At 36.2% G+C, this 138107-nt stretch overlaps 17 protein-coding genes and 1 pseudogene across 33 annotated transcripts in view; 9 read left to right on the top strand and 9 right to left on the bottom strand.

Annotated features, from left to right (window-relative positions):
- The window catches only part of LOC120016282 (callose synthase 3-like), a 19842-nt gene extending 7397 nt beyond the window's left edge, over positions 1-12445 (top strand). For 5 of the 6 annotated variants that reach the window (XM_038868974.1, XM_038868973.1, XM_038868977.1 and 2 more), the window contains 30 exons: positions 371-493; positions 593-710; positions 1396-1730; positions 1877-1929; positions 2025-2085; positions 2296-2377; positions 2462-2511; positions 2597-2683; positions 3003-3134; positions 3238-3332; positions 3491-3575; positions 3652-3812; positions 3958-4081; positions 4168-4268; positions 4359-4485; positions 4617-4768; positions 5504-5613; positions 5725-5850; positions 5998-6066; positions 6198-6387; positions 6466-6622; positions 7598-7717; positions 7795-7913; positions 8004-8087; positions 8959-9071; positions 9164-9393; positions 9491-10288; positions 10398-10448; positions 11115-11300; positions 11983-12438. In XM_038868974.1, coding sequence (XP_038724902.1) covers positions 371-493; positions 593-710; positions 1396-1730; positions 1877-1929; positions 2025-2085; positions 2296-2377; positions 2462-2511; positions 2597-2683; positions 3003-3134; positions 3238-3332; positions 3491-3575; positions 3652-3812; positions 3958-4081; positions 4168-4268; positions 4359-4485; positions 4617-4768; positions 5504-5613; positions 5725-5850; positions 5998-6066; positions 6198-6387; positions 6466-6622; positions 7598-7717; positions 7795-7913; positions 8004-8087; positions 8959-9071; positions 9164-9393; positions 9491-10288; positions 10398-10448; positions 11115-11300; positions 11983-12231 — 4488 coding nt within the window. In that variant the 3' untranslated portion in view covers positions 12232-12438. Of the gene's footprint in view, positions 1-370; positions 494-592; positions 711-1395; positions 1731-1876; positions 1930-2024; positions 2086-2295; positions 2378-2461; positions 2512-2596; positions 2684-3002; positions 3135-3237; positions 3333-3490; positions 3576-3651; positions 3813-3957; positions 4082-4167; positions 4269-4358; positions 4486-4616; positions 4769-5503; positions 5614-5724; positions 5851-5997; positions 6067-6197; positions 6388-6465; positions 6623-7597; positions 7718-7794; positions 7914-8003; positions 8088-8958; positions 9072-9163; positions 9394-9490; positions 10289-10397; positions 10449-11114; positions 11301-11982 lie in introns of all 6 variants that reach the window. The other variant, XM_038868978.1, reaches the window with a different exon arrangement.
- A 1161-nt stretch (positions 12446-13606) lies between these two features.
- On the top strand, positions 13607-40641 carry LOC120016019 (callose synthase 9). Its single transcript, XM_038868579.1, has 52 exons — positions 13607-13826; positions 14248-14459; positions 15242-15339; positions 16361-16524; positions 17257-17353; positions 18053-18163; positions 18240-18365; positions 18872-18961; positions 19313-19410; positions 19526-19643; positions 19957-20082; positions 20238-20314; positions 20389-20467; positions 21453-21575; positions 22380-22482; positions 22670-22793; positions 22925-23114; positions 23288-23340; positions 23459-23519; positions 23595-23676; positions 24150-24199; positions 25028-25114; positions 25541-25626; positions 25719-25743; positions 26244-26338; positions 26490-26571; positions 26692-26852; positions 26948-27068; positions 27656-27753; positions 27836-27926; positions 28002-28162; positions 28270-28379; positions 28892-29026; positions 29275-29343; positions 29424-29601; positions 30456-30570; positions 30691-30810; positions 31762-31877; positions 31963-32046; positions 32173-32285; positions 33872-33924; positions 33990-34166; positions 34603-34650; positions 35330-35488; positions 35933-36046; positions 36126-36214; positions 36330-36488; positions 36660-36762; positions 38014-38133; positions 38957-39007; positions 39101-39283; positions 40083-40641. Exons 2-52 carry the CDS (start codon positions 14258-14260, stop codon positions 40317-40319), a joined length of 5712 nt encoding a protein of 1903 aa, XP_038724507.1. The 5' UTR covers positions 13607-13826; positions 14248-14257; the 3' UTR covers positions 40320-40641.
- Positions 40642-41684: 1043 nt separating this feature from the next.
- Positions 41685-47572, top strand: LOC120016021 (signal peptide peptidase-like). 4 transcript variants are annotated; one of them, XM_038868581.1, is made up of 12 exons: positions 41685-41831; positions 42200-42254; positions 43117-43232; positions 43323-43474; positions 43570-43655; positions 44568-44695; positions 44931-44981; positions 45707-45793; positions 45921-45990; positions 46478-46614; positions 46852-46929; positions 47173-47572. In XM_038868581.1, the coding sequence occupies exons 2-12, from the start codon at positions 42215-42217 to the stop codon at positions 47251-47253; spliced, it is 1026 nt and encodes a 341-aa protein (XP_038724509.1). In that variant the 5' UTR covers positions 41685-41831; positions 42200-42214; the 3' UTR covers positions 47254-47572. The 4 variants fall into 4 exon arrangements, with proteins under 4 accessions (XP_038724509.1, XP_038724508.1, XP_038724510.1 ...); XM_038868580.1 differs by having other exon boundaries at positions 42104-42254; XM_038868582.1 differs by having other exon boundaries at positions 41686-41831; positions 42204-42254.
- Positions 47573-49496: 1924 nt separating this feature from the next.
- Positions 49497-53201, top strand: LOC120016652. 6 transcript variants are annotated; one of them, XM_038869527.1, is made up of 5 exons: positions 49497-51486; positions 52144-52211; positions 52313-52398; positions 52488-52559; positions 52837-53201. In XM_038869527.1, exon 1 carries the CDS (start codon positions 49881-49883, stop codon positions 51420-51422), a length of 1542 nt encoding a protein of 513 aa, XP_038725455.1. In that variant the 5' UTR covers positions 49497-49880; the 3' UTR covers positions 51423-51486; positions 52144-52211; positions 52313-52398; positions 52488-52559; positions 52837-53201. The 6 variants fall into 6 exon arrangements, with proteins under 6 accessions (XP_038725455.1, XP_038725454.1, XP_038725453.1 ...); XM_038869526.1 differs by having other exon boundaries at positions 52299-52398; XM_038869525.1 differs by having other exon boundaries at positions 52313-52559.
- Positions 53202-56040: 2839 nt separating this feature from the next.
- Positions 56041-59223, bottom strand: LOC120016490 (probable plastid-lipid-associated protein 12, chloroplastic). 3 transcript variants are annotated; one of them, XM_038869290.1, is made up of 8 exons: positions 58778-59223; positions 58637-58701; positions 58464-58545; positions 57839-57985; positions 57529-57688; positions 57273-57361; positions 57078-57170; positions 56041-56229 (listed from the first exon to the last, which is right to left on the bottom strand). In XM_038869290.1, the coding sequence occupies exons 3-8, from the start codon at positions 58500-58502 to the stop codon at positions 56200-56202; spliced, it is 558 nt and encodes a 185-aa protein (XP_038725218.1). In that variant the 5' UTR covers positions 58503-58545; positions 58637-58701; positions 58778-59223; the 3' UTR covers positions 56041-56199. The 3 variants fall into 3 exon arrangements, with proteins under 3 accessions (XP_038725218.1, XP_038725217.1, XP_038725219.1); XM_038869289.1 differs by having other exon boundaries at positions 58637-58690; XM_038869291.1 differs by having other exon boundaries at positions 56041-56225; positions 58637-58690.
- Positions 59224-63049: 3826 nt separating this feature from the next.
- On the bottom strand, positions 63050-63995 carry LOC119979922 (probable plastid-lipid-associated protein 12, chloroplastic). Its single transcript, XM_038822544.1, has 3 exons — positions 63699-63995; positions 63558-63611; positions 63050-63467 (listed from the first exon to the last, which is right to left on the bottom strand). The coding sequence occupies exons 1-3, from the start codon at positions 63993-63995 to the stop codon at positions 63450-63452; spliced, it is 369 nt and encodes a 122-aa protein (XP_038678472.1). The 3' UTR covers positions 63050-63449.
- A 3429-nt stretch (positions 63996-67424) lies between these two features.
- LOC120017271 (peroxidase 15-like) lies at positions 67425-69572 on the top strand. Its single transcript, XM_038870438.1, has 4 exons — positions 67425-67711; positions 67823-68017; positions 68670-68835; positions 68997-69572. The coding sequence occupies exons 1-4, from the start codon at positions 67508-67510 to the stop codon at positions 69407-69409; spliced, it is 978 nt and encodes a 325-aa protein (XP_038726366.1). The 5' UTR covers positions 67425-67507; the 3' UTR covers positions 69410-69572.
- A 2806-nt stretch (positions 69573-72378) lies between these two features.
- LOC120016967 (formate--tetrahydrofolate ligase) lies at positions 72379-76338 on the bottom strand. Its single transcript, XM_038869987.1, has 5 exons — positions 75971-76338; positions 75695-75844; positions 73742-74917; positions 73227-73373; positions 72379-72891 (listed from the first exon to the last, which is right to left on the bottom strand). Exons 1-5 carry the CDS (start codon positions 76130-76132, stop codon positions 72616-72618), a joined length of 1911 nt encoding a protein of 636 aa, XP_038725915.1. The 5' UTR covers positions 76133-76338; the 3' UTR covers positions 72379-72615.
- Positions 76339-77551: 1213 nt separating this feature from the next.
- On the bottom strand, positions 77552-78134 carry LOC119979945. The gene has a single exon (XM_038822565.1). The coding sequence runs from the start codon at positions 78082-78084 to the stop codon at positions 77797-77799; it is 288 nt and encodes a 95-aa protein (XP_038678493.1). The 5' UTR covers positions 78085-78134; the 3' UTR covers positions 77552-77796.
- Positions 78135-79597: 1463 nt separating this feature from the next.
- On the top strand, positions 79598-82413 carry LOC120015892 (E3 ubiquitin-protein ligase SINAT2-like). Of its 2 annotated transcripts, none has more exons than XM_038868389.1 (4): positions 79598-79868; positions 80549-80878; positions 81002-81388; positions 81801-82413. In XM_038868389.1, exons 2-4 carry the CDS (start codon positions 80663-80665, stop codon positions 82119-82121), a joined length of 924 nt encoding a protein of 307 aa, XP_038724317.1. In that variant the 5' UTR covers positions 79598-79868; positions 80549-80662; the 3' UTR covers positions 82122-82413. The 2 variants fall into 2 exon arrangements, with proteins under 2 accessions (XP_038724317.1, XP_038724315.1); XM_038868387.1 differs by having other exon boundaries at positions 79598-79921.
- Positions 82414-89561: 7148 nt separating this feature from the next.
- On the top strand, positions 89562-93401 carry LOC119980081 (metal tolerance protein 4-like). Its single transcript, XM_038822739.1, has 7 exons — positions 89562-89847; positions 90282-90451; positions 90669-90867; positions 91227-91405; positions 91493-91643; positions 92243-92373; positions 92970-93401. The coding sequence occupies exons 1-7, from the start codon at positions 89616-89618 to the stop codon at positions 93141-93143; spliced, it is 1236 nt and encodes a 411-aa protein (XP_038678667.1). The 5' UTR covers positions 89562-89615; the 3' UTR covers positions 93144-93401.
- Positions 93402-93404: 3 nt separating this feature from the next.
- Positions 93405-97693, bottom strand: LOC119980082 (annotated as a pseudogene).
- Positions 97694-97939: 246 nt separating this feature from the next.
- LOC120017024 (casein kinase 1-like protein HD16) lies at positions 97940-104822 on the bottom strand. The gene is made up of 16 exons (XM_038870063.1): positions 104166-104822; positions 103585-103713; positions 103394-103467; positions 103223-103292; positions 103086-103141; positions 102728-102799; positions 102484-102578; positions 102085-102151; positions 101870-101999; positions 101551-101769; positions 101334-101476; positions 100459-100633; positions 100277-100367; positions 99036-99193; positions 98510-98698; positions 97940-98258 (listed from the first exon to the last, which is right to left on the bottom strand). Exons 1-16 carry the CDS (start codon positions 104508-104510, stop codon positions 98199-98201), a joined length of 2073 nt encoding a protein of 690 aa, XP_038725991.1. The 5' UTR covers positions 104511-104822; the 3' UTR covers positions 97940-98198.
- Positions 104823-106864: 2042 nt separating this feature from the next.
- Positions 106865-115152, top strand: LOC120016172 (DNA (cytosine-5)-methyltransferase CMT3-like). The gene is made up of 21 exons (XM_038868815.1): positions 106865-107331; positions 108050-108084; positions 108257-108356; positions 109087-109194; positions 109291-109407; positions 110201-110300; positions 110381-110559; positions 110670-110735; positions 110822-111088; positions 111214-111272; positions 111370-111436; positions 111520-111849; positions 111933-112001; positions 112073-112159; positions 112423-112510; positions 112895-113010; positions 113270-113374; positions 113515-113558; positions 113640-113709; positions 114019-114122; positions 114874-115152. Exons 1-21 carry the CDS (start codon positions 107023-107025, stop codon positions 115034-115036), a joined length of 2583 nt encoding a protein of 860 aa, XP_038724743.1. The 5' UTR covers positions 106865-107022; the 3' UTR covers positions 115037-115152.
- A 1752-nt stretch (positions 115153-116904) lies between these two features.
- On the bottom strand, positions 116905-117477 carry LOC120016360. The gene has a single exon (XM_038869099.1). It carries the CDS (start codon positions 117446-117448, stop codon positions 117107-117109), a length of 342 nt encoding a protein of 113 aa, XP_038725027.1. The 5' UTR covers positions 117449-117477; the 3' UTR covers positions 116905-117106.
- A 7836-nt stretch (positions 117478-125313) lies between these two features.
- On the bottom strand, positions 125314-125892 carry LOC119979921 (dirigent protein 22-like). Its single transcript, XM_038822542.1, has one exon. The coding sequence runs from the start codon at positions 125890-125892 to the stop codon at positions 125314-125316; it is 579 nt and encodes a 192-aa protein (XP_038678470.1).
- A 2388-nt stretch (positions 125893-128280) lies between these two features.
- Positions 128281-128940, bottom strand: LOC120015998 (dirigent protein 20-like). Its single transcript, XM_038868537.1, has one exon. The coding sequence runs from the start codon at positions 128917-128919 to the stop codon at positions 128338-128340; it is 582 nt and encodes a 193-aa protein (XP_038724465.1). The 5' UTR covers positions 128920-128940; the 3' UTR covers positions 128281-128337.
- A 6006-nt stretch (positions 128941-134946) lies between these two features.
- Positions 134947-136289, top strand: LOC120015982 (transmembrane protein 45A-like). The gene has a single exon (XM_038868523.1). The coding sequence runs from the start codon at positions 135091-135093 to the stop codon at positions 136030-136032; it is 942 nt and encodes a 313-aa protein (XP_038724451.1). The 5' UTR covers positions 134947-135090; the 3' UTR covers positions 136033-136289.
- Positions 136290-138107: the final 1818 nt, after the last annotated feature.

Genomic DNA, 138107 nt, shown 5'->3' with positions numbered 1-138107 from the left:
TGAGCTTTTTAAAAATTTCTCTTGCAATTATTGCCCTAGACATCAATGATGGTCAAAGAATACTGTACCTTCTTACTGCCGCGGCAGCAAAAAGTTGAAGAACTGTTTCCCATGATGACATGGATTGGTTATTATGCTTTATTGCCATTTTGTTAGTGATTATTAGCTATAAATTCATGAATGGACTGAATATTTGGTGCTTATGTTGTTTTGTCTTTATATCCTGTGCCATTATCTTGATTTTTTTACCGCTCATCTATCTTCCAGAGATGTAGTTAAGGTAGACACTAGAAACTCTGTACATCTTTTGTTAGATGCATGTTCTCATCAATGGAGTTGCAAACTTATCATTGAACACATAAATATGCAGGATAGCAAACCTGCTTTCAGAGATAGATGGGTTGGGAAAGTGAATTTTGTGGAGATACGCACTTTCTGGCATATCTTTAGAAGCTTTGATCGTATGTGGAGTTTTTTAATTCTCTGCTTTCAGGTACCTGTCTTTTGAAATTGTAGTGCTTGCTTGTTTGCCATATTTTCTTTAACTTCTTTGGTTTTAATATGGTAGTGGTATTGGCTGATTATTTTTTAGGCAATGACTATTGTTGCTTGGAATGGCTCTGGGCAACCAAGTGCAATCTTTAATGCTAATGTATTCAAGAAAGTATTAAGTGTATTTATAACTGCTGCAATATTAAAGCTTGGCCAAGGTGAGTAAAATATACTACTTCATCAAGTATCTTTGCAGTTGATTACATGATACATCATCACTTCATCAGTCTCGTATACACTGTCTACTGTCTGGTAGTTGTAAGGGTCTAAGGTTAGTCAAACCAGATGATTGATTGTTCAGTCCCACCTGAAGAGCATACTGTCTACTAACTTGTCGATTTCTGTTTCAATTCCTTAGTTTTACAATGAATATCTCAGTATCTGGCTGTCTCACTTTTGACCTTTGGCTCGTTTATAATTGATGCTTAAATTTGTTTCAATCTGTAGAACATTTATAATTTCTTATTTGGGATTCATGATGGCAATGATGATAAAATTTTTTAGACTTCTATAAAATTCAAAGACTATCGAAACAAAGTTGAAGTTTCCATTAAAACTCATTACAAGCAACTTGTTATATCTTAACTCCTTTGATTCCTGGCTTCTGTTTCCATTCCTTTGGCATTCCATCTTTTTTATGCTTAGAATGTCCTAGACTCACTCCAAAACCAAGCTCCTTTGGGGAGGGGGTTTACTTGTTTGTTGATTGATGTGGCGTTTTTTACACTTAAAGAAACAATGGGAAAATAAATTCCTTTTTTTGGAGAGTGTCTATTCCATCTTTCATAGTATGCTGATTTTTACGTGAAAGTTCTGAAGTTTCGATATCTCTACCTTATGCAGCTTTCCTTGATGTAATCCTTAATTGGAAAGCGCAGCGACTTATGTCGTTCCATGTTAAGTTAAGATACATCTTGAAGGTTGTTTCAGCTGCTGCGTGGGTGGTAATTTTACCAGTCACTTATGCTTATACTTGGGAGAATCCTCCAGGAATTGCTCAAACTATCAAAAGTTGGTTTGGCAGTAGTTCAAGTTCACCTTCATGGTTTATTTTGGCTATTGTAATCTACTTGTCACCAAATATGCTTGCTGCGGTATTATTTCTTTTCCCCTTCATTCGGCGATTTCTTGAGGGATCAGACTTGAGGATTGTGATGTTCACAATGTGGTGGTCACAGGTGAGCTGAACAGTTTTGTGAATTTATATTATCATGTATTGTGCAAGTATTTTTGTTGTAAGCATTTCAACTAAACTAGGAGCTTCATATAATTTACTCAATCAAATGCTAATCTGTAAGCATGGTCATATTGCTAATTCTTGCAGCCACGGCTGTATGTCGGAAGGGGAATGCATGAGAGCACGCTTTCTCTAATAAAGTAAGAATCCTAAGTTGAGTGTGGGTTGTGTTTCTGCTCGGTAAATAACAAGTCTGATATATGACATCTGATAACTCTTTTGTTTTAATATCTAGGTATACAACGTTTTGGGTTCTTCTAATGGTAACAAAGTTGGCTTTCAGTTACTATCTAGAGGTTTGTCTTCTTTATCCTAAGTACTCTAAGTTGCAGTATTAGTATTAAGGACGGGGACCTGATACATTGCAAAGCAAAATTGTTTATTAAGTGAAAGCTGTTCCAAAAAAGAAAGTTTTAAATTGTTAAGTTGCCTGAAACTTTACTTATACAGTTTAATATGATATTTGATTCATTTTAACTTCTTCTAATCCTACTTTTGTTTTGCAGATAAAGCCATTAGTTGGTCCAACAAAAGCTATCATGAAAGTTCATATAACTGATTTCCAGTGGCATGAATTCTTTCCCCGTGGTACGAAATTTAATTACACAAATATGTGCAAGTACTTAGTCATCAAACATGGTTTTTAATTTTCCCATTTGCCTTTCATTGCAGCTAGGAACAATATTGGCGTTGTGATTGCACTCTGGGCTCCAATTGTTCTTGTATGACCTATTTCATCAATTTATTTCTATTTTTTATGCTCGTCTTAAACACTGTATAAGTTCTAACTCTGCTATTTCTTTATAGGTTTATTTTATGGATACTCAGATATGGTATGCCATATATTCAACGATATTTGGAGGAATTTATGGTGCATTTCGTCGTCTTGGAGAGGTAAGCAATTCTTTCTTCGGCATCGGCAGTTACTTCCTGTATCACAAAACTTTTGCTTGTTCTTCTAAACAGCTAACATTTCGTTTGTTATTGGAACATGGTACTAGAATTTTATGATCCCTTCTTTCATGTGTACAACTTGGCTTAATGTGCTTGATTAGTATGGAAATTCATTGATTTCATTATCCATTGGTAGCGTCATGGACCCTTGCTGTTTCTTTGCTTTTGGATTTGGAAAAGTTTGAAACTAAATTGAATTTTTATTTTATTTTTTTATTATCTGTCGTCTGTTAGTTGCACTAACTTATTCTCATTCTAGATACGAACATTGGGAATGCTTAGATCTCGTTTTCAGTCATTGCCCGGTGCTTTTAATGCCCGTTTGATTCCATCTGAGAAAAGTGATTCAAAGAAGAAAGGAATCAAGGCCAGGTTTTCACACAAATTTGAGGTGATAATTTTATGATATTATCATGTCAAGTAGTTGTTTCCATGATTCTATATGATTGTTATGGAGATCCTTCACTTGAAATATATTTGGTTTGTTCTTGAAGCTTCCAATTAATAATGGGGTGGGGGCTGCAAGATTTGCACAGTTGTGGAATAAAATTATTACAAGTTTTAGAGAGGAAGATCTCATAAGCAATAGGTATTTATAGTGCATCTTTGGAAAATATATTTGTTATTCTAGTTCTTGTAGGACCTATTGTTTCCTCAAACTGGTTCCATGTGTGGACTATATCTATTCTTAATTTGAGATAAATATTCGTTACTCTGACTCGTATTTTCCTTTTAATATAATTTCAGGGAAATGGATTTGTTACTTGTTCCCTATTGGGCTGATCGTGATCTTGAACTTATGCAGTGGCCTCCTTTTTTACTTGCGAGCAAGGTTTGTTTCCTTGCACCACATTTCTTGAGAAACTTGAGAGCTGTATGTCCTGATAATTATTCTGCATTGCCTCTAGATCCCAATAGCATTAGACATGGCCAAGGACAGTAATGGCAAAGATAAGGAGCTGAGAAAGAGAATTGAGGCTGATGATTACATGTCATGTGCTGTATGTGAATGCTATGCTTCATTCAAGAATATCATCAACTTCTTGGTTCAAGGGAACCGTGAAAAACAGTAAGTTCTTGTGTTTGGCAAGAATTACTGAAGAGCAAAAAGTAATATGGTCTCACTTCAAAATAATCGTGCATCGATTTTGTAACAGTTACAGAGATCTAACCTCATCTATTGTCACTGAGTTTTTGTTGATGGTTGTCCTCAGGGTCATTGAGTACATATTTTCTGAAGTAAAAAAACGTATAGACGAAGGCAATCTTCTGAGTGAATACAAGATGAGTGCTCTCCCTAGCCTTTATGACCACTTTGTCAAGCTCATAAAAATTCTGGTAACATTCAAAGTCCTTGTTGGGTGACTGCTTATATGAACTATGTGCTGATTGATAGCCCTGATAATCTGCTTCAATTCTCTCAGTCAGCTAATAAACAAGAGGACAGGGATCAAGTAGTTATTCTTTTCCAAGACATGCTTGAGGTTGTGACTAGAGACATTATGATGGAGGACCAAATATCTGGGTGTGTTTTCTTGATGAAAGTGTTTCTCGTAAATATATTTGCATCCTACAGGATTTTTTTTTCTAATTACATTCCATTTCCCATGATCAGTTTGGTAGATTCTAGCCATGGTGGATATGGACATGAGGGGATAATCCCCCTGGAACAACAGCTTTTTGCATCTTCTGGAGCTATTAGCTTCCCAATTTCTACAGTGACAGAAGCTTGGAAGGAGAAGGTGATATTCGTCACTGTGGAGTGTGGATGCTTATTTTCATTGAATTTGTGATTCTTACTCTTGTAGTTACAATCTTTACGGTTGATACTTGATCATGTATTTATAATCTTCATGGGTTATTGATTCTGCAGATAAAACGTCTTGAGCTACTGCTTACAACAAAGGAATCTGCCATGGATGTTCCATCGAACTTAGAAGCCAGGAGGCGAATTTCTTTCTTCTCAAATTCATTATTTATGGAAATGCCTGAGGCGCCTAAAGTCCGCAATATGCTTTCATTCTCGTAAGCTTTCTTCGTGGAGTTGTATTTTTTTTATTTAGTTCATATGTTTTAACTTTTAGCCTCGTATAGTAAATATTGGTGTACGTTGGGCCAGTTCCTGGGTGATCGGTCCGGGTTGGGCCCGGCAAGATAACTTTTACGGCTCCTTGGCCCGACCAATAACCCTGTCAAAGATGTTCCGGTTATCAGGTTTCGGGCCACCGTATTATCTGGGTTACTGGGTCACAGGTGATGACCCGATAGAAAAATCAATTTTTATTTAAGATTTTCAGAAACTATTTGTAAAAGAACTTTTAACGCTTTAAAATTATAAAAACGGAAGAACAAAATTATACATAGCTCCTTACTTTATGCATATTTTAAGCCACCTCAGATGTATTCCACTTCTACATTTAACCTCTCACAAATGTCAACACTCCCTTTCAAGATGGAGCACAGATATCCTAGGGTCCATCTTGAAATGAAATTTATAGAATGAAACGTCTGTACAAATTAGTTCCCATTTAGATTTTCTTTAGTATAATGTATGTCAATTTTGATATTCTAGAACTTTTCTTTAGACTATTACGAGTAACATTAATAGCACCTGCGCTCTAAGGTAACAACTATTTTGAAAAGTTGAAGTTCTTTTGTTGAATTGTGGATTTTGTTATCTAGCTGTGCTTAGTATGTGAACTTTCTAAAAATTTGTCTTCTTTTGTGATGATTTTTCTAATGGAATCACTTTCAATGTAGTGTATTGACTCCATACTACACTGAAGAGGTTCTCTTCTCCTTGAGTGAATTGGAAGCGGAAAATGAAGATGGTGTTTCAATCCTCTTTTATTTGCAAAAAATCTTCCCAGGTTTTTTGTTTTTCCCCCTTTGAACTTTGACATGTCAATTTCATGAAGGGAATTATCTATAGAATGTCTCATATATTTTTAATCAGCTCTAACTTCCCTAATGATGTGCAGATGAGTGGAAAAATTTTCTTGAGCGAGTAAACTGTAAAAATGAAGAAGAACTTAGAGAAAGGGATGAATTAGAGGAAGAGCTTCGTCTATGGGCATCAAATAGGGGCCAAACTTTGACCAGAACAGGTAATCTCTTTCCTGTGTTTTATGCATGTGCCTCTGTGTGTGCTGAGCTGAATCCTCTCTTCCCTTTACTTGCTGTTTTTCCTCTGTCGAATTCTTTGCTTCACATTGACAGATGGACTGAAATGATGTTGTAACTTTTGATGTCAGTAAGAGGTATGATGTACTATCGAAAGGCTTTGGAGCTTCAGGCTTTCCTTGATATGGCCAGGGATGAAGGTACTATCTTCCTTCAACATTTTTTAATGATATTAGTTTCTCATCAATAGGAAGATAATTGACATTCTGCGTTTTTCGATTAAAAATTTTTATGCTGGTTTTAATGTTGGTAAAATCATGTACTTGCTCAGATTTGTTGGAAGGTTATAAGGCCTTGGAATTAAATTCTGAGGATAACTCAAAAGGGGACAGGTCACTGTTGACACAGTGTCAAGCAGTTGCTGACATGAAATTTACATATGTGGTGTCATGCCAGCTTTATGGCATTCACAAGCGTTCTGGCGATGCTCGAGCACAGGACATTCTGAGGCTTCTGACAACGTATGTGCCAAGTGTAGAGTTTTTACTGAACTGCTGATTGGAGATTATGTTAATTGTGCATATCTCTCCTCCTTGCAGATACCCATCCCTCCGTGTTGCATACATAGATGAAGTCGAAGAAACTAGCAAAGACAGGTCCAAAAAAGTCAACCAAAAGGTTTATTATTCTACTCTTGTGAAGGCTGCTCTTCCAAAATCTGCCAGTTCTTCAGATCCAGTGCAAAATTTGGATCAGGTAAAACTCAATCGATTCTGCAAGAGCACAGAGCATAAATTTATTTTCAACACCACTAAATTGTTTTTCCTGTCCCATGTAGTTATGGGTAAGTCCCTTCTACTGTAAATCTTGTTTCAAGCAGAGGAAGGGTCTGATGTTTATCATAAAGTCATTTTGAAGCATTTAGAATGCTTCTAATGTGGTGGTGGCTTATCTTTTTTTCTTTTCATGAAGACATTTGGCTAGACATTTTACACCGAAACTGTATGTGGTTGAGAACCTTCTAGATAAGAACCTGTTTTCGACCATTATATTTATGATACTTATTCGGAGAAAGAGGGTGAGGAAGGAGAGTGCCATCATGATCAATGATCACCCTCTCAGCAGTTGGCATAAGCAATGAAACTTCACCGATTTGTGTCTAAATTACCTGAACATTCACATATTTCCTTCAGCTTGTTAACCTTCAGCTGACTGTGGTACTTAGCCTCTAGTGCTCAAACGCTCTGAAAGTCATACGCGTATAGAAATGAGCGAATATAAATAGCTGGAAGTTGCAAGAAGTGTGGATGATGACAAACCACTTTTGTATGTTGGCAACAAATGCACCTTTTGCTTCCTACAGTATAGAGAGGACATATGATATCGAAGTTGGGGATCTTGAAAGTTTTGTTTTATTTACTTGAGCTTTGGGAAGAGTTGTGTTAGAACACTCTCCATCCAATAATTATGAGTTATGTATTTGACTGTACTTAGTGGTACACTGAAGATATGGGAAAATATAACAAACTTGAAGTTGCAACAGAAATGGTGATGATTATAAAATGATTATGGAGCATGTCACTGTTCTGTGTGGTTGGTTATAAGCTTTATTATCTTGATATATTATTTTCCACTGTACATTACAAATTATGGCTTCTTGTTGCAAATGTGTCACTGTTTGGCTTCAATTTAATGATAAGAACATCCAATGATTCTCCTGCTCATATGCAGGTTATCTATCGAATAAAACTTCCAGGTCCAGCAATCTTGGGTGAGGGAAAACCAGAAAATCAGAACCATGCCATCATTTTCACACGAGGAGAAGGCTTGCAAACAATAGATATGAACCAGGTATCATAAATAATGTACACAACTACATAATATGTTCGAGCAGAACTTTAAGTTTGTTGAGATTTCCTGTTCTTTAGGATAATTATATGGAGGAAGCCCTAAAAATGAGGAACCTGTTACAAGAATTTCTTAAAAAGCATGATGGAGTGAGGTATCCTTCAATACTTGGTCTTAGGGAGCATATATTCACGGGAAGGTATTGTCTTGTCATTTACGCTATTGTCTTGCCACAACGAGCTTATTAATGGCTATGAGTTATTGATATTTCTTTTATTACTTGATGCAGTGTCTCTTCTCTTGCATGGTTTATGTCAAACCAGGAGACAAGTTTTGTGACTATTGGTCAGAGACTGTTGGCCAACCCTCTGAAGTAAGTTGGTAATGTTTTTTTGTTGTCAAAACCTTTGTTTATTTTTATTTTGAAAATTTGCATTAGAAAGGTATGCTCAAATTGCACAGTGATGAACAAATTAAAAAGATATAATTGAAGTACTCTAGGTTTTAAGCAGAGCATAATCTGCTTCGAGAGACTTGGCTGATAGTCCACCACCAGTACCATAGAACTCAGAACTGATGTACGCAAAGGCTTCAGAAATGTATCAGGTTACTTGGCTATAAATGCACTTTGGTAGTTTGGTTACAAAACCTGTATAGAATCCGTTTTGTTACATTGTTCAAATTAAGCATTTTGTGTATTAAGTTCCTAGATGTGTCCATAGAATGTGATTCATGGAACAAGTTCGTTTTATGTTGTACTAGCTGACTATAATATCCAAAGTAGTTATTAGACCATGTTAAATCCATCGTGAGAAAGAAAATGCCTTTGCCCCTTTAGGGTAGAAAGAAACAAATGGGTTTTTAACGATAAGTAATCTAGTTTGAATACTATCTTTAACAATTGGCTCTATACCTTGAAATTCTGATTTTCGTACTGTGAACTTTTTGGAGAAAATTAATATCTCCAACTTGTATGTCATCTCTTGGGTTGTGTTGGTGCCTATTCAATGGAGTTTCTTTCACATACAAATCTTTTAAAAACATTGATCGGTGATTCCAGAGGATTTTAGGATTTAGTGATAGGAGACTGCAAAGAACTTTATTAAAGAGGAAGATTTTTTAATATAAATTACTACAAAGGGATGGAATATTAAGTATTATGACATTGCTGCACTAGGGTCTATACTGTGGTGGTTAATTGGTTATGCTAAATTCCTTTTGTATCTTTGTTTGCGCTAATCCAGGGTTCGTTTCCATTATGGGCATCCTGATGTTTTTGAGAGGCTCTTCCACCTCACTAGAGGAGGTGTTTGTAAAGCATCCAAGGTTATCAATTTGAGTGAAGATATATTTGCTGGTATGTGTTCGCCTTGAGATCTTCTTTAAGCTTATGTCTTCTCTGATTTTTGGCTTTAAATGGCAAGTTTTATCATTTTATTGCGAGTGCAGGGTTCAATTCTACACTCCGTGAGGGTAATGTTACTCACCATGAATACATACAAGTCGGGAAGGGCAGAGATGTGGGTCTCAATCAGATATCTATGTTTGAGGCGAAAATTGCTAATGGAAATGGAGAACAAACACTGAGTCGAGATATATACAGACTTGGTCACCGTTTCGACTTCTTCAGAATGTTGTCCTGCTATTTCACAACAATTGGTTTCTACTTCAGTACTCTGGTAATTACATAATTTTTCTTTCTTTTTTCAGACGTAATGTTTGTAGTATTGAGTGCTGATCTGAAGATTCTTAGCATTATCTTGTTTCTTTTGGCAGATTACTGTCCTCACTGTGTATGTGTTCCTTTATGGCCGCCTGTATCTCGTTCTTAGTGGTCTCGAAGAAGGGTTGTATAATCAGCCTGCGATTCGGGACAATAAGGCTCTTCAAGTAGCTCTTGCTTCTCAATCTTTTGTTCAAATAGGATTTTTGATGGCCTTGCCTATGTTGATGGAAATTGGCCTGGAAAGAGGCTTCCGAACTGCGCTTAGTGAATTTGTATTGATGCAGTTACAACTGGCGCCAGTGTTTTTCACATTTTCTCTCGGAACAAAAACTCACTATTATGGAAGGACATTACTTCATGGAGGCGCAAAATATAGGCCTACAGGTCGAGGGTTTGTGGTCTTTCATGCAAAGTTTGCTGATAACTATAGGCTTTACTCCCGTAGCCACTTCGTGAAGGGTATTGAAATGACGATTCTACTTATTGTGTATCAAATTTTTGGCCAGCCTTATCGAAGTGCAGTTGCATATGTCTTGATCACCATATCCATGTGGTTTATGGTGGGAACCTGGCTTTTTGCTCCCTTCGTGTTCAATCCTTCTGGTTTTGAGTGGCAGAAGATTGTTGATGATTGGACTGACTGGAACAAGTGGATAAGTAACCGGGGTGGTATAGGTGTGCCACCAGAAAAAAGTTGGGAATCTTGGTGGGAGGAAGAACAAGAACATCTGCGTTACTCTGGGAAACGTGGTATTATAACTGAGATATTGTTGTCTCTAAGATTCTTTATCTATCAGTATGGGCTCGTATATCATCTAAAGATAGCCAAAAACACCAAAAGTTTTCTGGTATGTTTTCCTTTGCCTATCTTCTTCCTTATCTTACCGCTCTTTTTTTAAAATATATTTGTTCATGTCGTAGAGTTACCTAACAATATTGCCTTTTTCTCTGTTTTAGGTGTATGGAGTATCATGGCTGGTTATCTTCCTAATATTGTTTGTGATGAAGGTGAGCAATTGGACTTCAGTATTCATTTATTTGTCATGGCATTATTTAAAGAGCAGTTAATTGACAATTGCTCGCCTCATTTAATTGTCATGACATCTTTCTCTCGGTAGTAGTGGTGGCAATCATTGAATATTGTTCTGTTCTTGTTTTCCCTCCTGTGATGTTGGGGTTACTTTGTGAATTTGAGGTATTTATTTGTGTAGAAATTAATCTGTCCAGGTCTACATATAGCAATCTATTGTTTCTAATTTAATATTCATGTGCTGTTGCGGTGGTTTATAATTAGAGATTATTTATCTTTTTTGAATTTAGATTGTGTGGATTTTAGTGTAGTAACCAGGATTTGACCCACACAAATGTTGGATACTCTTTATTCAGCAAGTGTGATCCCTGTTCTAAAGGTAAATTAAAAAATAGTCTGAAATACCTGTCAGGCACAACAAAAAAGATGTCTTAAGTAACCAAATAGGCTGATTGTGCCATAATGTACTATTTGGCTATGGTTTTGTATCTTCTCATAAATGATAACACATGTCCCATTTAAGATGTTGCTTCTCTTTTCTATAGGTTACTACCAAGAATGTCAGTGCTCATATTTATCTGCATAGATTTTTATATGAATATGTTGCTCATGCTTAATGGTTTTACCTTACCTTCCTTTCTCAGACGGTGTCTGTTGGAAGGCGAAAATTTAGTGCAAGTTTTCAACTCGTGTTCCGGCTGATCAAGGGAATGATATTCTTGACTTTTGTCTCCATTCTTGTTACATTGATTGCACTTCCACATATGACGGTACAGGACGTCATCGTGTGCATTCTAGCTTTCATGCCAACTGGTTGGGGGATGCTTATGGTCAGTGACTTTTTTTCATTGTTCTGTATTCTGCTCTTCATACTTCCACTCTTGATTCCTCCTTATCATTGTGATTTAATAATGCTTGAGACCCGAAAGTATAACCCCCCACTTCACCCCCAATCAATGTAAAGTGTTGGATGTTATTTGGGCCCTACATGTGTTTATAATCAATGGGTATTTTTCATGCCACATAGATTTAGGGGGTAAAATGGGGGTTATATTTTGGGGTATGTAGCATTAATGTCTTTAATTATTTCTTAAATGCATGCCATGCGGTGGAGTCTTAAACTTGAAGATATTAGGATCAACTATATCGTGATGCTTAAATTTCTTGATTTGGTCACTCCTAAGCTTCTGCTTTCGTGTTTTTTTAGCTATTCTTTCCAATTTTATCGTGTGACATTGAAGAAACACCTGTTTCATGATTGGTCACAAAGTTGTTTCAACTACAGTTACTGTATACCTAAAGATTTTAAGATATTAGCTGTCTTGTCAATCTACAGTTTATTATGTACAAGATTTAAGATATTGGCTTTCGTGTCTAGTTTCATATCTAGCATCCATGTAGATTAACTATTACATCAATTGAGATGTCAAGCTGTTAACATCAAATTCTGCACATATACTCTGATACTCATGCTAATCCCCATTTATCTCTCATTCCTGTTAATTTTGCTAGATTGCACAAGCTTGCAAGCCTATTGTTCAGCGTGCCGGGTTTTGGGGATCTGTTCGGACCCTGGCACGAGGTTATGAGATTGCTATGGGTTTGCTTCTTTTCACCCCAGTAGCATTCCTGGCCTGGTTTCCATTTGTTTCTGAATTCCAGACTCGCATGCTGTTCAATCAAGCTTTCAGCAGAGGTTTGCAGATTTCTCGTATCCTCGGAGGCCAAAGGAAGGATCGGTCTTCTCGTAACAAGGAGTAATGTCGATGATGGTGAGGTTTGATGATATCTTGTAACAAATTGTAATTATTATTATTATTATTATGCATACTATAGGGGGAGCATTTTTATTCAGATTGGCTGTTGGTATGGCCATCCCCCCAATTTCTTATCTACGAATGCAGAACCTAGTCGAAGTTACCACTTTATGAGCATTTAATTTGGAGAAACCGATGTCTTTAATGCTAAGACTCCACTATCTGTCATTACCGAGGAGAACCGACAATTTTTCTTTTTTTTATGAGAATAAATTATTCTTAGTACCGATACAATTACAAAACGAAAATGTTACTCTTCCATAGATATTTTTGTCCATAAGACTCCATTATCTATCTGGTTGTACCCATCATCTGCCAATGAGATATTTTGTCAGACAAAACCCTAGCAGCTGCTTCTTTTACAAAAACAATGGTGAAGAAACCGAGTGTGGCCCTTAAACCCTAGCAAGGTGCAAGGATAAAATTGAAATTTTCTGTCCTCTTTAATTATTTAAAATGATATATGTCCATAATTTTCGCATCTATAAACTCACATAATCTAGGTGGTAAATAAAAAAGATATGTCACATAGATTAAAAAAATAAATAAACTTTACTTAAAAAGCTACATAGACATGTCATATGTTTATGTAAGTTTATCGATGTTTATTTTATGGATAAGTAGTGTTTCCGTTCAATTATTGGTCGAGTCAATGGTGGTCGTCGAGACAAATAACAACCCCCATTCAAGATTGGACCATTGATGTTGTCATGAAAAATGTTGCGGCCCATTTGGGTTATTTAGATAAGTGTTTTAAGACTCGGGTGGGACCGGAGATTCCACGATTGGCCTTTTAATGAAAAATGTTGTTGCCGGTTATAGAATTTTAGATGGTTAGTGGACTATTGACTAGTGAGAGAACAATTCCAAGGCCCATTTATTGGCCCAATGAACTACAACACAGATAACATACCTTACTACCTTGGTCAATTCTCTCAAAAAAACATGTTAAATAATGATTTTTTTAAAAAAAAATTAGAGTTTGAAAGTCAAGAATTAGTGCTTAGAGTTTAGAGTTTGGACCATTCTTCTAATAATTTTTTTTACTTGTAGAATTTAAATATTCCTCTCCGTATTTTTTGTTCATATAAAATATTTTTGGCTAGACTAGACTTTCGGAAGCCACTTTGTTCGAGCGGGAGTCCAACGGTCAAAAAAGTGAAAAAACACTTGTAGCCCAATAGGCTTTTAGGACGAGTTATAAAGCCATAACGGAGTCCAAGGTGAGAAAACACATGAAGCCCAATGGGCTTTTTGGACAAATTGGATTTGACCGTTTAATGCATAAGTCTCCCTATCACTTCTGGAAATTGGGGTTTCCTTAACCGTGTCATATCATACAAATCAAAATTGGAAACTTTAATTATTCGCTGTCATCGGATTACAGAGATTCTTATTTTCCTTCACTTGCAGAGGATTTCTATTTCTGAAACCACAAAACCTGACTCGGTCTTGACTCTTGATCCGAGTCGGAAAGACTGGTTCAGCTAGCTCTATGCTCCGTCGTCCCCTCTAGGGTTTCTTGCCGTCGCGGATCTGGTATGCCATTTTTGTTGCTGTGCACTTTTCACCGGAAACTGTTTCCCTTGATTTTCTTTGTTTGGTTCCGAGAAAGGATGAGAAAAACACTTCGTGATTGCTTACCGTTGTGACCTAAGGAATTTGTTTTATTTAACAGAGCAGGTATTGCTTTAACTGTGTGCGTGCGAATTGTTTCAGCTTGAGGGACATGGCTTTTTCTTTCTGCGCTTATATGTGTAAACTTACTTCCTGAGGGATTAATCAACGCTTGCTGTTTGTCTTTAGGAAATACTGTAATATTTGCCTAGTAAATTTGAGGATAATTGTTTCCTTACTCGATACTAGCAATTTCGTGTACTTGTTATTTTTGAACTACTTTCGCTTCGTTTTTGGTTGAACAGGAGGGGCTAAAAATTTTGTTATGTTTCATGCTCAATAGACAATAAATCATGTCTCGAGTGGAGGATCTATGGGAGCGGTTAGTGCGGGCTGCATTAAGAAGTGTAAGAATTGGGATTGATGCACTTGGTCGCCCTGTTAGTGGAATTGCTGGGAATGTTCCATCTTCTCTTGCAAACAATAGGGATATAGATGCAATTTTGAGAGCTGCTGATGAAATCCAAGATGAAGATCCTAATATCTCCAGAATTTGTATGTATCCTTTTTAGAAATTTTTTTTTTGGTGTAAGATATGTATTTTTGGGTGAGATTGTATTTATTTTCATTCATATTTTTGGTATAAGACCTTGGGCTGCCCATGTTGATTTGCTCTGATTTGCAAGGTCTGTTATATTTTTTCAGTTGTTTTTTTTCCTCTCCTTGAGATGTAAATCAGTAGAGATGAAACATGGACATTTCACTGTTTCAGTGTTGATTTTTTCCTTTTTTTCTGAAATATCTGACAAACTTTGTCAGGCAAAAATTTCCATCCAAAAAAAAATGTTCCCTCAATTCCTAGAATACTCAATTAGTTGTTTAAATCATCTAGTGTCTCTAAATAAATGTTTTGGTAGATTCAAGTGCGTTAATTTCTGTATTTTTAAAATATTTTTTTTGGAAGAAGTTATTACTGTGTTTCTTTTTGATAATCTGTTTGCCAATGAAGTGTTGGTCTAGGTACATCTACCTTTTTTCTCAAAATTTACATTTATTGAGTCTTCCATAGTAATTTGCTTTTCTTGACCAAAGAAAAATGATTAGCTTGAGGCAAATATTTCAGACCAATTTTTTTACGTATAACAAAACGACTGCATATGTTTTTCTTTTGAATCATGGAAATACATTTTTGCATTTGTAGTTTCAAAACGTGCATGATATCATGTGCAGTTCATATGCATGATATATTGTATATATACTTGTAATTTTTATGCTTATGTACATAAGTATGCGTTATTTTTTTTTTAATATACAAAGTTTTTGTTGTCTGTCTGCAGTGTGTGAACATGCTTACTCACTTTCCCAAAATCTGGATCCCAATAGTGAAGGGCGAGGTGTTCTACAATTTAAGACTGGTTTAATGTCTGTTATCAAGGTATAGTTTTTTTTAGTTTTCTTTGAAAGTGTAGATTAAATTTTTGCTCTTAAATTGAGTGAATGTTTACTGAGACATGAAAATATTGTTAAGCATCTACAAAGGTGCAGGTATGTGCCTTGGATTTTATCTATATATTTTCCTTTTAGGGCCGTAATTACAACCTGTGTGTTGGAACAAATAATGTCTCTGGTTTGATAACTTTTAAATGTACACTAATGCCTTTTCACTTAGTTTAAACAAATTTCCCTTTTCCTTTTAATGGAACCCTATAGTCACTTTACAGACGTGCTTTTCTAATAGTTAAAAAAATTATATTAAAAGACTCGGAAAATGAAAAGTTGAAAAGTAAGCCTGCTCTACCTATACAGGATATATATGCTTTCACATTTTTTTTCATGACATATTGTTGGCATCCTTACCTCCTCTATCTTCTAACCCAGCCCATTTGGGCTCAACAGTGCTTCTACCTCATTTCTCCTGAATTTCTGATAAGTAATTAATTCATTGAAAAGCGAGAATATCATACTAGAGTGCTTTTTGCACGCACAAGAGAAGCCCTGAAAACTTGTATGTAGAAAAATCCTTTCAATCTCCTGAAATAATTTTTGAGGAAGAAATTAACATTCTGGTGTATATTGAAATTGAAAATCTTGACTTACATCTCTTGTGGAATTTTTAATCCTGTTGAAAATACCTCCATCATCTAAATAGTAGTATGGGTTATTAAGGAGCCCTTTTTAGGTTTCCCTGAACTACTAAAAAGTTTAACGGTAGCAACATTGCGTCCATTAACTGGTGGTCGTGCATGTGTGGGTGCATTTGTTTGTTAGGATGGGCTGGGTAGCATGCCCGTGGTTGCGTGTTGTATGGATTGTTTTTATGCGTGTGTTTGGAAAATTAATTGTATTTGCCTTTTTTTATCTTGCTATGAACTAATGATGAAAGGTCAGTTTTCATTTAATGTGATTCTTCCCATAAAATGAATATTGCCTTTCCTTGTACATTTGTGAAATTTCAGCAAAAGCTAGCTAAAAAGGAAGGTGGAACCATCGATAGAAGTCAAGATATTGCTCGCTTGGAAGAGTTTTACAGGATTTATAGAGAGAAGAACAATGTGGACAAGCTACGGGAGGAAGAAATGAAATTGAGGGAGTCTGGTGTTTTCAGTGGAAATCTTGGCGAGTATGTAACATGAATAGGAAAACAAATTTATTTATTATGTGAATTGAGCTTTGCCTTTGAACTATGACTTTTCTTTTTTACTTTCAATGGTAGTCTTGCCTATGTTTTCCATGACTGGTTTGTGTGCTTTGCTTGTGTCGTTTCTTTTGGTAGTTTTGTTTTCCTGGAAAGAGCAACATGGCCAAGTGGTATCCTCGATTAGTGCTTTGGTGCTTGAGCTTCTTTCAGTAGGCTATAGTATTTCATTGTTCTTTGATGGTTTTGGGCTTATGTAATTGATCGTCCTTTTCGGTATGTGGCTTATGTTTTTAATGATGCAAAATGTTATGTCCGTGCAAGAGAGAAATAATATGATGATAATCTTTCTTTCTAACTTACCATAATGCAATTGAGGTATTTATGAAGTTGGAAAAAAACATTTATGGCCTTTTTCTTACTTTTAAAAACTAATTTTATGATGGACAATGGGCAGTTAGGTAGTTTTTGTAGATTGTACTTTTCATCCAACAAAACAGTCTGTGAATATCAGTGGAATTATTGATATTGATTGGCTATTATTTTTATGCGTTGCCTGTATTAGGTTGCCACTGATTTCTGCATTTTGGCTTGCCACCCGATTTTATTGTAGCTTCTAAATTAGACGTAGATATCTTTATTATACATTTTATGAAATCAATATGCCAATCCATTTTTTTCCAAATGTTTTTTTTTTGATGAATTTATTAAATCTAGATTGGAGCGGAAAACAGTGAAGAGGAAAAGAGTTTTTGCTACTCTGAAAGTTTTAGGCACAGTATTGGAGCAGCTTACCAAGGAAATTCCTGATGAGGTTTGATTTGTATATTTTTGCACTGCCTTACTCAATTATTTCATGCATATAGCAGTATTTCTGACATTCTTTTGGAACAACCCAAGCATCACTATGGTTGTAGACGTCTGTCGACCTTAAACTGCCAAATACAATTAGTAACTTAAAGTGAAGTTCTACGGACACTTAATTCTGAAAATTGAAGTCTTATAATTTGCTCAGAACTGTGATCTGATTGTTTCTTTCCTTCTCTTTTTAAAATTTGGATCAGCGACTTCATGGAGTTAGGGTTTCAAATTTAATCTACACAATAGCACATATTTCACTGAATCTTTTTAATTTCTTGTAATAAAACTGTGTTATTGTGTTGATTAAATCGTAACCTGCATGTCTATGAAGTAACTGTTCTAAATTTGGTAAGAAAAGAAGAGGTAACTGATATGATATCGAAAAGGGACTTGAAGCAAATTTACTGCTGTGGCTTTGCTTAGGCTATTAAATTCCTTTTATCTGCGTACTTAATTTTTTCCTATAAATTATAAATTTAATATTTGAGGAATTGTCGAACTTTTTTTGGTTGCTTTTTCTTGGAAGGGTTAGATCCAAACTATATCGTCTCCTGGAAAGATGATTTTGTCACTTTGGTAGCTGGATTTTTATTACTATGGCGTTATTTCATTGGGTTTGACCATTTATTGTTATGATTGCTCTTTCTTGCAGTTGAAGCGCGTGATTGAATCAGATGCTGCTATGACTGAAGACCTTATTGCTTATAACATCATTCCTCTGGATGCTCCTTCAATAACAAATGCCATTGGGTCCTTCCCTGAGGTCAAATAGTTTACCTCTTCCCCCTTATTTCCATAATGTATTTCTTTTGCAATTACCCTGCAAAGCTTGTCAACAGGTACATGCAGCAGTTTCATCTTTGAAATACAATAGGGGACTGCCAAAATTGCCGTCAGATTTTCCTATTCCTGCTTCTAGAGATGCCGACATGCTTGATTTTCTGCAATATGTTTTTGGGTTTCAGGTTTGTAATATTCAAATTCTGAGCTTACTTGTTTACTATTGCTAGATGCCCTGGTATTGCGACCTTATTACTATTTCTTATGTATTGTTAGGTGATAAGCTGCATGAGGAAAACATTGCCTTGTTTTCTGTAAAAAATGACATGTTTGCGGTCAGATTTTTAACCTAGAGCATATATGGTTTTCTTGCAGTCATTTTCTTTTACCCCTTGCTCCTTATCGCTCTCTTTTCCTACATGTATACATTACTCTTTCCTTTCCACTTTTGTTTCAATTGTTTTAGTCCGTTCTTTCTGACAGGAATAAGAAAAGTTTACAATCGATTGAATGGGCTTGCTGTTTCAACTTTATGAATGTGGCCCTTCTTATTTCAACAGGACAACATTGCATAAATGTGTCATCTTTTATGGCACTGTGTTTATAATTATATAGATCTTTCTAATTTGGATTGTGGCTATGATGCTTTCTTAGTTCTTTGTGCTCATTTATGAAATTATATGGATGCCAGAAAGACAATGTCTCTAACCAGCGCGAACACGTGGTCCACCTCCTTGCGAATGAGCAATCTCGACTTGGTGTTCCTGGTGAAACAGAGCCTGTAAGTGTCTTTACATCAAAGGTCATGTTTATTAACCATTGTTAGTGTGGTTGTCTGTTTTGGTTGTTGCCATGAAACTCTTTGTTTGGTGTCGTTGGAGATAGGGTGATACGAATATATGATAGTTTGGCTCTTGTGATTTTGACTGCCCTGAAAGTCAGAACGTACATTTTTCATCCCTAACTTTGTGAAGTATGTTTATAACTGTATAGCTCTGTGATGGAAATTGCATATTGTCTATGTTTTTCAGTTAATGTCAGGCTTTTGATCGTCTTTGCTGTAATTTTTCTCATATTAGATGCTTGTATTGTACACTTTTTGTACTTTAGCTTGATTTTGCTCCTGCTCCAGATATTGGATGAGGCTGCTGTACAGAGTGTATTCCTGAAGTCCCTTGAAAATTACATTAATTGGTGTAGCTACTTGTGCATTCAACCTGTATGGAGCAAGTATGAATTTTAGTCCATTTTACTTACCTTGTGGAAGTTGGTTGTGTTTTTTCTTTTTAGATTTGTTGGCATATGATGATGGGGAATTATGGAGTGGTGATCGTGTTTTTTGCAGTTTGGAGGCTGTTAGCAAGGAAAAGAAATTACTGTTTGTTTCCTTATATTTTTTAATATGGGGTGAAGCTTCTAACATCAGGTTTCTTCCGGAGTGCTTGTGCTACATATTTCATCATGTAAGTTGATGACCAAGTGACTTATTATTAACTTTCTTGATGGAAATTGTGGTAAGATCTTATGTATTTACGTTGTTTTTGATATAAATTTGTTATGTATGTACATGCATTTTGCACTGCTGAAAGATTGTTTTCTCTTGAAGTCCCTCTCCTATCTCCTTTCCCTAAGTGCTTCTAGAATCACCAGTACCCTCATTCATTATCTTCCAGCTTTTTTTAAATATGATTATTCATGTTGTTTTTGGAATTTTAACAATAAAGAAAAAGATATCAATTTTTTTATGCTGCTTTGTATCTTTGATTTGGTGTGCAGATGGTTAGGGAAATGGATGAAATTTTAAGACAGCAGACTGCTCAACCAGCCAATAGTTGTGCTTCAGAGAATGGTGTATCATTCCTTAATAGTGTCATTGGTCCTCTGTATGAGGTTGTTGCTGCGGTATGTTCCGGGCACTATTCTTATGTTCTGATAACAGACTTATATCTTCGATTAGTTCTGATAGTTACGCGCTGTTTTTAGACCTCTCTGTCATTTTCATGTGTGAGATACACATTTGGTTTCAAAGTGTCTGACTTATGTTTAACAATATGCAGGAAGCTGCTAACGGTGATAATGGAAGAGCACCTCATTCTTCTTGGAGAAACTATGATGATTTTAATGAATATTTTTGGTATGGATTTCCAGAAAGGTCGTGTTCCACATTAAAGCATTTCAATATTGATGCTGACCTTCCCTCCATTTCAGGTCACTTCATTGCTTTGAACTGAGTTGGCCCTGGCGCAACAGTTCATCTTTTTTTCAGAAACCAAAGCGGAGGTTGAAGGTTTGTAACTGTTTTAATTGTTTAGTTTCCTTCTCTAATGGATGGATCTGTTATTTTGTTTGTAGTGTTCCATTCTATTCTAAGAGACATTTACTTTTTTGTGATGCACCAGCCACTTTAGAAGATTCTGGAAACCTGTATGTTTTAGCTTTCTATTAGCAAAGTGAGGTGAAAAGTTGCAATGTTGTCTTTAGGAATAAAAATAACTTTTGGCCCTTGAATCTGGCTTAAGAGCTTTCTGCTCATCTTTAAGCTGCACTTACTTTCTTGGCACGGGCGATGAACTCTCATTATACATTATTTATTAGTTTGTTGCTATACCGGGATAAATATGTGTTCTTGCTCATATTTTCTAAAAAAATCTGGTCTTCCACGTGAACATGTTGATTTCTTCTAAAGTGTGAGGAATAATGAGGCTTCCTTGGTGGAGAGGAGCAAAGAGATTTATTTGTTGTGGTGTATTCAATTAGCAATCTTTGAGGGCCAATATCAAGGAAATTATAATGTTGGTCTTTCCGTTATAGTGTATTTGTCTCCGACACATATTAGGTCTTCTTTTTGAATGGTAAAGTAATATATATTGAAAACCAAAGGGCACCAAGAGGCTGCCATTTACAAATCATATGGAGACATTTATGCATTAAAATCCATGCCGTGGATTTCTTGCCTTCGAATTCGTTCTCTTTTCTCCTCTTGGGTTGCAAGTGGGTTTTGGTTTGCTTGGCGTGCGTTTGCCTGGTGATGATTGGCAAGCATATATCATTGTGTAGCATTGTTTGGCAGTAAATTTTGGCAATGTAATATTATTGCCGAGTACTTGTATCCCAGTAGAAATTATTATGGCAGGATGGACTCTGTTGCACAGCCTTATCTGTTTCACATATGTTAAAGTTGATTTGTAAGATAATAGATTTGTCTATTCAGTGAATGCCCTGGAGTTTAACCTTGTACTTTTGCTGGTTCCTCTTGTTTCATTTTTAAACAGTATATTCTCGAATCTGGATCAAGTAAACATCAAGGGAAAACTTCATTCGTTGAGCATCGAACGTTTCTTCATCTTTATCATAGTTTCCACCGTTTATGGATATTTCTTGTTATGATGCTGCAGGTAAGGCATGAATCTTAAAGGCTTATTTTCATATTTCCCATTCATCTGTGTGTCATCATATTATTTTTTGTGATTGCGCTTCAACTGCATGATAGTTCTGCTTCTTCCTTGTTTCTTTTTCCAAATATGTTTTATTCTTTCCTCTACTGTTTTGCTTGCTTTGCTCTTAAATACTTTCCGCTCTGTACAATTACAGAAAGTAAGTGCTTTAGTTCATTTTTTTGCTCTTTTTATTGATAAGCTTTTTATTCTTTTTTCTTTTTCTAATAATCTTCAGTGTCTTTTACACAAGGTGTGTAATTTTACATGCCTGAAAATAATTGGGTTAACCTCTTCCACTGTGGTCTAGTGACATAGGCAGGTCATCATTGACCTGCTAGATGCCCGCTTTAATCCCGCTTATCGTCAGAAAAACAGATTAAATAATTGTACATAAAAAGCGCAATATGGTTGCAATAAATAATTTCAGAGTTGCATGACTTTTCAATTTGAAATGTAGTTTACTGATTGGGATGGTGACATAGGCAGGTCACCATTGACCTGCTAGATGCCCGCTTGAATCCCACTTATTGTCAGAAAAACAGATTAAATAATTGTACATAAAAAGCACAATATGGTTGCAATAAATAATTTTCAGAGTTGGTATGACTTTTCAATTTGAAATGTAGTTTACTGATTGGGATATGCTGTCTAGTCTCCTCCTCAGAAAACCCTTTTGGTTTATTTGTATAACTTGTGTTTATTCTTCATAATTAATTTTGACTTCTTATAGTTTACGTGTTCTTACCGTTTCTCAATTTACAGGGACTCATAATAATTGCATTTAATGATGAACTATTGAACTCCAAGACACTACGTGAAGTTCTTAGTCTTGGCCCAACATTTTTTGTGATGAAATTTTTCGAGAGTAAGTTTCTTCATTGCATAAAATGAATGAAGAGTGCACAAAAGAGCAAACATGTACTGTCTTTGATTCTCAACAAGATGTCTTTTTTTCTCTTTTTCAATTTAATGTGCAACCAATGTTTGCACATTTTCTTGTGCTGCAAAAATATTGTTCAATTAATAGTTGAGGATTTTCATTCTTGATGTAGGTATCTTGGATGTTATCATGATGTATGGCGCATATTCTACATCTCAACGCTTTGCTGTTTCTCGAATTTTTCTACGTTTTATTTGGTTTGGTGCTACTTCAGCTATCATATCTTTCCTATATGTGTATGTTTTTTGTTAGTCTGGCTTTTCATTCATTATTTCTTTTCTGTGGTGATTTGTTTTCTCATGTTGTTTACATCTTCATATGTAAATAATCGCTTACTTTCTATCTGGTCTTTTGTGCTCCAATACAGCAAAGGTTTCCAGGAAGAGAGTAAACCAAATGCAAATTCTGTTCTCTTCAGACTGTATGTGATTGTTATAGGTGCATATGCCGGAGTCCAATTTTTTATAAGCGTTCTCATGAGAATACCGGCCTGCCACCATTTGACCAATCAATGTGATCACTGGCCTTTGATTCGCTTTGTCAAGTGGTTGCACCAGGTATTTCACAATTTTATGCTCCCTCATCTCACCTCTATACTTGGATTGCCAGTTTTGTTTGTTGCTTTATATATTGTCATTTTGTTTTTTGCTTTATATAGATAGTAGTTGAGATTCTTTATATTTTTGTTAAATCATAATTTATCACTGATACTGTAATTTGTACTATCAAGGAACGATACTATGTTGGACGTGGCATGTATGAGAGAACTACTGACTTCATCAAGTAATCCCTGACTTCTATTCTTTCACCAAATTTTGTTCATTGTTATACGTCTTCTCGCACTCTAAAGTGCATTCCCCTCTTCTTGTGGATATTACTAATTTCTTCCCATATACCTTAGGTATATGCTGTTTTGGCTAGTTGTTTTGGGTGGAAAGTTTTCATTCGCGTATTTTCTCCAGGTGAGTAAACTTATGCATTTGTTGGTGTTATTATTGATATTTATTATCTGAGTAATTTAATTAATGGTTTTACAGATTAAACCACTGGTGAAACCAACAAGGACTATTGTGAAACAGGACTCCATAATATATTCATGGCATGATTTTGTCTCCCAAAGTAAGTAGTTTCGTCTACAGACTTTTGGTATGCATAATTCATTTTTTCTCTCGCCCACAATAACTGTGCTGGAGGTGTGACTTGTGAGAGAGGACATAGTATAGAATATTCTAGTCATTATTTTGTATCCGAATTAATTTTTTGCTTAGAGCCGTTTATTATCCATGTTTTATTTATCCCTAAAATAATTTGTTGTTTGCATCAACTGTGCTTTTCACCTGAAATTTTTTTATAGTCGCATCCTTTCTCTCTGTTATTTTTTTTTTCTTTTTCATTCCCTTCTCTTGGTTGAAGAGAGGAAGGGTGGAGATGAGCTTGACTTTGTCTTGGCCCCCAAGTCTTAGAGAACTTAATGTTTTCTACAAAAACTTATAAATACAGTTCACTTCACTGATCAGTAGGTTTAATCCTTAATTTTTTTTGGGTAATTTGATGGTGCATTTGCTTAGTTTGAAAGTCGTCTTTTGTTGCAGATAACCATAACGCTCTAACCGTTGTTAGTTTATGGGCGCCGGTGATCGCTGTAAGTTAATAAAATTTTCTTTCCTTTTTTGTGTATGTACACACAGTGGTATTACACATGTATTTATCCTTTTTTCATCTATCATCTATGTACTTATCTTTGATTCAATCATGTACTGAAATTTTTTTAAGCCATTGTGGTCACACATCTTTATGGGTGCAGTGATGGGTTCATATTTCTATGCCGTTCTCTCATTTTTCCTAGTGTCTGTGGCATTTGAAGTTTTTTAGACATTTATTTCTAGAAGTTGTTCATTGTACTAAATTCGAGTTGTATCTCTATTGGATGTTGATAAATCTCTTTTCCTGCCAAAAACCGAAGTAGTTGAGACATGGATGGAATTTTTAGGACAGATATGGACTCTATAGGATTTGTTGAGTGTGTAGCTTTTGATCGGAATGAATGGCATAGGATAATTATGTAATGGATATCCCTAATTTTTCATATAGATTCTTGTAGCCAACACTACCTTTATTTAGGATAAAGGCTTTGATGATGACTAGGATGATGAGAAAAGATAAAGTTTACACATCATAGATTCCTGTGTCCATTTTCAGTTTCGCTTAAAATATAACCAAATTTGTAAAGGACCAATTAAATTAAATCTTAGGCTGCTTAATTTAGGTTTTAATTCATGAATTATGATAATTCCAACTCCCTTGAAGAATTTTTTTCAGATCTTTGGAGTAAATCCTGTCTTTGAACATATAAATATCTATTAAATGTCTTTGGCTTGTATGAGTACAGCACTCAGATTGCTACTCAGATTGCTTTAATCATTCTCCTGACCTCAATTTTATTCTCCTCATCCAACCTTTTCTTTTACAGATCTATCTCTTGGATATCTACGTGTTTTACACTCTTATATCGGCTGCTTGGGGATTCTTGCTTGGGGCAAGGGATCGTCTTGGGGAGGTATGCGACTGCATTTTTTTGCTTTCATTTATTGTGAAACACAAAGCTTAATTCTGTTAATTGTAACTGGCCTTTTCTGTCCGCACCCACACATCCCTGTGCTTCCTAATTCCTAAAACACGTTTGTGCTCATACATACATATTGCAACATTTATGCATTTTCTCACAATCTCATACATACATATGGTAACTATTATTTGTGTGCATGAATGTATTTATGCATGCCATGTATGTGCATGTCTCTGTATTTAACTTGTTTGTTTGCGTCAAACACATTAGGACACATGGATATGCCACAAAATCTTTATACATTGCCTTGGCTCACTGCTAAGTGTCCCTTAATAACTCATAAATGTGCATGCATCTTCCATTTTCTTGTTTTGTTGGTTCGTAAACTGTAATTCAATTGTATGTAATGACCTTCAGATAAGGTCTTTGGGTGCTGTTCACAAGCGTTTTGAGGAGTTCCCTAAGGCTTTTATGGATACTCTTCACATCCCTCTGTCAAGCAGGTTTCTTTCGCCCATCAGTAGACATTTTTGTCATGGTCTGAGTTTTTTTTTTCTCCATAAGTCTGTACCTAAATGCATGCTTTCTATTGCAGGATTCCTCACGGTCAGTCTAGTCCGGTGAGTCATTTGAGTCCTCTAATTAAGTCTAGATTTAGCATATACATAATTGCTCAAATATAATAACTATTTTAAATAGCATGGAGAAAATCATGGTACATTATTGTTAAAAAAAGTTGAAATAGTTGATTTTTTTATTGTTTTCACATAATTTATTTCAACTTCTGTTTAAACTAATTATCTTTAGTGACATTTGTTTTGAATGGTAAATAATCATATTTTAAGTTCCCAAAAAGATTGCAAAATTCTTCCATTGAAGTTTCTTGTATTGAATTCTTTTGTTGAAATTGTTAAATTTGGCTGTTGAGTTTGCAGCCTTTCATATATCACCGTCCACCAATCTGTTTGCACTGAAAAAAGGATGAAAACGTCCATTTTGTTTATCCATTTGACTGCTTAGAGTCCGCACTCCAGACCAATCTATTTGTGTTGATAATCAGATTTTGCCTTTTGCATATACATATAGTTGTTGTGTAACTCAGTCAGCCTTGTCTCTGAAGGTGGTGGAGAAGAACAAGGTGGATGCTGCTAGATTTTCTCCCTTTTGGAATGAAATAATAAGAAATCTAAGGGAAGAAGATTATGTCACAAATTTGTGAGTACTAGATAAGTTATTACCTGTTTTCTATGGTCTGGTAGCTGTCATATATGTTTCGTTACATCTTGTGTGTTAAAGATTATTGTCCAATTACAGCTTTTGTTATGGCACGGTAGCACTCACCTCAATATTTCTTCTCTCCGTACAGGGAAATGGAGTTGCTTCTGATGCCCAAAAATTCTGGGAATCTTCCCTTAGTTCAATGGCCCCTGGTTCTTCTTGCAAGCAAGGTCATTTAGTTGCTCCCAATCAGCTGCAGTTTCATTGTTGCCAGATTTCGCCCCCCTTTTTGCGTTCAACAATTTCTCATTTACATTTCCATGTTAACTGAGTTCAATATAATTATGCAGATATTTTTGGCCAGAGATATTGCAGCGGAGAGCAGGGATTCTCAAGATGAGCTGTGGGAAAGGATTTCTAGAGATGATTATATGAAGTATGCAGTTGAGGAGTGCTATCACAGTCTTAAACTTATTCTCACAGAAATTTTGGAAGGAGAAGGAAGAATGTGGTACGTTTTAAATTCAATTTAGCTATTGGCTGGGAGTGCAGGTGACTAAACATAAAAATCAAAGACTTTTTCCATAACTATGTCTCTTTTGTCAGGGTTGAGAGGGTATATCAAGATATTCAAGCTAGTATAGACAAGAGGAGTATTCATGTTGACTTTCAGCTGAATAAGCTACACCTTGTCATTTCACGAGTTACCGCTCTCATGGGAATTCTGGTCTGTATTGTTGTTTTTGTTCTCAAGATGGTGTGAAATTTAAATAGCAAGCTCCTCTTCGCTTTTAAAGCCCCCCCCCCCCCCCCCCCCCCAAGGCTTCTTTTCTCTCGTCTGTTTTTAGTTTTATAGGAAGGGGTGGCAGAATCTTCCCCTTTTCAATGCAACTTAGAGGTCATGTTTTTTATTATGGGAAGCAACCTCTCTACTATTTGGGGTTACCCTATGCTTAGGTTAAATTACTGTGGGTGAACCATTAAGGTAGACAAGCAAATATGTTTAAAATGGTTGATGGTTCTCGTGTAACATGCATACATGTTTTCCCCTAAAACTAACACCAATGGAGTGGAATCTTAGAACTTCTGCTATTTAGTGATTGTGTCTTGACATTCTGCAAATTTGTTTAATGCAATGGGTTTTGTAGTTTTGATATTCCACCAGCTAATCAATATTTCTCTCAATGTTTTGATGGACGAATCTGCTGGTTCTCCGTTTATAGTTTTTTCACATAAATTTTTCATATGTTTTTCTGAAGTCATTTTGACATTTGTGGGATTTTTTTTTTTATGTTTGAAATTCTGTGTGTGCAGAAAGAGTCGGACAAACCAGAAATGGAAAAAGGTGCTGTAAAGGCAGTTCAAGATCTCTATGATGTTGTGCGGCATGATGTGCTTTCTGTTAATATGAGGTTTGTTAAACTTAAGTAATGCTTAGTTTTTCAAATTACTTCACTTTCTGCTCATGTGCCTATTTGTATGCATCTATTCCAGTAAAAACTATGATGAATGGAATTTGTTGTCAAAGGCAAGGATCGAGGGTCGCCTTTTCATGAATTTGAAGTGGCCAAAAGATGCTGAGTTGGTATGTTTTAGCAGAGTTGATTCGCCTTTTGTGTTTTTGCTTCTTGCAAGATGAGTAATTGTGGAACATATGCAGAAAGCACAAGCTAAAAGACTGTATTCCCTATTAACTATCAAAGACTCTGCGTCAAATATCCCTCACAATCTTGAGGCCAGGCGTCGGCTGGAATTTTTTACCAATTCCCTTTTTATGAAGATGCCCAAAACAAAGCCAGTGCGTGAGATGCTGTCATTCAGGTTGACCTTTCTGTTTTACGTATAGATTTTCTATGTGTGTCAAAGCATGTTTTCAATTAATCTTATCTTATATTCTCATCTTCATATTTATTTTGGTGTATTTGCAGTGTGTTTACTCCATATTATTCAGAGATTGTTCTTTATAGCATGGGTGAACTCCTGAAGAAAAATGAGGATGGAATATCAACTTTGTTTTACCTGCAGAAAATATATCCAGGTACTCTTTGCTTCTTTCTATGGGTAGCCAGGAAAGGGGAAAACTTAACCTATTACTCTCCAGCACCACACATCCTGTATGATTTTTTGTTTAATTCTAGTGCCATTCTAATATGCTGACATGGTGTGCGTGTATGTGCGTTTTTTTTTCTTGGTTCTCTCTCTGTGATTTTGTTTTTTACCATTGAACTAAAATTTGGTAACTTATTGGGAAACTTTCCTATGAATTGCAGTGAACACGGTCAGTACATGCTCCTTAATGAAAATTTTGTTTTTGATGTTTTCTTTTTTTAGCTATTATGCATGCCTGGATTTAACCTGCCCATTTCCTTTCTAAAAATATTATTTTTTCATATGAGAACATGAACATGGTTTGGGCTGATATTTTTTGCATATGATTAAGATGAAGTGACAAAGGTTATTGCCTTGTACACCAATGAAATGATCATACTAGTTGCCTCAACTGTATTCTATTTCTATCTCATAGCTAAACATTAAAGGTGCTTATAACAGATGAGTGGAAGAACTTTCTTGCTCGAATTGGCCGTGATGAGAATGCATTAGATACTGAACTTTTTGACAGTCCTAGTGATATCCTGGAGCTCCGATTTTGGGCCTCCTACCGAGGACAGACATTAGCTAGAACAGGTACGGTTCTCGCATTCTTATCTTCTTTGTCCTTGATTGTATTTCCTTATTATTTCTCCTCTATGCTCTTTTACCATTTGGATTTTCCCATCTTATATTGGAGAATGTGATTTATTTGGACAAAAATGAGACTTCACTCTATTTGTTTCCATGTTAGACAATAGCCGGCATTATTTGAATTTTTATTTCAATATAATTTTTTTTGATGGAAAGTAATGTTTATCTACTATTTGTTTGGTAAAATGCAGTTCGTGGGATGATGTACTATAGAAAAGCTCTCATGCTACAGACATATTTGGAAAGAATGGCTGTTGGGGGTTAGCTCAATTTACCATCACATGCCTTCCCTTATTGTTTGCAACATTAACCTTCTCCTAATATATTATGGTGTTGTCAGACGTCGAAGCTGCATATTCCGGTACCGATGCAACTGAGACTCAAGGTTTTGAGTTGTCTCCTGAAGCACGAGCTCAGGCCGACCTTAAGTTCACATATGTGGTTACATGTCAAATATATGGGAAGCAAAAGGAGGACCAAAAACCTGAAGCAACTGATATTGCGTTGCTGATGCAAAGGTCAGCTGTTGGGTGCTTCTGTAGGCTGAACATTTTTAGTTTTCAGTGGCATTATCAATAATAACCACAATTACAAGCCTTGATATCTTTTTTTTGGGTCTAGGTATCCCTTGCATCCTCTTGGCAGTTTCATCCAATCCCATTTATGGGAGATAATAGCAATTTTTGTCCCATCGTTATTTTCGTTGGAAAACCATATCTTCTGTCCTCTTAATGTCAACAACCTTTTTTTAAATGTCTTGTCAATGATCACTGTCTATTTCTGTTATTTATTTTGTACCAAGTGTTAACATGTTTTTTTTTTTCCTTTCCTTTTCCGTTTGGTTCACACTATAATTCGTCTCCTAAAGACAAAGAATATTAACCCTGTTTCTAAGCATAATGCCCACTAACTCAATAGATTTTCTTGTGTCTCACAACGCTCGAAATCTGGCACGACTTGTTCGCCAGAAAGAATGTTCGCTTGTGTTGCTTAAGGCATGTGTTGTCACAACCCACTACAAAATGAATATTTGTGAACAATGCGAGTCTCACTTGAAAATGGGAACTAAGGGTCAAGTAGTTTCTTTTGTCACTTTTACTTCACAAATGTTATCCGATGTTTCTCTGTACAATTGACATTTAGTTTGATTAGCACCGACTTCTTATATATGAGACACTAAAATGATAAATGTTGATTTTCTTGCCTCTCATGTCTTTCCCTTATTTTTTATTTAATTTTGGGATTCTTCTAGTTTCTAGAATTCGGTATTTGAGCATTTCGGCTGTATTAATATTTTTTGCTGGAAATGCATTATATTATTAATATTTCTTGTAATATGCACATCTAATAGATTCCGTTTCACCTCTTTTAGAAATGAAGCCTTGCGTGTTGCATTCATTGATGAAGTTGAAACTCTGAAGGATGGTATAGTCCACACAGAATACTACTCAAAGCTCGTGAAGGCGGACATCAATGGAAAAGACAAGGTTGGGATACCCTACGTTAGGAAAAAAAAAAAAGAATATTTGATTTGGTTTTTAAATTTTTTGCTTATCTACTTCTTCTCAATTGTGTATCGCGTACCACTTATTTTTTCTAGTTTGCAGGAAATTTACTCTATAAAATTGCCTGGAAATCCAAAACTTGGCGAAGGAAAACCTGAGAATCAAAACCATGCAATTATATTTACTCGTGGAAATGCAGTTCAAACCATTGACATGAATCAGGTGATAAATTTTTCCTTGTCAGTGAATGCAGTTCTTTTGGACGTCCTGTGTTGACGAAGCCTATATCTAGTCAATCAGATTTTTGATGTGTTCTAATTGTTATGTGGTGTTGTTTTTGAGTTGTGTTTAAATGCTGAAGCGTTGCTCGCAATCAAATTATTATAAACATAGTTGAATTTAGCGCTATGCGGTTGTTTCTAATTGATAAATCCATGTGTGCGTGTCCTGAGTCATGACTCCTTACCGATTATTCATATTTCATCATACAATTTTGGGTTTTCTATTACACCTGAAACTTTTGCAAGCTCTCGTATTGACCTAAAAGCCATAGTGCCACTAATTTTTAAGTAGAGATTTTTCTTGCTTGAGCTTTATGTTAATTTCACCTTTTCATTCTGCTAAAGCTAGTCTTTCAAATAAAGTCTAATTTCTTTGTTTTCTACAAGCTCCCAAGCCCCAATAATTTTCTGTTATTAACACAACACTTAAATAAAACTATAGACCTTTTGAATGCCTTGAATTTCAGCAGCTTTTAGTAGAGATTTGACAATTTATCACGTTGAGCAGCTCTCACGTTTGCATCTCCTGACCCTTCCATACTTGGATGCATGCACCTCTGCTCGTGCATGTAGTGAGTGAACGTAAAATTTTATGCATCCACGTCCCTGTATGTGTGATATTTTTGTCTTTGCATGCGTATACTATACTGCGTCTCCAAAAATGCATGTAAAAAGTCTTTATTGAAGTTGGGGAAAAGGCTGAACTTAAGATTGACTTTTGGTGATCACTGCTAATACAACTGTATTGCACATAATATAAGCGCAATGATCTTTCAATCAATTAAGTTTGAAACTAGTTTAGTTTATTTGTTTGTTGGGTTACTTTCTTTTCCCAATTCCTTACGCATTTGCATAAGAAAAGTTCTTATCATCTAAATATTGCTTGTACTAGGACAACTATTTTGAGGAAGCCTTGAAAATGAGAAATCTTCTCGAGGAATTCCATTGTGATCATGGTATTCGTCCTGCCACCATCCTTGGTGTCAGGGAACATGTGTTTACCGGAAGGTATTTTCCTATTTAATCTGTATCGGATATGAACATTTGGCCAATTTCACCGTTACAACATTTGATTACTTGTGATTGTGTGCAGTGTCTCTTCTTTGGCCTCCTTTATGTCCAATCAAGAAACAAGCTTTGTAACTCTGGGTCAGCGTGTTCTTGCGAATCCTTTGAAGTAAGTCCAGTTTAATGGCTCAAAATCAAATTTGTTTTGTTTGCTTCAAAGAAAAGGCTCCAATATATTTGTTAGTTTCTTACTCCATGGATTTTTTTTTTTATTTGTCAACCTACACAATGTTAGGGTTCGTATGCATTATGGGCATCCTGATGTTTTTGATAGAGTTTTCCACGTTACACGAGGTGGTATCAGCAAGGCCTCTCGCATTATCAACATCAGTGAAGACATTTTTGCAGGTATTTATGTGTTACCCAATAGATTTGGATTGAAGGAAGTTCTTTGGGTTTAGCTTGGTGCTGAGAACCTAAATGTCAAGACAACAAAATTTTGAATAGCCTGATCAGGCTCGTCTTTAAAAATCTGATTAGGGCAAGCTTGATTCTGTCAGTTGGCTTAACCTAACAAGTTTATTAGAGCTCAAGTTCAGAATTGAACTCAACCATCTATGAAGGAAACAGACCATACGGATCAATCCATTACGATAAGAATAGTTCATGAAAATTTGGCAGTACAGTTCAACAATATAAAATTTTCTTTGTTGACCTGTTTTGAAGTCAAAATATGGCAGTGCACCTAGGCGGTGCAACGCAATACGATTACAAGTCAGCTAAGCTGATCATAGCAAATGAGTTATTACAAGTGTTAGATAGCCAGAATTTAGGAGTGCACAGGAAATTATCAATAAGTCTGTCCATCAGTGTTTACTAGCCATTGAAGATTCTATTGTTGTTCTCTAACCAAACTAGCCAGATTTTATTGTTCGTCTCTTACCGAACTGGTGATATTTTACATTTCTAGGGAGACAAAGGTGCGGAGCCTTTGTAAAATTCCTATCAAAAAGACTTTTCTGTAATGAAACAACGCGGCAAGAGGCTAGACAGATGAATAATATCTATTTAGGCTTAATAGTTCTACTGTATGAGTGTAAATGTTAGACAGTGACTCTGGCATCATACTATTTGGGATTATGGCAATTGAAGATGAAAAGATGGGAGGAGGTGGCGATGCTTGTGTGATATGTAAGACATGAAGAGAGGGGTGATGGCTGGATGCCATATGGTTGAGATAGAGAGGGATCTAAATTCAAGATAGCCTCATTTGCTGCTGTTCTCCTCGTATTGCTCAATTAAAGTTACACAATTGGTCTTTTTTACTAGTTTCTGCTAATTACAAATATGAGTTGGTAAGCCTTGTATCTTGACCTTTTACATTTTTCTGAAATGTATGGAAATATAAATGGATGGAAGTGTTGAAATATATATGAACCGAAATAAATGGTGCAATGGAATTCACATAGTGGATTTGAACTGGTTTTCATATGGATTCGGGTAGCCGTTGTGATGATGAAATTCTCCTATAAATAATCGGTGGTTTGGGAACTGTGCGTTTAATGTTGTATTTTGTGCCATATGATGCTACTCTGCCAAGCAGGAAATATTACTGGTAGATTTAGTGAGACACACGAAAAACGAATGGCATCAAAAGGAACTGAAGCGCTACGTAATTGTTAATTTTTGAAGTGTTGTTTACTTTTAAATTGGTTCCAACGTAAGATAGAACGGGATTCATCCAGTTCAAATATCTGGCTTAGTAGATGGGAGGTCAGTTTTCTGTAATTTTATTAGGACCTTATTTGGCTTCTCTGATTTACCTTTTTTCATTGTTGCCTATCATGTTGTACTCCTCTTCTGAATTCCTTACTCGTCTCTTCTCAAATTTGAGTTTTCTTAGTGACGATCCTACGCTTAATTGTATAATTATGCTATTTTACTTGCTGGGTTTTTTTTTTCTTTCTAATTTATGCAATTTTACTACGATCCAGGATTTAACTCAACTTTACGCCAAGGGAATATAACTCATCATGAGTATATTCAGGTACGATTTTTCACTTCCTCATCATATTTATATTTGATTTGAATTTTCTAATTCAAGGTCTTCAGGTTGGTAAAGGAAGGGATGTTGGCCTCAATCAGATTGCTGTTTTCGAGGGGAAAGTTGCTGGTGGTAATGGCGAGCAAGTTCTTAGTCGAGATGTTTACAGGCTTGGACAGCTATTTGATTTCTTTCGCATGATGTCATTCTATTTTACCACTGTGGGATACTACTTTTGTACCATGGTATATTACACTGTCTTTAGGCGTTGTGACTATTTCTATTGGTTTGATAAATTGAAGTTGTGTGTTTGCTCAAACTGCGTAGAAAAAACATTTGTGGAAAACTTTGTGTTTTCTTTAACATTTTTTCTTCAGTTTAATCATGTGCTGCTTGTTCTTCTTCTTTTTTTTTAATTGCAAGATGGATATTGCATTGCCCTGAGAGTGATACTGACGTGGCACTCATGCACTATAAAAACTGTTTTGTCACCTTGATTTTTTTTCCTTCTAGTGTCCATGCTTTACATTCCATGTACATTGAATGAACAAGAAAGAAAAGTTTTGACCAGAAAAATTTACCTCCTTGTGAGAAACTGGATGCAGTCAGCATGATTTGGAACTCCAAGCTGTGACTTATAGTGTTCAATGTCTGAACAGTTCCTTTCATTTTCTTTTGCAGTTAACGGTGCTAACTGTATATATTTTCCTTTATGGGAAGACATATTTGGTAAGTTGAAGCGTCTATTTTTTGATATCTAATTCTGAAAATATCATGCTGTTGTTCAAATTAATTTCCATCCTCTCCCTAAAAGAATGCTTTGTTAAAAGCATGTCTAATTTGAATACATTCTGGCAGGAGCTATGTGAAAAATAAATTCATGCTAAAGTTGTCTTTATTATCTAGTGGGAAGGTGCCAAGCTTGTTTGTTTTTTGAATATATTTTGTGATTATGGCTTTTTTCTCGGGTGGCAAGTGTGATTGTTTTAAATGAGAAGTATATTGTAAGTGTAAAAAGGTAACCAACACCTGTGCTGCCGTACACAAGGCTCTCACAGTGGATGGGGTTAGAGACATGCAAAATGTATGCAGACTTTACCCCACATAATATGTGGATAGTTTGTTTTCAAGAATTGAATCTATGACCTTTAGGTTGCACTCCTGCAATTCTACTACTAGACCACATGTTCGCCTGTAAGTAGACTGTAAGTGAAATAATACTAGAGCTATTTAGAGATCTGCATTTTAATGTTGACTTTTTCCTTGATTTGGGATAATGTGTTTTGTTTGTACTTTATATTGATAACTTATGTTCTTTGTTATAAAGCAGCATTAAGATAACTGGCTTTCTATGGCTTTGCCATACTACTCTCTCTCTCTCTCTCTCTCTGACGGGATGTTGTTTCAGGCATTATCTGGTGTGGGTGAAACTATGCAAGTGAGAGCTCGCATAACAGATAACACAGCACTTAGTGCTGCATTGAATACTCAGTTTCTTCTCCAAATTGGTATATTTACTGCTGTGCCATTGATTTTTGGTCTCATCTTGGAACAGGGTTTGCTGAAGGTAATTGCTGATCCTACGTTTAATATTTCTTGTTTACATGATATTTTTTAATTCTTTCTTTCCTTGTATTGATTTTCTTTTGTGATGTATGGGATTAATCCAGGTGAATAAATGAGCGTCGTATTTCTTTGATTAATTTTCTTAATAATTTTACAGAGTTAGTATAACCTGTGAACTAATGTTGGCTGCTGATATGAAGGATATTGCTCATATAGAAAAATGTGTTTTTATCTTTTCCGGTAACTTGGTGGTAAGGGCCGTAAGGCAGTGACTCATTTCCATCTTTTGTGCTGAAATCTTTGCTTCAACATTGTTAAGGATGTATCTATTTCTCTTTTCCTTGCCCTCTCTGTGCTGTGTGGCTATTTTTAATCAGCAACTTTCTAATAAAAAATTGCAACTATTTGTTCACTCATATGTTAATCTATTTTTTTATCACTCCAGGCTGTTGTCAGTTTTATCACAATGCAGCTTCAACTTTGTTCTGTCTTCTTCACATTCTCTTTGGGCACAAAAACTCATTATTTCGGTCGAACAATACTTCATGGTGGTGCAAAGGTATGTTGTTGTGTTTGTTTTATTGCTCAGGTGTTCTCTTATGTGGTCGCTTGCTAAGGTGTTGTGGGTTTCTTGGTAGTATCGAGCCACTGGTAGAGGATTTGTGGTCCGCCATATTAAATTTGCTGAGAACTACAGGCTATACTCCCGTAGTCATTTTGTAAAAGGGTTTGTATCTCTCTCTTCCCCATGCCCGCACTCCTACCTCCGTACTTTCTTCTACTGAAATCTTGCACATTTGGTTCCAATGCAATAACTGATTTGATGTATATCCTTTCTCCAGATTTGAAGTGGCAATATTGTTGATAGTGTACCTTGCATATGGATATAACGAGGGCGGTGCCCTCTCATATATTCTTCTGAGCATCAGCAGTTGGTTTATGGCTCTTTCTTGGCTTTTTGCCCCCTATTTGTTCAATCCATCTGGATTTGAATGGCAAAAGTAAGTACAGTTTTCTATGTTTTCCTGCTTATGAGGAGCAGCACCATTAGTTCGTCTTGTTAAGCTCTATACCACCCTGCCTTGGGGCATGGGCCAAAATTCCTATTGAACAATAAAATAAAATAAAAAATCCCAGTTTCTTATTAATAACCATGTGTGTTGTCCTTATAGGACAGTGGAGGACTTCAGAGATTGGACATACTGGCTTCTTTACCGAGGTGGGATTGGAGTTAGGGGAGAAGAAAGTTGGGAAGCCTGGTGGGATGAGGAATTGGTAACTTTTTCCTTTCCTTGTTATGCCTGTTCTACTTATGTGTGGGCTAATGCGCTCGTGGTTGGCTAACATAATTAACATTGTTTGGATTTGAAAGATATTGTTGTGCTCCCTGAATTTCAATGGACAAAATAGCTATTTTTACATTTTTATTTTTCAAATGCAATTGATTAACTTTTGCTGGTAGGTCTATCTGTAATATTATCCTTCCGTCGTTGAGAGTTTTCCACTGCCAAAACACTTACGTGGACTTTCTTTTATTACATTTTCTAGTATGTTTGTGAGGATGCAATCTTGTTGCCAACTCTGTATGTTTAGTAGTTTTGGTAAATAATTTTTTTTTCAATTGAGAACATAAAGCAAGACCTGATGTGTATGCCCTTTGTTTTCTCATGCCAAGTGCTGACTACTTCAGACCTGGCTAGCAAGTAGGAACTGAAAAGAACCGATAATTCAATTTCATGCAAAAAATAGTATTGGATGAATGCTACCATTATTACTACTGTCAAGGTCAGGTATACTATAGATTACAACATCTATAGTGCTGCCGACTGCACTGGAATAAGGAACATGTGTACCATGCTTCTTCTTTCTCTGTCTGGGGGCACATAAATAATTTACAAGTTGAAATGTGTAGCAGATGGTGTGCAACAGGATAACAGCCTTTTAGTCCTGCATATCAATATGTTCATGAGCTTTTCAATATGGACGTTTAGTATTTCAGCCTGTTGATGTATCTGAATCTCTATCCCTAATTTATTTATTTGTTTTTTGGTTGCATATTGATCCTTCATCCCAAATTCTACTTGGTTGATTTTTTGTAATATGCTGGTTCTATTGCGTGGGGAACACAATACTCAAATATATACTTGTTTCCGATGAAATTCAGAAAGAATTAGTGACCAGTGAAAGCTAAACAATGAGAACTTTTGATAAGCCTATAAATATAAGGCATAAAGCTTATAACCCAAACATATTGGGCTGGTTCCAGGTGGTAAGGTGACCCTGGGCTGTGGTCCTTATCTGTTTGATTTGCTTCTGCTGCGCCCTTTGTTACTTGCTATTCTAGTATTCTTCAAGTAAGACAAAATTGAACATTATTTGTCAAAATTTCTAGGTTCACGATTTTTTTTTCTCTTTATGGTTTGAAATGCTATATTTATCAACTTGCTGCGCTTTGACACTATTATGCTTGGTCCTTATTTTCTTCCTTGTTTCATTGTTAATAAAGCTCAAGTATTGCATACACAGGCACATATCCGAACCATGAGAGGGAGGATAATGGAGACTATCTTGAGTCTTAGATTTTTCATCTTCCAGTATGGCATTGTTTACAAGCTTCATTTACAAGGAACAGATACATCATTGACGGTAACCCCACATTCATCATTACGGATAGGTTTTGTCTGTGCATTTTCCATCAAACCTGTATTTGATTGCCTTAGGTGCCTAGTTTTCCACTAGAAGTTAGGCCTTTATCCTTTGACTAAACTTATTCTTTTACCAATTCTGTAAGTGTCCATTTTTCTTTATGTTTAAACTATTGTCATCTATTTTATGTTAGACCTGATGGGAATCTTCACCAGTTGTGTGACTTTAACATCTCTTCTTTCTATCTTTAAACCATGTGATTTCTTGAATTTATGACTTGAACTTTTTAAAATAAACATGATAGAGATCTATAATTCTATATTGCTACAATATGGTTTCCAAAATAATGTGAAAATTGTTTTCCAAATTTAGATTGCAGTTTTAAAGCTTTCTGGTGTTCAATGCTTATCACTGGAACTTATAGTGATTATAAAGGTCTCTGGAATTCGACTGCTGCTTGTATTGTGGTTGTTGCATTCTTACGATGCTATTTATGTAGGACGATGATATCCTACTTGTTAACAACCTTTCTCCTGAACTGGTTCCTAGATGTCGATCTTTGGTGGTTCTACGTGGACAGCCAGATGTCATTAAGCGAGGCTAATTATAGTTTCCTTTTTCGTTGCATAGTTGACTTGTGCTTTAAATTGTTTCTCCTCTTTTTTATTATATGGTCAAGGCTTTATAAAGATTGGTGTCTAGCCATGGAGGATATATATTATTGATACTTTTGAGTGCTTATTGTTCTTCATAGAGTATGGCCTCGAACATTGTAAAATCATAACTGACTTCTGGCATTTGTGACATGTTTGATACCTTGTAGGTTTATGGCCTGTCATGGGTTGTGCTAGCAGTGATTATTGTTCTTTTCAAGGTGTGTGTATGACTTATGAACTCAAGATACGGGTCTTGACACTTTAAGATGGGGACGCAAATTTTAATTATCCTTTAAATCTTTTCTATGCAGGTGTTCACATTCAGCCAGAAGATATCAGTTAATTTCCAGCTCCTATTGCGCTTCATCCAAGGACTCTCCTTCTTGATGGCACTGGCTGGTTTAGCCATTGCAGTTGTATTTACAAATTTGACAGTTCCAGACATTTTTGCGTGTATCTTGGCATTTTTGCCTACCGGATGGGGAATTCTATCTGTGAGTGTTCATCATCTTGCTTACGAGTATCACATTTCTTTCCTTGGCAATTGGCATATTTGCTATCTTCTCATCATCCTTTTTAAATGGGCTTCAGAGGTGAAAAATGAATGACAGTTGTACTCAAAACAATCCTAAAACTTTTGGAGGATCTAACTGGGTCCGCCATATTACATACGATATAATCCCACTTCCGTTGGGTATAAGCATTTCCTCATTTTAATTAGAAATTTGATGTATCTGACACCTGAGATTTATTGCACTTTGAGTAGTTGTTGTGAACGAGTCCCATCTTTTCTCCCTCGTAATTCCTCAAGATGTTTTTGATATTCAGTCGGTGATACTCTACCTAGAAAATATCATACAAGAGTCTTGTTTCTTATCCTTATCATTCCTTGTTTAGCTGCATGTTCAATTTCTTTTAAACGGATAATTTTTTTTAAAGTTTCCAGACCCATAATTGCAGCGGAAACTTTAATGTTGATGAAAATGTATTTTGAAATGTGGTGGTAGAGCTCTTCTTTTATTGAAAACTGGCAACTGCAGGTGGGTGGCACCGCACCAGTTGGTGCCCTATCTATTACATATCATTTTTTCATGTTCAAAGAAAAGAAATGATGTTTGTAATACTTAACAGTTATCAGGTAAATAACTGTATTTGTTGCTATCAAATCCTGATAATAGAGGCTAGTAAAATTGTCACGAGTCGTGGTTCTCTCAGCGTTTTTTTCATATGCAAAGAATTTCCTTTTCTAGTACCCTTCCATTTCTAATGTTGTTTTCTCAACTTGTTTTGCAGATTGCATCTGCTTGGAAGCCGTTGATGAAAAAGTTGGGGTTGTGGAAATCAATTCGTTCGATTGCACGTTTATATGATGCAGGAATGGGGATGATTATTTTCATCCCTGTTGCATTATTCTCGTGGTTTCCATTTGTATCAACATTCCAAACTCGGCTCATGTTCAACCAGGCCTTCAGTCGAGGGTTGGAAATTTCTCTTATTCTTGCAGGAAACAATCCCAACACGGGGATATGATGACAAACCAACCTTTGTAGGTATTGTTGTAAATAACCGAATAACATTCTTCTGTGAGTTTTGGGGCACTTTTGGGAAAGGGGACTTTTTTGGGGTGTAAGATTTGTCTTGTGGTTTTCAATTCCACTGTTTTTCTCGGCTGCCCTTTTTGAAGGGAATTTAGTAACAGTGAAACCATTCTAATACAAAGGAGATCGATCTAGGCACGGAACATTTTTCTCAGTCGATGGATCTGTCACTCTCTCATCATAAACGGGGCCTCCTATTGTGTGCATGAAACTTTGTGCATTTCTTACTACTTCAAGTCAAGTCATATTTTGTCTATGAGAAAATTAATGGGAATCAACTACATGTTTGCTTTTGCAATTCAGGGATTGAATTTACATCATTTCTTAGTTCTTACTACTTGAAGTCGTGTTTTAAACAATACGTCATTGAGAAAGAAAAAGAGCTTGTCTCTTTTTTTTCTTTGGAATGACTTTTAAATCTCATTCAGTAAACTTGGTAGTGTACAACTTTTCTCCACCTTGCGTTTTACTGGAGGCAATTCTCTCCACCATATTATTATATTATCTTCTGCTTTGATACTTCCCTTAAATCTTCTTCCACGCTTCCTTTGATATGCGGTGTGTGCTTTGGTTTCCCTTCAATTTTGTTTCTCTATCGTTCTAGTATGGCTTTGGAGGACCTTAGAAAATAATATGAGCGCCAGTGTCGTACGATTGGGCTGGGCCTGAAAGCGTAAATAAGGGCCTTATAGGGTTTAGGTCTCATTTCTTGTAAGCCTTTACTGTTGCCTAGGACAGTCAATCAAGGTACACATATTTTCAATAGCTTACATGGTGAAATCCTATTGGGTAGGAACTGTCATAGGACGTGGCTCCCTTGGAAGTCAATGCTGGTCACTCCAAGATCTACAGATGACAGCACCCACTCAAAATTAGTATGAATGACCAATAAAAGTAGACTGCGTCACGAACCAACTTGGAAAATCTTGTTGGATTTCAAAAAAAGTTTCAAGGGACAAATTCCCTCAAAATGATTATTTTTAAATAGGGAATGAAATTGGTCATTTGGAAGACAGAAAATTATTTAATAGGCTATCATGAGATAGATATATATATTTCAAAGAAAATTATCCCTAATAGAGAAATTTTTTAAGGATTTTGCAAAAAAGGAGGCTATAATGAGATAGATATTATATTTCAAAGAAAATTGTCCCTTTTTAAAGGTTTTTGCAAAAAAGGAAGCTATAGTGATTAGTGAGAGAGTTTTTTTGAAGCTTTTAGATATCAAATTTAGTTTATTTTATTACTTTTTATTTATTATAAGCTTTTGGTAAACCCTATCGCATTTTTTGTGCAGAAGTCAGAAATCAAATATATCTCAAAAATATCGTCCGTTTATTAGTCACAGACTCACAGTTTCTCCTTGTTTCGACCACCTGTCCGATCTGTTCGTAGACAATCTCCAGAGAGTAAGAGAGATCATCTGCTTCTCTCTCCTCCTCAGGTACAGCCACATATATCCTTTTTACATACGTTGCTTTTGATGTAAGATTTGATTTTTTTTTTCTTTTTCCCTTTGTGGCTGCTTAGAAAATTTGAAGGACGAGAAGTGAAAATTCTTTTAATTCTCTTGATCAGTGAACCGAGGAATGTTCGAATAATTCTGAGAATTTTACGTTTTGTGTTATCTAACTTGATCCTTTCAAAGAAACGGCTTTAGATTCAATTAGTTTAGCAAAAATTCCAACTCGCTTTTGATTTTGATCTTTGATTCAGTGTGGGTTGGGATCGGAAGAGAGAGGCGATATCGGGGCTTTTTTTTTCGTCAGCTCGGTGGCAACATATCTGATTTTTTGTTGAATTATTTTGAAGGCAGCATCTTTAAAGATGAAGAACTGTGAACGTATTGCGAATTTCGCCCTAGCAGGTATACCTTTCTATATAAGTTGACAATTTTATTGACTGCTGGTAAATGTAAATGCGATTCGTGCTAGAAGAGTTGGTGATCTGTAATCGATGGTTTGGTATTTGCTTTAAGCGTCCTAGTTATCCTTCCTTTCTGGAAAATGGATTAAAGGAATATACCTTGAAAGTGATTCCTTTTGCAAGTTGAATTGATCATTTTCATGTAGTTTGTGTCCTAAAAAAATTGTGTTTGTGGTAGTTCTCTTTTAGGAAGGAAATGATAACTACATTTCATGCTGGCTCATACAATTTGCATGTTCCCCTTCACCTCCACCTTCTATGCTCGTAAAATTTCCAGGATGGATAAGCATACTGACAGTAAGAACAACTTGTGGAGTTAATTCAGGATTCTTGTTAACCATGAAGTAGCCAAACATCATCAATACACATGAATATGAACGTAAAACTTTGAAGAACACAAATTTTGTTATTGCAGACACCAAATATATCATATTTATGTTATGATTAGCATTGGAAATCCTATATAGTTAAAATTAATGTACAATTAAATTCACATGTCTTAATAATGGAATTAAAACTTTATATGTACTGATATCTGGTGATCCTCTTAGTGTTTGAGTTGTGCTCGTACCCTTAAAGCATGTGCAATTAATTAAAATTGTAGAAACATGCCATCTCAATGATGTTGAAACTCCACTTGATACTTGATTTGACTACCTCTTCTGAAATTTGAAATGACCGTGGCACAGTGCAAGAAAAGTGATGGAGCAATTTTGCATGTCAACGTTGGCTTATCTTCCATGTCCGAGAAGCTCAGCAACTTAGCAAGTTTCTAATTCCTTGTACATTTTTTTCGTATGCAGGTTTGACATTGGCTCCACTAATTATGAAAGTAGACCCAAATTTAAATGTCATTTTGACAGCTTGCCTGACTGTATATGTTGGCTGTTACCGATCTGTAAAGCCAACTCCACCTTCAGTAAGTTCGGCAGCCATAAAGATTTTTTATATTACTAATTTTTGATTCCTTGTGCCAGATTCCTGAGAGTTTTATTGTGTAATTGCTCAGGAAACCATGTCTAATGAACACGCCATGCGATTCCCCTTTGTTGGAAGTGCAATGCTGTTATCACTGTTCTTACTCTTCAAGTTTCTGTCAAAAGACTTGGTTAATGCTGTGCTGACGTGTTATTTCTTCGTGCTTGGAATCGTTGCTCTTTCGTATGTTCTTTCCTCTTACATTTCATTTAATGAATTTGAACTATTTTGACTATGTTTTTTTTTATCTCAAATCTTTTCTGTTTGTATTTGGACAGGGCAACATTATTACCATCTATAAAACGTTTTCTGCCAAAACATTGGAATGATGACGCTATCGTGTGGCGCTTTCCCTATATTCGTGGTATCTGATTTTTTAACCCTGGTTGTCTTAAATTCTCTACATTAATTATCATACAATAGATGTTATATTCTGGTGTAATGACATATCTATGCGATGCTGTGCTACAATTACAGTGGTCCTATTTTAGAGTGGTTGAGGATTGTGAAGTGGCTAACAGTCTTGAATTGATACAGGACTTTTAATTTTTTTTCCTCAAGCTCTATTTATTTATGATTTGCTCTATTTTGGCATATGTTGTACTGGCAATGACTACCCGGATAATGTTTAAAGGTACATAGTGTGTAAAAATCTTAGGAGAATTTATACAGCCATCTTTCATTTGTCAATCTGATTTGGTAGCTTTTGCTTTCATTTCCTTTTCCTTATGTGGGTCTTTGGCACTTTCTGACATGCATTAACTTATCAAACCGTCTCAAGCTGAAAAAGAAAAGGCTTCATGGAATCATCAGATATAATTTCTTCCTTTGCTGCTATCTCATGTTAATCAGAGTTGTTTCCTGAATTTCTTTATTCTGACAGGGAAGAACAGGGAATAGCCATAATTTGAGGTTTAATAGTTGCTACACATTTTTTTGTGCATAAACAATATTGAAATTACTGAAACACTCCATAATGATTCTTGAAGACTTATTCTTAGCACTCCTTGGGAAGATTTCTGCAACTCCAGTTTCATGCTTTTTTAATGAAATTAGTAGGGAAGTTCATGAGCATGCCAGAAATGTTGTTACTGTAGTAGGCAATAATTTGCATGCTGCATCTTGGTTAATGTTGGCTATGGTTTTTATTATGCAAGACGAGTCTTGTGTACATTGTTATAGCACTTTTGGTCCAGATGATTTTTCACTTGAACTAGTTGACGATATCTTGCTTTATCATCAGAATGATAATTTTATTTGCAAATTTCTCACTCAGCTTTGGAGATTGAGTTCACAAGATCTCAGATAATTGCTGCAATCCCTGGAACATTCTTCTGTGCATGGTATGCTTCCCAGAAGCACTGGTTGGCAAACAATACATTAGGCCTAGCTTTCTGTATTCAGGTTTGACTGCATTTCTTGGAACGATTTTTTTGTTTTGATTATGTCCCTTTGTTAACAATCATAACTTTGTTCTAGAGTTTGGTTAGCAGTTGTGTTTTTTGACAATGACTCCGTTACTGTGGTTCTTTGGGAGTCTTTTTTGAAGCTGTCAATTTCCTATTTGCAGATATCCTTTCAAAAATATAATTATTCATTTAACCCTTTGTATTGATGGGTTTTATTTTTTTGCATGCAGGGAATTGAAATGCTTTCTCTTGGATCCTTTAAGACTGGTGCCATTCTATTGGTAAGAAGGTGCTTTGTGGTGCATTTAATTTTGAAGCATTAGACTAGTTGGGATATGTTCATTTTAAGTGTCTAAATCTCTTTAAAAAAGCTTTTTTAGAAACTTCTCTCACTATTTGATAGTATTTAGTTGTACAAACATTAATCAATCATTAAAATAACTTTGCAATAATTGAAATTGAAATGAAATTGTTTTGGACATGAAAGCTGTTGAAGTAAAATGGATTGTGGTGGGTCAATGTCTTTGACTGTATATCCTTGACTTCTTATTATATTTGGTAAACCTTTGAATAAACTTATAAGAGAACCTCCCCGCCAATGGACAACAATGGCCTCTGCCACTGTGGTCCTCAACCATGGATACCTTCATCATCTTGGAGACCTTAACAATGACAATGTAATTATGAGCTAGGGCAATGTGTCATGCGGCCATTTCCATTGCTTCTGTCAGTATTTGCCACAAAATTAATTTTAGATGTATGCCCAAGTTATTTATTTGTTTATCTAGCTCCTGGATCCTCTCAGTCAATGTAGAAAATCGGTAGATACCATCTTTATCGTGAGGTAGGCCAAGCTCTTTTAAGAAGAAAAATAAGTAGATAGCTGTCCTCTCTGTTAGCCTATTCAATTATTGTGAGGAAGTCCCATGCCCATACATGTTATTGCCTTTTTGCTACAGTCTGCGATTTCTTCCTCTATATGATGTTCTATTATTCGCTATTTCAGGCTGGACTTTTTGTATATGATATATTCTGGGTTTTCTTCACTCCAGTGATGGTTAGTGTTGCAAAATCATTTGATGCCCCCATAAAGGTTAGTTCCATTGCATCTATGAATGGATATTTTGTGTCATGTGTGATTTGCTTCTTATGAGAACCACTTCCTCAAATATATAGGCATTTTGTTTTCTGATTGAAGTATACGATCAATATTGTTGCAGCTTCTTTTCCCCACAGCGGATTCTGCTCGACCATATTCCATGCTTGGACTCGGTGACATTGTAATCCCTGGTAAGTTCAATAATACTGCGAGCTGAAATATCTATTGTGCTGATTATCAAGTCTAGATGGTGATTAGCATTCTGTGGAACTGAGTCTTTACCTCGTGTGAATTAGAAAATAGAGGTCTTTTCTTTTCCTTTCCCCTTCTTGTTGGACTAGTTTTTATTCTTTTTTACGTTTTTAATAAACCAAATTGATCTAATCGAGATACCAACAGTGAAGAATATCCTCGGTAATAGCATTGCAGTATCAGTCTGTCATCTTTAGGGATTTGTATATGAACTTAACTACATTGTCATTTGTATGAATCCTTCCACTTCAAAATCCATTGGTATCATTTATATAATGACATTGTTATCTTACTTTTCTTCAATTCATTTCTATGGGGAAAAAAAAAGAGTGATCTGCAGTTTGTAGCTAGCTAGGAAGTCTCTTGTGTTTTGGCGTGTATGCAAGTGCAGAGTTGATTCACTTGTTCTGTATTTTGTTATTCCAGGTATTTTTGTCGCACTTGCTCTGCGCTTTGATGTATCTAGAGGAAAAGAGAGCCAGTATTTTAAGAGTGCTTTTCTGGGGTACACAGCCGGGTTGGTCCTTACAATTGTCGTCATGAACTGGTTTCAAGCTGCACAGGTGAGTACTTCCTTTTTCTTCTTTTATTCTGTTGTAGTCCCATAATGGATATGTGGGCTTCTGCTGTGATGGTTGGATTAATTGAATATTTTGCTGGAGTGGGGCCTGTAAAAATTCGTGTTACCGGGTGATGGGATTATACATCCCCTTTTGTCATTTTCTTACTCGATCTAAGCCTTTGTATTTTTTACCATATTTGACGTAATGATCTTTGTTCTTTTGCTCATATTCGTTCAGCCTGCACTCTTGTATATTGTCCCTTGTGTCGTTGGATTCTTGGCTGCTCATTGCATATGGAATGGCGAAGTAAAACAGGTTTGTCTAACACACGCTATACACTATGTATTTGTTGTCTCTATAGTTAGTATTTGTTGTCACTGGCGGGCCTGTGTTTACTAGAGCTTTTACTATAACAAGTTAGTAGTATGTGCATGTGTTTGTTCGTTGTTTTTTGCTTGATCTGTTGATATGATGAAAGCTTGTCTTCTGTTTGCTTCCTATGTGCTTATGTAGTCCTATTTTGACTGATATGGTGACCTTTTTCTTCATAACCTGCAGTTGTTGGAGTTTGACGAATCAAAAGCAGCTGCATCGTCGTCTGAAGAAGTTAGCGATGCCAAATCTAGTAAGGTGGAATGAGATGGGAAACCCCCCAGATATAAAAACCCATAATTTAGCTAACTTACTGCAATTTGACTTCTCAAAACCCTTCAAAAGCAGATCAATCTTTTTGCTAACTTACTGCAATTTGCACCCTGCTGTAAAAGGTTTTGGAATTTCGCAAGGAATAACCTTCTAGCCACCCTCATCACAATATATTGTTGCCCTGCTTTTTCATTTTTCATTTAAATTTTAAATTTTTTTTCCTGATTGCATGCATATGACTCAATGGTAAATTTTTTTTCCTGATTGGCTGCTTGTATTATTGAACTAAGTTTGTGTGACTTGTTGATTGTCATACTCTGCAAGTTAACATGGTTTTTTATTCTTCGATTTTATTTATATTTTTACAACGGTTACATGCTAGAAGCAACTTGGGGCAATTAGCAAAGTTATTAGCATCGCAAGTTCTGTGTTTATAGTAGAGAGAATGAGATTGGTAGAGGTGAAAGTAGGGCCCAAATATGTTAAAAGTCAACATATAGGTCAAGCAAGTCTCATGTCATACTATTTGGCATAGTAAAAATTTCCATTAAAATGTCATTGTTGTATTCATTTATCCATCCATGTCCTAGCAAAATTCATTTTTCTACGATTGATGGCCCGCAAATTATCGACTTTTCTGCTATTAATGTCTCGCAAATTATCATTGCTGCAGTTGCTCTAGACATGGTCATAGAGTTAGAGCTAGTCTCCAATAGCACACGAATAATGAGTTTAAGGGAAATAGCCTAGTTGGTTAGGTTGTTTGCTCAGAACTTTGAGATCCAGGGTTCTATTCTCACAAGGAGATTTGGGATTTGGGTAGTTTTGGGATTTGGGTAGTTTTTCATCCGTTGTGATGGTTTTCATGTCCTTCTTATATGGCTTAGCGTGTCTATGGTTTGTGGATCTTTGAAAAAAAAATTAACCCGCTTGAGGTGAATATTCACGGGCATGCATACTTGAATAAAAAATATATTTGATTGACGATGGCATAATTGAATAAGCGGTGCGATAAATCATGCATTTCCTACAATTAATTAAGAGTCACATTAGTAGTTCAAACCTTGGCCATCCACTTGTCAAAATAATAATAATATGTTGCGAGAAAAGTGTGGTCATTTTTATTTTTATTTTTTAATTGACAACGAAACTATACAAATTTGTTAATATACCATACAAGTTTGTTAATTTGGAAATCGATATAGGTTAAACTTGGGCCATCAAATTCACGTGTATGAGGTAATTTCCTATTTGACAACATAATAAGTTTGACTAAAGTTCAACGCGTCATCACAAATATATTGTTCATAATAAAAATTGAATTTAAAATCTTTCTAGTGCATACGGTTTTACCCAATGTAGAAGTACACAACACTAACGCATCAACCATCTTTTTGGTGAATCATTATTCCTTAATTGTCCTTGGAGGACAAGGCAACTTATTGAGTACGTCAATTGCAATGTTGAAAGGTTGCTGGTGTATAACAATGAGCTTCTGAACTAACTCACAACTCATTAAAAAAAAATAAGTCATCAAAATTAATTATAAAATTCAAATATTTGGAGTCTTCTCGTGCATGCTAACTGTCATAAATTTGAAAGAAAAATATCATCTTAAATACTATCACGATGCTTGCAAAATTAAAATTCTGAGTTTGGGGGTTGCTCCCCCCCCCCCCCAAAAAAAAATTAATGGGCGCTTGGTATATTAAGCTTCATTCCAAATATAACACTTTAAAGAAAAAAAAACAAAGAATGATATCATAGAAGTTTGTTATTTAAACATTCGATATGAATATAAATTCGGACGATCATGCTTGCATGCATAAAGTTTTTCAACTAACGACAAAGTAAATTAAATCAAAGTTCGGTGTATGGCCATAAAGATATTGTTCCCAATGAAAATCGAGCTCAGAATTTTTCGAGTCCGTATGATTTGGCCTCGGAGAAATTCACTACTACACGTAAAAATCAATTTGAGTGATAAATTCATCCTCACAATCACAAATCTTAAACAAAATTTAGTGAATAAGATTTTATTTGTTGAAGATAAATGCAAGGGCTAAGCAAAATAAATGAAGGGAGGAAAATGAAATGTTAAAAACATAACGGAACGTAATTGCCAATTTAAAGAAATAATTCAACGATTGGGGGAGTAAAGTGTAATATCACAAAGAAGAGGGAGCTTTTTCTATATATTCCGCGTGTGATCAAAGGCGGTCAGGTCCACCTTTCCTTCTGCCTCCTCCAACCCTTCAAAAGTGATTCTCTTACCACTGTTTCAATCTGATCCGTCCCTTCTCTCAAACGGAAATCTAACCGTCCACGTATCTCCTTTTGCGCCCATAAAAACAAACCTAATCCCTTCCACACGCAGACAAACGAAATCAGAGCATTCCAGATCTAAAAAATTTCAAACAAAAATTGAGAGAGATGCGGACTGACAAGGCCACGAGATTAATCAAAGCATCTTGAAACTTAAAATTCTGAGACCGATTGATTGATTTTTGGAGTTTTTGATTTTGAAATCGAGAGTTTCAAACCAATTTTCTTGTTAATTGCTGTGGAGGTTAGGGTTTTTGTGTGTGAACTAATTCGTTTTGTTAGGTTTGTCACGTGCGATGAACGATCAGTCTCAGATCCAAATGATGAACAAGCCGCCGCCGCCTCATCCAGTACAGTCACAGATGTTGAACCAGCAATCTCAAATGATGTCACAGAATCCTCAGGTACTGAATCCGGTTCAGTCGCAGATTTTGAGCCAACCTCAGGCGATGAATCAGCGTCCTCAGATGATGAATCCGGTTCAGTCTCAGATGCTGAACCAGATGGCGCAGTCACAGGCTATGAATCAGCCTATGATGATGAATCGTAGCTACATGCCATGGCCGAAGCAAGACCCCAGCATCAAGTACCAGAATCCGCTGATGAATTCAGGTTTCGTTCCTTCCAAGCCGAGAAGCAACTGGAAGGGCAAGAAGGGAGTCAATGACAAGCGCAAGGAGCAGAGAAGATCAGATAAACCGTTCCCAATTATCCCTAATAATACCTCCAAAAGTGGTCCTGGAGGCGGTGGAGGGTATAAGCCTCCTACTCTTCACGAATTACAATCTCAAAATCGCTTAAAAGCGCGAAAATTCTACCCTAAGAAGAACTTTAATAATAGATTCGCACCTTATGCACCTAGGAACACGACTTCATTTATTATTCGTGCAAAGAAGGCTGGCGGTATTGCAGAGCTAGTTTCACCTTGCCCTGTGACACCGGCAGTGTTGCCCACGCCTATGTTCTCACCGTCTAGGGAGGTTTTAGGGGACATGGCAAAGGAAGAGTGGGGGGTTGATGGTTATGGGTCAATGAAAGGGTTGATCAGGCTGAGGTCTTCACCGGGAAATGAGGATGATGAGGAGGAAGAGGGAGGAGGGTCGAGTGAAAGTGATGTAGAAGAACATGTGGAAGTGGAGAGGAGATTAGACCATGATCTGAGCCGGTTCGAGATGATATACCCAAATTACGTGGGTATGGAGTATCACAATGTGTTGGAGAATAGGGTAGATGATCAGGATTCCCATATAACGCAATTGGAGGAGGAAAATTTGACATTGAAGGAGAGGCTGTATTTGATGGAGAGAGAGATGGGGGAATTAAGGAAGAGATTGCAGGTGTTAGAGAGGCGTGGTCGGGTAGTTGAGGATGTGAACGAGGAGGTGGTTGAAAACTTGTCCGAAGAGGATGAGAGTGAGGGAGGAGGATCAGATGTTGGTGATAATAATGAGGCGTTTATTTATCCTCCTGGGAGTGGGGAAGGACGAAATGTTCATATCGACAAAAAAGAATTTGAAAAAGCTGTTAGGAATGTTGGTATGGAAGAATTTGTACCAGACGAGGTGGATATGAAGGAGGATGCCAGTAAAGATGAAGTAGCAGGAAATGAGTTTAGACCAGTTAAAGTGATTTCGAAGAAGGATGAGGCTGCAGTGGAGAATTCTAAAAAGGATGGAATGGAGGCGGAGAGGGACCAATCAGTTGCAAAATTGGAGCAGCCTAATGCGACAAATGAGATTGTTAAGGATGATGTTATGATTGAAAAAGATGAGAAAAATGGTCAAGAAGCCTGGAATGATTTTGTGGGGGATAAGATGGTTGCAGAGAAGGATGGATAAAGGGATGAGGAACTGTAGAGAAGAGCATTGGTGACGGTGACTGATGTAATCATCCTGCGTTAGTGTAAGTCTCTTCTCTGTAAAGATAATCATTTGACAGCATTTGGCTAATGGTCATCAAGTATGACAACTCAGGATGAATGCGGTCCATGTAAATTTAGTTTAGTTCTCTTGTTCTTTGTCATTTGCTTCTTCGTTTATTGCTTTTTTCTTTTTGTCACTGGTTACAGGGGGGGAAAGAGGAAGAATTGACCATTGTTTTTCCTTTTCTAACCTCATCTTGCCTAACTAGACTTGTAGAAGTGAGCTCTAGGTTTTCAATCCTTTTCTTTTGGGTTGGGTTGGGAGGGGAATGTGTTTGCTCTTTGCAGGTCTAATGGGTGTGCAGGTACAAGGTTCATGGAGCTAAAACATGGGTTCACTTGTTTGCATTTTAGTGCTTTTTAAGTTTGTCATGAACCTCCAAATATGTAAGATAATCGAGGACTATTATGTACTAAGCATTTCTTTTATCTAATCTCATAAGACCTTTTTTTGATAATTGGTATTTGTATTATTATGAATCATATTCATATATGTTACTCTGTACTTGACCTAACTTGGCAAACTTCTGAAATTATCTATTTCTTAATTTATTACTTTATATGTTCCCCCGTGATTACATTTTTCTGCCATCTATTCTGTTGTTGAAAGTTTTCTTTTGGGTGGTTGTTTGATCAAGAGAATCAATGGCTATCTGAACTGGTTCATGGAGTAAGCATGCAGAACTCCTTTCGAGCATCTACACATGTAAGTTTCGAGCTGTTCAACTGTACTTGATGGACAAACTTTTTTGAAATAAGATTGATGTGGTTTTGATCGTGAATTCCAAACTAGCAAAATTATGTAAGATATAGAGACTTTTATTGGCGCCCCAAGAATTTGGCTGGATGGTGTTTATCAATGTCACAAAATTGGTGGAGTCATCATGTCCACGGTAGAAGTTGATCGCTCTTGTAAAATTCCCATTTTATGTGTTTGTGTGGAATTATTATCGCAGCCTCTTCTTTTTTTGGTTTGCAATAGAGATTGGGAGGAAGGATTACAGGAAGTTGCAAGTTACCTGTCAGCAGAGACTGGTTGATGAAGGATGCTTAGGTACGAGGATCTTCATTCTTTATCATTTTTCCTTGAGCTTTCAATTTGTAGTTTTCTTATATTATTGCGGGAGATATTTTTCGGAGAAGGTACCAAGTATTGTTATCAGGAAAGGTTACTCATCTGAATCCAAGAAATAATTGATTAGTGCTTATTGGTGTTTACTGATCTACCTAACTGGTGCTTCAAGTGCTCAACGTCTCTTAAATAGTACATACTAATTATGTTTAATAAACAGAATGTGCTTGTTCTTTACCTTTTCCACCCTTTCTTGCAGTGGTTTAATTAACTGCTACTTCCGTGTCCATGATGAAACTGTGAAGTGTAGGGGGAACAAGAATAAGGAGATTATGTAAGTTATTTTTGAATGGACTAATCTTTGATATTCGTTTCTGCTGGTACCGTCTCTCCCCTTCTGTCATTTCCATGAGATTTTTCCTTATGTATTGGATTTAACTATTTATGGCTCAACAAAACCAGGCCGGTAGTTTTTGTTCTATGGAATGCGGATGCATGGTTGAGATTTTGAAAGAGCTTGGGAAAGGTGTTGTTCTTGTTGGTAATGAGGTATCTGAACATTGAAATGTGCACTTAATTTTCTGTGATTTCAACCTGTTCCCCCTAGCGAGGGTTTCTGAGGATGTTGTGGCGCTATCTTTTTGTTGTGGCCCTAAATATGGGTAGATTAGGATAAATGTGTTCTCTAACCAAGCAAGGGAAGTGTTGGCTTGCTAGATAAGTGGTTCTCCCTGTCTATTGTTAATAGATTTGCTGATCAGTGGTAGGGCTAATATAACGACTTGAACTGAAATTGTGAATAGATAAGCTTCTGTTTGCTTGAAACAAGCTAAGAGCATCCACAATGGGAAGAATTTGAAGTACTTGAGTTGATACTTTCTTGATAAGTTAAGTGCTAGATGTTCACAATGGGTATAATGGAGTGTATTTCAAGTACTTGAAATGTTACTTTTTTGATAAATATAGTGCTACATACACACAATGGGTGAAAAATTACACTTGAAAATTTAGTTGTGGAAAAAGGATACTTGAGAGTTTGGAATATGTATATAGTTGATGAATAGTGAAGAGAGAGGTGATGAATAGTGAAGAGAGAGGTGATGAAAAGAAAGAGAGAGATGATAAAAAGGAAGAAAGAGAAGATGAAAAGAAGAGAGAGATATGAAAAAGAAGAGAGAGATGATAAAAAGGAAGAGAGAGAAAATAGAGAAAGTGAGTATGAAGTGTTGGAATGTATGGAGTGTTGATGAATAATGTATATTGTGGGATTCACTCATCCAATTAAATTGTGCCACGTAGGATAGATGAGAAGAGAGAGAATGATTTTGAAGTGCTGGATATTTGGTGCATCACTGTGGATGCTCTAACAAGTTGTCCTTTAAGGCATCTCTATAGCTTTTAAATGAGATGAGCTTCTGATTGATTGGACACCTATTGCTAGGATACAATTCCGAATGAAGAAAAGAAAGGTAAAAAGGGCGCCTTGCGCATAAGATTCCGTTTCCTCGTGACTTATGACTGATGACAACCTGGGCAGGGTCCAACTTGGAATTAAGTGTTTGTAATTTTAGTAGTCAATATGTCCATAAAGTCTGGAATTTTTTTTTTCGTGAGACGGAAGATTGGAAGGGATGGGCTCAAATGTTGGCCCGAACTTTTGGGTCTAGCTTGGTTCAGCTCAGTAAAAGGTTTAGGCTCATAGTTTTGAAATTGGCCCGTTTTAATTTGGCGCTAGTTGGGTTTTTTTTGTCCAAGTCTTGAAGCCTGGCTTGGTATGACAAGCATGGGCCTGCCCTGCCTGGCCCGAATATTTAAGACGCTTTGTAATTATGCTTGGGCCGGGTCTGGGCCCGAACTGTTGGGCCTAGCTGGCCCTGGCCTAAAAGTTTATGGCCCACTGGCCAATACTGGGCTTCAAAAGTGGCCCATTTTTAGTTTGGGCTGGCCGGTTTTGACATCCAATCGGCCCAGCACGGTCTGGACTGAATTGTTGGCTAGAACTGTTGGGCCTAGCTTGCCCTGGCCTAAAAGGTTAAGGCCTACTGGCCAATACTGGGGCTTCAAAAGTGGCCCATTTCAATTTTGGGCTGGCTGGTTTTGTGACTTTTGTCGTCCAAGTCTAGAAGCTCGGTTCACTTTTGGCCTGGTCCGAATCTTTCAGATATTTTTGAACAAATATTTACATATGGGACGGGCCTGGGCTGAAAAGTTGGGCCGAATTTGCCCTGGTCCGAAATTTTTAGACATGTTTTTAATAAATATTTATGCATGGGCCGGGCTTGAGCTGAAAGGTTGGCTCGAACCATTGGGCCCAGCTCTGCCTTGCCAGAAATTTTCAGACATTTTTAAAGCATATGTAGGCATGGGCCGGGCTTGGGCTGAAAATTTGGTCCGATATGTTAGGCCAGAGATCATCCCTCCTATTATGATGTGAGCTTTCTATCTTTATGCGTTTACGCCACCAGGTGTACGAAGAAGATGAACACTGCCCTTTGGTTGGGACACCTCAGCAGAGTAAAGGGAGGGGAGGGCTTGTCGATCGCGTAACATTTAGGGATGCTATTGAATTACCTAATACGAGTATTCCATTTGCAACATGTTTTGTCAACTCTTCTACTGCACGGTGCAATCGTTTGTTTACAGAACAATTTTAAATACCTGCGAAACTCAAGGAACGAGGAATCAAGCCGTCAACAAGACAATTACTTTTTAGTTAACAAAGAGAAAATTCTGAAAATATTTATGGTTTAAGATGAGTCAAGTTGAGCCCACTTAAGGAAGAACTAGCAGTCAAGAAAAGGGAAAATAAAATAAAATGAAGCCACAGCTCCATCTGCCAATTAAAACTAACATGTTAGGCTTTAGAAACAAAAAACCAGTACTAAAGGGAACTAGTTGTAGGTAGGCATGTACGTAGAAGTTATGCATTGAGATGCCTTTAACGAGAATTGAAGTCGTAAACGAAACTGGGGGGAGAAAATAAATTTCGAATTTCAGTTTTCAGCTTTCAGCCACCCCACAGCTTGGTAGATCAGAGTAATTTTTCAGAGAGACAAGTCGTCATTCAAGAACTTGACGAGTATTGCCAATATAATGTAGCGCAATTCATGTACTTTATCCAAGCTCCAATTATATGTTTTGAAAGTTTTTGCGAATGACCATTTAGCTCCAACCTATGTTTAACATCATCAGCTTTTAGTTCTATAAAACTATAGGCCTTTGGCATTGGTTAAGCAATGCCCAAATTGTTCCACATGTCCAGAAAGACAATAAATTTCGTTAACTTGGCTTTTGCAAATAATTTAACTACTATAACAACTAAACTGTAAAATTTGTATTTCAAGGCTCTTCAACATCAAACAGTAAAATATGTAACAAAGATAAACTTACACAAATGTACCTTTCATGGAGAAATTGAGCCCAACCAAGATGTCAAACTGGAATTTCATTTTCATTTGTCCACTCTTCTTAACAATCTGATTTCATAATGGCAGAAGTATTAGGAAGTAAATTAACCCTGAACAGAAAGAACAAATCGTGGCCTAATAAAGTGGTGCAATATGGACAAAGTATTGGCATTTAACACTTGCCTGCATGCCCATAAGACCATTCCCAGCATTCTCTAACCAACTATCTGTCTATCTGTCACTGTCTGCGATGCATAAATGGTGAGTTTGGCTTGTTGAATAAAAGAATATACGTAACTATGTGAAAATAAAAGGAACAATCGATCAAGGTTAGAAGAAGAAGAAGCGGTGAAGTTGCATAATCAAGGAGCACCTAAAGCAGACTCAGAGTGGTGGATAATTGGACCTTCTAGAACAACCAAAAGTTAAGGAATTTGAGTCGAGAAAAAACAGCACGATCCATAGCACAAAGTAGACAAAACAAGACTTTGAATGATAAGGTCTCCAACAATATGACTGCTCTATGGATTCTCATTTCTCAACTTGAACGATTTTCTTTCAGTCTCCTTCCATGCCGTTATAGCCATATTCCTGCACCAGACTGCGCTTAATAGGATCTTTGGAGTGTTTTTCGTGGAATAGGTTCAACAAATTAAGTCTTCTGATGACGTGATTCAGGAATGTACTTTTAAGCCTCTAAACTAAACACCCTTCTGTTTATCCTTTTCTTTTTTGGGTCATCTTTCCAATCATTTACTTCTGTATTAAGTGCTCAAACTTGTGTATTTAATGAACTCTGCTTTCTCTGACCAACTATTGCTGCTACCAGTAGCTACCTAGTGTCAATTATTGTATTATACTCCAAGCTATACAATTGGCCTTCATCCTTTCACTCTTAAGATTCAGAGCAAACAATTCTCACTCCAAATTCAAAAGAAATCGGGTTGCATTTAGTTTCAAATGGCGCACCATTGATTTCGAGAATCATAGCCATTTGGAAGGTAATAGTAGTAGATGCAGAACCAAGAATTGGAGGAACTTCTGTTTCTTCACATAAATGAGACAAGTTATTCTATTATGACAGTAAAAGCACCTGTGAACTCGACATCATTTGCCACTCTCCCTTCAGAAGTTCGAGATCATCTTCGGTTTTATTCTGATTTGAGGAGATAAACTCATCAATTGCCTGAAAAGGTTATGGCAGGAAAGATATTAGTCAGGCAACTATTCCAGTAACATAGTAACATTTACTTCCAAATTAATTTCATTCGTTAACTGATAATTTTACCTCTAAAACTCCTGTTCCAGTTGAAATTGCAAATAAAAGCTTTTGCCTAGGTTTGGTTTGCTTTTGCAGGACAAATGTAGTGCCCTGCGCTAAAGAGACGTAGCTAGTTGTCTTTAGTAGATCAAACTAAAGGAGAATATGTTCAAACGTATATCAAAGTGCTTCTATGTTCCATTCAGACAAAAATACGAGCATCATGGAACAGCAGAAGTGCAAAGTTAGTTAGTAACCCTAAAGGAAATACAGAGCCTATTACCTTGTTTCCTCTCGAACTTTGCAGGTTTCCAGAGGAGGACAAATATACCATCTAACCAACCTTTTGCTTCATCACCAAGAAGCCTAAATGGCACTGGATAAGGAAGCTTTTGCAAATTGGATAAGAATTCGTTTACCGTCTTTAATTGATGCTGCTGCCTCTACAACGCATAAATGAGAGAGAAAATATCTATAATCAAAATTTATGAGTTCTGAGAAGAAAAGGCCATGATATCCTTCGCACTATAGAAAAGTTACCAAAAATAACGGCCTTGCATTTTCAGTTGTAATATTAGATGAGGAAGTCATACCTCCATTTTCAGCTTGCCTATTGCATCGGAGAATCTTACAATATTGGAGGCGTGGATCATTTGTCCAAAGATAGACGTCTTAAAAAACACTGAAGAAGTCAACTCCGACAAATGTTCTTTACAATTATATCCAAATGATAGACGCAACTGTTATTAAAAAAGAAGAGCATTATTTGGGAGGGACCTTTATAACCTACGTCATATCATTTTAGCTATGTCAAACTATGGACCTTCTTATTTTGCATGTGCAAGCAACAATGGAAACATTCTCTTTACAATCTGGAGGTAGACTGCAGACATGTTATTCCTTAACACGACTCACACAAAAGCAGCTTACTACCTCTAATAAGTTTGTTATTTCTCAACAAATTGATTGATTGAAAGAGCAATAAAAAAGGCTTAGAAAATCATCAACATACAAAAATAACAATCCTTACTCAAGTAAAACCTATTCTAACTTTCCCTTCCAAAATCAAAAGAGGTAGGTTTTGCTCAGATGATTCTGTACTTTCAACAAGCAGGTGCTGGCCGTATATTTGAAGTCATTAATGGAGCCATACAAACACTGAAGATGTATGCATCAGTCAAATTGCCATATATATAAAGCAGAGAATAACATCCAAACCTGAATCGAAGATGCTGTTCCTGGTCTGGTAATAAACATCAGTTTCCAGCGACCTTCAATCAAACTAGAGTCCGTCTGCAGTCTGCATAATACCGAAACACTCAAGTCGCATCTCATGACAAAACTCAAGAACAAAAGAGCCATAAAAAATTTCACCAAAAATAGTCACTCACTGGATCAGGTACGCCTCCTAATCCTTCTAGAACTTTCACCGCCAGCTTCACATCCTGCAACAACCCTAATTTTTCAAATTAAACAATCACTGAAAGTTCAAATACCTTCAACTCAATCAATCGACAAAAAACGTAACCTACATTGAGCTGGCGAGGAGAAGCGGATCGGCCACAACCTTGGATCCCGATCGCGATGAGCTGGTTCTCTGCGTCAGAGAATGAGGTCTCCTGCAGTTGTTCATCGACCAAATAGGATTGACAGATCTGAATACGTATTTGGTTTCGATAGCTTTTGAAGGATCTGTGGGATCTGAGACCAACAAGAGGTTTGGGCTTGAGTGATGGAGATGATGTGTGTGATGAATTGAATTGGAGTCCCGGATTTGTTGCACAAAATTTCAGTGCCATTGTTGGAGAAGGATTGCATTTGGCGCCATACATATCTCAAACGCAAATTAGAATCCAAATCCAAATGTACCCCAAAATAAAAATCACAAGTCACGAATAATAATGGGCCGCGTCAGGTAATGGGCTAGCTCGAATGCGCGGCCTTAGCCAACTCGATTGGGCCGCTTCTATTGTCTGTTGTTGTTCTGTTGATTCCAATTCCATAAACAAATGAAAGCAAAATAATTATCAAAATAAAAGAGAAATGAGTAAATGTTAGTTTTGATCACTGACAGATAGACACCGTTACAACTCAGTAACTTATATTTCAAACGTTGCAAATTGATCACTAACTTTACTTAATCACTAGTTGCATGCCCGCGCTTCGCGCGGCATATATTTTGATTGGAAAATAGAGATGTGTGAAAGTTTTTCAATACTTTGTTAACATGAAAAGCAGTAGAGCTTTAATTGTAGAAAATAGAGATGATTGTGAGATGAAGATAAAATATGTACAATACTTGTTTTTTAATTTGCTAAGAAACAAAATTTCTAATAGGGTGTAAGAAATTTGATGCATAAGGAATAAGTATGCTAAGAGTTTATCAATTTTTATTTGCGTCGCTAGTATCTACAAAATGTTATAGGTCACCAAAGACATGTTTATGAGACAATATTTTATGGTTAGTACAACAATCTCTACAAAGTGACATTTAATATCGAGAAGTACAATGTAGCATAAGTAGTATTTTTGAAATGATATTTTTGGAATAAAATTCTTAATATTTTTAGAATAAGATTTTTGAATTTATATTTTTGAAATGTTATGTATGACTGGTAGATTTATGCCTATAATCGCTTTGACCTTCAACAACTCATTGAATTCTACCGTGCTTTCCTGTCACCACTTACATGTTCCAATATCAAATGAGCTGAATTTACTTACACATTAGAACAATATAGCATGAGAAAAGCCTCTCATGTTGTGTATGTTGCAATCCAAACAGACTACTAAACCTGACCAAACTCTAAACATGCACAATACATCAACTAAATACTACAAAAACACACAAAATATATCAAAAACACACAAAATGATAAAAACACACAAAAATTCCCACAAAATGATGGTAATTAATGTCAAAAACACACAAAATGTTTTCAAACTAAATACTACAAATGAATTTCATTAATTGAGTAATATCAAAAGACTCTCATAATTAGCAATACATGACCTTTGAGAAACCAAAACAATATCAAACCACTCATATGAAATATTAAATTCCCATACAATTCAATATAATTTTAATATTATTTGAATACTATTAACTGTATGAGTGTGGTTGTGGGTCTTAAAGTGTATGAATGTGGTTGTGGGTATTAAAGTTCTGTAATATATTTATGTGTGTGGTTGTGGGTCTTAAAGTTTTCTAATATATTTTAAAATTTTATTTTGTCTATGTAGGCTTTTTTGCCGTGAAGCTTGCTTGAGACCATATAAGGATTTATTCAACCTACAAACCAGTGGTGAAGTGCAAGGAACAGGCTGCTCCCCCTTACCATGATAACCAGGTGGAATACGCATGTAAACCTCTTCATGAAGATCCCCATGTAGAAAAGCATTATTCACATCGAGTTGATGTAAATGCCAGCCCTTGATAGCCGCAACAGCCAAGAAAAGTCGAATGGTACTCATCTTAGCAACCGGAGAAAAAGTGTCAAGATAATCCACACCATATTTCTGTGTATAGCCCTTTACAACCAAACGGGCTTTAAATCTTTCAATATTGCCATCGGCCTTGAAAGATTATTTGATTACAATTCAATATAATTTTAAAATTATTTGAATACTATTAACTGTATTAGTGTGGTTGTGGGTCTTAAAGTGTATGAATGTGGTTGTGGGTATTAAAGTTCTGTAATATATTTATGTGTGTGGTTGTGGGTCTTAAAGTTTTCTAATATATTTTAAAATTTTATTTTGTCTATATAGGCTTTTTGTAAAGACGTCCACGTGGCACCATGAATTAAGGAGAAGCCTTGTGGATCCTCAGTTATATATATATAGATTGATTCCAAGGTCGGATTTTGTTGAGTTGCGGTCAATCAACCTGTTGATAGGGACGAAACGGACGAAACCATGGCTTAATATGAGGGGTATAAATTAGAAATTCAGGGGGTCTTTTATGTAAATTACTATATAAGGATATATTAATAAATTAAAATAATTGTATTTCCTTTCTTTTTTATCTATCCAAAAAAGTATTTTAACTTCCATTTTCTTCTCTCCCTTCTCTCCCCTCCCTTCCCTTCCACCCTACCCCAAATCTCTCAATCCAAACACACTACAAAAATACAGCACTAATTATAATGGGCTTGTTTGGGAATGCTGTGAGGTGCTGTGAGGTGTGGTGTGGTGCTGTGAGTTATAAAACTGTGGTGCTGTGAGGTGAGTTGGAACGCAAAAAGCTGTTTGGCGCATCACTTTTAAAACTGTGGTGCGGTGCGGTGTGGTGCTGTGAGGTGCGTTTGGCGTATCTAAATTACGGTTATATTAGATGACTAATAATATTAATATAAAATAACTTAATGTTTATATTGTACATTAATCTAAAATAAAATAATTGACCTAATTTGATTACGTAGGACAATTCAACATACATTGTAAGCGTTTGGGAGTGCTGTGAGGTGTGGTGAGGTGCTGTGAGGTAAAAAGCTGTGGTGCTGTGAGGTGAGTTGGAACGCAAAAGCTGTTTGGCGTGTCACAAAAAACTGTGGTGCTGTGAGGTGTGTTGCAACTGAACGCAGTGCAAACGCACTGCCAAACACCCACAATATTTTCTTTAGTGACTTTGCTAATTTTGTGATCAAAATTGTTAGAAATCCAAGTTCAAATATATCAATAAATATTATACACTTCGGGCCATTGGTCCTGTACAGACTTATTCTCTTGTACCTCTTGTAGAACTTAGGCTCATAAAATGTGTTCGTTTTTATGAGAGGTGTTTGGAATTTGCTTATATATTAATTAGATGTTTGATTATAAATCTTTAAGAAAAAAAAGAGAGAATATAAACCCTCTTACCGAGTCGGCTGGAGAGATTCGGAAGAATTGCAGAGCAATCAATTCACAAATTGTGGGAACTTCTCGTGTACAGAAAAAAGAAGTTTGATGTGTGTATTAATGTAATACTGTTCTATGGCCTAAGATTATATGTTTTGTAATTTTGTTTTTGTTTAACCTTTAGATAATATAAATTTTATTTAGGAATATGTACTAATTCATGTCATTTTCTATTAATTTTACATTCTCTTGAAAAGTCTCTTAATATTTATGACTTTGTTAATATCCATTTAAGTCGAACACAACTAGCTAGCGACTCTCCTATTCCAATCATATATTTAAACCATTGTTGACAAAATAACCCATTGAATTTGCTAACTACTCAGAGGATCATAGACATGCATTTATCATTTTTATCGATTAATGTCAATATAGATAAGTATTATACTTCAATGTATACCTTCATTAGTGGTGGAATACGAAATTGTGGCAATTTGAAAGCGTATTGTTACAATCAATCCCTATTAAGTTTTTAATTGTCAAGATCATTAAAATTGATGCTAAGTGCATCTCTCTCAAATTAAGCCCCATATGGGATAAATTAGGCCTAGCAAGTTGCAATAGAATTAATTGATTGTGAGTAGTTAGACGAAATCGCTGATTAGGTTTACTTCCTAGTGATAGGGACCCCAGCAGCTTGTGTATATCTCAGTTATCCCAACAGTTGGTATCCTAATTATTCTTACTGAGTTATATGCACATAATTTCATGTGCATAATATGAGAAATGCGGAGCTTATGAATTAACTTGGATCATATGCATCCAACTTAGCAGCTGGGATACCAAAGGTTGGGATCTTTATCATTTTCGTTTACTTCAACTCTCTTCATAACAATGAAAAGTGAAATTAAATTAAGTAAAAACTGTTCAAGTGCAAAAAAATTTATTCCTAAACACGATAATATCGGACACCTGGCCCGTTGGTCTCTCTCACACAAAAGCAGCTTACTACCTCTAACAAGTTTGTTATTTCTCAACAAATTGATTGATTGAAGGAGCAATAAAAAAGGCTTAGAAAATCATCAACATACAAAAATAACAATCCTTACTCAAGAAAAAACCTATTCTAACTTTCCCTTCCAAAATCAAAAGAGGTAGGTTTTGCTCAGATGGTTCTGTACTTTCAACAAGCACATGCTGGCCGTATATTTGAAGCCATTAATGGAGCCATACAAACACTGAAGATGTATGCATCAGTCAAATTGTCATATATATAAAGCAGAGAATAACATCCAAACCTGAATCGAAGATGCTGTTCCTGGTCTGGTAATAAACATCAGTTTCTAGCGACCTTCAATCAAACTAGAGTCCGTCTGCAGTCTGCATAATACGGAAGCACTCAGTCGCATCTCATGACAAAACTCAAGAACAAAAGAACCATAAAAAATTTCACCAAAAACAGTCACTCACTGGATCAGGTACGCCTCCCAATCCTTCTAGAACTTTCAGCGCCAGCTCCACATCCTGCAACAACCCTAATTTTTCAAATTAAACAATCACTGAAAGTTCAAATACCTTCAACTCAATCAATCGACAAAAAGCGTAACCTACATTGAGCTGGCGAGGAGAAGCGGATCGGCCACAACCTTGGATCCCGATCGCGATGAGCTGGTTCTCTGCGTCAGAGAACGAGGTCTCCTGCTGTTGTTCATCGACCAAATAGGATTGACAGATCTGAAGACGCCTTTGGTTTCGATAGCTTTTGAAGGATCTGTGGGATCTGAGACCAACAAGAGGTTTGGGCTTGAGTGATGGAGATGATGTGTGTGATGAATTGAATTGGAGTCCCGAATTTGTTGCACAAAATTTCAGTGCCATTGCTGAAGGAATGCATTTGGCGCCATACATCTCAAACGCAAATTAGAAACCAAATCCAAATGTACCCTAAAATAGTAATTGGGTCGCGTCAGGTAATGGGCTAGCTCAAATGCGCAGCCTTAGCTAACTGGGTTGGGCCGCTTCTATTGTCCGTTGTTGTTCCGTTGATTCCAATTCCATAAACAAATGAAAGCAAAATAATTATCGAAATAAAAGAGAAATGAGTAAATGTTACTTTTGATCACTGATAGATAGGCACCGTTACAACTCAGTAACTTAAATTTCAAACGTTCCAAATTGATCACTAACTTTACTGAGTCGTTCCACGGTTGGATTTTGTTGAGTTTCGGTCAGTCAACGTGTTGATAGGGACGAAACCATGACTTAATATGAGGGGTATAAATTGGAAATTCAGGGGGTTTTTTATATGTAAATTACTATATAATGATATATTAGTAAATTAAAATAATTTTATTTCCTTTTTTATTTATCCAAACATGAGAGATGAAAAGGTATTTTAACTTCCATTTTCTTCTCTCCCCTCCCTTCCCTTCCATTCCACCTTGTCCCAAATCTCTCAATCCAAACACACTACAAAAATACAACACTAATTATAATATTTTCTTTAGTGACTTTGCTAATTTTGTGATCAAAATTGTTAGAAATCCAAGTTCAAATATATCAATAAATATTATACACTTTGGACCATTAGTCCCGCATAGACTTATTCTCTTGTACCACTTGTACAACTTAGGCCCATAAAATGTGTTTGTTTTTATGAGAGGTGTTTGGAATTTGCCTATATATTAATCAGATGTGGGATTACAAATCTTTACAAAAAAAAAGGAGAATATAAACCCTCTTACTGAGTAGGCTGGAGAGATTCGGAAGAATTGCAGAGCAAAGAAGTTTGATGTGTGTATTAATGTAATACTGTTCTATGGCCTAAGATTATATGTTTTGTAATTTTGTTTTGTTCGTTTAACCTTTAGATAATATAAATTTTATTTAGGAATATGTACTAATTCATGTCATTTCTATTAATTTTACTTTCTCTTGAAAAGTCTCTTAATATTTATGACTTTGTTAATATCCATTTAAGTCGAACACAACTAGCTAGCTACTCTCCTATTCCAACCATATATGTAAACCATTGTTGACACCCAATTGAATTTGCTAACTACTCAAAGGATCATAGACATGTATTTATGATTTTTCTCGATTAATGTCAATATAGATAGGTATTATACTTCAATTTCTACCTTCATTAGTGGTGGAATACGAAATTATCGCAATTTGAAAGCGTATTGTTACAATCAATCCCTATTAAGTTTTTTAATTGTCAAGATCATTAAAATTGATGCTAAGTGCATCTCTCTCAAATTAAGCCCCATATGGGATAAATTAGTCTAAGCAAGTTGCAATAGAATTAATTGATTATGAGCAGTTAGACGAAATCGCTGACTAGGTTTACTTCGCAGTGTTAAGGACCCCAACAGTTTGTATATATCTCAGTTATCCCAGCAGTTAGTATCCCAGTTATTCCTACTGAGTTATATGCACATAATTTCATATGCATAATATGGGACATATGGAGTTCATCAATTAACTTGGATCATGTACATCCAACTTAACAGCTAGGATACCAAAGGTTGAGATCTTTATCATTTTCGTCTACTTCAACTCTCTTTCATAACGATGAAAAGTGAAATTAAATTAAGTAAAAACTCTTCTAGTGCAAAAAAATTTAGGACTGCCTTTTTTTTTTTTTTAATGATAACACTCCACAATTACTATTCTTTGGATGTATAATCAGTTAATCACAGAGTATAATCATCTCGATCATCGGACGCTTATCATCATCTACAAATCATACATGCCAACAGGGGCTCCCTGGGGTGGGGCGATTTGGGCAACCTCCGAGACCCGGTAAAATATTTTAAAAAAAATATTAGTGATATAGCAATACCGAACCTATTTGAGTGACACGTACAACATTTATTATTTTAATAGATCTCTTTTTCTTAGAATTCACCCAGAACCCCAAGACTCAGGTACGTGCCGCACACAGCGTCCTTTCAATTAATATTTTTTTTTTATGAAAAGCAAACATCATACAATAAAAATGTAATTTTTTTAATAGCCATCCCAAACTCAAGTTGATTAATACATTCACGGAGATTATTTTACTTGCATGCATGCACGACCACGACAAATGAAGCCGTTAAAGGAATTGTGATTTGGTCAACGCGTTTTGACTATAACGTAGCCATATTGCCACTGTAGAATTATCTTCCGACCAATTGCGCCACCTTTTTGTTTTCTTTGGCCAAATCAAACTAACTAACTAAACATTTTCTTCTCTTTGCTGTGAGCCATTAAAAGCAAGAAACGAAATAGTCTTCTCTTCCGTTTCTTCGTGGATGATAGACCCACAGCAAGTAAATTAAAATTTTCAACAAATACAAAACAATAAAAATATTAAAATAATATATTGTTGGGTTGTGGCCGAGGCTAAGTTTCTAGACTTCTAGAAATTAATAGGGTCAAAAGAGAACATAAGTATTCCAATTTAACTTTATATCACAGTCTATGTGAGACATGGGAACCCTAAAAAAATAGTGAGATTCGGATTTCTTTAATTAATTATTGTTGATGGTGGTGTAGTGGTAGTGTCTCTCCCCCACACCATAGAGATCAAGGGTTCGAGGCACGGAGTCGTTGATGGCAGGGCGAACAAAAACCCCATCAATAATTATGTCTCTGTGTAATAAAATACCCAGAGAAGCTTCCTTTTTTTTCCTTTAAATTTTTTAATTTTGTGGAGATTCTGCTCAATCTTCTTAATTTGACCGCTGTATGCATGCCCAACCTGCATCACGTGAACCTTATCTTCCAAGGAAATGCTTTTGTGGTTTTAAATTTCGTTCTCTTGAAAAAAATTAACGAGGAGCAATTAATAGCTTATTTATAATAGACAAGTGGTGATCAACTGGACCTTTAATTAATTATTAACTAAATTCGATTCTTTTATTTTAATTCCGAAAAGGTCAAATTGGGTGTGTATCTCATTATTGCCATGTAATTTTGACCCAACAAAACAAGAACAAAATCGTGAATTTAATGTACAGTATAAAATTATTTCTTAATTGTCGTATTAGTCCCCAATATTGGGTTTCTGTCAATTTTTTTGCATATGACATAAGGTAGTAGAAAATTCTATCATCCTTTGCAATTGAATAGGAATATTAGACTATTAGGCCTGATATTGAACATTTCTTTGTTCTTGTTGAATAATTAATTAATATAATAAGGTCCATCCCTGTCTAAAATTTTCGATTTGGTTGAAAAATATAAAGAAAAATTTAATGCAGTCAACGTACATCAACTTTTATCTCCTTATATAAATACCCAACCTTTGTTTTGCAAAAACTCATCACAAGCAATATCAAAGTCCAAAGCTTGCACAAGCAAATTTTCTCTCTAGATACTTAATTTACTTAACTAAGCCCTCTTCTTTTTTTTTTTTTAACTGAAAAAAAATGTCTTCATTTCTTGTTATAATACTATTCTCTGTGTTCTTATTTCTTGGAGGGTCTAATGCTCAATTGAGCTCAACATTTTATGATCAAAGGTGCCCTAATGTGTCGAGCATTGTGCGCAATGTAGTCGAGCAGGCAGCGCGTAGCGATGTTAGACTTGGTGCAAAGATCATCCGCCTCCATTTTCACGATTGCTTTGTCGATGTAATTAATTATTGATCATCCGCCTCCACTATATATAAACTAAGTTTGTATGATGTCGTTCTTAGTTAATTATATTAACTTGATATCTTTCGTTGTTTATTTGTGTATTAGGGTTGTGATGGTTCTATCCTGCTGGACAACGCACCCGGCATAGAGAGTGAAAAAGATGCAATTGCTAATACTAACAACTCCGCGCAGGGATTTGATGTTGTCGATGACATCAAAACTGCCCTAGAGAGCTCTTGCCCTGGAGTCGTCTCCTGCGCCGATATCTTGGCCATTGCATCTGAAATACTAGTCACCATGGTATACTATATATCCTTTGTTCATTTAATCCGCTCTTCCATTGTCCGTATTGTTAATTTATATCTTTTTATTATTGAACTGGTCTTCTCTATTTATTATTTTACTACTTTAAGGTAGCAGGTTGACTAAAAGGTAAAAACTTGATTGATAGATACAGCAGCTTCACTTAATTATATCATTTTGGTCAAATGGAACTTCGCTGAATTTTCTTGCTCATTAAAGTTAATTAATCAGATGTAATAGCTCTGTTCCACATATTCAATTTGCAAAATTTGCCCCTTTATACTTGGGATGCTAAAGTCTCCATGGTCGAATTGGGTAAGATAAATCTTTTTCAGTTGAACATCATGGGTGACCCATCAATTTATTTTTTATTTTATTTTTTTTATAACTGAGAACGATACTATACAAATTTGTCCTTTCGACATTTAATACGAGTCTAAACTCAGTTTACCATTATGTGACTCAAATAATACTTGAGGAAAGTAAGTTACTCCAAGTAACATATATCACTAATATTGTTTATATATATATACACACACACTAATATAACGGCTTAAATGAAAAAGAGTCTTATTATTAAATATTGTCTTTCTTCTTTATTTTCTTTGCACTAAAACAACTAGATTAATTCACTATGATCACTTTGCAGGCTGGAGGTCCAACGTGGGAAGTACGACTGGGAAGAAGAGACAGTAGAACCGCGAGCAGGGACAGAGCCGACGCTGCCATTCCAGGTCCTTTTGATCCCCTTCCCCTGCTCCGATCCAAGTTCACCGACGTCGGACTTGACTCCACCGATCTTGTCGCTTTATCTGGTAAATAAAAAAAATGTAATAAATCATTCCATCCATATATCACCCTTGTAACCATGCGTCAGATTTTTACCTAACTTACCATGACGTCAGATGGAAATATTTGTACATGCAGGTCTAACATGCCGAATCTAATTGTTATTGTATGTGCATGTAATCTGCAGGAGCACACACATTTGGTCGTGCTAGATGTTCTACTTTCAGCCCACGCCTCTACAATTTCAGCAATGGAGGCCCAGACCCAACTTTGGACACAACATACTTACAAACACTTCAACAAACATGTCCACAAGGAGGCGATGGAACGACAACATTCACCAATCTTGATCCTTCTAGTCCTAACGATTTCGACAACAACTACTTCACTAATCTTCAGAACAATCGTGGACTCCTCCAGACCGATCAGGAGTTGTTTTCTACTAACGGGTCTGATACAGTCGAGATTGTGAATCGGTTCGCTGGTAGCCAGAGCCAGTTCTTCAGTGATTTTGCCAGGTCTATGATAAGTATGGGGAATATCAGTCCTCTCACTGGGAGTAATGGAGAGATCAGGACTAATTGCAGAAGGCTTAATTAATCTATCTATTTGTTAGAGATGATTTGGACGAGTTGAATTGTTGTTGTGATTTGAAAATTTTCATGTTGTTGGAGGATTTGATTTGATTTCCCTTCCATTTTATGGATAATATAAGATGTGTGACTATGTAATTGTATAATTGATAAGCAATAAATTAAATGAGATTTCAATAAATAACAATAAGCTTATTTCAATTCACTTTTTTTAATCAAACACACAAATAAAGATTAAAAACCACAACACGATAACCAAAATAATATTTTGAAGGATCATGGTCACTATCTATCCAATAATTGCAAATCCGAAAGTAAATGTCTGAGAATGCTGCTTGAGAGTCACGAAGGATCGATCGATTTGACAAAAAACATCCGTCCAAACATTTTGATGTCTGCTAATCTTTGACTTAAAGTTATCGCCTTACCCACCGTAGGATCAACCTGGCACCGCTTTCCAACACCAAAATCAGATATCTAAGCTCACATGCAGTGTCCCATGGGTTGGGTCTGCCTACTCAATATCATCTAGTGCCCGGCCCAACTCTAACCCAACAGTCCAACATAAAGTAGAATAATAACACAATGCGGCCCATATATAATGAAACAGAACTATTAATAACCAAAATGTGGCCCAGCCCACTTAACAAATATTAATTCTCTTTAGGTTTACCAGGTCCGGCGACTGGTGACATATTTGCTGTGTATTTCGCAAGAAGGAATTAGTCCATCCTCCGCTGTCAGAGATGACTGACTAAGACTTCACTTATCCGAATGTGAATATCTTGCCATGATTAGAATGGGGAATATCAGTATATTAACAGGGACAGAAAGGAGAAATTAGGTTAAACTGCAGGACAATCAACGCTGATTCGCTTCAATCGAGTAGTGATGATGCTCTGGTTAGCTCAATATGAGTTGTAACAATATTTATGAGGCAGGCTCCAGCCAAGGTATTATGCTTTGGACCCGGACCCGCACATATTTATTTCATGATAGATCACGCCTCTCTCACTCGAACTCGAGACTGTCTCTGTGGCGAAGATTGAAAGGAATCGAACAACGATCAAGCAGCGGAAGAATAAAAATTTTCGACTTCTAATCCGAGGATCTGTTTAAAAAACAACATTCGATTATGGGTTTAGAATAGTTACCCTTGTAGCGCGCCTTTCGTTCGTACTGTCGAAGCATACAACGAACACGAACTTTTTGATCGTGCCTCTACGGTATCCACACGAACGATGCAATCTTCGTGTACGTCTCACGTCCACGAACGAAACTCACGAGCCCTCCAGTTGCTAGACCGAAACGAACTAAATGTCTTCAAATCCGATTCAACACCTTGAATCAGTACAGTGAGCAAAATAAGAGAACACCTTTCGAAAGACTCTCAACCTTTATCTTAGAAAAACTCACGTATGACTTCTGTGTTTTTCACAAAACCTATTTTTTTTAATAATAAAATTATTATATATAATAGTAATTAAGAATGGATGACAATTCACCCTAGAATTCTATCTCTTTGTAAACATATATATATACACGTTCAAAACTTTTGTGGTTTTTTTTTCTATATATATATATATATATATATACAACGTACTATATATATATGTATTATATATATCTTTATATATATTTGTAAACATATACATATATACATATATAACACATTCAAACCTTTTGTGTTTATATATATATCTATATATATAACGTGTGTGTATATATATATATATATATATATATCTCTTTATATATATATAAAGAAAATAAGATAAAATAGAATTCCAAAAAATGTTTGAGTCCTACTCAAATACTTCTCTTGGTTTCTAAAAATTTATTAATACCAAAATCAAAATATCCTAGTCCAACTAGGACCAAAAAATGCTCACATTAAATATGAAATTCATCTCATGAATTTTACGTTCCGTATTGCTTATCATTCTTAGTGTGTGACCCTGTAGGTTCCCGTAATGTTGGTAGTAATTATAAAATCCTATTTTAGAATTACAAGCAGTGAGTGATGTCTAGCAACATATCACTGCTACCCAAATTACGAGAAAGTCAATGTTTTGACTCAACCTTTACCGTGACTAATTTTACCGTGTTGTAAAATCATTTTATCCTCGATATCTTGATTGAACACGAGACATGGATATGTCACCCTCGTATAGCTCAATCAATGTTTCCTGATTCCCGAATAAGCTAACCGAAAACAAATGACATTGATATCATTATATCAACTCATTTGAGCATGGCCATGCATTTATCAGCTCTATTCAATCAAGAGGCCTTAGATATCAATCTCGTGTTATGAGAAGGATAAATTCCATCTTGATCACTCATATCCCTCTACATAATTTATTATACACTTGATCACCACCTTTATAGCCACCTTTATTAGGGCAACGTTTGACAATGTCAAAATGAACAATTTCTTATGTCGGGAACAATGGTGATCTCAGGTCGAAGGACTACAAAACACCATCATCACTATGAAATTATTTATGACATCCATAACACGATCCATATAATGATTTCATGATGAGTCGATCCAGTACATAAATTCTCCAATTTATGTACCTACGTGTTGACTTAATATCATATATTAATCAAGCACATATTAGCCTCTACATATTATTGTCGTCGCTATTAACAATAATATTTGGCTAAGGATATTTAAGAATATACATTATATTCTAGGGACATTATTACAATAATTCATACTACACAGATATAAATAATTACAATAACTAAAAATAACTTTATTAATAAAATATCATGATAATATAATGTGCTAAAGAATTATCATACGATTGACTTTAGTGCATACTCTCCAACAAAGATGACTGTCTCTGTCTCTGTGGTGAAGATGGATGGAGGAATTAGGGAGTGACATTTTAGGGTGGTGGTAACAGTAAACACACATGTAGCAAGAAACCTCAGCCTGGTAGCTGGGGCTAATGAGTTTCCATGAGACTCTGCAACTTGAACCTCTCAAAATATAGTGAAAAACAGTATGCATAGAGCACTAATAAATGATTTGAAACAGTAAGTCCAAATCAAAACAGGGTTGAAACCTTCCCTTTATTTTATAAAAGTTACACTGGACCCAACAAAAGCACACATATATCCATTTCGAAGGAATAAGCAGGGAAGGGGTTGCAAACTACCAAAGGATCGCCCTGACACGACCACGTGCAGTGAGAAGCTTCATGAAAGACCGATAACCTTTCCAGTTGCAGTATCAATGTCGATTTCATAAAAGCAAGGCCTCGTAGGAAGTCCAGGCATTGTACTCATCGTACCAACCAAAGGATATATAAATCCAGCCCCAATACTTGCCCTCACATCCCTTATTGGTAAGACAAATCCAGTTGGAGCTCCCTTCTTAGAAGCATCATGAGAAAATGAATATTGGGTCTTTGCCATGCAGATTGGCAGGTTAGTAAATCCTTGCCTGGTGTACATCTCAATTTGTTTCTCGGCCTGGATGGACAAAAGCAGATCCATAAATATCATGGAGCAACGCAATGTTATCACAAATGTGTATGAATTTAACAAATATTTGTTCCTCAAACATGATAAAACAGTGGCTGCCTTGATCAGTTTCTGATAGCTTTCAGCAAAATTTTCAGCGATTCGATGAATCATTTTCAAAATGATTACGGGAAGCCAAAAATAAGCGAATTTCATTCAATTTTCATTATCAAGTGTGATATTCGCGTAACAAACTAAAAAAAAATCATCTTAATTAAGTTACAGGAAAGGATTACGAACTTGAAAAGTAAATTCTTGACAAAGTGTCTAATTTGGAATTTTACCTGGTCAGAGTACTCAACACCTTTAGCACCATATGACCTTGCAATAGCCTCTATTTTTTCTTTAATGTTGATGTCCAAAGGATATAAGAATTTCAATGGCTCCGTCACATTCTCACAGGCTCTTTGAACGGCGATACCAAGGTCTACCTGAAGACCATGAAGAACGTCATCTGTTAGTTGACATTCACAACACATCTTTCATGGTTAGTTCATTGCTTCATCCAACGGTATTCCTACCCAATACAATATGAGCTAATATTAAATTCTAATTGCTACAACAGGACATCATATAAGTTCAAACGTTGAATTAGGATGGGTGCAATGCAACTGGACTAAATCAGATTCTCTGTTTAGCTTAGCAATCCCTTCATTAGTTAAATCCCCAAAGGTTCCTACGCAAATTTCGTTGCTGTGGATTGTATCAATAAATAAATTATTTGGTTCTCAAGGAGACAAAATGAAAAATATGTTCTTTTTAGTTGAAACCGATTTATCGATACAGGAACAAGACTTACCGCTCCTCTTCCACCGTGGGCATGGTGAGTGCAAATTACTGCATCAAAAGCTCCGGCATCCAATGCAGCAGTTTTTACTGCATTAAGTTCTGCTTCAGTGTCAGTTGAGAACACGTTAATAGCAACTACAACATTTGCACCATAAGCTTTTGTGTTTGAGATATGCCTGGCCAGATTGACGCAACCAGATTCAACAAGAGTAACATTCTCACTTAAATAGGCTTGGTCAAGAGGCTTTCCTGCAACAACTTGTGGCCCACCACCATGCATTTTCAGGGCCCTAATCGTTGCCACAATTACAGCACACTGAGGTGTTAAACCACTATATCGGCACTTTATATTCATAAACTTTTCAGTTCCAATATCAGCACCAAAACCGGCTTCCGTAACGACAAGCCCACCTGCTCCCACCAACTTTAATGCTATCTTATCAGCCACAATGGACGAATTACCATGGGCGATATTTGCAAAAGGACCAGCATGAACAAGAACTGGGGTTCCTTCAAGAGTTTGCATCAAAGTTGGGTTAATGGCATCCTTCATAAGTACAGTCAAAGCACCTCCGACACCGAGATCATCAGCTGTTATAGGATCACCAGCCTTGCTATTTCCAATAACCATTTTCCCAAGCCTCTCTCTCATATCAGCTAGTGATGTTGTGAGTGCCAGAACAGCCATAATCTCACTAGCTACAGAAATATCAAATGCTGTTTCTCTTACCATCCCTTTTTCATCAGGCCCTTGACCAATAGTAATTTTTCGTAAGAATCGATCATTAACATCCATTACTCTCCTCCAAGTGATTGAATTTGGGTCAATGTCAAGCCTAGAAAATTTCGTAACTTCTTCTGATGTAAGATCTTCAGGATTGGTCTTAGCAATACCAAGCTTTTCCAGACGCCTAAACATGATGTTGCTGAAGCTACGTTTCCCTTCTTTGTTTGGTGGGCATAAGCGGTTGAAAAGAGCCTTATCAGTTTGGGTATTTTCATGGAAAATCCGAGTATCAATTGCAGCTGCTAGAAGATTGTTTGCAGCTGTTATCGCATGAATATCTCCAGTTAGATGCAGATTGAATTCATCCATCGGAATCACCTGACTGTAACCCCCACCAGCTGCACCCCCCTTAATTCCAAAAGTCGGTCCTTGTGATGGTTGACGAACACAAGTGACAACCTTAAACCAAAATGAGAGATAATGGATCATCAGGGTCATTATGTCATTTGATTTCTAGGTAAGGTAACAAAGTAATAAATGCTATAAGAATGGATTGTCAGATTTCCAATTTCTCCATCACAAGGAATCATCATGTACCTACAAAACCATCTACTTTAATACACAGATGTTACAAAAGAGAGCCCATTATCCAACATTGCAAGTCCATGAGATCATGGGTAACACAAATTTAAACCATTACTTTTCAAGCCTGAAAGAATGATGACGCTTCGATCCTGAGTTTTCAGCATCTAATGAACATAAGATAGAGTTGATAGTTTAACTGCCATATGATGAAAAAACCCACAACCAAAAACCTCTGAAAGACATATAAGGGGAAAATATAGCTTAAATCACAGGCACCTAAAGAACATGATCAGAGAGCTCTTCCGGGGCGCTGTAGTAGGTAAACATAATATTGCACACTAGATTTGCCCCTTCAAAGGAACAACATTTAAATTGAAGAGCAAATTAATTATATGAGAACAATTAAGATGGGAAATTACTCTGGGCCTTTGCATTTAATCCCCCATTGTATTTTAAGAATCGGTTAGCGCTAATAAATTAGAGACCCCCCAAATGTGAACCAGGTAAAAATTCAATTTGAATTTCCTGCCTTTGCATTTAATCACCCAGAGCAGGCAGGCAATGAATGTCCAAAAAATTATTAGAATCACTATGATATTGAATGTAGAAACAAATATTCAACATACAAGGAAGGAAGGAAGAGCAAATCACCTTTTTATCAAGGAAAGCACCCAAAGCTTGACAGAGGCCAACAGTAGTAGTGGATTTGCCCTCTCCAAGGGGCGTAGGAGTAATCCCTCCAACCACCACATAATACCCATCTCCAGATCCTTGAATCTCATCCAACACAGACAACAAAACCTACAAAACCCAATAACCCAAAATTCAAATACCCAGAAAAGAATATCAAAATCCACCCTCGCCTCAAATTTTCCTCAGAAACAACGATGAAAATGAACAACTGAGATTGAGGGAGATAACACTGACCTTAGCCTTGTATTTTCCATACAGATCATAGTGTTGGGCGCTAAGCTTGAGGTCCTTCGCAATCTCAGAGATGTGAATAGGCTCCACTGAGTTTGCAATATCTATATCTGCTGGAACTGGTGACACCACCTCCAATTTCCTCACTGTCTTTGATGAACTCATCTTCAATAAAATCTATTCTCTGGGTTCAATGCTTTTGATTTTGCTTAGGTACTTTGCAGTTTACACAGACAGAATTAATCTAAATCAAAATCTTGTATCTGCACAGTTGAATAAAAAATCCAAATTCACCTTGGATGATGTGCGCTTGCTTGCTTATCAGTTATCTCTGGAGAAGGTCAGAGGAAATGATAGAGTTACGGCTCCTTTGGGGACTGTTTCGCTGTCTAGCGTGACTGTGACGGTGAGGAAAGGGGGTGTGTGGGCCCGGATTTGATGATTAGAGCCATACAACATATTACCTGATTATTGCCTAAAAAATAAACATCATTCTTAGAGAATAAATATAGAAAACGAATTAAAAATCATCTATGCACCATATTATTACTTTAAGATTATCAATTTTAGATAACATTAAAGTGGTTCCCTATTTAGATAATTATTTACAAACATAATATTCCTACTAATTTTTTAAATCAACCACAATGAGGAAGAGAACACCACCGCCGCCGCCAGTCCTACTCCCTCTACCCCCACCACTCGCATGTCCGTCCTCTGTTATGACATTTTGTTTGTATTTTAAGAAATCTGTCAAAGGAAAATTGATGCAGATACTCACTCATGGAATTAATTATTATTGGGTCAGGCCCACTAAGGAACAGACTTTTAGTTTATTACTGTACGGGTCACATGTTTAATGTTAATTATGTCAATAATGACAATGCGGTTTATATTCTAACAAAAATATTATTTTCTCCATATTAATTATTAATGGAACCAACTCCTTTGAAAAAGACAAATTAAATTACCAACAAAAGCAACACATTCTTGTTGGATTTTTAATGGGTGATTGGGGGATTCGAATTTAATGTGATTCTAATGTTACTTATGTCAATAATGACAGTGTAGTTTATATTATAACAAAAAGATTATTTTCTTTATATTAATTATTAATGGAACCAACTTCTTTGAAATAGACAAATTAAATTACCAACTTCTTGTTAGATTTTTTATTTGTGATTGGGGGATTCGAATTTAATATAATTTTCTGTTTAATTTATCTAAAAATTACTGAAACATAAGCACAAATTTTGCTCTTATCCACTTATACACCAAATGAAGTGTAGCTTGATAAGATATAATTAGTTAACATGAGCAATATCATCATATATATTTTTTAGATTTGATCCAATCAATCCTAACCATAAAGGTTTTTAAAAGATAAAACCGTGTGAGTCTTAAACTCAGAGCGCACAATACCTCTTAAAATTATATATTTGGGTTGGATTTATGCAATACTTTCAAGAATATTTGATTTATAATTTGGTATAAGAGCGAATACCCAATCCTAAAATACCTCTATGTATTTTCAGTTATTAGGTCTCGCATAACCGAATTCATAAGTGCAAAGAGTATTAAGACTTGTATCGCACATCGGTTAAATATAAGTCATACAATGTATAAGTAAACATATACTCTCTCAATCAAGAGAGTTCTTTTTAAGGTAAAAAAAAAAAATGAAGCTATTGAGCAATAGCATCATATTAATATATCTAAGAATATTAATCAAAGCAATTTATGTCACACAAAAGAACTGTAAATACAAAAATATAAACATTGAAACATGCATGTATACATACTCCTATCAATTCAAATACATGTAAGTTTCAAGATTCATAATCATCAATGAAGGGAGAATATTCTTGTGTTGATGATCGCTTCAAGCCTCTAGACGATGGAGATGGCTCATCTCCTGCAGGCAAGTCGGAGACCGCGGCCAGGATTCGTCGAATGCTGATAGAACGGGGCGGCTTAAAGCTGAAAGACCTGATCGTCTTGTTCTTGGAGAAGATGTTTGATGACTTTGATAAAATCACATAAACTAGAGCTTGAACAAGCACAAATAAGGCCACCTTCATCAAAATCTCTTCCAAACAACTCTCCATTAATGCCATAATTCCTATATATAGTTCTCTCACAAGGTTAGTAAAGCGGGTTTTTGATGATTGAGGGATCTTATAATTCTTCTTGAGTTCTTGTGCTATATATATATGTATGCATGTATCGACGTAGCGGCTTCTTTGACTTGTGGGGTACGCAGGGACGTTGATTATTGACTACACGCAAGCAATTGAAGTCTCCAAGACCCATAACCATATCCATATGTAACTGAAGAAGGATCATGGTTTCTTTCAAGAAAGCATAATCTATAAGCAAGATTCATGTGCACCCACCACCTCTACTAAACAAAATATTGATTTTTTTTTTTTACTTTTTAATGTTGGAGTTGATTATGGACATCAATTACCTTAAATAAAGGCATTGGAACTCACAAATTTGACCATGTTATTTGAAACAATAACTATAATTCACGAGGAAAACGATGTGCATTGGGTGCACATCAAAGACATTGGTTGGTGCTAAGCTGAGCTGGGGTTGATTGTGGATGGCGTTTAGACTTTAAATTAGAGAAACCAAAAAGCAAGCCACATCCTAATCTCACAAAAATACTTTCCTTTTTTTTTTAACGATAACGATATCATACAAATTTGTCTTTTAAACATCTTATATGAATCTAAATTAAGATCAGATCCGCGCGCACATAAATTAATTTCTCACCCTAAGATATGATAAGTTAGGACAAAACTTAACACGTGACTACAAGAGTAATTCTGCCAGTAAATCGAACTCAAAATTTTTCGAGTCCATATGATTTGACCCAAGAGGAATTTACCATCAGACTATCTCTCAATTAGTTAATTGGGTTGCAACTTGCAAGTTCATGTGAATATTTTGTTACATTAATTTGACCAAAGTACTTTGACTGCATCTTCACCGTTCGACGTATTTACATCAATGCTCGGGGCTATGGGTCTCTAGCCCAGGCTGGGCTTTGTTTAGTGAAAACTGAAAAGTCCTTGATCTCCGGGCTTGCATTATGGCCATTACTCCCTCTCGTGGCCCAAGAGGTCCTATTATGGCCCAGTTTATCCCCTCCCCACCTCATTGATTCCCAATTGGCCCACTTCGGAACAAGCCCATATTTCATAGCTTCAGCCCGGCCCCGACATATCTTCGGCCCATTGAGCCCAAGTACACTAAATTTGATTTATTACTAAAATTGAAAATTCCTAAATTCTCTAACTGGCCATTTGTATTTTGTTGTACTCCTTGGATTCTGGTTTGAGATAACACGCATCCTAGAAGTATTAATTATCGAAAGTAATCTGACAAAAAAAAAATAAAATTATCGAAAGTAATAATCCGGTACACCCAATCTCACATGAGCTGAAAAGCAAAGGACAGTCAAAACCCAAACGTTTTTGACTCCACTTCAAAGCACCAATTAGGAGTGAACACGTCCCTTACTCTATACACTCTCATTCACCTGATCTCCACCACATCAACTCTGTTTTCGAAAGTTCAACCTTAACAGTTCAAGGTCCCGATATCAAATCATCAAAATTGAATTTTAAAACATTGCGTGATGGAAATGTCACCTTTCATGATCCGAAACTCGAAGCATGAAAAGCTAACACGAAGTCACCATTTTTACCATTAAAGAGTAAAAGACAACACAAAATCCAACTGATATTTTCTTTCTCTAAATCTCTGACCTCTTGTATTCAGTATTTGTTCCAAATCAAGCTAAGATACGCAATGTAAGAAAATATTCAACTATTGGATTGATTGAACGTTCAAGCTTTTCGTCTCGGTAATTCTCATCTGGGTGTTAATGGTTAGTTCTCCGTTAACTGTTGATCAAGCTTGTGGGGTCAAGTTCTCATCTGGGTATGCAGGTTTTTCCGTTTTGGTCATTTCTGCTCTATTTTGTTCTTGGTGTCGGTCATTCGTTGTTGATGATTAGTTCGAATTTTGAATATTTTATCATTTTTTATGCTTAAGGTAGGATTGATTGTATTCGTGCTTTTGCTGGTTTTAGGTTTGAGATATATTCTGGGGTCAGTTATGATCTGGGTTGGTTCTGATATCCTGCAACTTGTTTGAGAATGTAAACTTGTTATGACAAATTGCTGAGAAAGCCAGATGATTACAGGCATGGAGTCTTCATGTTGAAATTGTTATTGTAGTGACACTGTTAATTTTTTGGAATTCACTTTTGTGAGATTAGATTAATATCTGCGCTGAAATGGTACTTTTTATTGTTGGAACATGTAGAAAGACCAAAAGCTTCATTGGTTTTGCCATCTTTGTTTCTCTCTTTTTAAACACCTGATGAATGAGGGAATTGTAAAGATAGATCACAAGACTTAGCTGAGCTAATATTACTCATTTGTTGTATGCTCATGTATGTTAACAAAGCGATTTGATACATGTTATTTAGTCTATTCATGTGAAATAGAATGGTTCCGAAAAAACTGAATTTTTCATTTTTGTATGCTTTAATGGGTAATGCAGACGAAGGACAATGCAAACGACACCATTTGAGAGATCATAAGAACAAATTCCAATTTGTAGACGGGAGAAAAGTGGAGGAATACTGACATTTGACAACATTTGACACAACAAATTATGGCTCCTGGAGGCATAGTCTACAAGGAAGTAATAGAATCCCCCATTTTATTTTCAGACTATGGTATGACATCAAATGCAGAACAAAGAGCCTCTCCCTCAAGCAAGACTTCCAGTCAATCCAATGGAAATCTCGGAATGTCTTCAAATAACGATGTTCATGAGCTACTTGAGTGTCCTGTTTGCATAAGTTTAATGTATCCTCCAATTTTTCAGGTATGTTATTTATAAGGAGGGTCTGACAGACACAGCCATACATTCGTTTGGCATAGCAATTTACAGAAATCTAACATCTTATCTTAATAATGATCTCATCTTCTTTTATAATTTCTACTGCAGTGTTCCAATGGCCATACTTTGTGTTCAAAGTGCAAGGCTAGAGTACGCAACTCTTGTCCAACTTGTCGCCAAGAGCTTGGAAACATAAGGTGCTTGGCGCTTGAAAAGGTTGCAGCATCTTTGGAACTCCCATGCCGATACCAAAATTTGGGTTGCCAGGATATCTTCCCATACCACTGCAAGCTCAGACATGAAAAGATCTGTAAATATCGTCCGTACTGCTGCCCCTATGCTGGAGCTGAGTGTTCTGTCACCGGTGACATTCCATTCCTCATCATGCATCTCAAGGAGGATCACAAGGTTGACTTGCACGATGGCTCTACTTTCAATCACCGATATGTCAAATGCAATCCGCATGAAGTTGAAAATGCTACATGGATGTTGACAGTAAGATCCCTCTATGTTTCCCTGCTGCAGAATGTTCTTTTCACAATTATTTGCATCGGGTTCTCATGTGGCTGAATTCTTCGTCAGTGATATAAAAAGCTTGAATATCGAGAGTAGCATTCGTTTTTCCAAATGGAACAGAAACCAGTTTAAGTTGCTTTGAAAGTCTTTGCAAAAATTTATTTGAGCTTTTTCGTCAAACAACCTGGTTCTTAAAATCCATGGAATTCGCAGCTTAGAACAGAACTTTGATTTCAGTGACCGAATTGAGTCTAATTTTGTTGAGTGTGTTGAAATGAGATTTTCTCTTCTGATTTCATTGATGGACACCCTAACCATTATTGTAGGTTCGTAAAATTATCAAGCCCATGGAAAACCATCTAAATTTCTATTACCTATTTATCTGGTTCAGGTATTTAACTGTTTTGGCCGACAATTTTGCTTGCACTTTGAGGCTTTTCAGATAGGAATGGCACCGGTTTACATGGCCTTTCTCCGATTCATGGGTGATGAAGATGAGGCTAGGCAATTTACATACAGTCTGGAAGTTGGTGGGAATGGCAGGAAACTTACATGGCAAGGAATTCCCAGAAGCATTCGCGATAGCCATAAGAAAGTTCGAGACAGTCAGGATGGATTGATCATTCAAAGGAACTTGGCATGCTTCTTTTCGGGAAATGATCAACAGGGGCTGAAGCTGAAAGTGGCTGGAAGAATCTGGAGAGAACAGTGAGATATAGCTGGAACAATGGTTTGAACTTTTTAGGACACTTTTGTAGTGAAGAAACAAAGAGCCAGAAAGTCTTTTTGTAAATGAGTAGCTGTAATTGTTTTGCGATTCTTATCATTTATAAGTGTACTTTGAGATCAGGGCAAAAGATATTTATGGACCGGACAATGGCACTTCGTAGTTGTTAATAGGAATAACAAAGTCCTATCGATCGGAATTTCGACAAACTGATCATGTCACTTGATATTTTTCTATTGGAGCTGTACTCACAGTGGTTTGTTTCTAACTCGGTGAAGTTCTTCACATTCTTCTTTGTCTAGTTCTTGAAAGTTACTGTCATGATAATGCTGTCTTCCATCCCTGATTAATGTTTTTTGAACTAAATAAATAAAGTGAGTGGGGGTTTCACACTCAAGGACCAATCTCCGTCCGATCCAAGGGAACTTTTGCACACCTCCGTTATCTTTTGGGAGCCCTACGCCGTCTACCTGAGGCGTTCATTGGTCCGTAGGTTCTGACACAAGGTTAGAATTCTAGCTCTTCCTGAATGGGATCTCATATGTAGTGCTCCAACAGGATCTCTACACCATTTGACTACTGGATGTTGTTATGTGAGAGCTGCACGGTTACAGTCAAAATGGCCTATTGATATATCTGTTTTTTTTTCGATGCTCCCTCTTGAGGTATGGCTGGATATAATTCTCTATATATCCTGGTAGAAAATTGCATATTGCCATAATCCTACGGAAGAAACTCACGACTTTCAGCATAGAGCAAGGTCTGAGCAAGATGAGTTGTTGGGCTGTAACCAAGATTCATAAATCCACTAACGGTCTAGCCCATGATTGGGCCCAATGGGTCGATTTCTCCCAATGGGTTGGAGCAAAGACCAAAATAAGCATGTTAAGAGGGAAAGCAAAGCCTTACAAAAGTGACTAATATAAATTTTGTTTTTAGCTGTAGGGTTGTTTCATTAAGACCTAGTTTGATAAAACTTTTTGAAAATAATAGATATGCTAGCAGAAATGGTGGTAGCATAAATGCTAAACAATTTTAGCAACAGATATGTTGTCTGAATGTTTTGTAGTGTTTGGTTAAAATTTTGCCGATAACATTTATTTTGTGTAGCATATTGTGATAAATTACGTGCAGGGATATTATACATTTTAGTTATAATAGAGAAATATAACCGTATCCAAACATAAAATTAATTATAAATTTAATATAATCAAAAAAAAATTAAATAACTGTTAATTTAAAGTTACTTAATTTTAATATAATGAAATAAAAGTTAAATATACTTAATTTATTATGAAGTAATTAGTTAGTTAAAGTTTTAATAACAGTTAATTTATTTATTAATTAATTTATCAAATGAGAAGTATTTTAATAAAACTATTCCTATGGGCATAACAGGAATAAAACTTTTTACTGGGGATGAAATAGACAATCACCATCCCAATGCTCTGAAAATGCTTCAATTTAGTAGCATTTGTTTGAAAAATAGTATAAATTGTTCTCAAAAATCCCTTGAATTATGTGCACTTAAAATGTTGTTTGGATGACAATTAACATTTATATTAACAAGTAGTACAAATGCTGGTAAAAAAGTTGTACCAAACGCGCCCTAAATGTAACATATTATTGAATATCAATGATTTAAACCAATGAATAGGTAATGGTGACTTGTCAGGCAAGTAGCTTTCTGGTGTTTTTTTTTTTTCTTCAAAAAGTCGAAGACCTGAAAGCAACAAAAGTCGAATCACATCACAAGAACAACTTCTGTTCCCGTAGGAGACGAAGGAAGCACTGAAGCCAGGCCAAGAAAAGAAGCAAAAGCACAAAACTATACAACAAACAACACCATCCTAATCAAGAAATAAAAGAGTTTCCCCTGTCTCCCAAAGCACAATCTCTCTCCACCTTGCAAACCAATTCTGGCGGAACTTCGCCATGTCACACATAAGTAGAACAAGAATTGACTACCCTCTTCGCAAGACAGTGAGCCACCTCATTTAAATCCCGACAAACAAAAGAAGCTTCCCAAGAAGAGAAACTCTGTAGTACTAACTTTCTCGGAAACAATACCACCCCAATCTGAGAAGTTTTCATCCACTAAACCATTCACAATAGCATTAATAACATTTAAAGAATCACCTTCCAAATGAATAGCTTGCAAATCTAGATATTTGGCCAAATAAAGAGCTGATAAAGTAGAGTAAGCTTCAGTCAAATTCTGAGAAAGAGCCACCAGATGCCAGTCAACAAGGGCAGCCAAAGGCAAGCTTTGATCATTTCAAAAAACACTTCCAAAACCTGAGACATGGCGCTCCACAAAAAAACCAGCATCAAAATTAATCTTTACAAATCCCTCACTAGGGATGCACCAACAGGAGCTCAATAGAGGCACCTCAGAGGAATGGAGAGGTCTCTCCTCTGGATGAACAGGCCTAAAAAGCTTAATGGAATTATTGGCTACATTGAAAATTTGGAAAGGAGGAAGAGACTTACCTTCATGAATAAGAGCATTGCGCTGATGCCAAATCGATCGAAGCAACACTATCAACACACCCAAACCAGATTGGTCAAACTTTACTGAGAAAACACCTCACACTTTCGAAAAAGAATTCACCATCAAAGGAAGTTTATGAAAGCTTTTAGAACTAGCAGCAAATGCCTCAACCACATGGGGACAAAGAAACAAGGCATGCAATACTGTTTTAGAACATTGATGGCACAAGGGACAATTCACTGAAGATAAAATCCTTCTATGATGCAAGTTCGAGTATGTAGGGAGAATGTCATGCGAAGCTCTCCATAAGAAGGATTTTGTAAAGGGGGATTTTGGAGTTTCCAAATCTTTGCCCAAAAGTCAGCCGGAGGAGTGCTGGAAGAGGAACTCGCTTTGTTTCTATAGTAAATTTTCAACGCACGGTGATAACCGCTTCTAATTGAATAAAAACCCTTTTCTGTCCCATTCCAAAACAACTCATCCTCTCCCCCTCTAAAACAAACCTGCTGCTGAAGAATCAAGTTGGACTCCTCTTCGTTAAACAATTCTTTAATGAACCGATGGTTCCACCACCCCAATTGAGAGTCAAAAAACAAACTAACTGTAGAATTTCTAGAAAGTCCCCTGGCTCCAAAATCTTCTTTAAAACTAAGAGGTTCTAGAAGTCCACTTGTCTTTCCATATACGGATATTAAAACCTTGACCAACTCTCCATTGAAGACCGGCCTGGAGAAGGCCTCTTGCATAACACATGCTTTTTTTAAAATGAAAGAAGAGCTTTCTGGTGGTTGGTTTGTAATAAATGAATGAATTAACAATAATAATAGTAACAATATTTGGGGAAATATTTCTCCAACCTTACATCATCATCATCATCATCATCATCATCATCATCATCATCCTCCTTTTGAATACATATATTTATATTGTTATATAGACATATAGATACATACATATGCATAAACTAAACTGCATTAACAGAAAGTCAACAAACCAACAAGGGACATCTTATTTTATTAAATAGTTGTCACAAATTCAAGTCTTGTGTGTCGTAACCTCTCCATGATCATATTGAATTTTGAGCCCCCCCTCCACATAATGTGTTGGGTTTGCCATAAGATATTATATATATATGATTTAAATCGAATATTCGGCAACAAGTGGGTACTCAGTACTCTCTTATGATCACAATCAATGAGGAGGGTTGCTATATATACTAATTGTCCTTGAGCGCCCTTTTGCCTTATAAAAAACAATAAAATAATCACTCCCTTTAACTATATCGGGAGCCAGCATTAGATCCATTGGAGCACTGGATCTCTCCAATCAGTGCTTTTCTAAAAATGCTTAAAATAATCAATATAATGCTTTTAGTGTTTAGATCATCATCATATTTTTTTAAGAGAAAAAAACAAACTAAATTCGTTGAGCAATGATTGATATAAATATGAAACATTTCTACCGTTAGTTCAAGTACCTATTTGACTTGTTATTAGTTGTCAATGAATTTATTTTTTTTACCTTAAAAAAAATCATGATAATCTATACACACAATGCTTTACATTTACTATTTTTTTTTATAACGGATTAAAATTATTTAAGCCTTAAAATCATCTAGTGCGGTCCAGTACAATCTACTACAGGGTCCCCGAACTCCCATCAACATACATGATTCAAATGAAGGTACAATATATTTGTGTATTAATTGGGGTATATTATACTTTACAGACATTACATCACAGCAACAATTAAGTAAATTTCAACTCTTTAGTCTAAAATAAGAATTCCAATTACTTTGATCACCAGTTTTTAGGGGATTCGATTGTATATTAACCAACCTAGTTACTTTAATTACAAATCAAACAAAATCCTTCAAACTTCCCCCCATCTATTTAATAACCTGTTTTAGTGAAAGTCCACCTGAATTGCATGTTATATATAAATCTTACACTTTTAATAGCAAAAACTCATTGATATTTCCTGCAATTAATCCCACAAAGAGATTGAATATTTATGCAAGCTTTGAATTCCATCAATCTGTTCTATTATGGCATGGGAGGGGCTGGAATGATTCCAATGAATTCCACCCATCATAGCGGTTGACAGCACTTGATTGATAATGTAATTAAGTGCAATCAATGAAGATGTAATGGCTGTGATAAGTGGTATTATTCCAGCCACACCCATCCCTTTCTATTATATATACTGTTTATAATAATATAATACGAGACAATTAATCTATCACTAGACAAGGAAAAGAACGTAATGTTCTGTCACCTTTGCATGGTTCCATACCTTCAACACGTGGTGTGTAGGCAGTGGCGGACCCAGGAATTGAAGTTACCGGGGGCACAAAAATGACCCGGGGGTCCGGGGGCAGCGCCCCCGGAATTTTTTTTTGCGTTCTTTATGTAATCGACTTACAAATATAAACGATAAATATAAAAACACATTAATAATATTTTAAACACATAAGAAACTACATTATAATTTATTATAATTGTTCTCTACGAGTTTTCATATTTTGAAAGTGCGATATTAGAACATCATTAGTAATAGTTCCGAGCAACTCCTTTTCTATGTAACATATTAGACAGTCATTCATAAATTGATCACTGATCCGGTTGCGCAAATCTGTCTTGACAATGTTCATTCCCGAAAAGCATCTTTCAACACTTGCTATTGTTATAGGCAAAACCCATGCTAACTTCAGAAGTCGATACACCAAAGGATACGAAATATGCTTCTTTGTAGACACTAACAATTGAGAATGAGAGTTTTGATTTTTGGGATTTTTCTATTTGGGTTGAATGAGGGTTGGGTCTTAGTTAATGGGCTAAGTGTGTGAATGAGAGTTGGGTTGGGTCTTAGTTAGTGGGTTAAGTGTGTGTAATGGGGGCCTTTTATTTTTTTGTTGGGGGCCTTAGTGTCAAATTGTTAAGAATGTAGGGTATATTTAGTGAAAAAAATTTTAACTGACTGGGGGCCCGTGCCCCCAGTGACTATGCAGTGGGTCCGCCACTGTGTGTAGGCCAGCGAGCCTTCATGTCTCATTAATGGTGTTGTTGGAGAGTGCTCTCAACTGCTATAAAGTGTTGTGTAGTGCTGTGAGTTATAAAATTATGATGCTGTGAGATGAGTTAGAATGCAACAGCTGTTTGACGCATCACTTTTAAAATTGTGGTGCAGTGCTGTGCAGTGCGTTTGACATATCTAAATTATGATTTTATTAAATGACTAATAATATTAATATAAAATCACTTGACGTTTACATTGTATATTAATCTAAAATAAATAATTGACTTAATTTGATTACGTGGTACAATTCAACATATATTATAAGCGTTTGAGAGTGCTGTGAAGTGAAGTGAGGTGAGGTGCTGTGAGGTAAAAAGTTGTGGTGCTGTGAGGTGAGTTCCGCTGTAAAAGAGTTTGACGTGTCACAAAAAACCGTGGTGTTGTGCTGTAAGGTGAGGTGCAACTAAACACAGTGTAAACACACTGCTAAACACATACATTGTCATGCACTGAGTCTGAGGACAATAATTAATCTAATGATGAATTAGTGGTTTATTAATGGTAACACGATAAATATGTAACGTGTCTTATCTTTTCTTCGATGGTTAATTCGTTTGTACTATAAATAAATAAATGGATGTTGATATGATAAGTGATTTGTCTAGAGGTTCGGCAGGTAGTTGAACTTTTTCCATGGGGTTTATATTATAAAGCTCAGCTTAAATGATCGGGTCTTGTGGTGGTCCCCAATGATCACATCAAAAAAAATAAAGGATTTTGATATGCTAACGTCCTTGTTAAGTCACTATTAAATTGTGTAATAATTCAAATATCTCATCGCATCATCATGAAGATCTTTCTGTGATCCACCTTGGATTTTTGTGGAGGTAGAATATGCATTTATGTCCGGTGACAGTAAGGATATATTATAAATGTAAAATGTCCTAACCTAATAAGTTTTAATTTTTTTGATTGAATTGAATGACACAATAGTCAATTATATGATGGTATTGGAAGAAGATGTAACTTTAGCTTCTATAATTTATAAAACTCTTCTTCTTCTTCTTTTTTTCACGTATTGGGCATGATTGAAGTTGGACCACACGTTTAACAAACTTTGAATTACCCCATATATTGGGTACCATTTTGTTTGGTAGGTAAATGGGAGTGGGGGTTCGAACTTAGATACCACCAAATCAGAATATATATCTTAACCACCTCGTCCGAAGGGTTGTTGGCATACACGCATATTAGGTATCCATTGACAAGTTAACCATATGTTTAACAAGTTTTGAATTTTCACGTGTTGTACGTTCATTAGATTGTCTAATCCAAATGTACCAGGAGTGTTAGAACATGGTATAAATGACTTGAAATGTCTCAACCCAACAATAATTTTATTTATTTGATTGAATGAGAGGCAAGTATTTAAATTGGATTAAATATTACGCCAATTAATAAAATTAGCCTAGACATAGAAGGTATTAGATATATATAATCATAACAAAGAAGGGACACTATTGAATTTTATATTCTAAAAATGATAATCTTCTATATATAGTCGTGCCTGTATGTAAATTCAAGTTTTATATTTAATCACATTCACATATGGTAAATATATACGTATATATACAAAATCAAAGATTGGTGCACTACTTATTTTTTTTCCTTAAGAATACTTATTTAAAATTAAAATGAATATGAAAACAAACGTCACCATTTATAAAATAAAATTTAGTTATTTGAAAAGTCAACATATACAAAAATCGCAGGCCACATGACATGACATGACACCTGTCGACTGTCGTGCTGGGTACGGTCGAAACAAGACAGCCTAGTAAAACGCAAGAATTATCGTCGTTTTGTTTGTAGACATTTGAGTTAGTTGCGGTTATAAATGTCTTATCGACGGAGAGAGATCCACAGCAATCCAAATACGGAGTAGGCAGGTCGTGGTTCGCATTGGAATGGAAGGGAATTCGGATCCTGGCTTGAACTCGCCATTGCTGGCGGCGAATGGGAGTCTACCAAAGGCGAGTCGTAAGGACGGAAATCTAGCGGGGGAACTGAGTCCGTGTAACTCGGTGAACTTCCTTAGGAACGAGTTTGTTTCGCGATTGCCTGATAAGGTTCGATCGTATCTCGATGTCGAAGCTCCTTATCATTCCAACATCTCCAAAGCTAAGGGCCTTAGCGGAGGTAATATCTCTTCATGTTAAGTTCTAAATAATACTTTGTTTGTGTGTTTTTGAATGGTCATTCGCGAACAGAGGACTTGATATGTGAAGATTTATGTTTGGTTTTCATTTGTGAGGCGCTGTTTGGTTGTTGAGAAAATGCGGAAAAAAGAAAGGAAGGATGAACAAAATTTAAAACTCTTGTCTCAGGTTATTTGTAATGGAAGAACTAACTTAAATACTGGAATTGCAGTGTGAAATGAATCAATAATCATGTAACTTGTTAACGTTTCAGTTTTTTATACCGTTTGATTTTCTAATTAAAGTAATCAGAAATTTCCTTGTGAGATGGATTCCTGACAAATTATCTGAATATATTGAGTAGCTCTGCATTTTCATCAAGAGATTTGGCAGCATCACAGTCCATGCTTGAAACCGTGTGAGTTATTTTTATAGGAGAGAAGGAGTATTATGAGAAACAATTTTCTACTCTGAAATCCTTTGAGGAAGTTGATTCCCTGGTAACATCTGGGTGCATTGAGGACAACGATTCTGAAGAACAAGTGCAAGCTGAGAGAGCTATGAAAATTTCCAATTACGCCAATATCGTATTGCTTGCACTGAAGGTTACTTACTCTCTTCTTGTTTCAAGATCAATGTAAAACTTTAGTATGCGTATTTTAACTATTAGTCCCATGAACTACATCAATCATGTTGTGTTTCTGGAGATATTGCTAACTATTGAATGTTAAATGAACCCTTAAAGCTATTCATTTAATACATTATTGCACAACTCATTTAATTTGCTCCACTTGTAGAGCTAATAGTGTGCTAAATTTTCAGATCTACGCTGCAGTAAGGAGTGGATCAATAGCAATTGCTGCATCAACTTTGGACTCTTTACTTGATCTCATGGCTGGTGGCATACTTTGGTTAACACATCTTTCAATGAAGAGCGTAAATATCTATAAATATCCAATAGGAAAATTGAGAGTGCAACCTGTGGGTATAATTATATTTGCTGCAGTCATGGCTACACTTGGCAAGTTCCCATGCTCACTTTTTCTTGCTTTTCCATTGATTTTTATCTGTTCTTATTTGTAGTAACCATAGTCATTGGAATTCCATCGACGAACACGTTGTATAGCATCAAGTTGCTTCGGTTTTGTTATGGTAGAAGACATATAAAATGACAAATCTTTTGTGTTGAATACTTCTTATAGCTGCTATTCAACTAACTAGCATATGCAACTTACATCATATGCACACCATCTTCCCTAGTATTGCATTACCCTAGAGAGAATTTAAGCTGATAAGTTTTATAAGTAAAATTTTGCGACTTGTGCATAGGCCTCCTTTTATGAAAAAAAAATTAATATCATGCCTTCCATTTCCTTTCAGGATTTCAAATATTAATCCAGGCTGTAGGGCAACTCATAAAAGACGAACCTTCTGAAAAGATGTCTGCAAATCAGTTGGTGTGGTTGTACTCAATTATGATTACTGCTACTGTGGTAAAGCTTGCCCTCTGGTTTTACTGCAGAAGCTCTGGAAACAGTATTGTTCGTGCCTATGCAAAGGTTCTTGCTCAACCTCTATAAGTATTGGCCTTCTCTCATTTTGCTCATCTTGATCTTTTGCATAACTTCTTCAAATGCCAATTCCAGGATCACTATTTTGACGTGGTAACGAATGTAGTAGGACTAATTGCAGCAGTTCTCGGTGATAAATCCTATTGGTGGATTGATCCTGCTGGTGCTATTATTCTCGCGATTTACACAATTACAAACTGGTCTGGGACTGTAATGGAAAATGCAGGTAGCTCTCTTACTTTACATCTATGCTTTTTTCTCTGTTCCAAAAAGTCAGTGTCTTTTATGTTCTAGGTAAAAGAGGAGTGGAAAATAGAAAATGAAAATGATATACATGGCTTTCATTTAAAATTTTAAAGTATAAAGTACTTCTTGAAGTGCTTTGTGAGATCTCAAATTTGATACAGGTCCTTGAATTTGTTTATTGTTACCATTAGTACCCATTGCTGGTCCTTGAAGCCTTTTCTGAATTGTTTACACTTTGAGAGATTGAACATATATCTTCCTGTCTGATCCCGGGTTTCCTGATGAAAACTATTTTTAAATGGGCTGTGTGTCTTGTAAAGTTTTTAGTTTTTTCTTTTATTTATATTGGGAAATTAAGCCCTTCCTGTGGAAAGAACATACTTACAATAAAGGTTTCAAAATGAAACATGTAGGGTAGAAACCAACAGCATGGAGTCCAAACGACTAATTATTTTCATGAGAAAGCAATCGAAAACTCGTCACCATTAGGACTTAAGTATGTTAGCAGAGAGATTGTAGGACAGTTCTTGTGAGCTTATGGTGATACTGATATGTATTATGGTTTCCTTTCGGATGCAGTTTCACTAGTGGGACAGTCAGCCCCCCCTGAAGTAATGCAGAAATTGACTTATCTTGTTATAAGACACCCTGAAGTCAAGCGGATTGACACTGTCCGGGCATACACCTTCGGTGTTCTTTATTTTGTAGAGGTTAGTGATATTGCATACCTTCTTAGTTTGAGTTCCATCGATTATACTGAAATTAGGACGAATAATCTATTTGTTTTGTAGACGTGTTTGACTAGAGATTGTTTTCATTTTAGAGAATTGAGTCAGTAAATCTATTCCTCTCTCTTGCATGTTTGCTAAAATGGTCCTCGCACCTAGTTATTATTATTATTTTGTTACCGGGAAGGCACCAACCCAACGATCACTTTGTGACCTTTAGGCCAGTTTTAAATCTGGGATGGCCACCCTATGCACACAGCGAGCCGCCAATTTAATCTTTAGTCAAATTTCAATGCGTGAGTAAGATTGGATCGAGGCCCAAAATAGAGCTTTTAACTCCTCCTAAGAAGCAAGTCCGTGTCATCGGCCGTTGGCCTATGAAACTCAGGAAACCCCAAGGAATTACGTCCCACCGGCTCAAACACCAAACCTGAATCGACGATATAACCCCTAGGCTAATGGCAAGTTAATTAATCGCTAATTAGTCATTTTCATCAAGTCGGCATCGGATCATTTTTTTGATACCATTACCTCTTTCTTATTTTAATAATTTCGTTACCATTGAATACTTGAAACAGGTGGATATTGAACTTCCAGAAGATCTACCTTTAAAAGAGGCTCATGCCATTGGAGAGACTTTGCAAGAGAAAATAGAGAAACTCCCAGAAGTTGAAAGAGCCTTTGTTCATCTTGATTTTGAATGCGAGCACAAACCAGAGCATTCTATTCTCAGCCGCCTGCCCAATAGTTAGTGCTAGTTTTCTTCTGTGTTGTGTTGTCGCACATAACACCAGCTTTCTAAATATCAGGTATTTGGAGTGCCTCTTCTCTTATTGTTTTTAGAATTAGAGCCAACTCAATGAACCTAATCTCTCGAGGCAGAAGGCCAAAAGTTCAATAATTGCACACGCGAGGCGGCAATACATAGTCTTGCAATGTATGCTCAATATCTGTTTTTTGAACACACAGATCAACTTTTCCTGCCTGATCGAAAATGCTTTGGTCTGTCATCTGCTACTGAGAAATTCGGTTATAAATATAGTGAGTAATATAAAGCTCTCTCTCTACATGTAGAATAAACACAAAATTTGTACCATCCATCGCCCACACTATCAGAGCTTTTGGTTACCAGCACACTCAACTTTGCTATGGACCATTCATACAGAAATGGATGGTTCAAAAGATATCATGCCTTGGGATCCAATAGTTTTTTTGTGCATGAAGCTATAAGATGGCTTCTCAAATCTCAACTTCGCTTCCCCAACGAAGTTGAGATAATTAGCTTGTTACAAAATTTGTTGCTGATTTAATACCTGCTTACTGATCTGCAACTGCAAAAAAAAGTATAGCCATGTATGAAATCAAGGTTTAAGCTACTTTCAGGCCTATCCTGCAGAGTGAGCTCCGAGGCAGTGCTGGTAACACCCACATTACAATGAATTCATCTGTCAGAAAGCCCCTAACAGCAAGAGTTCAAGAAGAATACATCTCCCGAGCTTATGTGGTTTGCAATCGCAAGCCGTTTCTCGGTATAACAATGGAAACCGAAGCATAATTATCTGTAAATTGAGTTGTTGATCAAATGGTCAGCAAAGCATTAAACACAAGCACAGAGTTCCAAAGAGAGACTCTGCTTATGCAGGAGATTACTTACTCAGGAGTTTGGCAGTAGTCGCCCGTTGTACATCTTATCAAGTAATTTTTTTGCTTCTGGCCTCCTAAGAAGACCTTTGTTATTTGGTAAACCAGTCCCTAAACAAACGGGACACACAAGCTTCCCTCTGCCTGCACAAGTACTTATTCATAATGAAAACCCCATAACAAATTAATATAGGCTGAAAAAAAAAAACCCACAACACTTTGCATGAATGGGTTAGACATCAGAATGAAACAAGAAAAGAAAAGATTGTAACCGTTTACAAGGCAGTGGTACCAGTCCTGATAGAACCAGTTTGACACTTCTACCTGATGTAGAACATCTTGCGGACACTTTTATGAAGCAGCTGGACCATTGTAAAAAGAATAAGAGGGCCTGGTAGTTTTGTTTGTTTTCTAGATTATTGGTTCTAATTTTCTAGGTTTCCTCATATTCCTGGTTTACTTTTGACTTTAGGAATCATATAAAAAAATAAAAAATAACTTCTTCAATAAAACCAAGTTTTCGTGCAGCTTTCAGAGAGAGAATCTACTTGAATTTTTTTTTGGGTTTTGACGTGATTAAATCCCATTCTTTTAACTTTCGTTCTGCGTCAGTACCCAATTCTTCACACTAATCATAGAGCATAACTTCTTAACCTTTACTATCATCCATCGCCATCATAGTGGGGTCAAACAAGGACAACACAGACCAATCAAGCTGTGAACCACATAAGTCGCAATCAGAATAAGATATTTCCTAACACCTTCTGTATGTCTTAAAATGCTTCAGGCTGGGAACCACATAAGTCTGCCCAATCAAGCTAGAAGAAATGCGAGAAGAAAATAGGTAGTCTTTACAACATGCTAAGTGAGATTACTTGGTTTTTCAACTCTTTTAAGGGTGGTAAGATGATCTGTAGATTATAATTCCACAAACTCAGAGGTCTGCTGATTCTAAAAGTCTTTTTGATCTTCAAATAATAAGCCTCTTGTTCTTCCATTTAAGGAAAAGGAAAATATTCTTTTTGCTTATATACGACATTTAAGTAGAAAATTTATGTGTCTACTTCATACCAATTTCCAGAAAAATCCCAAATGTTAAATTCATTTTATTTTTTAAGGACAGTCGACATATTCGAAACAAAAAATCCTCCATATCATTTAAAATACGTAAGAAGTACTCAATCCTGCACATTAAATTCTAATCAGAATGTTGTATACTGCATAGCCAGTGGGACATCATACTAGGAAGCATTTATACTATACCAACTTAAGTTATCCATGGACCCAATAAAGTTGTAGGAGTATGATGCGAGAAGTACGTACCATAACAGTTAGGACACTCTGTAAACTCATAAACATCTATAGCGCATTTTCTGTTGAGAGCTTTCCATTTTCTGGTACCACCACACATATCACCTAATTGAAAGAGAAATAAGCAAATCACAGATGAGAGTAAGATACAAGAATTGCCGTTAAAAAAATCATGATTCCATGCATAAGCATATCAAAAGAACACGTATATAGTAACAGCTTCCAAATACTCAAGTTTTTGACATATATTGTTTGAAAGGTTATAGTAAAGATAAAAAGGATTCCATATGGATAATATCTCTATATGTAACCTTTCGAAAATCTCAATTCTTGAAGAGAATTTAATTAAAAATATCATAGACCATTACTCGCTCCACAGCAGTAAGACATGAAAATGAAGCAACACAATCACTTTTACCATGTGGCAAGAAACAAGCCACCGAAAATAATAAACAGAAGTCTCTACAAAGGATCAAATTTCTTTTGCATGTTGTATAGTGCAATTTATATTCACTTGCAATGCAAGGAAAGAAAGCAGCTGAGGCAGAATATTCAAGAACCACCACCATATCTATGTGACATATAACAAAGTAACCAGTAATTTCCAGCTCTATGCTCACTCGTGCTTTGTGAGTTCTTGCAGTTGCTAGTGCTGGTGAGAGAGCACAGGCTTCTCCAAGTACCAGGGAAAAGAACAGTACTCTAAATTTAAAGTGCAACTATATAATTTCCATTGTCAAAAACTCGAAATCCTGCAACCGAAAAGCACCCAAGTTACAAAAGCAAAATTAATACTGACAGAAAATAGCGCCACTGCCTTGACAAAATTCCGGCACACTGCTCTTTCCTTTCCATCCAAGGCAATTGCCTCTGGCACAAATATAGAGGTACCAGAATTGTTTATCAATGCAACTGTAGAGCATATACATGCAAGACACCAGCGTCTTGTAGTTGATACTTGAGAGCCCTGTAGAACAAACTTGAATTTTCCACAAGTATAAGCATTAGGTTATAGGTAGATCTGAAAATGATAAAAAATGATAAAGATAAAAAAAAAAAAAACAACAAATATTTTCCCTATGATGAGTAATGAACTCTGCGACTATTATGTAAGAGATGCTTAAGATCATTTCATCGAAGATAGTATACCCATCAGCACAATGTCAAGGCGCTAAAAACATGACTGTTATTGTTAAGGACCCGCTCCGTTGACCCTTGAAATCGAAGTTTTAGCATAGACTTCTGCGAATAAATACATAATTTATTGTTTAAGAGGAGCACCAATAACAAAGGCCTCTAATTGGGTTTGCTCATTCTCATATGAAGCAACAACTCTAACTGTCTAACAACCTTATTATGACAATCAATGAAATGGTGCCTTGGGGTACATGAAGGTGTTGGCAGTTTGCAATCATCTAAAAAGGCATGGAACATGCTCTGAGTATTAAAGCTATGGCAATGGACATGAAAAATTCACCTATACTTTATAACGCAAATGTTTCCTAGAAACGCAGGAAGTTTAACTCAAATGACTGGAAAGTGAAAACCAGTAAATGAGCTAAGATTAGGAACATGCTGAAAAAGTATGAGACCTTTGTCCTGATTGGCTCTGCCAAGTCATCCAAATGACCTCGAGTGTTGCTCTCATTTTCCAAACTTGACCTCACACAAAATCCAACTGATTTTGAGTTTGCTGCAACTTATCAAAAATGAAGAAGATAGTTTATATCAGCATCACATAGATAATAATTCAAAACACATTTTACAGACTTCCACAACAGCATGTGTAAAATAACAAGTGAATTCTGCCACCAACAAATGCACCACTCAAAACTCAAAACGTCCATTTTCGAAGATCCCCTGCATTGATTCGCAGCTTATTAAGTGGTTTTGATTTTACATTTAGAACCAGATCCTAACAACCACACGACAAGAATGGTGGATTAGCAATTATAGCAACATCAGACTCGACATTTCAACTGTAATACTAATATTGCAGCAGTACTGATAAGAACTGCTACCAAGAGCTTCGGCAATCCAGAGAATTGGTGAATTAAGATTCAATGCTAAAATTAACAAAATCAAAATTATGAATCACGAACATGAGAATTTATGCGTTTAGAGAACAACGTACAGTCACTGTAACTTCTCCGGACGCAGGCACTTCGCAAATTTGCTCAACTTCATCTCTGAGTACCTTAAACCAGCACACATACACATTGTGAGAGAGAGAGAGCACTCACAGGTGACTGGAGAGGAGGAATTTGAGGCCAACGGCAGGCGTTGCGGGATAGCGGAGAGATGAGAAGAAAACAATGTCATTTTCTTCCCCTTAAAATTACTAACTAGAAGCGAAGGATTTATTCCCCAATTGTATTCGTTATTCTCAGATGAATTTACTCTTTAATCAGTGACGTGGAGTAGCCTCCATCGTTGGATTTTGTTTGTTGGACTGCATGAGATTTTCTCCAAATTCATTCCCTCTTATATTTATTATTTATTTAACTGTTTTAATTAGCCTCTTAATTTCGAACTGAAACTGTTTCAAAAGTTTCCAAACAGGGTCTTTCACAGGGTTCCTGCCATGGATAGAGCAGATCTCAAAACTCTAGCTCAAAGTGCATAAATACTGAGGCATTAATACAAAGCTGAATATATGCAACAGTCCAATTCTCCATCGTGGGTCCAAGCCAATGGTTTAACAATCCAGTGTTCTAAAGCTTCTGTAGGAAATTTTACAATTACACATGACAAAAACAAAAACAAGGGGAAAAACTAAAAAGAATAGGACACTATAGTATAATCCCTCCTCTTCTTCTTCATCTTCATCCCCCTTGGCACACGGTTCCGAGATGTCAAGATACAGTTCGCCCATAGCACAGACACGAAAGATAGAGATTCTTCGCCCATTTTTCCTACAGATTATGATGAGAACAAAAAATCAGTGTTCAGAATACAAAACAAAACAAAACAAAACTAAAAATAACAATGCATATTTTTACATTCGTATGCAACCCAGATACGCAAAAACACCGATGAGAAGACAGCCAGGCGTAATCTCTCCTAGATCAATCTCAAAAGATTAAACATCTTTTGTTATTTGAAATTCCTTTCTCTTCAACCGTTGCGTGCAAAATTATAAATTCAGATATAATAAAGCAATTACCTTCACATGCGTGCTTGGAAATTGTGAGGTACGCAAAGTTTCCTGAGTTTCATCACCAGGTCGGCGCCTGGGGATGCTCAAGATGAGAGCAGCTTGATCCCAAGTAGCAGCAGTCGCTGTAATTCGGTAACCATTGTCCCATCGTTTATGAATGCCCTCACTTGGATAGAGAAAATCAAGCTCCACAACCTATTTGAAGCCAACACAATAAGGAGATAATACCGGAAACATGAAATCTATAAGAAAAGACACGGGAAAAAAAAAGAACTCAAGCACATTGCCATCTGTGTGCAGTGTCAAAACATTAAAGCAACGACGTACAAAACAGGTGGTAAAATAAAAATTAACTAATTAACTAAATGTGTGCAGAAAACATTAAGAAAACTGAAAAAGACATTGAGGTCAAACAAAGCAGGAATGAAAAAATGATCAGTACTAAAAAGCTTACGATACTTAAGGAGGATTGTTCTCATCTACATGAAAAAAAAAACAGCAAACGGTGAGGATAAAACAGCAGAAATCCGACCTGATCACTGAATCCAGCATTCCGAGACATGACAATACCCCACCGCGCTCCAGCAGTTGCCATTGATGTCACGTGAAACCCTTCTCTCCATTTCTTGTTTATCCATTTAAAGGGGAATGACTCACTTACTTTATATGACTGTTGAGTATATTGAGTGCCTACACAAATTCAATCATAAGTTTGTAACTACTTACTTGCACCCACCAAACTGAACTTCAAGTTATAGATAGAATCTTATTAATTCACTGTAGAAGTAAATATTTTAATGTATTAGCTTTAAATTCATACCTATGCATATGTTCTTCACATCGCAATATGCAGTAACCATAATAAATATAATATATCCAGCCAACTCTTTTGCTTCTACATCATGATTTACAAATAATGTTTCATTTCGTCTCAAAACCAATCCACATTTGATGGAGAATTGGCTTTCATGTAATCAGAATAAAAATAGAAATAAAACTAGAATGTGGTTGTGAAAAGGATGGTCATGCACTCATGCTCATGCACATTCCATGTTCAGTATGCATTCATTAGTTTGGTTAATAAGGAATCTATCCAAACGACAAAACTATGCCGCTTCAGAAACAGTTAAACATACATAAGAATTTGTAGACTATAGTTTGACCCAATGATTAACCATATGTGTAGTTCTGAACAAAGTTATCACTTTCCTTTTTTCATGCATAGATATTTATCAAAAAAGTATTTCATATTTAGAAAATTTTATATTGATTTCAAAGTGATAAGATGCAACTGACGCAAACAAAGACCAACTCCTGCAATAGGCAGAGAACAAAGGAAAGAAATGGGGAAACTAATACTAAAGAAGAAGCAACACCAAATTTGGGGAAGCATTAAGCCTGTGTGCATGACTTGTACATTCAGGTGCAAGAAGAAACGAAGCATGACATCAAGCAGACACTAGCACAAAACATGTCGAGCACACAGCATAAAGAGTTGTGCATAAACTTCCACCACAGAAAGGAAAAACTCCTGTCAACTGAGAAGTGCCCGTGCAAATATTCACCGACTTATTTGCATAAAATAAATTCTACTCATACTTATTCAACCATCAACAAACACTCCTGGATGATGAGTTTGATGACAACGGGTCGCAATATTACAGTAAAGTGCCACCCACAAATCTTTCATGAGGATGACATAAATTGGAATTTTTTTCCCAATTACAAAAACAATCCCCCAATATATAGCTTGACTAGAAAAAGCAAACTGACCTTTGGACATCACCACAAGGGAGCTTCCATTGCTGGCACCAGCAATAGAACTAATATAATAGTTCTTCTCCCATTGTTCCATGATCCATTCCTGCAAATTTAAAACAACACTATGTAAATTATTTTCCATATATAATTTATATGGAGGATAAAAACATTTTGTATGGAGAACAAAGATTCACCTTGTGTAAGAAAAAGGGTGATAGTTCATAAACTTGACTTGTAAAACCAGTTCCAGCATCCATAATGAGTGCCCAGAGATTGGAACAAGATGACACACAACTTATAAGCAGACCATCTGAGGTTCCTCTCTCAACATGCTGGGCCAGCCTAGCATCAGCCACATTGTAATGGTACCTGATCACATAAAAATGAGCAATCAGTAAAAGAGTGAGGAAACTTTGTAGACAGAGAGACACTTCTGCCTTATTATGCCATATAATTCTTCTGTAACACGGGAAGGTATAATGCCCTCTCATTGATAATATCATAATTTTCCACTTGAAAAAAAAAGCAACAATGATAACGAAATACAAATAACAGAAATGGCTGGAGGAGAACTTCAAAATTAAGAAAAGCGCCACCCCATGGGCACAGAATACTGCCAAAACGAACGTCACATCAAAAAGACATCAACAGAAGTCTATGCTTTGGCCATAGCCCTTGCATAGGTCTTTCAAGTTTTCCAATTATTCAGGGAGTAAAACTCTAAAACAACCCAAACCCATAAATTTTTAGTTCGTAACAAAATTAGGGTTGAAATCATTCTCCAAACCAAGCATCAATACCTAGGGACAATTTGTACCAAAGTCAACTTCTACAAAAGCAAATACACCAAGTATTTAAGATGGCTTAGATGCATCCAGTCATTCTTCAATTTGATGTAGCCTCTCCACTTGTAGAATTAGCACAATACTAAAACAGTTTTTATTGCCCTCTTCAGAATGATCAAGTAAATTGTATAAGAGTTTCAATATATACCCAAAATATCTTACATAAAAATCAATAACAAACAGAAGGACAAATTGTGTAAAGTTCTAGGATACAGCAGTTTCACCTCTGTTTCATTGGTTGCCTAGCATTGTAAATTGAAATCCACTGCGTTGCTGGAACTCCTACACGAACTTTCTTCTTGGGTTGCCCATCGTCTTCTTCCTCAGTGTTCAATCTACCCCGTTTTTGGCCAACTTGACAGATGATCTACAAAATCGTAGCTCCAATGAGCATCCAACATAAAAAATTTGTGCAGTAGTTTTCATATATCAGATCTATACCTTTTGAGCACCCTCGGTGTTTATAGGCCTTATAGCTGGATTTGGTCCTAATAGACCCTCAAACAAAGATATCAGCTTTGTATAGTTGGGCTCTTCGTCAAACTTCATGTTCACCACAATCTCCAGAAATTGTCTAAGGGGAGGCGGGCAGAAGCAACACAGCATTTCAGGAGATGTTGCCATCTTTTTTTTGCATACTAGGAAGGATTTATTATCACCCTAACAAATGCAAAAGGAAAAGGAGCCGATTAAACAAATCATTCTGTGGAAGCAAACCGGAAGCAGTAAGATTCCGAAATATACAGTAGGCAGGTGATACCTGGTAACCTTGCCACGGTAATCTGCCTCGATGTAGGAAGATGAGTGTGTATGCAAGAGACTCAAGATCATCCCTTCTACTGGCAGTTCTTCCCAAGTGAGCATGAACACTTGCATATCGAACAGTTCCTCTTGGGAAATTTAAAAAGTCTTAAGACCCAAGCTAATCTAAAATAGATTCTTCAAAAAAGTCGAAGACTATAAGTATTGCCTCACCTAAACATATCAGGACGCTGATCATATTCAACATGTCGACCATTACCACCGTCTCTCCACTTAGTTGCTGCAATATCATGAAATGATAAAACAAAAAATAAATGCAAGGAAATCAAGAAAAATATTATTTTTAATGCAAAGAAACTTTATTCAGGACAACCAAGAAAGTTAATCCAAGGGAAAAGACGCATGAACTAAGAAGAAAAAGGCCTGGGAAAAGAACATAACTCTAAGCAACCACTAATGATAATGGTAGCTAAAAAGTTGTTAACAAACTCTGAAAAGCCAAAACTTGTTAGTAGATTCTTCTGTTTCTTTCTAACGAAACAAGAAATAAGTGAGCACTAGTCAACTATGTAGATCAACAAAAAGATTATAAGATTTACATAATTTACTTGCCTAATCCAAGGTCGACGAGGAATAACTTCTTCTCTTGCGATGTACACGGCTGACCAAGTAAAAAGTTCTCTGGCTTTACATCTCCATGCACATAACTGATACCGAGAATAGTAACATAGGAAATGACGATCAGGATATCAAACATGATTATAGGACTTTAAAGCTAATAAAACTTGATTTTACTATTCTCTGAACTTAATAAGGAGTTCTCAAAATTAAAAATGAATACAAAATACCCACATACCCTTTTGAGTGTGTCTTTTCTAGAATTGACAGGGACTCAACAGCAATACAAGCAACCATTTCTGAGGACATCCTACATAAGAGGAGAAAAAAAGGGGAAATGATGATACTATATAAGAATCATATCAAACAAGAAACATCCCTAAACTTCTCTCGAAGATGCAAATAACCACAAACATTAATATTTAGATTTTCAGCAGAAAAAACATTACAGGCCCAACATTCCACTAAAAACTGAAGCGAGAGAAGGATTTTAAACATCCAAAAAATTAAGGAGTGATGAAACTTGGATAAAAAAGACTAGCAAATAACTATCTACCTCGCAAAACCAAACCAAAAATAAAACGTGAATTACTTACGCTTGTCCAGACGTATTCCATACATCCCATAAGCTGGGACCAAGCATGTCCATAACCTGAAAATGATTACACAAAAGTTAAAGAAATAAATTACAATGGTGAGATGAAATGAAAAGAGATGAGGTTCTGGTTCGTACCATCACATAATATTCTCCTTGCTTTCCTTTATAATGCACTCGCGGCACTCCATGAATACCACCAAGGGTGCTGTTTAAAAAATTATTTTTTAAACCCTCAAAACAGTTTTTTAATGCACTACTGTCAAAACATTATCTAAAACTTCCAATGTGAAAAAACAAAATACCTACTTGTACACTTGCCACTCATATGGAGGACCATAATTACAGCCTTTGCTGTTCTTGTGCTCAAATTTCAAAGCAACCTAAGGCAAAACAACCAGAATTAAGCAATAACATGAAGAGCAACACCTGCCATAGAAAACAACATGTACATAAACCTTAGTGGGAACTAAGTAGTAAGTGGTTTGAATAGATTTTACCTCCACAGCCCCGGGACCTGTAGTGCGTTCATTTCCACCACTAACACGACGACCAACAAATACCTGACCAAACCCACCTTTGCCCAACTTCCTTTCTACCTTATACGTGGGTGACCCTCCAACTTGAACCTGGGAAAAAGGAAAATGAACACTTTGTGACTACAATGAATGAACGAACAAATAAGCATGTGACCAATTTTTTGCAACTACAGCAATTAAAGAAACATTGAAGCACCAAAAAGACAGAGCCCCATACTCTGATTAAGCACCGGAGCAGCAAGCTTCATGCATAAAATCGTAAGTATTCACTGACTATTGAACGGCATTAACAAAGGCAATTGAATTAAGAGAATGTTGAGATAATGGTGGGAAAACAAAGAGCCACCAACAGGCACACCTTCTCCAAGGTAGAAAGCAAGAAAAATATTTGTAAAACAACCAATAAATAAACAAATATAAGTATTTAAAACAAACTATTTGGGAAAATACTCCTATGTATTCATGTAGCCGACCCCAAACTACTTGGGAAAGGGCTCCGATGATGATGATGAATCATTTTTTAAAAAGGTAAAGTAGCACACCTTCTCCGGGAAAGGAGTGGTATTTCCCTCCTCCTCCTGACCACCCGCCTTATTAGCACTCAACCCGCCGCTGTCATCAGCCATTACGCCCTTCGTAGCCTTTTTTGACTTTAAATCGCTATCCCTCTCAGATATTACAATCACCTGATCCTCCTGCACCTTCTCCTTCTCCTCCTCTTGCTTCCTTAACCTTTTTGCTGCCAACCTAGTTCTAGGCCTCTCACGAGCCGCCTCCGTAGCTGCTTCTCTGGCAGCAGCAGCACGGGTCTTCACCTGATTTCTTGTTGGCGCGTTGGGCTCTACCCTACCACGGCCTCGGCGTACTCCTCTCGGACGCTGGGGCATCGTTGAAACCCATGCAATGAATACACAAGACCCAGAATTCTTATCATTATATCGCTCTCTGTAGCTGTACGACGCTATTCATGGCTGAAATCGAAGTTCAGAGAAGATTCTGCTCAAATCGGGTTGAGCGATCGATCAATTTAAGAGAAAATCTGGAACAATAGATGAGCTCAAAAATACCATAAAGAATTTGAGAAATGAAAAATTAGGGTTAGGGTTGGGGGAAAATGCGGGCACCTTGAAATTGTGGGTGAAGAAATAGAGAGATGAGGCGCCGACTCAAAATGCTGAACTGTTGAGTGAGAAAACAAATGGAGGAGAGAGAGAGAGTTCGGGTTAGTGGGTGTTTGGGAGAAGGGTTAAGATTAGCCCACTTCAGCATATTGGGACCAATGTTGGGGTTGTGGGTCCTACAGACCTTTTTCTTTCACGCTCTGGTAAGAGAGTGTGTGATTCACGCATTCAGACACGTGAATTGGAGAAGAATTTTTAACAATATTTAAGTGATTAAATAATCTTAATTTTCTTATAAGAGATTAAATAATCTTAAAAGGTCTTTAATATATGTATTTTTCTTAGTCTTAATTAATATATTTTTGCTTAGTCTTGTTTTTCTTTTTCTTCAAAAATGGGCATGGCAATTGATTGTTGAAACTTGCCAAACGACAACACAATTGATTGTTCAAAAACGTGATTGTTGAATCGGTTTAAATAAAAAAAAAAAACAATGAATTATCATGGTTTTCAAAATCATAAAATTTATATAGAGAAGTCCAATTGGTACCAAACGACAACACAATTATTTATATTGAATTAAAACATGGATTTATATCAAACGACCACTAATGATTGATTAGTTTTGTCAGACCAAAAGTTGGAAAGAAAGTGCTAACAAAGTTTCATAACTATTTTTTTTTACATTAAAAAACAAAATTTACAAACCATGAATAACCCAAACTGAAACCTCCCTCATCCAAACTCTGGTACCTAGAGCACGATGGGAATTTTTAGCCATGAAATGGGCAACCTGATTCAAATTACGGGATACATAATAGCTTATCTCTATATCAATTTTTTGCATCAAAAAAGTTGATCACCTCTTTTTATTACCCTCTTTATAACTGGGTTGAGGGCTTGATTTTGAGATTTGAAGGAGCAAAATGACAATTATGCCATTTGTATCTCCATTTGCATTTCCAGTTGAAGATGCAGCATGCTTTAACCATATTAAAAAATTTCACACATTTTGGTTAGAAGTACATCTCAAGCTTTATAAGAGGCACTCTCTTTCCACACAAGTATTTGTCATCTTCGCGAGAGTGACTCTAAGCAATCCCAACCAATGTGTGATGAAAAAGCTTGGTCCATTTTCACTTGTTTGACGTGATTTACTATAGGCAAAACTGGGGGTGCATATTATAATACCCACATATATTGTTGTTAAAAAAAATCCATCAAAATTGAAATTGATCGTAACTAAATTGATTGGTCTTTTTTTTTCCTTCTAAATACTTACACATTTCTCAACTAAAAGTCCCGATAAAATCAATTATTTGATAGGTTAAATTTATTTCAAAAAAATTGACCGTAACTGACCCTGAATACCCTTACCCACATCACTTGGTTAAGTAAATGTCTTGAGTTTTATACGGGGCACTATTTCCCTCACGATGCATTCCTAATTATTTGGGGTTTGTTTGAGAGATTTGTAAAAAAAAAGAAATTTGTTTTTTGGTGAATTGTATTATACTTATGTATGTAATTTGTCATAGTATTTTAAACAACATATATGTTACCAAACATATTGATGAATCTAATAGTCACAATATTATGTCACTTTTCAAAAAATTTACCATATAGACTCTACATATTTTATTACATTCTTTATTAAGAAAATGATCATAAGGGCATTATGGGCATTAATCTGAAAAGAGGGTATAGCAATTATGAAGGGCGCATTTGATGTAGAGGTGGTAAAATTATGTCCGCTCAGGATGATTGAATTTTTTCGACCCAAATTAAACAAGTTTGAACATAAGTCATGTGTTTAAAATTCGGGTCCAAACATAGAAATATTGTCCGATTTAGTTGTTTGGATTTAAACCAATCAAGGTCTAGTAAATTATGTACGTTCAAAATCCAATCCAGATTATAACCCGAAAACATAAATATTTCATAAATATACGTTGATGTTAGGTCGAAACCGATTTTTTGTTGACCTTAATTTGGTGGACAATATCATAATAAAAATCAAACCAGGAAGAGTCGAAAAGACCGCAATGCCCACCCAACGTTCAAAAACGAGAATGGCGGAACTTCTGCTTTCAAAAATTTCCTCGAATCCCACTAAATAATTCAGCTCCCCGCCCATTCCCCACTCTGTTCAAATAATGAATCTGACCTAAAAGGCTACTCGCGCTCTCTTCTTACACCCAGACTGACTCTAGCTTTCCGTTCTCCTAAAAGCCGCTTCCCTTCCCGTTTTCCATCGCCGATCCGTTCTCAACCGGCAATGCCTCGCAAGCGCGCCGCCGCATCAGTGGAGAAGCTGGAGAGTCGGATGGAAGAAAATATTGATTTCGTCGCAGATGAAGGAAAAGTCAGCACGACGAGGAAGCCGAAGCGAGCTAAAAAGGCGGAGGCAGAGAAAGTGGTTCCGGTCAATGAAAAGGAGGAAAACTCTACAGTTGAAAACATACCTCTTTTGAAGAAGTCAATGTCTCAAATGGACGGCGACAGCGAATCTCATGCCAGATTTATTGGGGCTCCTGTACCTGCGCAGGAAGCTAAACTACGGTGGCCGGAAAGATACCAGGGACAGGTATATATAGTCAAACTCGCGCACCCTGCTAGTTTTTTTTTGGTGATGCACAGCTTGTTGTATCTAATGATTTCTAGGAATAAAATATTTTGGGAGGTCAAAAGTCATTTAATCCATCTAAAGTCGATGACTGTGAGAAAAGTCGATTTGCATGTTAATTTTCCAATGAGAGACAAATTTTTGATGTATTACCAGACGCTTATGACAGAGCTTTCTTAAATATTAAATTTCTGTGTGATAATATGGCCAGAAAATCCTCAATTCCGCGGCGCACTTATATCTGAAAACTTATTTTTTTTATAACATTATTTTCCCATTGTGTTATAAATTGGATACACATGAGCACATCTCATAAATTTAAACCAAACAATTCGAAGAGGTATTGTTCGCTTGTTGCCTAATACTCGCACAATTTTGTCCTTAAAAAAACCCTCTTGGTTGAAAGGATTAGATATTTATTTATAAACCACATCGGTGGTCCACACCTAATCAATGTGTGATACAAGATGTAACACTCCATTGCATTTTTGCGTGCCTTGAATACCATTGGTATGATAATGATGTACCCAATATTTGTATTTTTATACAAGTGCAGCCAAGTATGCAATGCTTTATTATTTTTTGTTGTTTTGAGTGAGAGAAGGGCATATGATTCTAGAATCACATCATGCAATTTTTTTTTTATCGTAATTCTCAATTTTGAACTCCATTGTCGCAGAAGAAGAAAGTAGCAGGTTCCAAAACTTCGAGCAAGTAAGACCACCTTCTTGTTTGTTCCTCAAAAATACCTTTTCTGTTTCCTTTCCACATGCGCAAACCTGTTTTTAGTCACAACTCACATGTATATGTCCTTATTTCACAATATAAACTGTGCTCTTTTTATAATGAGGGAGTGTTGATGCATTGAGCATTTTTTGTGGCACAGCGGGGATGATTGTGAAGAGACGATTCAAGCAAGGCATCACTTTCTAAAGGCAGAGGTTGATGAGCGTGTCTACGTACTTCATGATGATGCACATGTGAAAGTAAGCCTGATTTGAAAATCACATGCTTTTTTAAATTACATATTATGTGCCTAGGCCCTTGATTGATAAAGTTATGCTAAGAATGTTTCTGGCCATTCACTGGAAGAATATTCTTTCTTCAATCTTGAGCAGCCAAATCCTCAAGCTTAGCAGTTATTTAGTGCCTTTTGGTGCATGCATTATGTTGTATCTGGAATCTCATAGGAAAACCTATGTCATATATTGTGGTAAAGAAAAATTTGAAACTTCTTAAAGATTTTTTGTCATTTTGCAACCCAATGTGATGATCATTTTTTTCCTCTTTCATTAATATTAAGTCAATAGTTCGGAGATAACCAACTTGCGGCACCATCTCCATCGGAAAGACCACCAACTCTTTCTTTAACTGCAATTTAGTTCTTCCCACCACAAAAGTAAAATATGCATCTAATGTTGTTAAAGTTAATTGACTCACTAACATACAATAAGCACCAAAAATGGTAGTTTACATCCTATTCATCATAAATGACTTCTAATTGGAAGTTATATTCAAGATCCCAAGAAAGGCTTAGTAGTATAGATTAAGAGCATATTGTATTTTTTTATGGTAAAGTGTTTGTTTTAGTTGCAGTAAGAAATTTAAATACATATTTTTTGGTTTCAGAGTTTCTGTGCTCATTGTGTTTGTCTTGGAAACATAGTGACCTCATATTCTCAGTTTGATATTAGTAATGATTTTCTGTTCTTATAGGCTGGAGAGGGCCAAGACCACTTCATTTGTAAGATAATTGAATTATTTGAATCCATAGATGGGACCCCTTACTTTACAGCTCAGTGGTATTACAGAGGACAAGACACTGTAAGATGAATTGTGTAAATTGTCTTAGAGATTTAATAGTTCAGTTATTGCTGTAAAAATTCTCAATTGTGATTTGTTCCCCTTCCTTTTTTCCAGGTGATAAGTGATGCATATTCCCTTGATAAGAAACGCGTCTTTTTTTCGGAGATTCAGGATGTGAATCCATTGGAATGTCTTGTTGAGAAAATAAAGATTGTGAGGCTATCACTAAATGTATGACAATTGACAAGTCCACATTTATTTTTGTTTTGTGTCTTTTTATATGTTGAATATATGAGTGTATAGTTTTCTTTGTGTATAACTTCATTTTTTGTTTTTATTTAGTCCCACATTGTATAGGTACTAGCATTATGTAACTCTACTTGTTTGGTATCTCAAGTATGAGGTGAAGATTGACTTATGCATATTTACTCAAACAAGGATTTCTCTCTCTTGATTCCTTTTTTACATGGTATCAAAGCTAAGTGAGAAATTCTAATTTTCTTTTTTTATTACTTCTCCTAATGTGCAATCACCAGTGGTGTGTCCATCATGGATTTGGACAACCACCAACTCCGCGAACCCTCTGGTGGTCGTGTTTCTTGACAAGCCATCCTACAATCATCATTGACCTCCTACCTCCAGCCCTCGGATTCCTAGAAAATATTTAAGTTTGCCCAAGTCTTTAGTCTGAAAGTGATGAAAAAGATGTTTGTCTCTTGATGCATCTTATTCACTGCATGTGATGACAATGTCTTCCACAGACACCACTAGATAAATACACTAACACTGATCCGAAGAGTTGTGCTGATAGAAAATAGAATGATCTGTTTCGCTCAGCTTTCTTTGTTTGTTTTTGTTTAACCTCACATTGTATAGCTAGTGTTACCTAACTCTCCTTGTTTAGATATATGTAACTCAAGCGTGAGGGGAAGACTGACATACGCATATTCACTCAGACAATGGTTGCTCCCTCTTGGTTCCTTTTTCACTGTATCAAATTCTGATAGTTGAGTTTTGCTTTCAGGAGGAATCACATATAAAGGAGGCAGCAGTTCAGGAGTGCAATTATTATTGCAACATGCTCTACTTGCTTCCATACTCGACATATGAAAAGTTGCCACAAGGTTTCCTTTTTGTTTAACAGAATATAGATGCTCTGACGTCCAAAGATGGGATGTTTAATCTTATTATTCAATCTTTGCAGAAAATTCAGGATCTGGCAGTGAGGCATCATCCACAATTTCAACAGATGACGAAAACGGAGATGGCCAAGTTGATTGTGGAAAATCTAATGTGACACTATTAGATTTGTACAGTGGTTGTGGTGGTATGTCAACAGGCCTTTGCCTTGGTGCTAATATGTCCAATCTGAATCTTGTCACCGTAAGTAATTTTTTTAAAGAATCTAAACAAACTAAGCGCGATGTTAGCGCTGACCCCTTTTCATGGTTCAATTTGTCAATAAAGAAGCTCCCTTGCATACCTCACTGCAGAAATGGGCAATTGACGTAAACCCTTATGCGTGTGAAAGTCTTAAGTTGAACCACCCAGAAACTGAGGTAGATACATTTTTGAATTTAGCAACTTATTTTGGTTGTTATGTTATATATCAGAATTGTTTTACTGAAATAACTTTCTAAATCAGGTGAGGAATGAATCTGTGGAAGACTTTTTGACATTGCTGAAGGAGTGGGAAAAACTCTGCATTAGATTTTCTTTGATTGTGAGCAATGTTCCAGAAAAAGTAAAACCATATCCTTTTGACATGGAAGAGAGTGATGAAGATGGAGAGGATGAATGTAGTAATGATGGTGGTGGTAAGAGTGATGAAGAGATCTTTGAAGTTGAAAAGATACTTGCAGTGTGCTATGGTGACCCAAAAAAGAAAAAGGAACCTGGACTCTATTTTAAGGTATGCACATCACTAGACTACATTTGGCAGCAGTAGCTTGTATCAACACCTTATCTGGCCTTTTAACTGGATATAACTCATTTCCATTTATAATATGGTATAAAGTGTTGCATCCTTTCCTATAGGTTCATTGGAAGGGTTATGGGGAGGATGAAGACTCTTGGGAGCCAATCGAGGGGCTAGGGTATGTGGTTCTTGTTTATTCTATCGTAACAACTGTCATGTCTTCATCGAGTGCTTTCTAGTTTTGTAGAGTGTCTCATAAGTTTGTTTTGTCACAGGAATTGCCGTGAGCGTATAGAGAAATTTGTTCGGAATGGATTCGAGTCGAAAATCTTACCATTGCCTGTAAGTGTGTTCCATTTTTTGTAAGTTTCAAATTATTTTGTGTGGACATATTGTTATCTTTGGTTTCTTTTTTGACCTTTCAGGGGCATGTAGATATGATTTGTGGTGGACCTCCTTGTCAGGGTGTAAGTGGTTTCAACCGCTTTAGAAACAAAGATGATCCTTTAGCAGATGAGAAAAACAAACAACTTGATGTTTTTATGAATGTTGTGGGATATCTTAAGCCAAAATTTGTTCTGATGGAGAATGTGGTTGATCTTGTAAAATTTTCCCATGGATTTCTTGGGCGATATGCCTTGGGAAGGCTCATCGACAATAATTATCAAGTTCGGATGGGAATGATGGCAGCGGGAGCATATGGACTTCCTCAATTTCGAATGCGTGTTTTTGTCTGGGGTGCTTGTGCTACAGAGGTGATAGTTGAATTTGTCTAGATTTCTTGCTATGTAACATATTAAACTTTGTTTATGTCCTAAATTGTTGCTATATTCTACAGAAGTTACCTCAATATCCACTTCCAACGCATGATGTTGTGATGAGAGGTGTCATCCCAACTGAGTTTGAGGTATATTTCTTATTTTTTTTCTTATTAGGTCGCTAAAGAATTTAGAATCATGTTCCATGTAATGGTTGCAGATGAATACAGTTGCATATGATGAAGGATGCACCCCCCAATTGGAGAGGAAACTCCTATTAGAAGATGCAATATCTGATCTTCCTTCAGTATGTTTTCCAATTTCCTTTATTTGAATATATGTACTCATTGGTAATTACTTCAATGCAGTTGATCGTTATTTTCAGTAAATGGCTCTTATTTTTCGGTATCTGTCTATCATTACAAAATTCTGTAACTTGTGTAAGAAAGTTCATTTATAATGACGGATTAAAAAAGCCATGGTAAAGGTAAATTGGGATTTAACAGATGACATTTTATACATGCCCGTATTTGTTTTCTTGTGTCTTATTACTATTTTTGTCACATGTAGGTTGAGAATAACGAGCATCGGGACGAAATACCATATGGAGAGGATCCCAAAACTGAATTCCAGCGCTTCATTAGATTAAGAAAGCATGGTAAGTTGTCGTAGTTTTGTTGACTTCCATCTCATAAGTCATAATCATCAAAAAAGCAACTATTATTGTTTGGTGCACAAGCAGGATGTATGCTACTTAAAATGTTCCAATAAACGCACCCCTGTATAAAGTTTAATTCTCATTCCCTCAGAAAACTAGGTAAGTTAACCCAACTTAACGAGAAATGAAGGAAACAATAAATATGTTTTAGATGTACTTATATTTTTGAGAATTGTAGTTCATACAGATGTTGTTTGGTTTGCTTTTCAATAATTTGATGGTTTTGTTGCTCGTTCTAGTGTTGAGCATCATAAGGAAACTATTATCTATAGCTATATACAACCTGATACATATTCTATAACACTTTTATGGGTTTGTTTGCAGAATTGTTTGGATCCTTGCATGAAATTGAACCATCGGAGATGTTGCTCTATGATCATCGTCCTCTTGAGTTGAATAGTGATGACTATCAACGTGTTTGTAGGATTCCAAAGAAAAAGGTGTTGTCCAACTCTTCAATTTGAAAATAGTATCATCTATCTATTAAGTTTTTGTGTAATATACAATTGGACATTTTGAAGTTTGATTTGGTTGCATAACCATCTCTACAAGGTGTAAACTTAATAGTTGGAGATTAGTTTATATAATTAGACGATGCTTCAAGATTCTGGCTGTATATCTAGTATTTTGTCACTCTCTCTGTATATCTACAGACATTTGTTTGTGTCTATGGTCTAATTCTTCTTTATCACTTGTCAGGGAGCAAATTTCAGAGATTTACCCGGTGTTTGCCTTGGTTCTGATAAAAAAGTTTTCTTTGACCCCGAAATAGAGAGGGTCTATTTAGACTCCGGGAAACCTTTGGTATTACTTTATGTCTTGTTTACCCTTTTTTTGTACCTTTCTTTTCCCCCCTTTTGCCCAGTTTTTTTTTATTTTTTAATCTTTGTTTGGTTTTGTCCTGCATCTTTGTTTCTAAGGTTTTACCCTCCTGTAAATAACAGGTACCTTCCTACGCCATGAGTTTTGTGAGGGGCACTTCATCTAAGTAAGCTCTATTTCTCTTTTTCTTTATAATTTTCTTGTACTTGATACATTTAACATAAAATGATGTGAATTTGTAATTCAGGCCATTCGCTCGTCTTTGGTGGGATGAGACTGTCCCAACTGTGGTTACAAGAGCTGAGCCACATAATCAGGTTTGCTTCTCTGAATTTTTCTTCAGATTATCTGAATTGTGGTTAATAGTGGAAAAAAATTTTGTCAGATCATCCGAATTTTTTGAGATTGAACATTAGTTGCACCTCATTTTTTTACTAAATGCACCCCACTCTAGTGTGTTTTTAAAGAGTTAATGGAATGTATTTAATAAAAAAGGATGCAAATAATGTTATCTTTTTTTTTCTTGTTGCATGAAAACCACCTCCTTCTGGTTTTTTATTGTCCATAAAAATATGTACCGAAGTAAAAAGCCACGATTGACTAGTATCATGTACTTTATTATGCAGAAAATTGTGCATCCCGAGCAAGATCGCGTCTTAACAATTCGGGAAAATGCCCGGCTTCAAGGTTTCCCTGATTATTATAAGCTTTGTGGGCCAATAAAGGAAAGGTACATTTTTTAACCATTAATAACAAAGGAGAGGTATTTTTCTTTGAGAAGGAAATAGTTTCATTAAACAAAAGAGAGACTGACAAGCTCAGCCGAAGCCAAAGAAAGAACCCACATGAGCAGACCTTGGGTAGCCTCATCTGCAGTTTGGCTTCTGCAATGAAATTTCCTATAGGAGAATTATCATAACTATCAGTTAATTTTCTATAGGAAAGATATTAAGGAATTATGATATATGTTACATTTTTGAGAGGATGTTACCTCAGTTTAGATGGTAAGATCCCAATCCCAAAACTGGTTGCGTTCTTCGTTTTTCTTTATGATTTATAGTGGATTGGGGTAGCTTGCTATTTCTTGAAAATAGCCGTCCCTCTTTTTTCCTCTTTCTTCGCAACACCACCAGACCTTTCTCACCAACAATGAACCTATCCCTGCAATTGCAAATTATGCTCACCCATGTAGGACAATCCTTTAAGTTAAGTCACAGAATTTGTGGTCACTCAAATTTCTAGAAAACGTTGCGAGCACAAATTTATCTCATGGCTTCTTTAGTTGTGTCGTAACGATGAACCAGTCATTTTGGTGAGATAGGTTTTTTCTACTGGCCCCAACCGAAAGCACATCCCTTGATTCTTTTCCCATCTATTTTTATGGGTTAATGTACATGGTTGGTAGTTGCGATATGTTTTTGTTCGTTCTTCTTGATTTGATTTTGTTGCTTATAGGTGCCCTTGTTTGAAATTATATTCAGGTACATACAAGTAGGAAATGCTGTTGCAGTTCCAGTTGCTCGTGCCTTGGGTTATGCTCTTGGCCAAAGATTTGTTAGTGATAAAGGACCTTTATTTACCCTTCCCCCTAAATTTCCAAATATAGATAGGATTATCCAAGCTTCATCTGAAGATGATGCTTGATTGTTCAATTAATGTTGTAGAATGACCATTAATTTATTCAACAACAAACTAGTGCTACAATATTTGAATTGAAATGAAAGTATTGAGGCCTCGAATACTTTGAACTATCTACATAATGTCGCTTTCCTGTTTATTTGTGATGTATTTCCTCCGAGTAATGCTACATCTATCCAAAATAATATCAAAAACTTAAAACCAAACCCAAATGGAAAAGCTGAATAAATGGGTCTTTATACGCTTGTACAAGATGTATTATAGGTAATAGTCAATTCATCCCTAATTCATGTGACATATAAAATAATCATTGATTATAAAAACATGCAGGGCATAATGTATTGAAGTTAGAATGAGAGTCATAAATTGAGGTCTCAAGCATTTTACTATTACAAATTTAAAGCGAGATTCCACCTTAGGGTTTGTCTTATTAGCTCTGCCAAACAGACATAGAGTTGCTTCATTGCAGCCAAGGAATCACATGCCAAACACAGGAGAACAGCCGCTCTTCTGTACGTGAGGCGCCCAACATAACCCCACCGATATTCCACTGTCTAATATGCAAATGATGCGAGGCTGTGAACAATATTAGGCCAGCCGCACCTTGAATTTGGTCGACAACCTATCACACTGGAGATGCGTTTTTCAAGACTGCATCTCACTTTCACCACTCATTAGCATATAGTGTAAATTCATGTCAAGGTTCTAGACCCACAATAACATCTCATAACTATGAAGAAGATAAGAAAGCAAAGTTACAGTATGCTCCAATCCATAACCATAAATCGTCCATGACTCCATCAAACAATGGACATGATTTATGGCATTCAAATACATCAGTGCCTCTGACAATAAACTTTCCACCATTCAAGGTTATAAGAAACCAGCAAACAAACACTCTACCTCTCTATGGGGCAGTGGAATGCTATGGATGTCGATGAGATGGTCGCAAATTGTCAAAATAAAAAAAAAATGGGACCAGATGCATGAATCCTTAACGAAATTTTCTTGAGTGAAATCCTAAAGTCCACAACTTAGATTATCTTTCGCTCAGGTTCAATGGTAAATTTCTGCTGATCCTTTCTAATTTATACTTCCATCAATGTCTTTTTCAGCCTACACGTTCCATGCTTATAATGCCCTACTAGGAATTTTTAGAGTTTGTCATCAAAGCAACAATATCTCTATACCGCACATGTCTATCCAGCTTCTACAAATTTCTCCTTTCTTATAAGTTATATCCAATCAAAGCTACCTCAATAATGTTAGGCTGAATAACTTTCTTATTTATCCTTCCTTAAGTTTCTGCATATTTGAGTGCATTTTTGCTTACCAGTCCAATTATGCATGCAAGTAAAGTCTGCATATCCCAACCCCACCCTATGCAGGAGACTTATGACGAGAGTTGTTTACACATTGTTGGTTACCAGTCCACATTATGCAAATGACTGTGAAAGTATTGTAGAACTACAGAGTTTACCCCTTGGATTCAATGGTACCCTTTCCATCTAATTTCTGAAGTCTCTCCTTCCCTCTGATCTCTAAGCCCTCTCAAGCAAGCTGAACAAGGATACACTCCCTTCCCATCCCAATTCTTCAGTTTTATTACCTCCATCTTTAGTTAGGCCACACTAAAGAAATTTATCTACAATAGTAAAATAGCAATCTTTCTCCAGTGGAAGAACAAAGAGATCTCAAGTTTTAATTCCCATGCACCATTGATTCATCTGTGTTATGAATTATAATGAGCATACACCACTCACCAACAGCTACAGGAGCTGGCTCTAACTCTGTCCATCAGCTTATATGTCAAAAATTCAATCCCCAATATCAATTCAAGGTATTAATTAATCCCATCAATATGTAAAAATAAATAGAAGTGGAGAAGAACTCTCGCAGAACCATCAAATTGGAATGCAATATCTTAACATTTGAAACAACAAGGAATCATTCAAAAGAAACAGAGGCAAAGATTCACCTTTGAAAACCTTATTCTACATCACATATCACCAAAAAATCATCAATCCTTGTTGATACCCAAAAAAAAAGTAAAAATCCCCATACCCAGATGCCGATTCAATCGGATTCAGTAGAAGCGGCAGCGTCCTCCATCTGAAGACGCTCGAGGGCCTTATTGTGGGCCCAGGTCTCGATTGTGAGATCGGGCTTGGCGTTGAGTCCCACTCCAAGAATGACAATGGTGCCGAAGCTGCCGATGTAGCAAGGCAATTCCCAGTCTTCCCACTTACGCGATTGTCCCGCTGGTAGAGGGGTTCGGTTGAAGAGGTACCCTTTGGGCCGCTCCTCGTGGCCCGGAGAAGTCCATCGGCTGTGTCCAGACGTCGCGGAGCCGCCACGAGTGCGGAGAGACGGCAAGAGGCGCTGACGGAGCATGCTGGAGGTCCTGCTCAGAGACATGACGATGTCGTTCGCAATCTACAGCCGCGCCCGAGAGAAAGCGCAGTATAAATGGACTTCTCGAGGGAGTTTCGGGCTGTTATGGGCCAGGCCGATATGAGCTATAAGCCCACTAAGAAGCAAAGATATCTTGAGAGAGTGTGGACTGGATCAATTTTGGGCTCAAACTGGCATGAAAAGATTAGGCCCTAAAGCTGGACACCAACCTGGCAAGTGGCAACCCAACAAGACAAACCCTGAGCCTCCTTAAAAATCGAACCTAAGGGCTGGGCCCCTTACAAACCTTAAGCCCAATAAAAATAAGAACCTATGACAACTTGAAAGAGGTCTGGGCTCAAAATAAATCCTTGGGCCTTCAGAAATATTATTTTTGGGCCTTATCTCTTGGACACTAAGAAAATAACACAAACCGGCCTTTGATACTGGGCTTCGCCCTCCAAGTTTAAACTTGGGGACATTTCCTAACCGGTACTTATGTCATTTTTAGACATTTTAAAGGTCCACCAAAGAATTTTCGCTCTTTTAAGTACACATAATAAACTAATTATATTTTTACCCTAATTATAACTGCTCCCCATGAAAACTTCCGCCTATTTTTCTTCTCTCTTTCTGTATTAGATTTGGTTTTTTTTTTTTTTTTTTTTTTTTTTCACAATTTTAAACTTAAAAGTTTTGGATTTGTTATTTCTCATCTCCCTTATTTTCGTTCAGGTGCTTGGGATGGTTGGATTTTTGGTGGTGGATGCGGTATCTTAGTCAACAATGGGTTGTTGGTTAAAATGGTGAACTTGATTGCGATAAGTCTATCTATAAGTGGGAGGTCATAAGTTCATGTCGCATATGTGTTTTCATTATCTCAATTGGTGAGATGACCCATTGCTTAACTCAGTGTGTGCGAATGTCATCTTACATTATTTTCCCACAATAGACCTCGACCCATGTCTCAACTGATTCATGAAAAAAAATGGTGTCTTAGTCTCGTCGCTATTTGACTTAAACTTTGGTAATTGGTGGGTCTTTATGGTCCTTTGAAGTTGTTTTTGTGAACCTTTCAAGTATAATTTCTCTGTTATTTGTCAAGTTAGTCTTTGAAAAATGATTGAGGCTCGTCAGGTTAGTCTTAATTTGAAGAATGATTGAGGCGTTAGAGCTGGTTCTTGTTTATTGATTTGGTTTACCTTTCATTTCTCTAGATCTCAAAGGAGAATCAAAGAATAACAAAATTTGAAGAAAATAAGCCAAAATACTTGATTGTAAAATAATGTTGCTATCTCAACACATGACCAGCCGATGCTGATGTGTGAAAAGATAATAATTACTAATTAGTGTTTTATTTGAAGTTGATGTGTTTGCTTTTGGATGTTGTCATGCTGATCACAGCCTCACAGGTGGCCTGTGTAGGTAAGGCCCAACTTATGTACGTAGCTCGGTGGCCAGTCATTTTTGTCAAAGGCCTGAAGCTGGAGCCCATGAAGGAAAGAAAAATATAATAGCCCACGAAAATGGTAACTGGAAGCGCATACTCATACACGTGGCGAACTGATGACCCGACGATCCATTCACATACGCATATGATCTTGACCTACACCTACCATTTTTGGGTTCGAGTCCACGTGTTCAGTAATTTTTTTTATCAGAAATCCACACCGTGTTAGATGATGATATGACATATCTTATCTTCAATTTTTTTAACTGAGAACAATTCAGCAAGGGTGTTTTAGACAGTGCAATAAATCTAAACTCGAGATAGGCTAAGTACATGCAAACTCGTTCGACATGTTAGTTGGCTCGACACCTAGTACAAATCACTTCCAAATAACTGCGTAGCATAGAATCAAACTCCCAACCTTAGTTGATATTCTTTACGCCCTAAATTCAAATAGATAGCCAGTCAGAGTACTATCGCCAAGTGATTTTAACATTCTTTACAGAGTATATGGAAAGCACACTAACAACTTCAAAAAAAATTGAACATTTTAACAAACCACGAATATACAAAATGAAGCTTCTACTTGATTAATTATCAGCTGGAACAAAAATACACGATTAAGCTAGCCTATATATATATAGAAGTAAACCAAATAACAAGCCAAGTCTGAAGTCCCTTTATTTCTAAAACGTATCGATCATCAACCTAACCTCATCTAGTACTTAAGGGAAACCAACGGTCATGAAAAGAAGACTGATAAGAAATCATAAACAAAAGGAACACAAGCAATGACGCTACACCCCATGGAGACCCTCCAGCTTGGTGGGTCGAACCCTGCGCCGGCCCCGGTACGAAGAACGAAACTCCGCCGGATAAGCAATACAAGACTATTAGTAGAACTAGAGGAGAAAGTATGAGTATTAGCTTCGCCTGGCTTATGAACCACTCGAATTTGGACTCATAGTCTGCATACCATGAGAAACCCAATACGAAAAATAGTATGACCATGAAGAAGCATACGTGGGCTGGAGGGAAAGCCAAGTACTCCAATAAGTATTCATAGTTAGAATAATATCTATAGTCTCTGACCATATTTTTGTGGAGAGAAAGAAGAGCAAAAGAGTTTGAAAGATTTGTTACTAATTATATGGTTAATTTGAGAAGAGAAAGGTTATTGGGAACCAAAGCATTTATAGAGGGTAAAAAATGGGATATTTTTTATTTTTTATTTTCTGATATGATTAATTAGCTAGATCGATTCTGTAGCATAGGGATGATAAATGGGATGGGTCGGTGTAAATTACTCGAGTCAATGAGAATATAATAAAAACTCGAACATTCTTGTGAGGATGTAAACGCCAAAAAGAGAGAAAGAAAAAAGGGTAAGATTTTGTGTGGCTTTACTTGCATGATAGAGATTCTACTTTGTCCGCCGAATCCTACAGATAATTCTAGGGACGGTGACGAGTTTCGGCGGATAAGATTCATGTATCCAGGAGCTGTGGACCAATGAGGCAATGACACCACCCACACCGTGGACGAGAATGTGGGGTCATGAGAAGAAAATAGGGGTTTTTATCTATAAGGACAAAACTTAAAAGTTGTATTTCAACAAAGACAATCTAAAAAAAACTTTAGAAAAAAGGATAAAGCTTAGCAACTTATCAAAATACCCTCGCTCCTCCTTGTTCTTCCTCCTTTCTTCTTCCTCCTCCTTCTTTCTTGTGTCACCATATCGGAAGTTGGCCGTCCGGCCATCATTTTCGACGAACGAACTACCAAAATGAAGCTCTAGGTCAGCCCGATCAAAGCTTAGTCATCACCAACAATAGAAAATCACTTGAGTTGCCAAAAAAGCTTCATGAAATCACGACCACCGTTTGAAAAAGAGCTAGATCCGACCAATATGACCAACGCCGACGACCATCAACACCTCCAATCAACTCCACAGACGAAGGCGCATCACCTTTGAGGTTTTATTGCTTTTTTGAACCATTTTTTTTCATCTGAAATCGGATCTGAATATGCAGATATTATATCTGTTTCGTATATGATATTATATCTGTTTTGTATATGTCAATATTATATATGTTTTGTAGCTGTCAATATTCTTCCGAAATCGAATTTGAATATGCAGATATTATATTTGTTCTGACATGTTATCGGGTTTGGTCATTTTGGAACTTCAAACATATTAAGGACAAATAACATTTTAACAAAACATATAACATTTAGCATGACAAATATCAAATTAATCGAAACAGATAACATATCGCCTACAGTCTGTAGATCTCACATTAGAACCAAAAAAACCACGAAAATCACCACAAAAACTATCGAAAATAATGATATGATGACAGATCGAAGGAAAACAACAAGATATACAAGTCTCGTGGTAAGTATGAGTAGATCTAGTTCGAACACAACAAAAATCCGAATGAAAAATCACTAAAAAATGTCATAGAACTCTCGAATAAGCCATGAGGGGCGGAGACGAAGCTTCCGGTGGAGGTCCAAGATGAATCATGTTCAGGAGTCATGTGCCATGTTTTAGACAATAAATCCATATATTTTGACTTTTTGTGTTTTTTGGAATATTAGTTCAAACTATATGGACATTATGGAATAAGACTTTTAAGGGTGTTCTTATTGGAACAAAACTTTTCATTGAGGGACTTATCCTTAATTTTCCCAAGAAAAATATCCTAAGGTTTTGAGGAAGTTGAAATAAAACAAGAGGGAACATTTGTATTGGGAAAGTTGGGATCCACAGATGGTGACCCATCAGTTCATGTTACCTTTAATGGTTGAGCTTATCTAATAATCTGATCTGAATCTATAAAGCAAACTAATGATAGAGATGTTTATATTTCTCTCTCTCTTTTATTTGTATGATGAGTAGTCATTATCCGTCGGGTACACTCCCGATAAATCTATCGGATCTGCGTACTAGTCCACAAACTACATACGCATATCAGATAAGTTCATAGAAAATTCACATGCGATCTCAAACATGACTACCATGCACCTTACTATTAGACCAACACCTTAATTAGGTCAAAAGTTGGTGACAGATGGAACGAAAAAAATTGTATTGTGTGAGTGTGAGCATGATTTGGGCTTGAACTAAACTCAGTCAAACCTTCATTAAAGATAAATACGCAATCGTAATCATATATCTGGATATGTAAAATTAATGATCTTTTTAATGGATATTTGATATATGAGAATTTTGCCTAAGCCACGTTACCATAGTTCTAAAAATAGCATTCACATAACAGTGGTTTAATCCTATATATACCAATGTCAAATTGTGTGTGGTCCATGTTGAAATCAGATTATTACATGATTCACTATCTGATGACTTCATTGGGTAGCCATTTGCGTTATTGAATCATCATACAAAAACTATCGTCATATATGTCTTGTTTGTTATCACTAACAACTGTCTATTGGTAAACTTGAAACCTCAATAGATTGATTGGTATCGAAATTGTCTAATTTTACCCGAGTGACTTAATTGGAACAAATTGAATTATCGGTGACCAATTTGAAACAATTGAAAGTTCGGTGATTAAATTGGAACATTGATCATCTTTCGATGACCAATAGTTGTATTAACCCATCATAAAATTGTCATCAATTGGAGCATAGGCTTATATCTCAGAACTGTGCCACAGGCCTTGTTGGCCAAGCCCAAAGCGAACTATAAAAAAACTTAGGCCACAAATTTCTTTAACGCTGTTGTTGGGCTTGCAACGAATAGCCCAAGAAATTCCAGTTCTTGAGCCCAAAATGAATGGCCCAACACATCCCAGTCGCTTACAACTTACAAGTCCAGTCCCAGCATGCGTAGATTTAACGTCAATTCTTTTTTTTTTTTTTTACTTTCACTTCTTATTTTATTTTATTAGGACAGATTGCACACACAATTAGTAGGAGATGTAGGTGATGATGGCTTGCAATAGTGTTGGAAAATGTTGTAATTTTGAAAATATTAGATAGCATATTTGAAAGAAAATTAAGGACTTGGATACAATTGGAAGACGTTTATGATAAAATTAACTAATATTGTAACTAAAAGGTTAAATTACAGTGATGCAACGGATCCGGGGGCTCCGTAATTTTTTTTAGAATAGGAGAGCACATCATTTTAATTCAATGGTTTGAGAGGTGTGACACATCACAACACACATTTGTTTTTTGATTTTTAAAACTTATCTGATTTTTTCTCTGCCATTAGATGCGAATTGTAAAACTCTAAGTAATTGTAGAACACCAAATAGTCCAAATCTAGACCAACCACACTTAGTTTAATGAATTTAGGGTTCCACAATCTCCTCGAGTTTACAATTCATATCTAATAGTGAAGAAAAAAATAAGATAAATTTTAAATTAAAAAAAAAATTATATGATGTGGTATACTTTCCAAATCATTATATTCAAAATTTAAACTCTATGATTTTAAATAAATTACGGAACCCAATCAAGCTGGCCATTGACAAAGAGTGAATAATCTAGAGAGAAAGCACCATCACTAATGCATTACGTACATAAACATTATACTCAACAATGGCATCTCCTGATGTTTGGTTAAACATATAAGTACTGGCCTCAAAATAACCTCTAGCAAATCGGAAAAGCCCGCTCCCTCCGATCACCGGCATCTCTCTAACCTCAGAGAAAACTGTATTTCTCCCCAAGATTGTGATTGTACTGCCATTGTACTTGCCTTCATTGATGAAAATAAAATTCATAACCATCAACAACACAAATTCTTCTTGTGATGCCAATGCATATAACCCTTGTGCCCTTCCTACCAATTTTGAGCTCAATTTTTGCCCTAATGTTAACGGATCATCGATCATTGCTATCGCTCCGAAACAGGTCTTGGATGGTGATTTCACTACCGGAACTTAAGTGGGGTTTTGCCGCTGATCACAATGTCATGCCAATAGAACTGAAAATGGCTAAGTTTCTCCTTCTTGAGACTGATGAGCTTACGATCTAGGGTTCGAACAAAGTCTTTGTTTGTTTCTTCTCCATTGACAAGGACTGCGACCAAGTTTGAGAAGAGTAGGAAGATGAGGAATTTGGAGTGTGTGATGGGAAGAACCCTAGCTCTAGCCATGGTGTCCGTTTTCAGTACTGGTTTGATGATCATAAACAAATAAATAAATGTGCATAGAATATGGCATTATGAAGGGCTGTTGGACCAAAACCTCATCGTGTGACATGGGCTGTCCAAAATTCCATCATTAGTAGTAGGTAACAATATTATATATAAGAGATTGAATTGAATAGTGGAGGTTTTTGCTTTCATTTGTGGAGATAATGGGAATAGAGCATGCATATGTAGCATTGAATTGAATAGTGGTCTGCCACAAACTATAAGGAAACTGAAACTTAAAGGTTAATTTTTCCAAGTATTGTTCATTAATCTTGCAAACTTAATTAGTGTCCGTTTGATCCTACTGTTTATGTTCACATTCACATATGCAGTCGTGCAGAGCTGGTTGAACATGAAGCTGTTGGAGTCCCACATGTACATATGTATCAGCAATTTTTTATTTCACTATATATATAACCAATTTTCACATACGAACAAAAAATATGAACCAACTTTGTGAACTTACTTTTCAATCATAGATGCGACGGATCCCACAGCAAATATGTGGTCCCACTTTTGTTGTGATTTATTACAAACATTGAATTTTGTATTCACATTTTTTTGTTCACGTGTAAGAAATACCAACTAGTCTTAAATTACTAATATTAACAACTTTTTTTTAGTGTCATCTTGTTGAGAGAATCTTGATTCACAGACATTAACAAAGAAAAGTATACAAATTAATTTGAGAGCATCAATAATGTAACACATAAACATTATGCTCAACAAATGCATTTCCCGTCTTTGGATCGTAATCATCAGTTATAACCTCAACATAACAGCAGTGATAGGGATCCCAAGAATTAGTATCCCAAATATTTCAAATATGATGTGTTACACAAAGATGATTTATTTTATTTTCAACTTAAATACAAAGTGCTCGTACAAATCCACTCATTGATTGACACATCATATTTAGAACACCGAAAGTTTGGGATACCTATGATTTTTGTCTAACATAACCTCTAGCAAACTGAAAAACCCGGCTACCACCGGCATCTCTCTAACATAATCTTTTATGATCGATTGTTTGGCCGTGTTGGTATGTACAACCAGTAATCTTGGAATATTGGATGGAATAATGAAAAGAAAAAAAAACTCATACTCACTTTATAAGTTCAAAAGTGATTACAATAACATCACAATCCAATGAGCGATTACAAACAAACGTCAACATGCTTTGTTGAATTGAAATCAAACTTGACAAACACAATCAATGCAAGCTAATTGGCCTAATAAGAGACCTCAAACTTATGACCATATCGATCAATAGTGCAACACATAGGCATCAAACCTAATATTGGCAACTGGGAAGACAAAATAGTAAGTTGTAACCTTCACATAACCCCTAGCAAACCTAAAAAGCCCAGTACCACCGACAATTGGCATCTCTCTCACCTTCGCTTGAAAATTGTTCCGTCCAACTGTGGTAAATGAGCTACCATTGTACTTCCCTTCTGTGAATATAAAGTTCAGTACCATCGATAAGCCGAACTCTTCTTGTGCTGCGTACGCGGACAATCCTTGTGACTTTCCGATTACTTTCGACCTAGGATTAGGCTCTGCGGTCATGGGATCGTCCATAACCCTAATTTGGCCGAATCTTGTGGCGGATGTCTTGCTGGGTGGTGCGGATACAATTGATGTTTGGTTTTGGCCTTCAGCAAGATCATGCCAATATAAGGTCATGTATGTGAGCTTTTCTTTCTCGAGATTCAATATCTTGGGGTCTAAGCTTCTTGCGAAATCATGATTGTCTTCGTTGATCGATTTGGCTGCGAGATTTGTGAAGAGATGGAAGAGGATGAATGAGAAAACTAGAATAATGTAGAAGAGGCCAGTCATGTTAATTCACACTTTTAGAAGGCTAGCTAGAAGCTCGAATGAATAGTAAGAGTCGACTCTCTTAGTAAGAGAGTAAGGAGATCACTCACCTTGTATTGCAATTTATAGTATGTCTGATTGATCAAGATCACCAATATATAATTAATTTTAAGATTCTCCATATATACCGACACTTGGATAGGCTTTGCAATCTGGATAGATTGGTAATTGGAGATAATATATGTCATTCAAGTATGTTGGAGCAGGTTGCCATCCGCAAATGATAATAAAAATTCGCACATGTTGTTATCCTAACTATTGAGGTGGACACACATGATTCAAGTGAATTTAAAGAATCCACATGTCCTACATGATACACATAAAATCATGTGCATACAACTTAACAGCTGGGATAACTGGGATACCAGCTGTTGGGATCCCTATTGTCACTGTTTGCAGTCATCATCACATGAATCATGCTAATCACATTGTTAATTATGAGTCAAAATGGAATGGTGAGATTTATCTTTAATATATAAACTTAACAACCTAGGTATATCACAACGGTGAATCGCTATGACGCTAAACCTATGGATTCTGAATTCGATTAATACTGAGAGCAATACTCTTATGATTACGCATTGAGTTTTGGCCCTACTTAAGCCGTCGTCAACTGAGAAACTTTTGTGCGCGCATGTTTGATGACCTTGAGTTAAAGCTTATATCGGATATCCAAATCACAAGCTTGTATGGTGTCTCGGTTACATAACAAATTATTGCGATCTCTTTCACTGATTCATCTAGATTATATTATGTATCAACTTGTGATTAATTTGGATGTACAAATATTAATGTACACCTACCACGTTCTTCTGAATTTCTTTTTCTTGTGTTTTTTGTTCCTGTCATATATAATATAAAGCATTTTATTCCTTACATGACATTATTGTACTGTACACATTAATTTCATTTTGTCCGTACTTCCATGTATATACATGTAAGGCTAGAATCAATTACCAAATACATATAATATCAGCAAATATACTTTTAGTGGGGTGATTATATAAACAAAAATGATACATCCCATCACTTTGCTATCTCAATTATCTCAGCGGTTGAGTTGGACGCATATGATTCAAGTGAATTCGTGAGCTCCACATGTCTAATATGATGCACATGAAATCTTATGACCATATTAATTCAAGTGAATTCGTGGGCTCTACAAGTATTGCAAGCTTTGGCCTAATAAGAGACCTCAAACTTATGACCATATTGATCAATAGTGCAACACATAGGCATCATACTTAATATTGGCAACCGGGCAGATAAAATAGTGAGTTCTAAGCTCGACATAACCACTACCAAACCTATAAAACCCCAGTATCATTGACAATTGGCATCTATCTAACCTTCGTTAGAGCGTTGTTCCTTCCAATTATGGTAAATGAGCTACCATTGTACTTGCCATCTGTGAATACAAATTACAAAGTTCATCACCATCGATAAGTCGAACATATTTTCTTGTGACGCGTACGCGTAAAATCCTTGTGACCTTCCAATTAATTTCTAGCTTGGGTTAGGATCTACGGTCAAGGGATCGTTCGTAACCCTAATTGCGCCGAAGAGTGTGGCGGATGTGTTGGTGGGTGGTGGCACGGATACAATTGATGTTTGGTTTTGGCCTACAGAAAGATCATGCATGCCAATATAAGGTCATGAATGTGAGCTTTTCTTTCTTGAGATTCAATATCTTGGGGTCTAGGCTTCTTGCGAATTCATAATTATCTTCGTTTATTGATTTGGCTAAGAGATTTGTGAAGAGGTGGAATAGGATGAATGAGAAAACTAGAATGATGGAGAGGAGTTAGTCATGTTAACACTTTTAGAATTAGTAGCCACGAGCTGGGCCTTGGCCCTATTACTCGGTCGGCATGTGAGAAATTTTTACATGCTTGGGTTTCATAGCCCGAGTTTAAAATCTTTAGATCTATATCGGATATTCAAATCGCAAGCTTGTATGATGTTCGCTACCTGTTTGATTAAATGCCCAAATGAACTACATTATTTTTGGTGACTTCCTTCACTGCTTGAACTTATTTTTGGTTTTTGCCACTAAGAACGTCATACCAATAGAAACTAAAATGGTTGATGCGATTAACTTCACAAGTGATTACAATAACATCACTAGTCTCATGAGTGATTACAAATAAACGAATTTGGTGGCTCTGCAATTTCATATAATTTACAGGGAGGTGTGTCACGTTACATCATATTTTTATTTTTAAAACTTGTTAGATTTTTTTCTCTCTACCATTGGATTAGAATTGTAAATTTTAAGAAATTCCAGAGTTTCGGCATCCCAAACAAACGTCAATGCGCTTTATTGAATTGAAATCAAACTCTAGAAACATAAGTACTACAAGCTTTGGCCTAGTAAGAGACCTAAAACTTGTGACCATACATTGATCAATAGTGCAACACATAGGCATCAAACTTAATATTCGCAATCGGGTATACAAAATAGTAACTTGTAACCTTCGCATAACCCCTAGCAAACCTGAAAATCCCGGTACCACCGACAATTGGCATCTCTCTCACGTCCGCTGGAACGTTGTTCCACCCAACCATGGTAAATGAGCTACCATTGTACTCCCCTTCTGTGAATACAAAGTTCATTGCCATCGATAAGTCGAACTCTTCTTGTGACGCGTACGCGTACAATCCTTGTGACCGTCCAATAACTTTCGATCTACGATAAGGTTTTGCAGTCAAGGGATTGTCCATAACCCTAATTTGGCCGAAGAGTGTGGCGGATGTATTGGTCGGTGGTGGGACGGATACAATTGATGTTTGGTTTTGGCCTTCAGCAAGGTCATGCCAATATAAGGTCATCTGTGTAAGCTTTTCCTTCTTGAGATTCAATATCTTGGGGTCTAAGCTTCTTGCGAATTCATGATTATCTTTGTTGATTGATTTGGCTTCGAGATTTGTAAAGAGATGGAAGAGGGTGAATGAGAAAGCTAGAATAATGGAGAGGAGGCCAGCCATGTTAACTAACACTTTAGAAGCTTGAATGAATGTCAAGAGAGTGAGGAGATCACTTACCTTGTTTTGCTATTTATAGTAGATGTCATTGATCAAGGCCACAAAAATCTAATTAATTTAAATACTCTCTCCCTCTCCCTATATATATATATATATATATATATACCGACAATTGGATACCCAATCTGGATAGATTAATAAATGGAGATATATATGTCAGTCAAGTATGTTGGAGCAGTTTGCAATCATGATCACATGAATCATGCTAATGACTTGTTAATTATGAGTTAAACTAGATTGGTGGGATTAATATTCAATAAATAAACTTAACTACTTTGGTGATACCAATAAATTTATCCCATACTCACTTACCCACAAGACAATCGGAACCCCCAAGAGCCGCTCTCTTGCCTATCTCTTGGATCCCCTCTCTCTCAAGTGTTTCCTCTTTCTGAGTTCTCTCTCTAGACGGTGCTCTCAAAGTTACAAACAAAGAAACCCTAAAATTCTATTTAAAACTATTGGGGAATTGCATAATCCCATCAGGTGTCCAGACGGTTCGAGTAGTTGTCCAGATGGATGCTCTTCTGACCTGAAATTGGGTTAACTGTTCGGATGACACCTAGAGGTGTCTGGACAGATCTGTCCGGATAACACTTGGGCCCGTCCGGATACTAATAACAATAACATATGCAGAAATGAGTCAAAAATTCCACAAATCTCCACCTTGACGAGTTTCAAGCAAGCAAATTACTTCACCTACTTCAAAACAACTCCACCAAGTGCGGGCATATCAGAACAACCACTAAGAACGCCAACAAGCAAGCAATCATGACGCCAACAACCAATGCTCAACTTGAGCCAACACATGCCATGCGCTGAGCGTTGACCATACTTATCTTATCGTTAGGTGAGAAACTTCTGTGCGTGCAGCTTGATGATCTGAGTTTAAGTCTATATTGAATCTTTAAATCGCAAACTTATATGGTATCGTGTTACATTATGTTGATCTTTCACTGACTCATCTCGGGATTATAATATATATCAACTTGCAATTTGGATGTACAAATGATTTACACCTACCACGTTCTTCTGAATTTCTTTCTTGTCTATTGTTCCTGTCGATCGTATATAATGTAAAGCATTTTAGCCCTTATATGGCCTTATGTAGTGAACACTTAGCGAAGTGATAATATCAAGCACTACAAGCATTTCGAGTTATTCATTTATTTAAAAAAAATCTAGGGCCACGACTCTTTAGGTTTGTATTGGAAAAATTATTTTATGGGTCGGCACAATAATATATCCATAAACTGCAATGGTGATTTCTGGAATGAATTACAAATTATTCAGAGTGGCTATTGTGTTTTGGACTTTTTTTTGTGACCAAGTGAGTGCAAATAGTCCATAGAGTTACTCTGTTGTGTCCATTCATGCATTGTTCGCTACCTGTTTGATTAAATGTCCAATTGAACTGGATTAGTTGTGGCCACTGCCTCCAATCACCGGCATCTCTCTAACCTTGGAGAAAACTGTATTTCTTCCCAAGATAGTGATCATGGATGCACATGATTCAAGTTAATTCGTGGACTCCACATAAAATCTTTTGCATACAACTAAGTAGTTGGGATCCCTATATTTAATAACTGTTAAATGAAAGTAAAGGTCGTGGTCATTAGTAACCCAATTTCTTCTTGATGTTTTGGTTTTTGTCAGAAAGAACGTCATGCCAATAGAAACTAAAATGGTTGGATGAGATTTATATGTACTTGACATATGAACCTATAGACTTGCTTGGATTTGAAAAAAGGGTGCGTTAACTTTTCAAGGCTTTAAGCCCATCTGTAATGACTTTGTGAACCGGATGTACTAACAAAGGCCCAAATTCTAGAAACTTGTCCTTTTCCAAATTTTCATTCATGAGCCACACGACACGAGGCCCTTGGACTGGTCATCAATCATTTTCTCGCCGTTTCTAGTCGCACGGCACGAATGACAAAACTTATCCGTGAAAATTCAACGACTTTCGTTTATATATGTGGGCCTTTTGATTTTGATGGGTCAAGCCCATTAACGAAGTAATTAAAAAATCGGATAATTGGCAGTAAGAGCATTTTAGACAACTTAATTGTAAAAAGTCATGGATATTTTTAAAATTGTAAAAAAGTGCAATTTAAGGGTAATTTGGTCATCTGACTTAAGATATTTTTTAGTTTATACCTATAATACCCTCCTCTTTCTTCTTCTTCTCCTCCCTCCAACTATCCAACTCTAGTGTGTCCTCTCTTTCTCTCATTCTTCTCTACTAAAAGTTATCTCCTTCTTTCTCTCCTTCTTCTTCTTCTTCTTCTTCTTCTTCTTCTTCTGGTTCTCGATCTGGTTCTTCGTTGTCTTCTTCTCCGTTTTTGGCCGAGTTTCTCCTCTCTTCATCTCCTTCTTCGTCGTTGCTCAATCTGGACTGCGTCGAGTTGCTCTGCTTCGTTTTTGACAGATCTGGACTATGCTTCGTTGTTCAATCTGGGTTGTGCTTTGTTTTTTTGCAGATCTGGACTCTGGTTCGTTTTTTGCAGAGATGTATCGCTATAGTATCACTATAGTATCACTATAGTATCACCAACACCAAAAAACCACTAAAATGATGAAACTAGTATGCATACTTCATCTTCCTAACTACTTTTCCTTTCTTGATTTTCTTTTCTTGGTTACCTCTCTTGTTCGTTTTGAAAAAACATTTACAAGTGCAGAGATGTATCACTATAGTATCACGAACACAAAAAATTCATTAAAATGATACAATTGAACCAATATGCATACTTCTTCTTCCTAATTACTTTTCCTTTCTTGGTTTTATTTTCTTGGTTTGTACATCTCTTGCTCGTTTTGGAAAAACATTTACAGCTGCAGAGATGTATCACTATAGTATCACGAACATCAAAAATCCACTAAAATGACATAATTGAACCAGAAAGACATGTAATGCTATCAAATTTACATTCTAACATTTATATCATCATTTTATGAGCCAAAAATATAAATTGAACACTAAATTGGATCTTCTATTTAAAAGTATCACTATTGTATCACAATTCGTGGAGAGAGAAAATCAAAATTGAGGTTATTTTGGTAAAAGATGATCCCCAGTGTACTTTTTTAAAAGGATCTTTTAGTGATTGCACTTTTTTACAATTAAGTATAACCTAGTGTACCGGCCTCCAAAAGTCCCTTAAAAAATTTCACATGACTTGGAAGGGAAAACATATAATATCACCTACTCAGGATCTTTTTCGGAATTTCATTTCTTCTACTTATTAGGGAGAAGTTTCCTTAATACTAACATAATCAAAGTTTCTTTCCTTTTCTTCTATTTTTGGAATTGTGGTTTATGCTAAAAGTCATGCAAAAGAATGAAAGTTGCATTTGGATTTTGGGTGCACTTTTTCTACACTTACATGTTCTAGTTTCTTGTAGTCTAGATAGAAAGAACATCTCCATCTTCAACCAAATATTTCCTGTGGGCCGCTCCTCTCTCTACCTTAAGTTACTTCACAAACATACTAATCTCCACTAAATATCATATTAATTAATTAATATGATATTTTAACTTTATAAATTAATTAATATTAATTAATCTCTATCAAATAAAATTCTTTATTGAATTATAATTTTTTAAAAAATAATATGTGTAAATCGGTTCAATACTGATAAAAACAGTCCGATTAAATTGGTTTTGACCGGCATGGTTCAATTTGATATTTTAAATTAAATCATGTCGGTGAAGGGTTTGATATCCGATTTAATTGGTTGAACCGATGCATGCCGGCCAGTATTTAAAACACTGATTATATGTTCTAGTTTCTTGTAATATAGATTGAAAGAGCATCTTCATTTTCTCATTAAAGGAACTTAAGAATACTTCATTAAAAAAAATAATATTAAGAAGAAAAAAGATGAAGAGGGCCCCAAATAATTAGATAACAATACTCCTTCCACGCAAACCACGTGAATTGGGTTCCCTCAAACTCAAAGAAAGCTTTTAATTCAATGCATTCGATTAGTCCAAATAGAGAACAATCTGAACATGATTATGATGCATGATGGAGTTCAGATCAACGGTCAGTATTAACAGTTTGACCAGCTTATTTAATACGCGACCACCCATGAGCCGCAAATGGAACAACAATATGTACTTAAGGTCTAAAGGAGAATCTTTTACAACTTGATCTCATATTCTTCCATCACTAGCAATTAATTAACCAAAGTGATTAATTAAATAATATTATGTAATTACACATATGTAGTGACGCATAGAATCATAGCATCAATTAATCAAAGTGATGCTTATCAAAAAAAAAAAACCAAAAACCAAAGTGATTAATTTAAATAATATTATGAAGTTACACATATGTAGTGACGCATAGAATCATTACATATTTGCTAAAGGGTTTAGGACAAGCAAGAGATACAATGGGATGATGTTGGCTTGGTGGTAAGGCATATGTTAGTCATGTTTTGTTATTAGGGTTTAATCATATTCGAAGGCATAAGTTTACATATGGATTTTCATAGGTTTGTTTGGTATGCATAGTATGTGAGTTAATACGTAAACTCGATAGATTTGTTCAGTGTACTACGCTCAAAGATTAGTGACTGTGGTTTCGTCATGATCGGTATATGCATGTCAGCAATGACTTAAATCAAATGGTCAACATTTAAGAATCTCTGGATATATATCAACATTTAATTGGGTGTCAATCATAAAGAACAATAGTAAAAAATATAACCCTGAGGGATAGCTCAGCTGGTAAGACCTGGACAGTTACACTGACAGGTCCAAGGTTCGAGCCCCCAAAGGGCCACTGGAGGCTTACATGGTCGTTAACTTCAGGGCTCGTGGGATTAGTCGAGGTGCGCGTAAAACTGGCCCGGACACCCACGATAATCAAAAAAAAAAAAAGAGTAAAAAATATTAATTTTTATATTCATATACAATGTCACGCTTATAATCAATTTATTTTTTTGAATATTTATAATAAGGAAAAACAGTACCAATCCCTGTCTTATTGTTTCATCCAAAAGATTTGTTTTAATTTTCTACAATAAAATCCACATCAAATCATATCTAATTTGTGTGTCCTATTCATTTATCGTTACACCAACTAAACATGTTGCCACTATTGACAGCAAGTCCTATCCAAATGTTTTTGAACAACAACTACTTTTTCTTAGAGAACGATACCATACAATTTTGTCTTTTGAACATTCGATATGACTATAGCCTCGGGCTATCAAATCCGTATGAAGACATGATAAGTTGACACTCACCCATGCTAAGAAATTTTATCTTCTTTCAAATGAGGGACTTGTAATAATTTTCTTCAATATGGGAAAAAGGACAACACTAAAGAGAAACAAGGGGTGAGCTTCATTGTTTCATAGAGAATTTTCAAAACGGCGTCGCCGCCACAAATATACATTGAATATTATAACATTTTTTTATAGTGACTTGTAAAATGGATTGACCTTGGATCATGGAATCAATATTTGACTTGGCATTGGGATTGAGTTTTCTTATATCCTTGCATTTATGTGATTAAGACCCAAATTTGGTTCATCTCTTCTAATATTAGAATGGACAATACGTACACGCAAATTCATTTTACAAGTGAATTAAAAAAAGCTTCTTGATCATGTGTTCGAGACCAAATATAATTGTCATGCAAATTATGTGAATTTTTATTTTTTTTAATAATTTTTTTATTTATTGACTGTCGTGCCGTTACATGACGCGATGTATAATTTCCAAACGTTTCAATTTTGAGTAGATTTATGGAAAGATGAAAATTTTTAAGAAACATCTTACATTCACAATATTAACCAACCAAACAAGGTATTTCATTTGGCCAAAAAAAATTCTTATTCAAGTCATCCACATAAACAAGTTTTTTCAAACTTCCTTAAACGTTATCATAGAAGCCTCTAGATCCCCCCCCCCCCCCCCCCCCCCCCCAACATTTTCAACACCCATTGTCCCCCTTAAAGCCCCCACAACCAATCCCCCCCTCCATTCTTCATCAACAATTCCCCTGTTTCTCTCTGTTTCATCACCACAACAGTTTCTTTTCCTTTCCTTCACTTTCTCTGCAAACAAACAACAAGAAACCCAAATCAGAGATTATGGGGACTCTAGTGGGACATGTTGGACCAGGAGTAGCCTTCTTTGTACTTGGTCTCTGGCAACTTTTCAACCACATCAAGCTCCACTCTCTTAACCCACGAAACTATACTTCTTCTCCATGGTTTCCTACCTCAAAATTGAGGTACATGGAGCTCTATTTTATCATGCTTGGGAGTTCAATTTCTATAGCCATGGAGTTGATCATTGGCCCTGCAGCTCACAACCCATTTGACAATGACTGGACCATACCATCAAACCATCTCCACAACTTTGAACATGCTTCAATCTCAATGACTTTATTTGTCTATGCAATCTTTGCTCTTGTTCTCGACAAAATTGGCCCAAAATCAGCCCAATATGGCCTAACTCTATTGATTGCATCCATAGCTTTTGCCCAACAATTGCTTCTCTTCCATCTACACTCAGCTGATCACATGGGTGTTGAAGGCCAATACCACTGGCTTCTTCAGCTTGTAATCTTTGTTTCACTATCAACAACCCTTATTGGGATTGCTACACCACAGAGTTTCTTGGTTAGCTTTGTGAGGTCTTTGAGTATTCTGTTCCAAGGAGTTTGGTTTATTGTGATGGGTTACATGCTTTGGACACCAAGTTTGGTCCCAAAAGGTTGCTTCATTAACAATGAAGAGGGTCATCAAGTGTTAAGATGTAGAAGTGAAGAAGCACTTCACAGGGCCAAATCATTGGTCAATATTGAATTCAGTTGGTTCTTGGTGCTGATTACAGTTCTGGGTGTGGGTTTCTATTTGGTTTTGGTGAGAATTTATGGGGAGAAAGTCGAGTACTCAACATTGAGAAAGGAAGAAGAAGAAGAAGAAGAGGCAGATGTTGAATCACAGAAGAAACCAAGTAAACTTGATGTGGCCAGGAGTTTTATTCAAATGGGTCAAGCATTTGGGCCAATTGACATGGAAAGGTGAAATTAATTAATTAAGTGGTAGATGTGATTAGGTGTTTGTCTACAAAATTTAATTAAAAAAGGCTGACAAAGATGTTGGCTTAATCATGAAAGCAAAGAAAATTGTATGAATTTGTTGTGAACTGTTTGGCAATAATGGTCTTTATTACATAGGGTGAGTCCATGGTGTGTTTGAGATATGAATTTATTTGTATTCATAAAGTAGGTAAATAAAAGAGAGTTTGTTTATTATATATTTGACATCTTAAAACAACCAAACTTATGTAAGAAATCTTCATTTGATTTTGTTTCAAAACTTTCATTAGTTTTTAAACATGTCGCAATATCCCTTTGATTCATGGATTATATTAACATTATAGATCATGAACTTTAAACTACAACTTTGAAAACAAAGCATTCAAGGAGACTTAGATTATTTGTGTTTGTTGCAATATAATTGGAGTAATAACACTTTTGGTCATTGAATTAATTATTTGACCTTTTGAAGTCACATCAGTAAATTGATTGTTCGAAAGGTCTAGAAACTGCTTGTGTGATATTTTTGAAACAATTTTAAATTTTCGATACTTAAATTGAAACGTTTGAAAAATGAGTTTTCGAGTTGAATTGGGTCAAATTATTCAATGATCAAAAGTGTTATTACCCCCAATATACTTTGATACATATCATAAAACTTTTTAATGATGTCGAGTGATTGTGTTCTGCCAAACCCAACCAACCTTTGTGCAAATGATTCAATGAACTGACATTTTTATTCATTCTCAAGTGTATAGCCGCCTCATCCCTTCACCGAAGGTGATTGTGTTTGTGCTAATGATGTAGTTAAGAATCCCACGACAAAGAAATGCAATCCAATTGAAAGCGTAAACAATATAAAATAAAGATTTGATTGATAGAATTCACACCGCTTCTTTGAAAAGGGGTTATCGTCAAGATTCATGGTGAAACCGGCCAAAGAAGTCTGAAGAGCGAAGAATTTCTTAGGTATGGAGGTAAAAAAAATAAAATGAAAATACTAAATATATATTATTTAAATTGTCACTATTTTCAATTAAATTTCTTTGCAAATAATGGTGTGGTCACTCCGACTAACATAATCTCTGTAGAATAAATATATCATAATACGATCGATAGAAATAAAGAGAAAGGTTAGCGAGGACAATAAAGATTGTTCCCTATGAATGATGCAAGTACCCATTATTATATTTTAAGGATATGATTCCCTTCCATGTTTAAAGCAAGAAGGTGATGATGCTAGGAAAAAAAAAAAGTCGCTTTCACATTCATACGTACGTACATACATACATATATATATATATATATATATATATATATATGTCCCAAATGTTAGTGAACCTTCAACAGAAACTGAAATTCCAGGATTATCTCAACAAACACTAGAAGCACCATCGATCTTATCTCCAAAGTCAAGAGCTTTAGTAACAGCAGCCACAACAAATTCTATCTCTTCTATTTTATCTTCGTGAATAAAGTAACAGCAACATAGAATTTGTTACATGTATTTAATCTTGTATGCTTACAGTCTTGTATATATATATATATCTTGTAACACATACGAAAAACACAATTGGAAAACATTGGATCCTTTAGTTTTGTTATGGTATCGGAGCTTTTCTCTCTAACGAGCTAAGATCCTCTTCTATTTTTTTTCTCTTTCATCCCAAATGGCCTCCAACTCAGCCACCATTGCTACCACCAACTCATCCTCTACAGGCAGCACAGCCACTATTGCTGCTGCCCCTTCTAATCCTACTCAAAGTCTAATAACGATTAATGCTGCTGCCCAGTTGCCCCTTAAGCTCACGCCACTCAACTATTTTTCATGGAAATCCCAATTCACTGCTCTTCTCTTTGGTTTGGATCTTCTAGGATATCTCGATGGCACTCTCTCGTGCCCCTCTTCAACGGTGACTCAAAATGATGCTACTAGTCCCAATCCAGATTATCTTCCATGGCGTAGACAAGATCAACTAATTCTTCATGCAATTCTTGCATCCCTAAGTGAAGCTGTTATACCACTAGTCTCTTCTGCAACATCAAGTCATGAAGCTTGGA

This window comes from Tripterygium wilfordii, chromosome 15, assembly GCF_013401445.1.
Source record: "Tripterygium wilfordii isolate XIE 37 chromosome 15, ASM1340144v1, whole genome shotgun sequence".
Classification (NCBI taxonomy): domain Eukaryota; kingdom Viridiplantae; phylum Streptophyta; class Magnoliopsida; order Celastrales; family Celastraceae; genus Tripterygium; species Tripterygium wilfordii.
This window is presented reverse-complemented; position numbering and strand designations above follow the sequence as displayed.

Excerpts from the sequence above, each read along its gene's own strand:
- LOC120016019 (XM_038868579.1), top strand. The coding sequence starts at position 14,258 with ATGTCTCGAGTGGAGGATCTATGGGAGCGGTTAGTGCGGGCTGCATTA. Across the intron at positions 23,341-23,458 it reads AGAACTACTGACTTCATCAA|GTATATGCTGTTTTGGCTAG; the intron begins GTAATCCCTGAC and ends CATATACCTTAG. Across the intron at positions 39,284-40,082 it reads CCGGATGGGGAATTCTATCT|ATTGCATCTGCTTGGAAGCC; the intron begins GTGAGTGTTCAT and ends CTTGTTTTGCAG.
- LOC120016021 (XM_038868581.1), top strand. The coding sequence starts at position 42,215 with ATGAAGAACTGTGAACGTATTGCGAATTTCGCCCTAGCAG. Across the intron at positions 44,696-44,930 it reads GCCTAGCTTTCTGTATTCAG|GGAATTGAAATGCTTTCTCT; the intron begins GTTTGACTGCAT and ends TTTTGCATGCAG. Across the intron at positions 45,794-45,920 it reads CATTTGATGCCCCCATAAAG|CTTCTTTTCCCCACAGCGGA; the intron begins GTTAGTTCCATT and ends ATATTGTTGCAG.
- LOC120016652 (XM_038869527.1), top strand. The coding sequence starts at position 49,881 with ATGAACGATCAGTCTCAGATCCAAATGATGAACAAGCCGCCGCCGCCT.
- LOC120016490 (XM_038869290.1), bottom strand. The coding sequence starts at position 58,502 with ATGTTTATTACCAGACCAGGAACAGCATCTTCGATTCAG. Across the intron at positions 57,689-57,838 it reads TAGGCAAGCTGAAAATGGAG|AGGCAGCAGCATCAATTAAA; the intron begins GTATGACTTCCT and ends TATGCGTTGTAG. Across the intron at positions 56,230-57,077 it reads AAATGATGTCGAGTTCACAG|ACAGTGACAGATAGACAGAT; the intron begins GTGCTTTTACTG and ends TATGCATCGCAG.
- LOC119979922 (XM_038822544.1), bottom strand. The coding sequence starts at position 63,995 with ATGTATGGCGCCAAATGCATTCCTTCAGCAATGGCACTGAAATTTTGT. Across the intron at positions 63,612-63,698 it reads CTTCTCCTCGCCAGCTCAAT|GATGTGGAGCTGGCGCTGAA; the intron begins GTAGGTTACGCT and ends GGGTTGTTGCAG.
- LOC120017271 (XM_038870438.1), top strand. The coding sequence starts at position 67,508 with ATGTCTTCATTTCTTGTTATAATACTATTCTCTGTGTTCTTATTTCTT. Across the intron at positions 67,712-67,822 it reads TTCACGATTGCTTTGTCGAT|GGTTGTGATGGTTCTATCCT; the intron begins GTAATTAATTAT and ends TTTGTGTATTAG. Across the intron at positions 68,018-68,669 it reads CTGAAATACTAGTCACCATG|GCTGGAGGTCCAACGTGGGA; the intron begins GTATACTATATA and ends ATCACTTTGCAG.
- LOC120016967 (XM_038869987.1), bottom strand. The coding sequence starts at position 76,132 with ATGAGTTCATCAAAGACAGTGAGGAAATTGGAGGTGGTGTCACCAGTT. Across the intron at positions 75,845-75,970 it reads ATGGAAAATACAAGGCTAAG|GTTTTGTTGTCTGTGTTGGA; the intron begins GTCAGTGTTATC and ends TGGGTTTTGTAG. Across the intron at positions 72,892-73,226 it reads GTGTTGAGTACTCTGACCAG|GCCGAGAAACAAATTGAGAT; the intron begins GTAAAATTCCAA and ends TTGTCCATCCAG.
- LOC119979945 (XM_038822565.1), bottom strand. The coding sequence starts at position 78,084 with ATGGCATTAATGGAGAGTTGTTTGGAAGAGATTTTGATGAAGGTGGCC.
- LOC120015892 (XM_038868389.1), top strand. The coding sequence starts at position 80,663 with ATGGCTCCTGGAGGCATAGTCTACAAGGAAGTAATAGAATCCCCCATT. Across the intron at positions 80,879-81,001 it reads TGTATCCTCCAATTTTTCAG|TGTTCCAATGGCCATACTTT; the intron begins GTATGTTATTTA and ends TTTCTACTGCAG. Across the intron at positions 81,389-81,800 it reads ATGCTACATGGATGTTGACA|GTATTTAACTGTTTTGGCCG; the intron begins GTAAGATCCCTC and ends TATCTGGTTCAG.
- LOC119980081 (XM_038822739.1), top strand. The coding sequence starts at position 89,616 with ATGGAAGGGAATTCGGATCCTGGCTTGAACTCGCCATTGCTGGCGGCG. Across the intron at positions 91,406-91,492 it reads TTGTTCGTGCCTATGCAAAG|GATCACTATTTTGACGTGGT; the intron begins GTTCTTGCTCAA and ends TGCCAATTCCAG. Across the intron at positions 92,374-92,969 it reads GTGTTCTTTATTTTGTAGAG|GTGGATATTGAACTTCCAGA; the intron begins GTTAGTGATATT and ends TACTTGAAACAG.
- LOC120017024 (XM_038870063.1), bottom strand. The coding sequence starts at position 104,510 with ATGCCCCAGCGTCCGAGAGGAGTACGCCGAGGCCGTGGTAGGGTAGAG. Across the intron at positions 103,714-104,165 it reads CCACTCCTTTCCCGGAGAAG|GTTCAAGTTGGAGGGTCACC; the intron begins GTGTGCTACTTT and ends CCTTTTTCCCAG. Across the intron at positions 102,000-102,084 it reads CAGCGTCCTGATATGTTTAG|AGGAACTGTTCGATATGCAA; the intron begins GTGAGGCAATAC and ends AAATTTCCCAAG.
- LOC120016172 (XM_038868815.1), top strand. The coding sequence starts at position 107,023 with ATGCCTCGCAAGCGCGCCGCCGCATCAGTGGAGAAGCTGGAGAGTCGG. Across the intron at positions 111,437-111,519 it reads CGAAAATCTTACCATTGCCT|GGGCATGTAGATATGATTTG; the intron begins GTAAGTGTGTTC and ends TTGACCTTTCAG. Across the intron at positions 113,559-113,639 it reads GTGAGGGGCACTTCATCTAA|GCCATTCGCTCGTCTTTGGT; the intron begins GTAAGCTCTATT and ends TTTGTAATTCAG.
- LOC120016360 (XM_038869099.1), bottom strand. The coding sequence starts at position 117,448 with ATGTCTCTGAGCAGGACCTCCAGCATGCTCCGTCAGCGCCTCTTGCCG.
- LOC119979921 (XM_038822542.1), bottom strand. The coding sequence starts at position 125,892 with ATGACTGGCCTCTTCTACATTATTCTAGTTTTCTCATTCATCCTCTTC.
- LOC120015998 (XM_038868537.1), bottom strand. The coding sequence starts at position 128,919 with ATGGCTGGCCTCCTCTCCATTATTCTAGCTTTCTCATTCACCCTCTTC.
- LOC120015982 (XM_038868523.1), top strand. The coding sequence starts at position 135,091 with ATGGGGACTCTAGTGGGACATGTTGGACCAGGAGTAGCCTTCTTTGTA.